The sequence below is a fragment of the Homalodisca vitripennis genome, chromosome X (genome assembly GCF_021130785.1).
Source record: "Homalodisca vitripennis isolate AUS2020 chromosome X, UT_GWSS_2.1, whole genome shotgun sequence".
In the NCBI taxonomy this organism is placed as follows: Eukaryota; Metazoa; Arthropoda; class Insecta; order Hemiptera; family Cicadellidae; genus Homalodisca; species Homalodisca vitripennis.
Genome location: NC_060215.1, coordinates 90,274,001 through 90,418,179, shown reverse-complemented (window position 1 = coordinate 90,418,179; position 144,179 = coordinate 90,274,001). Strand labels below are relative to the sequence as shown.

General features: G+C 34.5%; 2 protein-coding genes across 4 annotated transcripts; one reads left to right on the top strand and one right to left on the bottom strand.

Annotated features, from left to right (window-relative positions):
- Positions 1–28,668: 28,668 nt before the first annotated feature.
- LOC124369336 (chromobox protein homolog 1-like) lies at positions 28,669–54,472 on the bottom strand. Of its 2 annotated transcripts, XM_046827302.1 has the most exons (4): positions 54,321–54,472; positions 39,753–39,869; positions 32,970–33,474; positions 28,669–29,202 (listed from the first exon to the last, which is right to left on the bottom strand). In XM_046827302.1, exons 2-4 carry the CDS (start codon positions 39,867–39,869, stop codon positions 29,072–29,074), a joined length of 753 nt encoding a protein of 250 aa, XP_046683258.1. In that variant the 5' UTR covers positions 54,321–54,472; the 3' UTR covers positions 28,669–29,071. The 2 variants fall into 2 exon arrangements, with proteins under 2 accessions (XP_046683258.1, XP_046683259.1); XM_046827303.1 differs by lacking the exon at positions 39,753–39,869 and having other exon boundaries at positions 54,321–54,465.
- Positions 54,473–68,308: 13,836 nt separating this feature from the next.
- On the top strand, positions 68,309–141,506 carry LOC124369335 (DNA-binding protein RFX5-like). 2 transcript variants are annotated; one of them, XM_046827301.1, is made up of 8 exons: positions 68,309–68,423; positions 81,918–82,257; positions 84,553–84,684; positions 85,425–85,544; positions 90,089–90,278; positions 93,284–93,404; positions 120,037–120,116; positions 141,177–141,506. In XM_046827301.1, the coding sequence occupies exons 2-8, from the start codon at positions 82,001–82,003 to the stop codon at positions 141,243–141,245; spliced, it is 969 nt and encodes a 322-aa protein (XP_046683257.1). In that variant the 5' UTR covers positions 68,309–68,423; positions 81,918–82,000; the 3' UTR covers positions 141,246–141,506. The 2 variants fall into 2 exon arrangements, with proteins under 2 accessions (XP_046683257.1, XP_046683256.1); XM_046827300.1 differs by lacking the exon at positions 141,177–141,506 and adding an exon at positions 126,434–135,678.
- Positions 141,507–144,179: the final 2,673 nt, after the last annotated feature.

Sequence of the window (144,179 nt, the reverse complement as noted above, 5' to 3'; positions counted from 1 at the left end):
AAAAGTGAATATAGCTAATATTACCAGTAACTCAAAACCTGTATCCCGGGGCGTCCCTCAAGGCTCTGTGCTTAGTGCAACTATGATTTTAATATTCGTGAATGATTTACTATGCGTTCCCTTCAAGGGAAGAGCCACAGCTTTTGCTGACGACATTGCTCTTCAATATAATAATACACACTGGACTAACATTTTAGAGGAAATGAAATTCGACATTCGGTCATTAAAAGCGTGGTGTGAAAATAATAACATGATAGTAAACGCCGAAAAAACTAAATTTATAAATTTTGGTCTTAAACGTTTTTCTTTCGACAACAACTTGAAATTTCACGTAAATATTAACTGCGAGAATGACAATAAATGTAAATGTCCAGTTATAGAGCAAGTGAATCAAATCAAATACCTTGGCATAATAATCGACGAATCATTATCCTGGAAACCACATACAGACAATCTACAGTCACAATTAAGAAGAAACGTCAGAAAATTTTACTTTTTGAGGAACTTGCTACCTGAGGCTGTAATGCGCACCCTTTACTTTGCACTAATTCACTCCAGATTTATTTATGGGATAGAACTTTGGGGGGGAGCTAGTAATAAAGCTTTAAACCCACTGGAGATAATACAGAAGCACTTTATTAGAATAATAACATTTAAATGTAAACGTGAGCCGTCCCTTCCTCTGTTCAGACAGTTGAAAATACTACCATTAAAATATCTATTTGTATTTAAAGTATTAAAAACGTTTTATATGCGAAGTGCTTATGACAATAATAAACAGTTTAAATATTATACGCGAGCTGCTTCAGAAGGTCTTTTCAAAAGACCAAAAGTGTATAAGTCATTCTTTAGAAAGTCATTTGTATTTTTAGGTCCAAAATTGTTTAACCTGCTACCAAACCAAATCAAAATTATTTGTAAAAAACATTTATTAAAAAAAAAAATTAGAATTTGGTTGCTGGAAAAGGATGAAATTACTGAATTAACAGGCATCATTCAGTGATATATTATAAACTCGATGTAAATTAAAATTGTATTATACAATGATGTAATACTTCATCTTGGGAGTAATTTTAATTTCCATTAAATGTTATGTTGTGGATGAAACATTGAAAATGGTAGCATTAAGTTTAGAATATATAATATTTTATTTCTGTTTCGTAAAATTTGAAAATATGTACTTACTGGGGTATTAATTTTAACAAGAAATAATCTATAATTCTTAGTTTTGACTTAATAGTTTTGTGTAAATACTTTGTGTGTATATAGTAGGCGCTGCAGTGGACCGCCAGTTTAAGTGTCAAATATAGACTGTTGTATGCCAATTTAGTTGTTTGATAAACTGTGCTAGCCATCGCCACCTGTCTAGATGGCTAGAATTCCGAGTTTTTAATTATGATTTATATCTGTATTTATTTTCAAATGGAATAAATATTTCTTATTCTTTTCTTATTCTTTCTTATTCCCGTATCCTGTACCGGAGCTTGTTGGTTCTTCTTTCAGTGGGAGAGAGGTTTTGTTTGGGGTTGCACCCTTTTTAGTGGGGGAGGTTACACCTCACACAATATATGAGTGCCATTTATTTATGGAAAATCTGAACCTTCTGCTTCATCAGGAAGTAATATCTCTGAAGCAATTGCTCTAAAATATTCAAAATCTTGTGTAAGAGAACTTAATTTTTCTTCTAGTTTTTGAAATGTATCAGCATATGAATCACTGTATTCAACAAATTTATGAGCAATATTTTCAAATGTTTTGATGGCATCTAAACTAAACTTATCAAAAGACTGTCTACATTTTTTAAGTTTTTCATTAATTTCATCACAATTTTCTATAGATCTTTCATTTCTGGCTTCTAACTTTTCATAGACTTCTGTTGTAAAATCTTTAAAATGTTGTTTATGATTCTCATAATTTTTGTTTAGTTCATCAAACATTTTAATATGATCATCTAATTGCTCTTTTACTATAACGTCTAACGAAAAATTCCTTTACTGAGCCGGGGCTCAGTTTGGACATTTTTGTCTATTATTTTCCCACCTCGGCCACTTTTGTCAGTCGGTGGGAGAGTGACCGTATTGATTATTTTCTGCCTGGATGGACTGATTGGTCGAGGTCAGGTGGTTGACCTTGACTGATTACCGACCAGCTGATTACCGGCAGCGGCTACTGATCGGAGCGGCCGGAAACGTTCGGCAGAGGCGACGTGAATCTCGTGCTGTCTACTGGTCGTTCTGATGCCCATGGCTGGGTCCCCGTGAGTGCCGTCAACAGGACTGGTGCGGCGAGTCTGCCCAATGAAACAGCATTGTTAAACCAAAATTGAACGCCCGCGCCCTGCCAGCGCTACTGAACCGTCATCCAACTGGACTGTCTGTACTTCATTTCGTCTTGAACAAGGTTGGATCTAAAATGTTTTTCTCCTTCTTCTTGTACTGAACTTAAGAGGATTGGGTTTTATGGAGCGCTGCCAGATATTATATCTGGAGGAGGGCCAGTGTTAAGTTAACTAGTATTTATTTAGTTTAGTGACATGATCCGTAAGGGAGGATTTCATCTTTAATTCGGATTCGTGGAGGCAACTAAGCCCCCGCCTCCTTCGAAAATCGGCTTTAAATATTTTTTTTATTTTTTGGCTACAAACCTGAAACAAAATTACTTTTTAAAAATAGTGGGCCTAGAAATTCTACAACCTTTTCCCTCCCCTCAGTTCATAATAATTAACAGCTCAAAATTTATATTTACTACATGCCGTACCTGAAACTATGTTATTTATGTCAAATTTCTATATTCTATTATGTTATTTATATGTCAAATTTCTATTTATTATGTTATTGTCAATATTGGAATTCTATTTATTTTTGTTATTTAGTTTGTAAGTTACGCGGTGCACCGTGGTGCTGCAGTTAATTGTATTTTGTATGAAAATGTTTGCCATCTAATTAATTATATCATGTACTGGAAATTTTGTCTCTCTTCCCACTAGTGGCATGTGGTTGTTTTTTTTATGCTTTGCTCCGAGTTTGGGAGGGGCGCGCTTCCGAGACCTCCTGTTGCGGTTGAGGAGACTTCCGGTGAAGTCTAGTTTCGTTAACTCGGGACATTACTAACACCGATAATTCTTCTTCCCTTAAAATCAAAGGCATTTTTAACATTTCGACTATTTCATTCAACAATATCGATATTTTCTGATAATTTTAGAGGTTTTAAAATTTGTTCTTTAACAACAACATCATGTTTGTCAATATCAGGTTTTACTCCAACAATTCTTTTTTTATTAGCCAAATTAACATAATTTTTTTTCAACTTAGATCGTATCAGTAATTTTATCGGCTTTTTCGATATGAGACATTAAATTATTAAAAAGTTTTTTTGCACCAGCATCAAAATCTTTTTCCATCTTTCCAATATTTCTTTTGAATTCACCTTTTAAATCCTCTATTTTTACAGTGAGCATGTCTGAATCTGTATCAATGTGTTGTAATAAATTTGCGAGTTTGTTATCATATTCTGCTATAAAATCTTCAATTTTTACATCAATAACACCCGAATCTGGAAGGTTTTGTAATAAATTTACAATCTTGTTATCAAACTCATTTCTCAAACTATTAACTTTATTTTGAATAATTTCATCTATATTTTGAATATTTTGTGTTGAGATAATTTGTGTTCCAAACACATCAAAAATATTTTGCGAATCCATATTTATTAAGTAATAATTTGTTGACAACTTCTTTAAAATCTTTACCATTATTCAGTTCATTCAAAACAAAAACACATAAATGACCACAAATTGGGTGATCTTTACAGTCTTGAATCTGAGAGTCATTGTAGTAGACTTTTGATTTTTTCAAATATATGATCAATTCTTTGGGTGGTTTGCCCTCAATTCTTCCATATGAATCAAAATAATATGCATTCTTCTCATTTTTATAGTAACAAATCCAATGTGTTCCACGTCACATAATTGAGTCTAAATTCACAATTCCACATTCCAATTTCTTAACTTTTTCAGGTAATGTATCACGCATAAAAATTCCTCTAAAATGTTTAATGTTTTTGCATATTTCTTCCAATTCTCCGAATGTTAATGGTTTGATCTCAAATTTTTTTCAATGTTTGATTTCACATTATTCAAAGTTTTTTCATCTAATCCCGACCCTGTAACATCTTCTAACTCTTTATCTAACCAATTTAAAATGTTTCTAACAATAGGAATCACACTTTTTTTACAATTGGAGCAGCTTTTCTAACATATGGAACAACATTTTTAATAACTGGAATATTTTCAACTGATTATACGAAAATTCTATTCTGACCCCTTTATCGTTTTTCTTGTGTTTTTTTTGAATTTATTGTATTGTCTATTTGTTAAATATATTTTACCTTCACCATTTTTTAGTTGATCTATTTTAAATTGAATACTAACAGGTATTTTCTTTTTAAAGGCAGATTTTATTTTTTCTTTCTGATTTGTACTAAAATTTACGTTCACAGATTGTTTCTCCATTTATATAGCTAAAATTTCAAGTCCTCTTCGATTCCCATTCCAAACATTTCGATAAAATATTTATAGGTTTGGACCTGGACACAGAAAACCACGTAAAGAGAACTACGTAAAGGCTATTACAAGTTAATGTTCAAAGATAAGACCGGTAGGCGTTCATGGTCATTACTCGCTCGCTCTCTCTATCTCTCACCCGAAGTGAGGTCTGTAATATATTTGTCTATACTGAAAAATTACGAAACGTGAGTCTTGTGTTTTACTGTATGTCAGCTGTTATAGTTAAAATACCAAAACAAAACTGAACTATGATAAATTGTTTGGCTACGAGTATACTTTCAGCTTAACGCAATTAAAAATATACCTTGAATATTTAAAACCCCCCTCCCCCCCTCCAATGGTATGCCTATGTATATACAAATCTAATATGTATGTTATGGTGCCCCATCCTCATTCAGACTACTTTATAATGGCATGACCCATGGTTAATATAAATAACATGACACATTATTATTTGTATGATTTGAAAATATTTTACCATTAAATATGAAAAAAATGTTAATGTTTGCCGCCCACCAAAAACGTTATCATCCATGCATGAGCACAGAATAGAATGTGTATAAATATGGGCCTTAATGTAGATGTAAGCTTTTATCTGTTGTAATTCATGGTAAATGTTTCATTGTTTAACTATTTATGCCATCATTAACAGTGCATTACAACAGTTAAAAGCCTCTATCTACATTGCCTGCTCAATATATTTTAGAATTAGCTGAATTTGTAAAAAAACATAAATCCGGTTTTATAAAACTCAACCATCAATATGATTACAGTGCAAGAAACAAAAACAAATTTCAGTACTCTTCTCATTGTCTCACTCTTTTAGAAACTGGACAATTTTATAAAATAAATTAAACTATTTAACAATTTGCCTCTCAATTTGACTTTTAGAAGAGATTTCAAGAATTTGTAGAAAGCGACTTGAAAAATTGCTTATTAAAGCCTATCCTTATAAAATTTTAGATTTTGTTCCTGATTTGGTAGTATAAAATTGTATTTTTTATTTATCGAACACTGTTATTGTAATATGTCAAAACCTTGTAATAGTATTAATTTTGTATTAGATACTGAAAATGACATGTTATATGTTTAGTCGCATTCCAAAATTCTATTTTAAACCTGTGTAACACATAAATAAATCAATAAATTGTTTACTGGACAATTTTTATGATCTAGGTGTTAAAATGTTTCTTAAACTTATCACCTTTTATTGTATTTTAATAACTGTTATTCTTTTTATTATTTGGCTTAAAAAGTTCAACCTTCCATTATCTTGAAACATTATATGGTAATAAGTATAATATTAATTTGTGTACAAAATAATTGTGCCAAATTTGAGATTTTATTTTTGCTGGTTTTGAAATAACAAATGAAATCAAAAAAGTATATACAGACAATTACACTGTAAACTAAGAATTTATTATCAATGTTTATGTAATACATTTTTTATTGTCTTGACACAAAGAACAAATTCTCAAAATATTACTGGAGAGTTCATAAACAGACTGTAAATTATTCTGCACTGTTGTATTTAGTATTGTTGATTTTGTGTTTGAGTTTATGATATTAGTAATTTATTTATTATATTGTCCAACTAATATAAATCTCTCTTTAAGACGCTTGGAAAGAATACTTAGACTGTCACAAAACTAAAAAAAATATATTTTAATATATAATGCTAACCCACAAGCCCCATTTTAACCACTTGGGTGCAATATAAAAGATTTAAAATTAAAATATTTTTGAATTTTACTCTGTTCACACACAACACACTACATGTGTTGGTATGGCAACAGACCTGTCTTAAAATCGATGAAATCTTTACCCAACACAGATAAGCTAGTAATTATAATTGTGTCATTGTAAAAGTCCATGTGATATAACATTTTGATATCCGTCCACAAACAAGAATTGGAAATTGCTATGTAGAGACTGCTCCTGTAATGCAGAGTGTTGGAAATACTGGCAAATTAATGTCTTATGTTTTCTATACCTGTATTCTAAATTTGAATATTATAGCTCAAAGAGATTTCTATATATTATCCAGACAGATATACTCATTCTACCATAAAAACAATATGAACATGCTCACTGCTACAATACACTTTAACTCACTGGTCTCACTAGGTGCATCTTGGTTAGACTCATTTTACCACCAAAACACATTATGAACATGCTCACTTCTACAATAAATAGATAAATCTTTATTGCCACAAACATTTCATAATAACATAGCACAGCTATAAACAGATGCCACTGTCAAATAACTCTTTACAATAAAACAGGGTATTAATTGACATTATAGGAAAGCAATTATGTCAACCTGTAGACCTACTTAAAAACATAAAAATCAACATTAACAAACAGTAATACAGTGCTTAAAATTTAAAAAACTTCATTTAAATCTCACATTATAATATGTTTTTTTAAGTACGGTAACAACTCCTTAATGTTCTCTTAGAATGCGCCTAAGTACATTAATTCCTTAAACTTTACAGGTAATTTATTGAAAAGCTTTTTTCCCATGTAAGATGGTGTCTTTTCCATCACTTTCAGATTATGTCTGGGATATTGAAAATTAGTTTTATACGTTGTATTATGATTGTGTTTACGGTTTTCATTAAAAAGGTTGCCGTAAATAGACTGCACTGTTAATAGGGTTTTGAAAATTATTAGGCTTGGTACAGTTAAAATTATATGTTCATTAAAGATAGGCTTACAAGAAGCCTTCCAAGGTAAAAATGTCATTATTCTTAAAATTTTCTTCTGAATTTTAAAAATGTTACCTATATCTGTTGAAAACCCCCAAACTCAATCCTGTACTGAAGAATTGAATAAAAATAACATAATATATGATGTTTTTAAATCTATGTTATGTCTGAAAATAAGCATTTAAAAGCATGCCAAGTTTAATTTTCTTAAAATAGTTTCAATGCACTTAGTCCAATTCAAATGCAAATCCAGTTCTAGCCCGAAAAATTTGGTGTTTTTACTAATAGAAAATCTCTGATATTCAAATTCTAAATAAATAATGATTTCTTGATTGAGGAGTACAAAATTTTACCAATTTAGTTTTTTCTCGGTTTAGTTTCAGTCCATTTGCTTCAAACCATTCCTTTAATTCGGTTATGATTTTACTGATTTTTAACTTTCAATTTGTCACCATTCTTAGATTTAACAAGTGCAGTCATATCATCTGCACAAAGTGTTAGACTGTTTGATATGTTTGCAGGGAGATCATTTGTGTACAAAAGAAACAAAATAGGTCCCATAATTGAACCTTGTTGAACCCCAACTTTTAATTGCTCCCACTGTGATTTAGATTTAACATATTTTCTACAGATGACTGCCCTTTGATAACGATTTAATAGAAAGAATTTGATTCAAGATATTGAATTCTTAGAAAATGTATAAGCATTCATTTTTCAATGAGTATATCATGATTAACACAGTCAAACGCCGTGGACAGATCACAACAGAACACATCCACTGTGCTATGGGATCCATCCAAGGCCCATGACACTTCGTCAATAATTTTAGATAATGCGGTCATTGTACTCATCCCTCTTCTGAAGCCAAATTGTTCAGAAGATAAAATATTATTTTTTTCTAAACTGCTGATATTTGATTCAAAGCTAATTTTTTTATACTGTTAGAACTGAAATTGGTCTAAGATTGTCAGGATTTACTCTCTCTCCCTTTTTATGAAGAGTTTTGACTTCTGTGAACTTGAAATAATTAGGAAAAAAAGGATTTTGAAAAGATAAAGGTTTTGCTATAAAACATGAAATTTTTTTCCATCACATTAACTGGAACTCCATCCCAACCTGTAGATTTTTTTATTTTGTAAGGATTTAATTACTTTGAGTACGTCATTGTCAGTAATGTTTTGAAAACTAAACTCTGAATACTTGTGGTTTACATGTAAAACTTTCACAAGTTTCAGAGCCTTATGAGCACAAGGATACAGTCCGATTTCATAGAAATATCTATGAATTTTTATTGAACAAATTGTCAATGTCTAGAGTGTTATTTAAACATCTATCAGCTACCACTATGTGATTTCTGCTTCAAACTTTTTATAACCCAGTTCAGATTTAACAATACTCCATGCTGCCTTACTTTTATCATCTGAATTAGCTATGAATTCATTATTCGTAAGTTACTTTTACTACATTGCAGATTTTTTTAAAAGTTCTTTTGTATTCTTTTACATAGTTTATAAAATTTTCATCATTGGGCTGCTTCACCAGCCTAGTTAACTCTCGTTTTTATACTAGATACTTTAATGCCCTTTGTTATCCATGATTTGTTTATTCAAAAATGTTTGTTACTACAACATTTTAAGGGAAATGCTTCTTCAAATGCATTTACGAAAGAATCAAAGAAATTTAAATTGTTTCCTTCAAAATTATTTTTAACAGACACATCCCATTTGATTTCTTAAAAACCAAAAATACCCTTATTTTGGGTTTTAAATTACCACTGGATAAATACCCAATTTATAGTTACCATTCCGCTGTTTTATTTATTTTTTTTTTTACCCTGCCACACCACCAAATGGCTTTAAATGTAAAAATACCCTTATTTCATCCACATATGTGGTATCTGCAATAGTTTTTTTGAAATTTTAAAATTTGTATTTATAAGTACTTTTGGTTCTCAAAATATTTACAAGATTGGAAGGAACAAGGTTTTGTAGCAACATTATTAGACAAAAACATCTGTTAATGAAATGAGGATAAATCTTTTCTGTTAATGTCTTTAGGTCTAGAACAGCCCTGCAAATATTTTCCAAAATATTTACAGTGCCATTCTCCAACTCCTCTGTCTAAAATTAAGTGTAAGAATTTATCAGCTATCACTGTTAAGATGCACTCTCATGGTGCAAAAATAAAACTAAAACATTATGACACCGATAGGATGACTTAATACAGGCTTTAACTTCATCAGTGCAAATTCTTTGGGATACTACAGGCAGTGTTTGTCAAAATTCACCATTCTGCAACAGTCATCCCCCAATAATTGACTTTCAGCTACGTGTGTCTTGCAGTGCCATAGCCAGACTAAATTTTCAAAGAGTGGTTGAGATATCCAAATGGCTTAAGAAAAGGGTATACTCAGAATTGCATTATTAGACCAATATTAATGTATTAAAATTTTCCTGCTTGAATTAATTATACAGGCCAAGATTTTAAAGAAAAATAAGTAACTTTTAAGATTGGTATTCTTGACTTACTAGTTAAAAATGTTTCTTAGGAACACTAAAATAGTTTAACACAAAGCCATTTTTTAAGAAGAATCTTTTGTAATTTTAAATGTAAAACTGGTCTTAATGTAACTTTATATGCAGTTTAACGCCTTTACCGACAGTCTTGATCAAGTAACTAAAACTTTAAATTTGGTACTAAAAATTTATTCAATAGTTTGTCATATAATACAAAACTGCAATTGATGCAAAATTGATCAATTTGAGCTGATTTCAGAACACTGGCCTCTCAACAAGAATCTATAACTTTTGGCAAAGCAGCAGAGGCCACATTTTAAAAATTCGATTACGTACTACATGTAAGCAATTACCACGCCAAAAACGTAATTGAATAATGTCCCTGTCCAAAGCTTCAAATCCTCCCTTATGGGTTATAGTACACTTGTTCCAGACAATTAGCTAACATTCCGATGGAATACAGTCAGCCCTAGTGATATTGTGAGTGTAGTGGCGAGGCTCAAGTCAACCAAAAGTTGCGACATCTACAATATGTCCGCTGTACTTATAAAAAGTGTCATACATGAAATTGCCGTTCCCTTATCCATGTGTATAAATAATTGTCTCATGGAAAGCAATATTCCAGCCAAACTTAAAGTATCAAAGGTTGTTCCAATATTTAAGAAGGGTAACAACATTGAATGTGACAGTTATAGACTAATCTCCCTGGTCCCTGTCTTCTCCAAAATTTTTGAAGTAGTTATAAAAAGTCAGGTGAGTACTTTCTTTGAACAAAACAATATTTTTAGCAATAGTCAGTTTGGTTTCAGGCCAGGGAGGTCCACGATCGATGCAATCGATGAGCTTATATCCTTCATCCATTCTAACCTTGAAGTGGGATTATCCACTGGTGCCGTCTTGTGTGACCTATCAAAGGCCTTTGACTGTGTCGATCGGGACATACTCCTGAAAAAACTAGAATTGTATGGTGTGATTGACCGTCAACAAGCTCTTTTCAAGTCATACCTCAATGAAAGGTACCAAACAGTTTGTTCAAATGGAAAGTTTTCTGAATATTCTGAGGTTAAGTACGGGGTACCACAGGGGTCGGTGCTTTTTTTTTTTTTTTTTTTTTTTTTTTTTTTTTTTTTTTGAGGGAGAGGCAGGAAAAATGCAATTACGCACACAGGTGGCCAGCCTGTAGTGTGGGACTCCCCTAAAAACGGGTTTACCCACTAAAAAACCTCCTCTACTCTTTAGGATTCTAACCTGGGATTGTTTATCACATTACTTCAGGCTAGGCCTAAATTTGGCTTAAGCCCGTGGGGCTCGCTCCTTATCCAGCCGCTCGGTCAAGGGATCTGGGCCACTTCGCGGTCCAGATCGGGTTTCTTTTCCAGGAGGATGCCCCGGACGAACTGTGACAAACAACCCCAGTTCCCCTCATCCTCCATTATCTTTTCGCAGACCGTATCCACCGAAAAAACCCCGAGTTTTCTTGTGGCCTCCAGGCGGGGCCTTTCCCAACGCGGACAGCGGAAGAAGGTGTGTTCCGCGTCGTCGGGAACGCCCGGGCAGTAGATGCAATCCGGTGAATCGGTCTTGCCCATCCGGTTCAGGTACGACTTGAAATAGCCGTGACCTGTCAGGAACTGCGTGAGGTAGTAATCCACCTCGCCATGCCGCCTTTCGACCCATGGTTGAACCTGCTCGATGAGTCGCGCAGTCCATCGTCCTCGGGTTTCGTGCTCCCAGCTGTGTTGCCACTGCTGGAAGGTTCGGGCACGCTCTTCGGATCTTGCTGCGTCCTTGCCGATCTCGCATTGTCTCTGATAAATCGCCTTCCTCTCCCCTGCCAAGAGCTTGACAGGGATGACTCCGGCAACCACCAGGACGGCAGGCTCGGATACTGTCCGATAGGCGGAACACACCCGGAGCGCAGCTTGACGCTGAACCCGGGCGAGTCGCAACCTATAACATTCCTTGGTAAGAGCGTCTGCCCACACCTCTGCCCCATAAAGGAGTACGGACTGGACTGCGGACATCAATAACCGTCTTTTGCTGGACCGAGGACCCCCAACATTGGCCATCAGCTTACTAAGATAAGAGACCACCTTAGCAGCCTTGTCCGCCGAACGGAAGATCTGGTCTCTCCAGCTAAACTTATTGTCCACCATGACTCCGAGGTACTTGGCGGCACGCGCCGACAGGGGTCGGTGCTGGGCCCATTTCTATTCATAGTTATGGTAAACGACTTGGTTTCTTGTGTAAGCTCGAAATCTGTAATGTTTGCTGATGATGCAACTTTTGCCATATCACGCTTATCAATCGTTTCCTTGCAGACAGAGACGGATACTTTACTTATACAGGCGAATAACTGGTACAGAGCCAACATGTTTCTGATGAATGTAGAGAAAACAAAAAAAATTTATTTTTCTTTTAGTAACCATGGAAGTAATGACAGTAGCCAAACGGTGAAGCTTTTGGGAATTATACTTGATCCAAAGCTATCCTGGAATCCTCATGTTGACTATGTGTGTAAAAGGTTGCATAGAGTGATTTACCTTCTAAGACACCTTAAACAATGCATACCAAATAATAGCTTAAGAATGGTTTATTTTGCATCTTTTCATAGCACAATAGCTTATGGTTTGCTCTTTTGGGGCAACTCCAGTGGCATAAACAGTGTTTTGATCACGCAGAAGAAGGCCATGAGAATTTTGGATGGGAGTGATCCCAGAGCTCACTGCAGACCTATATTTGTAAAATTAAAAATATTAACAGTGGTAAATCTTTACATACTTTTTGCTTTGTTGCATGTTAAGAAAAATTTTAGCAGCTTCACGCTTAACAAGGATGTACATAATTATATTACTAGAAATAGAGATTTAATTAATAGACCATACACAAGATTGAGTAAGATCTTGTTTTCCTATGAGTTTGTTGGTATATCGCTTTTTAACAAATTACATTTAAGTGCTCAGAATGTCAGTATAAAACGATTTAAGAAAGTCATGCATGACTGGCTTATTGAAAGACCTTTTTACAAACTCGATGAATTTTACAGTTCTGATATTAGCATGTTAATGTTTGAGGAGATATAAGTTACATGTGTATTTAAATTTTTACCTAAACTGTAGCTTATTTTGATTATTTTTTGCCTATGTTACCATTTTAAAAGTATTATATTTCCATGTTACGTTCGCATGTTAAGTTAAATTAATTTCTTGCACTGGGTTGCATGTTTTGTTTGTTTTTTTTACATTGCTATTAGTCTACTTAACTTTTTAACTTAATATTATTAAAAACCACTTTTTAACTTATTAACTATTGCTTTTAGCTATTGCTTTGATTCAACGGTATTATGCCCGTGATTTAACTATGAATTTACTGCACGATTGATTACCATTGTTTATATGTAATGTATATATATTTGAATGTAATTCTTGATCTGTTTTAACTTGCAAATTGTAATTGCATCATATTGTGACGAGATCCATTGCATGTAAATGTTTAAAGATCAATAAAGATATCTATCTATCTATCATTTAGGAAGAAATTGGGTTGAATTAAATTTTATTGAAATGTACACATTGGAGTGTCAGAAATGTTTAATTTAAGGTGTAGCTTAAATAATGAATGTGCAGATTTTCCCGGATCCAACAACGCGGCTGCTATTCCAGATGATGTGACCATGATTGCTACGATCTTTTCTTACCTTAGGCTTGGGTGCAATAAATTAACTAAATATTATACTAATTTTTTCAAAAAGTAATTGCAAGAATTAATCAGTTTTCAGGTTTAAGCATACTCTTATATTTACGCCCAAAAATAAGGTTCTACCACTAGGCAACAGGAATAACACAACATAACATTCTGATGGTTACTCCTTGAGCGTTTTTTGTTTTTTTTTTTTATCGAGGTTAATTAATTTCCATACATTTTGCGTAATATAAAAGTCATATTGTTTTACAAATGACTATAAATATGATCCTTAAGACTGTTTATGGAAAATTTCAGCTTCCTAGGTAATGTGTGGCTTAAGAGATATTGTGGAGAATGGCTGGTCAGTACATTCACCAAATTGAAATAGGCAACATGCACAATATCACCTTAACTTTTAATACTTAATATACAAGCTGAATTCACCAAAATCATTTCTTTATACACATGATGAGCAACTGACATGGATCCCTCATATTGACAACCTATGCCGTAAATTAAGTCATTTGACCATCTTTGAAGAAAAGCCTTTTTACCTGGGGCCCAAGTTCCTCAACCTGCTGCCCGAGGCAGCCAAGGAGAAGGTGAAATGAAATGAAACATTTCTTTATTTGAGGCGAAATTAGGGCCTCATGGCCCTTTCTTACATTTAACCTCATAAACAAACTAGAACAAAATATTTTTATTTTTAAATAGTAATAAAACTAAATATTATATTGTAAACATTTTCAATATGAACAAAAAGTACAACTTTATTTAAGAATATAAAATAAAAAATGTATAACGATAAAAAGGTATATAAACATATTTATAATCATATACTCACACGCAAAATAATAACATGTACTTGTATATAATGAATATAAGAAACACAACTCACACATCTCACACTCTCTACTCATGCCAGTGCAACCGCAGCGAAGAGACCTCTGCCGACCCCGCCCCAGATAGTGCTCTCTCAGCGACGCCACGAACCGAGGACGACTCTCCAAGGATGTTATACTATGAGGAAGGGAATTCCACAGACGACATGCCGTTACTACAAAAGACTTGTCATATACAGCAGTTCTGTGCAACGGTATGCAGAGCACAGACGAACCAGAGCGAGTTCTATCCACACCACTTTGAGAGACAAATTGGAAATAGTTTAATAAATAATTTGGAAAGCCATAATTTAAAATTGAATGGACCAATGTTAAGATTTTTATTGATCTGAGGTCATTCAACTTCAAAATCTTTGAATTAATATAATAGGGTGTTATATGCTCATCTCTCCTGAGATCAAATGCATATCTCATACAATAATTTTGGGTTCATCGATTTGGTGTATGTTAACATGGAGATATATCTGGAGGTCATCATCATACATGTGGGACTTGCAGTGTACCAGTACCGTGCTCAAGTCATTAACGTACAACACAAACAAGAGAGGACCAAGTATGGAACCCTGAGGAACACCACACTCAACACTCAGCCAGTCGGATGTTATGTCACCTACTTGTACACACTGCCTTCTGCCAGACAGGTAAGACCTCAGCCATTGCAGGACATTTTCTGAAAAACCAATTATTCTCAATTTAGCTAATAGTAGTCTGTAGTTTACACAATCAAAAGCCTTTGAGAAATCAAAGAGTGTCAGTATTGTGCTTAGTTTTTGGTCCATTGCGAATCGTATATCGTCAGTGACTTTCAGTAAAGCAGTTTCAGTACTATGTCCTGTTCGAAATCAGGATTGTAAATGATTTAGAACGTTATTTCGTGTTAAATAATCAGTAATCTGGCAGTGCACAATTTTTTCAAGCCAGGGATAGAGCAGGCAGAATACTAATTGGTCTGAAGTCTTGGCAAGATGTTGGAACTGAGGTCTTGTTCAATGGGCGGACAATAGCAGACTTCCAAAGTGAAGGGAAAATACCCTGTCTCAGTGACATGTTGAAAATGTATGTGATTATTGGGAGGGTTGCAAAAAGAATGTTTTTTATTAATTGAATTTTTATGCCGTCAGACCCTTCAGCATTACTGCCAATACGGCGAATGGCTTTCAAAACGTCTGATTGTATTACAGGTTTGAAAGTAAATTTTTCATATTCGTGCCGATTGATAGGCATATAAAGAAGTTCTTTAGCATAATCCGTAACTTGGTTTGTATTGACAGTCTGACAACATGAAACAAAATAGTCATTAAGATCATTTAAGGGTAATTGGATCGGAGGAGAAGCGCGGTCTTTGCCCAAACCAAGTTTCCTAACATTGCGCCACAAATCGCTAAATGACTGTTTCTTTTCAAACAGTTTATGCATGTATCTCAATCTGGAATTTCGTAGAAGTTGTTTAACTCTATTTCTAATTTGTCGATATTGAACTATTCGGGTCACTAGCTCGACAAGCTCTCCTATACAGGGAATCACGTTGAGCCATCAAGCTAAGAATTTCACACGTGATCCAAGGCACTGGGTGCCGCTTTGTTATGAGTTTGGTAACAACTGGTGCATGTTTATCGTATAGCCCCAGAATGGTGGTGTTAAAAGCTTCAACCATGTCATCGACAGATTGCAATGTCTGTAGATTCTGCCATGGGGTCGAATAAACATCATACATAAAAGAGGCTTCGTCCATACTTTTAAAATCTCTGTATTTAATAAATTTTACTTTTGGCTTTAGAACTTTGACCTTGATAACACAGTACACAAGATGACGTGAAACTGCTGGAATTGGAAGCTGCCCTAGATGCGTCACGTCAGAGGGGTCAGTAACAACTAGAAGGTCCAGAAGGGTGTCTGACTCGGCAAACAGCATGAGAAGATGACTCACCACATGGTTACTGGATAGACCATTCTACACCATACAAGAGTTCCTGAACTGGAGAACATCCCCTATTGACCTCTAACAAGAAATTATATTGACTCTACCATTTTATTGTTACTATGTTTAATTTTGATAACCACTTGACGCCAATTCTGTGCTCTAAGTTCATGAATAAAGTCTTCCAATTTCTGAACCTATTGATTGATTTAGAACCTATAAAGAATATTTGAGAAAAGTGTTATGGTCCAAAGCCTTAGTGAGAATGTGATCAGTCAGTCAATAGTATTTGGCTTGTGTATATACTGTTACTGAAATAAAACACTGAAACACTTAGCCAGGGGGGTGGATTCAGGATTTTCATCTCAAGAAAGCATCCTCTGATATTAACATGAGAGAATTACTAAAGCTTAGGGCCTGCCAGACACGAAACACCCTAAAATCTTAGCAACTGTAAATCTCTCCTAAAGATTATAAATTGTAATTCTATTTAAACAATTGTTGGTATATTTTGTTGATCTTATCCAATGAAAACACTGTACTAATTATAGTATGATCTTAGATTAAATTGCATATGTCCTTTGACAGAAATGTAAATACTTTTATGGTTTTATTATTTTGTTAAAAATAGTTTATTATTATTTTTAATATCATTAGGTAAAAGTTATGATTTTACATATAACTACTACTATACCAACATAAAATGTTCAGTTAATGGGTAGTTAACTAAACATTGTTTCATAAACTTAATTAGGTGATTTTCTAGATCCAATTCAAAAATCAATATGCTTAAGTATTAACATAGTTTCAAAATTGCCAAAGATTAAAAAAAATGTAAGGGTTAGTCACATTAGTCAATTAAAAATAAAGTAATTAACTTGTGTGCACATCTGAATATTATTTAATATATGTAATGAGTTATTGATTTAAAGCCTCACTAATTTTATGACTAACTTATAGTAATTTTATAAAGGGGAGCTCCGGGCCCGTGCACCCCCACAAGTCACCAAATCAAAAGAAATATTAAAAATATATACCTAAGATCTTTCATAAGTGTTGAGGCACAACATTTACAGCATGTTTCTGTAAGCTATATAGTAGTACTAACACAAGATTAATACCATCTGATACCAGTATGCTTTCTTATGGTCAACTATAGCCTAAATCAGACTTTGATAGAAGTTAACTGTAATTAGATAAACATAAATTATGCGATATAGCTATAATTATTAGTTCAGAGTTGTCCAAATGTTGTTTTTCTCTTATTGTGTGTTTGTCTCATGATCTTTAAAATTGACCACGACTTGACAGACTATATTGACTCCTAGAAAGACATTTTACTTGACTACTTGTGGTTTTTCTTAGCATCCTAGAAGGCTGTAAAACAGTGAAAGCCTTTATGTATGGGACATACTACAAACATATTGAATTTTAATTTTTAAATTCAACGATTTGAGAGAAATCTTGCCGACATGTCACTGTCATTAGACGTAAAGTTTTCTTCGACCATCTTAGGAGTTACTCTTAAGAGTTACTTCGCTTCAGCCAACTAACTCTTACCTAATTCAAAGATCTTCAAACCTTTTCGTTTGAAGGCTGATCAGAAAACTCTTAGGAGGCAGTTGGACCAATTGCTTTCACATGTATTTGATTGAATGACGGTATGGTTTTATATATATATATAAATACCAAGAATTGTAAGTCTATAGTAACAAGGTGGTAGGATTGTTAAAACACTATAAATAGTTCCATAAAAAACCAATTTAGTATTACTAAAGATTACTGAAGTTGTTGAGAAAGTATGTCACATTTATGTTTTAAGCCGCTCTTTGTCTTTTTTTTGTATGTGTGAGATTCAAGCAGTTGTTTTGGCCTACAATGTCAGTTTACTTTGGTTCAAAGTTTGACTCCTCTATCATGAAAATAGATTTTGGGCATTCAACCAAAAGGTTTTCTTCTATACTAAGATTTTACAAGTCATTTTTGAGAACGTTTGTTAATATTGATATATGTATATTGATTCCAAAACCGGAAGTCTGTACAAAAATAAATTAATATTGTCTAGGGCTGTTAAAGAATGGAATTAGTTTTAATTTTAAATAATTAGCTGGATTATATATTCACAGTTGAGGAGACGAGTGATGATAAAGACCTCACAACCTTGACTTAATGGTATTTACGGCATTCTGAAAGATGGTTTTTACTTCAAAATTATATCATGAAAATTATTTAGACCGACTGGAGCTATTTTTTTCATATATCCACAGTTAGATAGGCTTCCTAGACAATATAACTCTTGTTTCATTTAAAAAATAGGTTGTGTTCATTAAAGTATATTGTGGTGTTAATTTGCCACACTTATAAATAAAATGTTTTGAAGGCTAAAAAACAAAATTTTATTAAGTGCCATAATTTAAAATTACAATCACTTTCAATTCAATGTAAAACTCTCCTAAAGCAGCTAAAATCCTAGCCCAAAGAACAACTCCTGATCAGATCTACGTTTACCATTTTCATTTAGATATAAAAAAGTAGGGGTTGAGTTTCAAACCAAATTTCAACTCTCTCTAAGTTTACACACTAATGTGCATATTAACGGAAATTGCATTTATCATGCTGTTATCCAGTTTTGGACTAGATTCCAAATTTCAACACTTTTTATTTTTAGAGTTCGTTTAAATTTGATAAAATATTTGTACGGTACTTCAAAGACAAAAAAGTGACTAATAGAAATTTTTTAATTACCATATATGAAATCCATCCCATTTTTAATCAATAATCTCAGTTAACCAAAATCCAAATTTTTCCTTGGAAGCTTTGTATGAAACCGACTAATCCAACACACTGTTGATAGATTACTTAAAAATGTCATATGATTAACCTCCAGAGAATACTCATTGTGGTATTCTGTGTTTTTACCCATTGCCTAGAAGTTTAACAACAAATTTAAACCTCTATTCAACAGTTATCGTGCATACAGAGATACAAAAATAAAATTTTGTCCCAAACTGATGGGAGAGACTTTCTAAACACTAAGCAAATAATTTTCATTATAACTGAACTGGAACAGCTTGGACTTCAATAATACAAAACAAAAAATCAGGACATATTGGCTATCCCTGGATCTCAAACAAAACTTTCATGAACATTTATTTTACAAGAGCATAACATAGTCGATTTCGTATGTGGCACTAATCAGACGGAAATGGACCGAATCTGAGTACCAAAATCTTTTTATACATAACTACTGTTAATTAGCATGAACATTATAATTGATAAATTTTACCCAATGATGGATTTTCTGTGCCCTCTGAGTCAAGGGAACATAGGATCATTGAAAAATAATTTTTAAAACGTCCTAAACAATCTTGTGATTGAATGAACTTTAAACAAAATCGAGATCAAAAGCATTTCTATTCTCAATTACTGTTCTATGTCCTTTGAAACAAGAAAGCTAGATTAAACCCTGTTGTAAAAAAAAATACTTAAAGACGCTTTGTTGTTGTATCTAATGTTAGCATAACCATTTTAAGGAATAATTTAAGAGGGTGGAACTCAAAGGACAAGACAGTTTTCCTTTCAACTATCCTACATAACTTACACATATTTTGTTATAAACTAAACGTATACTATAAATGTTCTATGAAACTATTGTTAAGTAATAATAGACTGTAAGCCCCTTTGGAGGCAAGTGAGCAAAGGCCCGGGGACAGGATAATGCTCATGGACACTCGAGATTCATGTAATTAACAAAGGGACATTTTTGGAACAAATAATAACCCATGTTAATAATACAACATATCTTTAGATAAGTAGACATAACTTACATTAAATATTTTCCACAGGACTTCTTATAACGTGACCTTTAACAAAGGTTGATATGAAAAACGATTTAACGAAATAGTTATTCAATTATGTTTTTGAGGTTAACAAGAACCTCTGAGGTAAGGGAACAAACCCCACCAACTCCAACAGTCATCTTCCACAGTACACTAAACCTATCGAATTGCCCATAAACCCCAGAACCTCAACATTTGCGGTTAATGATGTGCCGCTACTGGACATCCATAAGGTTGCCCAGATTGAAGTGGCACATCGGTTTTTGCTGTGCCCAGTGGTGGGTTCAACTGGTAGGTATAAACCAGCCAGAAGTGATCCCTGCTGGGTAAATCCAGGAGCTTCCAGAGCCCAGAATTCGGAAGCACTGAAAGACCCTACTCTCAGTCAATTGTTTTTTCTGATACATTCACATGTTATGTGCAACAACATGCTTTGTGCTTATTCTTATAAAATCTGTACATATATCTATTCTGTTGTGGTTTGACTTCGCCGAGTTCTTCGCCATACTTTGATGTTTTTAAGTTTGTACATTCTTTTTATCCTGAAGAAAAGGATAGATTTTAATACTTGAAACGTAGTGTACTAATTTTATTGTATAATATATTAAAAATGACATTTTGATTCATCACGATTATTTGTATCAGAGCATTTTCAATCTCAACACATAACCTTCTGTCACTAGAGGATGATTTCAGTCATTCAAATGACAGGCCACTACACACATTTCCAGATTGTACAACAAAATATCAAGATGATCACAATCAAAAGCCTTCAAGAGATTGAGTAATTAACCCAAAATGTGCTCTTGGCCATCCAAGGCCTCGATTATTAAATCCACAAGGTTTCAAATTGTATCACTCATTGACATATTTTTGAGATAAAATTGTTGTAAAGACGTTAAAGAATCAATGAGTCTTTCAGATACATTATTCTAAATGAACATTAGATTGGGTTATAATTGACTGCTAGCAAGCACAAGCTAGGGAGCATATTTCCTCCCCGACCTCCACCTTGCAAACCAGCTGGAAAAAAGTCCTGTTTCCGTCTACAGTATAAGTACCTAAAATATATTTGGTTGACACTACTGTGAGAATGTTTGGTCGGCCTGATAACAATTTTCGTCAATGTAAGGTATTGAAATAGTACAATTGTATTATACAAGTTTTATCTAAAAGACTAAGTCATTCGCTCTTCCTGATTCTCCATAGTGAAATTTAACTCTGATCCATTCCTTGTGATGTCTGGTGTCCCTCAGGGTTCCCTACTTGATCCTTATCTCTTCAATGTTTTCATTAATGGTATTACTGAGAAAATTGAATCTAAATTCTTATTATATGCAGATGATATTAAACTGTTCTACCCAATCAAATCACCATCAGATTGTGGGTTTCTTCAACTCTCTTTTGATTACGTTGCACAGTGGTGTGAAGTCAACCAGATGTCTCTGAATATGGTTTAGTAGAAGTAATGACACAACCAATTGAGTCTTTCTGGAAAGGTGTGGCGACCTAAGGGATCTTGGTATCCATCTCACTTTATCTTTACATTTCAACGTGGATGATATCTGTGGTAGAGCTTGTTCAGTTCTTGGTCTCATTTCCAGAGTAGCGAAGAGTGGGTTGTCTACACGATCTCTCGTCCTGCAGTATACATCATTCGTACTCCGAAGTCTAGGAATATATTGTTGGGAGACCTTACCAAGATAACCATAATTAAACGTCATTTCATTCTACTATTGGGGTCCCTAGAAAGTACCTGTTGATCAAGTGGAACTGGACTTAATCCTCAACCACTAGAACATCGGAAAACTGTAGCAGATGCCCTATTTATCTTAATATTGGTTTGTGGAATTCTCAACTGTCCTGAATTCTGCAGGTCATCGATTTTCATATACCTGGGTCAACAAGATCTACTGAAACATTTGTAAGAAAAGGTTATCCCACTAATTATATGAAAAACAGCCTCCTTCCTCGTCTAATGAGTCTTGGGAATGCCATTTCAGGATTGGTTGACCTTTTTGACCTGGGTTGAGGAATTCCATTTCATCCCAGTCATCTGTATACTAGTTAGATGCACACCATTGGTTATTATATTTATTTGCTGTTATTGTCTTACCTAATTATATACTTACTGTTATATGTAATTATTGTTATACAGGGTGAGTCTGACCACCCGTGCAGTATTTACAGCTGTCTTAATAACTGACTTCCAAACTTTTTCTATCTCTTTTCTCCATAATTTGGCCTCTCCGAAATCCGTTAAAATATTTTTAATTTTGAAAAAATGCCCCTAAAGGGCCCAATTTGGGGGTTAGGGGTACTTTTTGGGGAATTTTCAAATGTACATCAATTTTAAAGGTCTTATTACACCGAACATTTTGGCGCAAACAAAAGTTAATTATCTTTAAACACCGTATGTACAGGGTGTACCAAAACGTTTTGAAATAGGACTTTAAAATAAAGTACCGTGTTACCCTACCTACAATACGGAACAGCTCCAGATTTTTTTTCCTAACTTGCTATTGACCTATTTTTCCATGAAATATGTGGTACGGGCATTTTTCACTGGATTTTCTAAATTTCAAAAATATTCAAAATTTAAGAATACAAAAAATCCTAAACACTCAAAATTTCTTAAATAGCAACATATAATAAATTTTATATCAAATAAAAGGGCTTTTTAAACAAACTTTTTTTGTATTTAACTTTTTCCCCTATCTCTTACTGTTTCAAAATGGCAGCCGAAAAACTGAATTACGTATATCTGTTTTACAAAATGTAACAAATTATTTTTATTTGAACAAACAGGTTTTTGTGATTAAATAAAACAGAATTGGTTATGAAATCAGGCCAAAATTAAGCATGTTTTAATTTTCTAATGTGGCCCAATATTTTTTGTAGTAGTTTCAATGTTATCTTTTTAAGATAACATTGATTCATGTATGCACAATCTCAATGCAGTCTTGGACTAGAAAGGTACTTTGTACCACCCTCAACAGGCTTATCACTTGCCGTAAGCTGGCTAGACATCTTTATCTGACATATGTGATAAGGCTACCCTTAGTCAGTTCATTGGTGTCTGCTGTTAAGGACAGCTTGTGGTTTTTCGAAATGCCCGTACACAAATGCAGAGGCATTCGATATGCTAATGGTGTTAGGCGAATGTTTTCAAAACTATGGGGCTTCTGCGAGGGTATATTGCCGAACGGTTTCCAAATAGAGAACCTCAGTCACGAATGGCCTTTCAAAGACTTGCTATTCGAGTTCGTGGGAAACAGGACAGGTACAGCCTGGACAGCAATAAGGGAAAAACGCTTGCAAGGCCTGTAAGAAGTGATAGGGCACCAGAAGTATTGGCGGGCAGTGCAACTAAACCCAAATGATTATTCCAGAAGAATTAGCTATTGATTCTGGTATGAGTCAAAGTTCAGTGGTGAGGATCCTGAAAGACAATAAAATGCATCCCTACAAGATGTCCCCTGCACCAAGAACTTCATGGTGATGATGGCATTCGAAGAATCAATTTTTGTTTGTGGGCAAGAGAAAAGTTGCTACAAAATGAACATTTTTTTTCGCAATCTACTATGGTGTGACGAAGCTACATTTCGGAGCAACGGCGAAGTTAAACCGTCACAACATGAGGTACTGGGCTCATGAGAACCCCCACTGGATACGAGAGGTTGACAACCAGAGGTACTGGACTGTGAATACTTGGTGTGGTATTGTTGGTAGGAGAATTGTAGGTCCTTTTTTCTTTGAAGGGACACCTAGATGGAGAGACTTATAACAATTTTTTAATTAATCACTTGCCTAACTTATTAATAGATGTACCTGACGAAGTTGTTGGCAATATGTGGTTTATGCACGACGGTGCTCCGGCTCACTACTCGCACAACGTGCGACAAACGCTTGATGAACAATATCCTGGAAGATGGGTTGGAAGAGGTGGTCCAGTTAACTACCCACCAAGATCCCCTGATTTGACCTGGTATGGACTTTTACTTTTGGGGTAGGCTGAAAGACTTAGTTTATGTTTTACGACCGACAACACCCGAAGATATGATGCAGCGAATCCGGAATGCTATAAAATTCAATCAGCCACGAAGAAGTGTTGCGAGCTGTAGATAGCTTAAGTTCCCAGATTAGAACTGTGTTTATCAAATGACGGACTACAATTCGAGCACCTTTACTAGCAAAATCAATGAAAGGTAAGATTATGGCTAGTTCAGAGGTCATTCAGAGCTATTAAGCAAATTAAAAATTAAAGGACATATTTTTATTTCATATAATTTAAAATTAATATGTTACATTTTGTAAACAGACATACGTAATTCAGTTTTTCGGCTGCCATTTTGAAACAGTAAGAGATAGGGAAAAAAGTTAAATACAAAAAAAGTTTTGTTTTAAAAAGACCTTTTTATTTGGATATAAAATTTATTATATGTTGCTATTTAAGAAATTTGAGTGTTAGGATTTTTTGTGTTCTTAAATTTTGAATATTTTTGAAATTTAGAAAATCCAGTGAAAAAATGCCCGTACCACATATTTCATTGAAAAATAGGTCAATAGCAAGTTAGGAAAAAAATCTGGGAGCTGTTCCGTATTGTAGGTAGGGTAACACGGTACTTTATTTTAAAGTCCTATTTTCAAAACGTTTTGGTACACCCTGTACATACGGTTAAAGATAATTAAACTTTTGTTTGCGCCAAAATGTTCGGTGTAATAAGACCTTTAAAATTGATGTATCACTCGACCCATGTTTACATTTGAAAATTCCCCAAAAAGTACCCCTACCCCCCAAATTGGGCCCTTTAGGGGCATTTTTTCAAAATTAAAAATAATTTTAACAGATTCGGAGAGGCCAAATTATGGAGAAAAGAGATAGAAAAAGTTTGGAAGTCAGTTATTAAGACAGCTGTAAATACTGCACGGGTGGTCAGACTCACCCTGTACATACTGATGAGACACGTGGCAGAGCAAACCACCGAACTGGTAGACACAGAACGGTGGTTATGAATGCCTGCACTCACAAGCGGATGTTCAATTCCTCAACAGACTGCCCAATTCAATCAAAGATGCTCCAACGCCAAAGGCGTTTAAGATTTGCGTAAAACACTTCTTGGTGTCTCAAGCATTTTATAATGCAGATGAGTTTTTGGCTTTTAACTGTGAGGCCGCCCAATTAGAAGACTGACCACACTGTTCAAAGTGGGTTGCATTGGCGATGAATGAAGGAGGTGTGATTATAAAGATTGTATGTATGTGTATTATAGTATGAATGACAGAAATTTTAGGATATCCTTATTAATTGACGTTTGCCATACAATGTAATTATTGTCTCAGCAATAAAACAGATTTGATTTATCTATTTCTGTTATTGCTTTATTTAAATCTTTATTATTGTTGTATTCAATATTTAAATTTAGACCAAAGTCCTCCTTTCTCATTATTTACTATATTGTTGTTATGCGTATATATTTATTTAGGTTAATGATTAGAATTATTATTACATCATTTGTATTCATACGTTTAAAAAGATATTGCCGTTGATAAAATAAAATAGGGTTGAATATTAAAATCTAATATTTGCACTTGGGAATTAATGTTTCAATGTTATATACGAATATTACTTAAAATTTCAGATGTTGGTCTTCTTGTAACTTTTATTTCCAAGCCTTAAATTTGACTATCAGCTTTAAGTGTGAAGCTGTGTTGTGATATATTTCATACATAACATTGCAGTTTTGTATGGCTTTGCAGCCAGAGAGAAATGAAATTAACTTTTTAACCATTCACCTGTTACACAACTAGTGACTAGTCCAGAGGTTCCCAAACTGTGTGTCGCAGAACTCAAGAAAAATAAATTTAATTTAAGCAGTCCAACAAAATAATGCCTAGCCGATGACTAAGAAATTGGGCTGACTTGAGGTGGATTTTTTTTATGGAACTGACTGAACAAGTCAGCCGTGCGCACAGCTGAGTCTAGGCTACTTGCTACAGCCGAACTATAACATACAAATTTTGGTGAGGGTGAATGACTAACGAGTACATGTTGCGACAAGTTCCTGGCGAGTTAGTTCCCACTCCGTTATCTGTCATCATTTTTATTTGCAACTAGTTATCTGTTATTATAGCATATAATTCAATTTTATTTACTTCTATAATTTTTTTTAATGGATAAATTTTTGATTAAAAAAACGTAAAGTATGTGATGAAAGTGAAGTGGATTCAGTTTCAGTTCATTCTGAGAAACGCAGTGAAACTGTTAGTGTTGCCAAACAACCCTTGCAAAATGTGATAGGCCACCGGCATCCTCAAAAAGCGATTCAAAGTTGACTGCAAGGAAGTATCATGAAAATTATTTGTCTTTTGGATTTACTTCAACATTAAATGTTTGAGTGCCTGTAACTCAGTGTGTAATTTGGGGAAAATGGCTATCTAATGAAGCAATGATTCCAAGTAAACTAAAATGTCATCTTACTACTAAACAAAAATTTTCAGCTGACAAGCCCCTGGAATTTTTCAAAAGAATTTTATCTGGGGAGACAAGCCAGGCTAAAGTTTTTACTAAACAAAAGACAATAGCCAAAAAAGCACAAGAAGCTAGCTACACAATTGCTGAGCTTGTAGCTAAAATATGAAATCTCATACTTCTGCAGAGACGTTAGCTATGCCTGCTTGTTGTGAAATTTCCAAAATTATATTTGGCGACGGGCTTGAACACAAGTTACGAAAATACCAATGTCTAATAACACCATTTCTCAAAGAAATGAGTGAAGATGTGGAAGTCCCAAGTAGTTGATAAACTTAAATTAGTTGATATGTTTGCATTACAGTTAGATGAGTCAACTGACATATCCAGAAAACCACAAGTGGTCACTTGTACGGTTTATTGATGAAAAATCTATAATTAACAATTCCTGTTTTGTAAAGATCTCCCTGAGACAACAAAAATACAAGACATTTTTAATTTAGTTGACAAGTACTTTGAAAATACGAGGGGGTACCCAAAAGTAAACGGAATTGTATTGCTGGCAGCCGGCAGCGTGTAGTACACATTCCTGCCGCTAGGCGTGTGTCGCGCAACCCATTGCGAGCTCAGTGACCCCAGTTCCGTTGTCCTAGTGCATTCTGTTCGTTCGTAGTGACTGTTTTCGCTAACCCTGTTTTGTTCTTGTTTAGTTTTTTGTCATGGCAAGTTTAAGTGAACAACGTGCAGCTGTGAAATTTTGTTTTTTACTTGGTAAAAATGCTGCAGAAACTATTTTAATGTTGAATACAGCTTACAAAGATGATGCTATGGGGAAAACTCAGGTCTACGAGTGGTTCGCTCGATTTAAAAATGGCGACATGTCGATTGAAGACAAACCTCGTTCTGGACGTCCATCAACCTCTCGAACGGACGAAAATGTTGAGAAAATTCGTGAACTTGTGCTCACCGACCGTCGACAGACAATTGAGGAACTATCAGAGAGTAGTGGGTTAACTTGGAGCTCGGTTCAGTGAATTTTAACAGGAGATTTAGGACTGAAAAGGGTTGCTGCCAAATTTGTTCCTCGACTTCTGACTGACCATCAAAAGGCACATCGAGTTGAAACTTGCCGCCTTCTGAAAGAACATCTCGAAAATGATCCCGATTTTCTGGAAAAGGTAATTACTGGTGATGAGTCATGGTGCTGTGGTTATGACCCAGAAACGAAGCAACAGTCAAGCCAATGGAAGTCGCCATCTTCACCTCGTCCAAAAAAATGTCGGCAAGTCAAATCAAACATCAAAACCATGTTGATTTGCTTTTTTGATGCTAACAACAAATTTTATAATTTCAAGAGGGCTATAGCTGCCATGGTGATGCACCGGCATTACAAATTGTGTATTCTAAACTTGTATCTATAAACTATATGGTCAACAATGGTTTCATTTGTGATTCATTTTTTAGACAAATTTGTGTTGACACTCACAGATCTGTAGGTTAAATTTGTGATAAAAAAAGTTGTGGCATTTTTCTTAACCTAGTAACATACCATATTATTTGCAAGTTTTTTTAAGTTCTTTTCTGAAATGTTATGCTCTACAACATAAAGAAGGTCTCAAAATACAATAAGCATACAGAAAATATCAAAAAGTGTTAAAATGTCAATATGTTGTATTTGTGCAAAACCATGACATTTCAATATTTACGAAAAAAATATACATTTTTTGGGAAAGTGGAATTTTTTGAAGTTTTGCATAAAAACTTATAAATAAATCTTTTGTATATTTTGAAAATCAATATAAAACAAATTCTATCTTATATAAGGCTTTACTTTTGGATACTGTAGTTTGACCTTTTTTCACTAATAACGAAAAACCTAAATTGAAGTTTAATGTTCCTTACTGAACAATAAAATATTTTACTTCAATAATAAACATTCTACATAGGTTTGAATAGAGGTGTGCACAACTAGCAAAATAGAGCCTGCCATTATAGGAATCTCAACTGCCAGATCCAGGGTTAAGGTTTATGTTTTATAGTTGTAGGTAACAAAAAAACTAAATAAAAAAAAACAGATTTTATTAATAAGAAAAGTTTATAAAATACACAAACAAATGTAGTCTACATAAAATTATACTTTTTATAAACGACTACTACAATTAAGTCAGTTCAACTCAAATAAACAAATGACAGTTTGACAAGATCAGACAGTTCCATTTGTGCAGAAAACTTTGTTGCTATTTGATGAATTCAAGATACCGAAAATAAACCCTACAGATAAAACAGTATTACATTAACAATGTTTTGCTTATATACTAGATAAAAATATATATCCATATTTTTAGTGGTTGTGTTGAAATAAAACTTAAGAACCTTTCTCATAAATAACAAATAATGAGATTCATAAAGATATTTTTAAAATTAAAATCAAACAATAACCAACAGTAAACAGGACAGTAAACAATTTAGGATCCATTAGTAGGGTCGTCTGTTGGTGAAGTGTGCCAAGTAAGCCTTTCCTCATAAAACTGAATGACGATTTGAGGACAGCGGACATTAGCTTGTTTCGCTGGTACTAGATCAGCCTCATCCGTCCCTAGAATACAATATAGTTATTTTAGTCACAATTAATTTAATTAGATCAAACAGTTATTTGTACTTCAGATGGTTTAAAACTAAGAACGAAATTACAACAGAAAAAAACTAAGAACGAAATTACAACGGAAAAAACTAAGAACGAAATTACAACGGAATTCAATCACACGTTGATTGTAGCAGACACCTTACAGCGGCAGCAGCCCAAAATTCAATTTTCTGATTAATGGAATACTAAATTTCAATTATTAAAACCAAAATAGATCAACGTTTTAAATATTTCTGTACTGTAAAACTATTACACACTTAATTTATTTTAAATAAGAAGAAATATCACACTTTAACACTTTTATAGTGTTTATTTGTACTATGTACATTTCATTCAAAGAATCCATCTTCATGTACTACTGCAGATTAAAGTAAACAAATAATTGAACCAAAGTAACATGTGTTTTAACTACCTTGGTACATAAATTTTGTATTTAATTTATATTGTTTAAAAGTCTATGAAATAATACATATTTCGTTAAAACATCTTTCTCATTTAATAATATATTAGGATTTTGGCACTTTTGTAAATTTCAAAGTGTTCTAACATTGACAATAGATACATTTTTTTGCAAATGTGTAAAATTTCAATTGTTTTCTATGTTTGTATATATATGGCTGGTGTTATTTAAATAATTTATTCTATGAAATAAAAAAAAATTAATACACAATAAAAGTTAAAATAAAAATGGAGATTTTCGAAAGAAATATATTAAATAAAATTGCAACAAAATAAGCCAGATTGTAATATATAGTACATTTTATATAAATCCCATGATTACTAAAATAAGACATCATGGTTTAATCTGAGATATAAATTCTCGTAGGAAAAATGCTACAAGCTCTTCAGACTTTAACGAACATGTTTGTCTTGTAGCACTTATTAATAGTACTGGTATGCCACGAAGATTACATGAATACTGCATCAAAAAACAGTCTGCATTTCTATAACACTTTAGCCTCTAGAACCAATATTTACATTAATAAGTATACTGCTGTTAAAATATTTAAAACCTAAATAATTAGACGATATTTTGTTGAGAGGTTTCATTAAAAGCATTATAGTTAGAAACCAAATTTTTAATTTATTGTAAAAATATACAAAAAAACAAAGTCTATTCTCTGTTTAAAATACAAAATAAATTAAGTAGTATGGTTATTTTTTGTAAAACAACTTAAATAACTTTTAACATCAGTTTATCTTTTAAAAACTAATTAGGCCCAACCAACAAAACAGCCAAATTGTGGCTTTCTTTGTTTTATAAACACCAATGTTTAATCCTCAGTGAAATGGACCTTTCTATTAGTGTTTTCAACAGACATCATTAGCAAATTGCTTAGATTGGTTATGCTTAACCTTTCTCGAGTGTCTGATATTTAAAAATAAAATCTGACTAAAGCTCCACTACTAGTTACAGACGCCAAAACAAGACATTTAGAAGTGTCAGCCATGGTGCTGTAGTATCTGTATCAGCAACAAGCAAGAGTGTTCGTTGGATACTACTCTAGCATTAAAAAGTACAGATGACCTTTTTGAACGTTGATCACAAACTAACTAGTTGAGCGAAAATCATGGGAGTTAAATAAAAATGTAGTTTGTTTGCTTCTGCATCTAGAAATAAACAGAATTGTTTACAAACATTAAATTTAGGTTTTATGTCAGTCAGAACAAAAAATGGTACTTGTTTTGGCACTTTTCAACCAGACTACAATTTTGAACATTCATAACCAGGAAAACTTGTAATCCTATTAGGCCCAAAGTTTTAAACAAGATATGTACAATAGTACTTGCATAGAGATTGTAATTTAGAATTTTTGAATTGTATGGATAAAAGTTTTTGTCGAACCAGTTGTTTGTAAACCATTTAAAGTTTTCTTCTCTGCTGGGTTCGGTTAAAAAAAATCAGTGTTGGTCAAGTTAACAAGCTTATAGTCATTATTTCTGTTTTAAAGGCAATTTATTTTTGTAAACCCAAATTAAAACTATATTTTTTAACACCACTTTTACTTAATTAAACTTATTTTGATCATTTATTGCGGCTGGCGCCTGCTCGGAATACACGGACCGTCATACTGTCGAGTGTGATGTTGCAAACGATTGTGTGCAGTCCACTCGCTCCCTCCCTTAAGTGCAAGAGGAAGCCGTAGCAAAATATATATTGTTTTAATATATTGAATAATGTACCATCAGCTTTTTCATACAAACTTTGGGCCTCCAATGGCAGGTTTAACAATGAATAATTTAACTTTCACAATTGCAATTTAGTAGTAAAGCGCCAAAACCAGTACCTTCTTTCATAGTTAGACACAAAACTTTGTTATTGTTTGGAAATAATTTGCTTTATACATCTGGACGCAGAGATAAAAAAAGCTTAAGTTAAATGTAACTCCCATAATTTTAGCTCTATTAGTTAGTTTGTTGTCAACGTTCAAACTCAGATATCTATTCTTTTTGATCCAAGAGTAGGCAGGCATTTTCCAACCAGACAATTTGTCGACTGGTGGCGACAGTGCTTATCTAATATTATGTGTGTGTGTGTGTGTGTGAAATTAAATGTGATGAGAAAATATATGACCTTAATATCATTGAAAAACAATATTTGTATCGCTGTAACTGATTTTCAAAATTCTATATACTCAATTGGTTAATTGTTCTTTCTCCCTTTCGTCGCAATTTTGCAAGTTTTTCCAACAGCGCCGCCGCTTTTTCTCAACTAGTTTTGCAAAATACAAAAAATTCGATCACAGCCTAAAACCCTGTAAGACATATGGATTGAAACAAGATTCTCAAGTTCAGCTTCCAATTAGTTAAAATAATTAAACAGACAAAAACTGAAACCCTAGAAATTGATAGTCTCTGAAGAACAAATAGTGTCATTATGGATAATTTACTTAAATAAAAGTAGTGGTTTTAAATGAATATTTAAAGTTTAATTGTTTAAAAAATATCACTTAACAAAATGGAAAAGTAAACAATTTAATAACAATATTCATATTTAAAGAAAAGAAAATACAACAGAAAATTTCTTTAACCCATTAACCACTCAATATTTTTGCGCCCAACCTCCTTGTATAAATCCAATTAAATATACAAAAACTGCACGGGTTTTGTAAAACTCTCACAAAACATTCAATTTAATTCCTATTTGGTTGACTGAGCCATTGTTTTTAGCTAATGAAACAGGCTATAATATACTATAATTTATAAGCACTAAAGTATATAAGATCTTTTTAAATTTTGAGAACAATTTTTAATAACGAATAAAGCGCAAGGATATAGTTTTTTACCTTGATTCGCATTCTTTTTCTGGGGTTAATACATATTTATATGTATAGCATATGATCTTTAGTTTAGTTTTAATACATAAACTTTATTATTTGAGCCCATACTACAGTTTAAACAAATATTTAATAACGTATGTCATCATCACGGTATCGTCTCATGACGGCCGACGCGGTACCAAAACGCTGATCACGCTGATATTTTTATGGAATTAATACATATTTAAATGTATAGTACATGTTTAGTTCAATTTTAATACATAAACTTTATTATTTGAGCCCATACTTAAACAAATATTTAATAACGTATGTTGTCATCACAGTACCGTCTCGTGATCGGTGTTTTGGTGGTTAATGGGTTAACCATGTTAGAAAAAGCATATTTTTTACAGAACGTTTTTAAAACAATACAAATTCTATAAATTAAAAAAAACTCACCCTTCCATTTCATCAGAAACATAAGTTCACCGCTTGAATCTGTTGCTCCTATTATCTTTTCCGGTTCCAATTTTCTGTCGAATCCTTTAGGTACTTCAACATCGTTTAACGATTCCTTCTCAGCCTTCTTTGGCTTATTCGTTTTGGAACTACATCCTGAATCATCATCTTTCTCTTTTTTTACTTCTTTGCTAGTGGAAGGGGTTGCTTGAAGATTAGTTCGCTTCTTTTTGTTAGGAGATGGGGATGGGGATAACTTTTCATCTTTCACTTTTCTTTTGAGCGATTCCTCAAACTCCTGTATGAGGTCTGGGCAGTCCAGGTTATCTAAAGGTTCCCATGTATTCTCATTATCAGGATACCCCTTCCATTTGAGGAAATACTCCACTCTTCCTCCCCTGACAGCTCTTTTATCCAGGACTTTCTCTACGGAGTACTCTTCCTCACTTGAAGAAGGTTCTTCTTTAATTTCTTCTTTAATTTCTTTGTCTTTCTTGTTCGGCATCTAAAAAGCAATAACATACGCATAACATTAATTTATTTAAAATTATTACAAGTTACAATAATTTAGAAGCTTTAAACGTTTTTGTATGTTGGTTGAAGGACTTCTGTATTCCAAATTTTGGTGCTCATTAATTCAATAGGAGAGTGACCAAGAAACCTTCAGTGATGATTTTTAAGTTTGTATTAATGATAGTATAGTTTAAATCCTGTTTTTGCATAGTATTTATCAGTAGTGAAATGAAATGAAAAATGCCTTTATTAAATAGGTGGAATTAGGGCTATTAAGCCCTTCTCTACCACTCAACCTCATATTGTGTAATGAAAATTTACAATAGTTTAATACAATTGTGGTAAATTATTAACTTATTCTTTAAATAGAAAAAACAAAAATGCTTAACCTATACAAAATTAAATTACCTTAAAGTAAAAATCTGTATATTTAAATGAATACTTAAAATATAAAAGTAAAACTTTATACATTTTATGATAATTCAAGATGAAGAGTAAGAAGCAAGAAACATTCAATTACTCTAACACACCGATTGACCACATGACCGCAACAAGTAGAGTTTTTTGTTATTTTTATGTTGGTTTAGTGACTACTGTATTTCAAATTTTGGTGCTTATTAATTCAATAGGAGAGTGACAAGAGACCTTAAGTGATGAGTTTTAAGTTGTTTAAGTTTGTATTAATGATATCATACATTAAATCCTGCCTTTGCATAGTATTTATCAGTAGTGAAATGAAATGAAAAATGCCTTTATTAACACTTTGAGTCCCGGGTTCTTAGTAATATTTGTATGTGCTGTCCCAGCCATTTTAAGGGTTTTTTAGTTAAATTGTAAAAAAATTGTAAGTTATAGTTTCTTAGCAACCAATATATCAAATTAAAAAGCACAAATATATAAATAAAACTATCAAAAATGTTACTTATCTTTTTTAAGTCAATACAAATCTTGAGTCCATAAAAAGTGTGTAAAAAACTGAAGAAAAAAAAAAAATGGAACATAACGCATAAATTTATTTGCACATTTATTTTCTGGACTGTTTTCTGCTAACCATAACATATTACACATCAAAATAAAGCCAAGAAGTTGTAGTTCAAATATATGTATATATATCCAAGGTAAATATATCAAATTTTTTGAAATCAATGAAAATGTTGAGTCCATAAAAAGTGTGTAAAATACTGAAGAATAAAAATTGGAACATAAAGCATAAGTTTGTTTATACATTTTTCTTTATGATTCTTTTCAGCTAACCATAACATATTACACATCAAAATAAAGCCAGGAAGTTGTAGTTCAAATATATTTATTTATAATCAAGGTAAATAACAGATAAAAAGTTGAATAGAGAGAATGTAGTCCTATTTACAAGTAGTTAGCTTTAGTGTGAAATAATTTGAAACATCCAGGAAGGCAGAGGGCAGTGTCACACTCTGGGCAAAACCACACAGTTTCTTTTCTTCCAGATTTGCCTGTGGTTTGTTTATTTTTCTCTGAACAAACACTGAGCAACACAAAATCCTAATTGTATAAATAACTATAACTAAAATAACTTATATTTCACTGTAAAACACAAAGCGAGTAGATGTACAAAGAGTACAGCCGCCACGGCACGGCACTAGCAGACAAATACGTAGTTCTTGACTAATGTAAGATAAATAACATAATAAAAACTATAACTGAGCACTCCAAATACTAATTTTATAAACAACTGTAGCTAAAATAACTTATAATTCACTGTAAAACACAAAGCGAGTAGACGTACAAAGAGTACAGTCGCCACGGCACGGCACTAGCAGACAAATACGTAGTTCTTGACTAATCTAAGATAAATAACTTAATAAAAACTATAACTGAGCACTCCAAATACTAATTTTATAAACAACTGTAGCTAAAATAACTTATAATTCACTGTAAAACACAGAGCTAGTGTAAACATTGCAGACGTCACGGCACCAGCTGACAACTGCGTAGTTGGTGACTCGGCGTCGTATCAGCTGTTTGTTACACAATTTCTGTTATAATATTTTGTTGCTTGTAACCGTTTATAAATAATCAAAGACTAATAAAATTAGTCTAATATGACTTGCTAAACATAAACACAACCTCCAAAAACGTCAGTAATGCGAATTACCAGTCTCCACGAACTAAAAATAGACTGCCCGGCCTGAGCTCGGGCTTGGGTCATTGACGATATCGACACAGCCCGGCCTGAGCTCGGGCTTGGGATTCAAAGTGTTAAATAGGTGGAATTAGGGCTATTAAGCCCTCTCTACCACTCAACCTCATATTGTATAAAGAAAATTTACAATAGTTTAATACAATTGTGGTAAATTATTAACTTATTCTTTAAATAGAAAAAACAAAAATGCTTAACGTATACAAAATTAAATTACCTTAAAGTAAAAATCAATATATTTAAATGAATACTTAAAATATAAAAGAAAACTTTATACATTTTATGATAATTCAAGATGAAGAGTAAGAAGCAAGAAACATTCAATTACTCTAACACACCGATTGACCACATGACCGCAACAAGTAGTTTTTTGTTATTTTTATGTTGGTTTAGTGACTACTGTATTCCAAATTTTGGTGCTTATTAATTCAATAGGAGAGTGACCAAGAGACCTTAAGTGATGAGTTTTAAGTTGTTTAAGTTTGTATTAATGATAGCATAGATTAAATCCTGCCTTTGCATAGTATTTATCAGTAGGATATCTTAACTGATTCTGAGTATTGTATAGGTACATCTTTCTACCAGTTTTTGCTGTAGTAGTCAATGTAGTATTGTATAGAGTAATTATTTAAGTTCAATGTTCAGTATGGTGTATATTAAATTAACGTTCATTGAATAATATTTACAACTCTTTTTTTTAATATAAAAAATAATTTCATTATTTAGATGCAATTGTGATACATTAGTAATTTTATATATAATACTCAATGAGCTGTCTGCACTGGTTATAAACAATGACGTATAATCAGGTGAATGCTCTTTTGATTGGTACAGTAGAACCCCTCATATCCGGCCTCGGTTTTACCGCACCTCGGTTTATCCGGCCACTTCCCGGAAGCCAATATCGAAATTTATTTACCACGGCTTGCAGACGCGCAGTTGCACGCACTAGTCTCCCACGACTTGTGCGTTATTTTGGTGTATCTATTTGTTTACATTTTCCTGTGTTGTCCTCAGTTGAGCTAGTAGGTTTAACCTGTAAACAGTTCGTTGATTATTTCCAGTGCGGTTAGTACAGTACAGTAACAATTGTTTTGTTCGTCAAGTGTTGTGTACTGTAGGTTGGTTTATCCGGCCAGGGGCTCGGTCCCGTGGTGGCCGGATATGAGGGGTTCTACTGTATTTGACTTACTCCACTAGATTGTAATGATATCACGTGATCATGAGGACGTTGTTGCACTGTCCCGGTGGGCATTACATAACATCGATATTATAGATCATGTCTCTTGGAGACTTTTTAGTTCACAAAAGGCCTTCAAAATGCCCAGTGCACATTCCGTGGTTATCGCAGTTTTTTTTTTTTTTTTTTTTTTTTTTTTTTTTTTTTTTTTTTTCTCTTAGGACAAGAAGCTTATAAATTGCACTTAGTCCTGTAAGGACCTTTGCGCTGCTTCCGGAGTGATAGGATATTCAGGATGGGTAAGGTTAGGGAGTAGGGGCCGCCTCCTATCGAGATCCATGAGGAAGAATTAGGGCACTACATCTCAAAGTCATCCCGGAAGAAGGGAGGCCAGCTGTGACCCAGCCTCTCCAGTCAAAGTAGGCAGGGGGTGGCACACCCTTGTTGAGGTTAACAAGAGCCTCTGAGGTAAGGGAACAAACCCCACCAACTCCAACAGCCATCCTCCACAGTAGGCTAGACCTATCGAATTGCCCATGAATCCCAGAATCTCAACATTTGCGGTTAGTGATGTGCCGCTACTGGACATCCATAAGGTTGCCCAGATTGAAGTGGCACATCGGTTTTTGCTGTGCCCAGTGGTGGGTTCAACTGGTAGGTATAAACCAGCCAGAAGTGATCCCTGCTGGGTGGTTATCGCAGTTGTCAAGGAAGTATTTATAAACGACCTTCACTCAGCGGCAGGGGGAGGGGTGCGCCTTTTGTCTATCCTGCCTTTTGTCTATCCTGCGTCTCCTACAGAGCCATAACCAAAAATATCCATGCCGTGTATTACTGCTTTCTCGGTTGTTACGAGTGCGTGCGTCTACTACATATGTTGTTATTATTCTTCAACATGTGGTAGTGTTGTGATTAGTTTGAAATATTTATCTTATTTAATAGTAAAATAGAATTAAACATTTCAGTATAAATATATTTTAAAACAAAATTACTTTAAAATAAAAAGTTTTGTAACTAGTTCTTTTATTTTTATAAATAATAAAGAGAATTTCAAATAAAATGACCTTTTTTATATATTTTTTTAGCTTTTTACCTTTTATCATTTTATTATAATAAAAATTACAGGTTGGCCACTAAAAACCTCTTTTCAAATTCCCGGTTTTTCCCTGGTTGAAAATTTCAGATTCTCTAGTCTATTTTCAAACCAAATAAACAACTGTAATACTGTATTTAACCTAACACTGATGGTTTATCTTCACCAGCTGTATTTGCAAGAAATGCCACAAAGCTGTGATGCTCTAGGTTGTGGTTAGGTGTAAGAGAGGACTTAATAGTCCTAACCTCGCCAATTGAATATGTTTTATGTTTTACGTTGTATTCAATAAAGTCATTTTTCATTTCATTTCATTTCATTTCTAGCATCGTGTCGCTAGTGATGTGCAAGGAATTCGGTGACGATTTATCGCTATCACCTATTTTAAACTCCTTAATTTTTATCTCTGTGTCTTTTGATGTGTCATCAAAACATCGTGTATACCGAATAACTTTCCTTTCTATGATGTTCGGAAAATACATATATCCAATACGGAATAAACAAAGATAATAAATAAATACCAACACAGCGCCACCATGGGGCAGACTACAGTCAAGCATTGTGGGTCAGATATCTCCAGTGGACGAACTTTCGGTACAAGACAATATTTCGCCGGTACACAAGGTCGGTCCATCTGATACTTCATCAAATACTTTCACCTCCACTCTACTTAATTAATTTATCCTTTTATGGGGGAGGGGGGGAGCAAGCCTAAGAATACTACGCGACTTCAAAGCAATTTGCAGAGATTCTCCTTTTAAATTATAGAAATAGCAGATTATAAAGTGAGCTTGCATAATATAATCTTACATTGATAGAGAATCAATTTAAGTACAACACAGTACGACATATACTTAAAATAAAAATTAGCAATCGCCTGTTTTCTGCTGAGCAGCTAACATCAGCACATAGAACCAGGAGACATGATGGCATTGACAAATATAGACATAGAAATACGAACATCAATTTAAATATTATAATAAATCCCAGTATTCTGTAACTATGTTTCTAAATAGTTTTTAAACAAAGAACTACAAAAACTCGCTTCACCTATCAGTAATTTGTGTACTTCCACGAATATACGAAGCAGACTCTCGACGATGCGCCAAAATAAATATCAAATAATATTTACGGCTAAAATATTATTTGTTAAACTACAGTAGTTTGTTACTTTGGTTATCTATCTACATTTTTTCAAACGGAAAATACAAAAATGTTTCAGCAATCACTAATTTGCCGATTAGTAGCCATCCGGGAATAGAATTTTTTTGGATTTGACATTCAGCGTACCCATATCAGTATATTGTGTATATTGTGAAATCAAGATTTTTTAAGCGTATTTCAGCATTTCTGTTTGTATCGGAATCGAGTAAAAAGAGCAGTAACAATCCATCCCCATTAAAAATTCCAGGGACACTATACAAATTCACGCATGTTTTCCCGGAGGCCGAAATTCATGCGCATTGCACGCTTTTCCAGATTATCATCGTTGGCAGAAATCCTGTTTAGAGTCCTGCGAAAGTACCATGGCTCTCAACATATATCCCATTGATGGCCAATACATGAAGAATGCATCAGAAAGTTATCTGCTACGGAAGTTACTGAAATGCGGTTAGTTCACGACCTATAGAATTCTGTTGGTATCAGAATCGAGTAAAAAGAACAGAAACGATCCATCCTTATTAAAAATTTCAGGGACACTATATAAATTCATGCATATCCACGCATGTTTCCCGGAGTCCAAAATTCATGCTATCTTAGAGGTTCCAATGTATTCTCGTTATCAGGATACCACTTCCATTTTAAACAATACTCAACTATTTCAGTTTTGACAGCTCTTTTATCAGGGACCTTCTCTATGGAGTACTCTTCCTTACTTGAAGAAGGTTCTTCTTTAATTTCCTCTTTTATTTCTTTATCTTTTTTGTTCGGCATCTAAAAAGAAATAACATAAGCATAACATTAGTTGATTTAAAATTATTTGCAAGTTACAATAATTTAGTAGCTTTAAACGTTTTTGTATTTTTATGTTGGTTTAGTGACTTCTGTATTCCAAATTTTGGTGCTCATTAATTCAATAGGAGAGTGACCAAGAGACCTTCAGTGATGAGTTTTAAGTTGTTTAAGTTTGTATTAATGATATCATACATTAAATCCTGTTTTTGTATAATATTTTTCAGTAGTGAAATGAAACGCCTTTATTAAATAGGTGGAATTAGGGCTATTAAGCCCTCTCTACCACTCAACCTCATATTGTATAAAGAAAATTTACAATAGTTTAATACAATTGTGGTAAATTATTAACTTATTCTTTAAATAGAAAAAACAAAAATGCTTAACCTATACAAAATTAAATTACCTTAAAGTAAAAATCTATATATTTAAATGAATACTTAAAATACAAAAGAAAAACTTTATACTCAAGATGAAGAGCAGGGAGCAAGAAACATTCAATCACTCTAACACACCAATTGACCACATGACCGCAACACAAGCAACACCACACGTCACTCTCACAGGCCACCCAGTAGCAAGCCCCTAACCCCCCCCCCCCCCCACGAGCATGGTCCTCAATAAATCTGATATCATCGGGGAGAGCGTTCTAAAGGCGACAAGCCTGAACAGTAAAGGACTTAAGAATGTGGAATTTACGTAGTTGATGAAGTTTCATGAGTGACAATTGCTGAAAATATTGCGTAACATGCTCATGACGTCTGAGATTAAAAATAAATCTAATACAGTAGTTCTGAGCACGCTGGAGTCTGTCCAATTGATCAATGGTCATTTCATTCATAACGACGTCACAGTAGTCAAAATATGGTAATAAAAGAGTCTTAATGAGCATCACCTTAACATTGAATGGCAGGTACGAGGCAAACCGTTTCAAACCGTGGATGCCAGCAAAGACTCTTCTGCACGTTATCGTAACTTGGTCAGTCCATTTGAGATTTCTGTCCATAGTTAGTCCGAGATTTGTCAGTTTGTTTTAGTAATTTTAAGTTTCGGTGCAGTATTAAGATTAATTTGGTTTACCATTCTAGAGTTACCAACTATCATTGCTTACGTTTTTTAATTTAGTTTCAGTCCTTGTTGAATTGGCCTTAAGTTAATGGCCTCAATATCCAAGTTGAGTAGCGACACAAAAGTAGCTAGTTTGTTTGGTAAACAGTGAACGTATATTTCCAAATCGTCTGCATAAAGATGAAAATTTGAATTGAAGTGACGTTGTTTATATAAAGTGAGAATAAGAGAGGCACAAGTACAGAGCCTTGTGGGACCCCACCCCCCCGCGTGTAACAGGTTTCCAGTCAGACAATTTATTCCCCTCCATTGCTGACGTCCAGTAAGGTAAGACTCGACCTAATTAACGCAACCATCGCAGAAACCATAATTCTTTAATTTGATAAGGAAGAGGGGGTGGTATACACAGTCGAAGGCCTTGGAGAAATCAAATATTAAAATTGTCACTAGCCTCCTGTCCATTGCCAATCTGATATTATCAGTAATCTTCAATAAGACTGTAGTGGTAGTATGATTAGATCTGAATCCAGATTGGAATTTGGTTAGAATATCGTAATTATTAAGATAAGAAGAAAACTGTTGGTGGACTACTCTTTCGAAACATTTTGAGAGAATGCTTATTGGGCGTAGTTCAGAAGGAGTTCAAGCGTTAGATGTTTTCTTCAAAGAGCGAACCAGGGCGTGCTTCCAAATATCAGGAAAAACAGAAGAATTCAATGAACAATTGAAAATAACAATTATAATAGACAGTGTGATTAGTAGGGTATCCTTCAGAAAGCGTAGAAGTATATTATCATCCCCGACCGCGTTGCTAGTCATCCTCAAAAATGCGGCAAGCACGTCGGCCTCACTCACAGGTGCAAACGAGAACCGACAGCCGGTCGCATCCCGAGGAGCAGGCCTCAGCTCAGCGACATAATCGCAAGCTGCAGATTCATCTATTGGTAAATTTACAAATGGTCAAATGAAACAGGGGTATTGACATTTGACTTTCCAATACCTAGGCTCTTGACCCTGTTCCATAGCGACCTCGTGGATTGCCGCTGAAGCAGAGTTCTATAGTAAAACCTAACTTTGGCATTTCTGATTTGCTGCTGCATACGATTCCCCAGGCGTTTGTATATAACCCAATCTTGAGAAGACTTTGACCTTTTGGCTTTACGGAAAGCTGAGTCTATGTTTCTGTAAATCTTTTATGAAATCATTCATCCAAGGAGCGGGAGCTTTAAAAATTCTTTTTGTAACAATCGGTACATGTTTATCAAATAAATTGATAAGGAAAGAGTTAAAATAAATAACCACATCATTCACGTTGTTGGCGGTAGTAACCTCATGCCAGGGCAAAGCAGCAGCATCAGTGAGAAGAGCAACATGATCTGTCTCTGTATTTACGGTACGGTACTTAATGATATTTGGCACAGATTTAGGGGTTTGGACTGTATGGTATATCTTAACTGATTCTGAGTATTGTATAGGTACATCTTTCTAGCAGTTTTTGCTGTAGTAGTCAATGTAGTATTGTATAAAGTAATTATTTAAGTTCAATGTTTAGTATGGTGTACAAGTTAGTGTTGCATCATTAAATTAACGTTCCTCGTATAATATTTACAACTCTTTTGTTTAATATAAAATATAATTTCATTGTTTAGATTCAATTATGATACATTAGTATTTTTATCTAATGATAAAAATCTAGCTCCCTCTTGTCGTTTGTCTGTCAGTAAGAAATATTGCAAAAGCCATAAGTCTAATAATCTTTTTTTATTCAATTAGCTCAGCAAGGTAAAGAATTCCTAGGAAGGATTAGATGTAAAAAAACTGATACTATTTCTTGCACTGCAGGATTATAAGATCAGAGATCACATATAAAAACAAAGTGGGCAACAAAATACAGAATTATTACAAAAATAGTAAGAACAAATATAAAAATATTTTAATTTTACACCATAATATTCAACACCTACCATCTCTCCTAGATCAATTAGAAATCAATTTAGAGGAAATTAAACCTGACATATTGGCATTATCAGAACATAAAATGACCGAAGCAGACTTAGTATATCTCAACATAGAAAATTACACAGTGAGGTAGTTTTTTTCCTGTAAAGGTGCTCTTGGTGGTGGGGTTATAAATTTGGCTCAGAAAAATATTAGTAGTGTTATTGTCTTGATCCCTGAGGTGCAGGAAATGGTAACAGAAAAAAGAGTTTGAATGTTGTGTAACAAAATTTAAAATTGGGAATGATTTTTTTGTTTTGGCTTATATAGGCTATACCGGACCCTTGACTGTTATGTAAAATCTTTTCTGAACAAATTGGAAACCCTCATTGATACTCGTTTCAATAAATACATTGATGTCATAATTACCGGAGACCCAAACATAAATGTGTTAAAAAAGATAATATTAAGTTTTGCAACATTCTTAAAATGTACAATATGGATTACAAAATAGATTTTCCAACTAGAGTAACTCACAATTTAAAGTCAGCCATAGATAATTTTATTACAAATATTAAAAGTAACAAGTTTTTAGTAGGTGGTTTAATAACCAAAATTGCGGATCACGATGCTCAATATCTTAAGATAATGGACATTCACAGTAGTCATATAAATAACACTTAAAAAAGTATGTAGAAAGTTTGATAAATGTAATTATGAATTATTTTTCAAATATCTCCAACCAGGAAGTTTATCAGGCCCCTGTACAAAACAAATATGACATAATTTCATAACACATCTTTACATTATTTTGATGTAAGTTTCCCAAAAGTAACAGTTACAGAAAAACCACTAAACACTCAAAATTGATTAACAAATGATCTGAAGAATAAAAAAACTGAATTAGTGGAACTAGAAAAAATGTTTATATCCTCAAAACAAATAAGTCTGAAACCAATCATTGATGAAAAAAGGATATCACTGAATCAAAACATTACCAACACACACAAAATATTAGGAGTAACAAAATTTTAAGATCCTCAAATAAAACCAAAACCACTTGGAGTATAATTAACTCAAATTTAAGAGAATCACAAAAGAAGATTAACAACATAACACTGCACAAAAAAGGGTTGCTAATCAGTAATCCAAGAGCAATTTGTGAATTCTTTTAATGATTTCTTTATAAATATAGTTGACAATTTGACAGTACCAAATATAAAGCAGCAAAAGATTAATAAAGCCCAACTAAACTTCAATAATTACAATATGAAAAAGACGTTTTCCTTCAAACTAGTAACTGAAAAAGAAGTAGAAAAGATCGTTCTATCTTTTGAAAGTAAGTACTCTGCTGGTGTACATTTTAAAACAAGTAGGCATACATCAATGAGATATTCATTAAGTTCATGGTAAATAGTATCAGAGTTTAATTTAATTGATATATATCATGTTTTGCATGTGAAAGAGCATTTTTGGAATAAATTATATATATCTCCAACGTCACAGCTGAGCCTGCATTATTACCCTGATCAAGAAAATACAATACACAGGTCTGGGAAACCTATTTCGGTCAAAAAGCGTCTAATTCTAGCCTTTATCATATATTTAAGGTCTAAGATAATTCCTGTACTATAGTAGAATTTGCCTTGTTGTCCTGACGAAAGCAAAAATATATACTTATGTAGGATCGAAAAGCCTACTTCGGTTAAAAAGTGCCTACTTCAGATTGTGTGTACTATGTCACAGTTTAGCTTTCCATATTGTCTTGATCAAAATACTATATACGTTTGATTATGTAGTTCTCGGAAATATACTTTGGTCAAAATCGTCAACTATCAGATACTGTAAACTACTTTCAGTCTAAAATATATCAATGGACATAGTTGAGTTTGCCTTGTTGTCCTGATGAAGACAATATCCACACATAAGTAGGACTGAGAAGCCTAGGAGGAAATTCCACCTACTGCCTATGTACTTTTGGTATAAGAGGGAAAATCCTTATAAAGGTTATGCAACATTCCAAAATAATCGTTATTATAGTTTTGCGTTACACTTGTTTTTCGGACTGTATCCAGAGAAAGAATGAATCTTTGAGGCATGTTAGTATTCATTGCTCTGTTTTTACATAAGCCACTGTTAAAATGCAATGTCAAGGAAGCCCACCAGTTTAAAGTAACTTATGTGAAAACATTCATAACTTTATTCATTAAGTTTGGTTATATAACAGTGTTTAAATAATATTTAAAATGCATTAGATTATTTAAATCCGTCAATGGCACAATCAGTCTGGAGTAAAATTGTGATAATAACTTTTTATTTACTATCTGCATTACACTACTGATCAAGCATGGTTTACTTAACATTTGATAAAATTTAAATGTAAACAGATGTTTCAGCCAACTTGTCGACATAAAATTGAAGGTGTGAACAACTGTTCAGTGCCAGTTTAATTTGGATTATGAAACGTAAAAACTAAATTTTTTCTGAATTTTAAAATATTCCATGTAACTTTCCTTATATTTTGCTTCATAAAAACCTTCCTCGGATTTCAATGGACATTTTACAAAAAGAATTAACCGAATTGGTCCAACCGTTGTTGAGTTATACGCTTACCAAGACATTTTGCGATTCATTTTTATTTATAAGATAAGCAAATTTCAAATAAAATGCCCTTTTTATATTTTTTCAACTTTTACCTTTTTTTACGAGGGTAATTCGGAAAGTAAGGTCCGTTTTTTTATTTAAAAAAAAAAACACCAGATTTTTTCAAAAAAACTTGTTTTATTTGATTCCTGACATCAATCACTATTTTTCTACATAATTTCCACTTTTGTATAAACACTTGTCATAACGATCTACAAGTTTTTGAATGCCGGTATCATAGAAGTCGGCCGCCTGCGACGATAACCAGTCTTGTTAACCACATTAACCGGTGACGTTGAGTGACGCCACTCCATTGACTGGCGTTTCGTTTCTGGGGTTATGTGGGAAACCCATGTCTCGTCACCCATCACAATGTGGTCTAAAAGGTTATCCCCTTTCTGATGATATTGGATCAAAAATTCAAGAACAATACCCATTCTTCTTTTTTTGTGTTCCTCAGTAAGCAGCCTGGGAACCCAACGTGAGCACAATTTGCGAAAATCCAAAATTTCAGAAACAATTTTAAACAACGTGCTCACGTTTGGAAATTCTATTGCTAATGAAGAAAGAGTGAATCGCCGATCTTCACGAATTTTTTCATCGACGGCTTTCACCAAATCTTCGGTGATCACTGACGGCCGACCAGATCGTGGTTCGTCATGGACATTTTCCCGTCCATCTTTAAAACCTCTCATCCACTTCCGCACTTTGCTGTCACTCATTGCATTTGGACAGTACACTTCACTTATCTGTCGATGAATATCCGCTGCTGAAACGTTATTTGCTGTCAAAAACCGTATCACAGACCGTATTTCACAGTCGGCGGGACGTTCAATAGTTTTAAACATTTTAAAAAGGCACAGACAACAGCAGACTACAACGATTTCACTGCAAATGGCGTCGTTCTGCGTGCAATGCATACCGGGAGTCAGGACGCATGCGCATTTCGCTGCTCGCTTACTGTTTGTCTGGTTAACGCGAATCGGACCTTACTTTCCGAATTACCCTCGTATTATAATAAAAATTATAGGCTGGCCACTCCAAACATCTTGTCAAATTCCCGGTATTTCCCCGGTCGAAAATGTCCAATTCTCTAGTCTATTTTGAAACCAAATAAACAACTGTAACATTGTATTTAACCTAACTCCGAGTTCAACGGTGATGGTTTATCGTCACCAGCTATATTTGCAAGAAATGCCACAAAGCTGTGATGCTCTAGCATCGTGTCGCTAGTGATGTGCAAGGAATTCGGTGACGATTTATCGCTATCACCTATTTTAAACTCCTTAATTTTTATCTCTGTGTCTTTTGATGTGTCATCAAAACATCGTGTATACCGAATAACTTTCCTTTCTATGATGTTCGGAAAATACATATATCCAATACGGAATAAACAAAGATAATAAATAAATACCAACACAGCGCCACCATGGGGCAGACTACAGTCAAGCATTGTGGGTCAGATATCTCCAGTGGACGAACTTTCGGTACAAGACAATATTTCGCCGGTACACAAGGTCGGTCCATCTGATACTTCATCAAATACTTTCACCTCCACTCTACTTAATTAATTTATCCTTTTATGGGGGAGGGGGGGAGCAAGCCTAAGAATACTACGCGACTTCAAAGCAATTTGCAGAGATTCTCCTTTTAAATTATAGAAATAGCAGATTATAAAGTGAGCTTGCAGAATATAATCTTACATTGATAGAGAATCAATTTAAGTACAACACAGTACGACATATACTTAAAATAAAAATTAGCAATCGCCTGTTTTCTGCTGAGCAGCTAACATCAGCACATAGATGCTCTAGCATCTTGTCGCTAGTGATGTGCAAGGAATTCGGTGACGATTTATCGCTATCACCTATTTTATACTCCTTAATTTTTATCTCTGTGTCTTTCGATGTGTCGACGAAACATTGTGTATACCGAATAACTTTCCTTCGTATGATGTTCGGAAAATACATATATCCAATACGGCAGTGGACGAACTTTCGGTACATTACAATATTTCGCCGGTACACAAGGTCAGTCCATCTGATACTTTATCAAATATTTTCACCTGAACTCTACTTAATTAATTTATCCTTTTATGGGGGGGGGGGGGGAGCAATCCCAAGAATACTATGCGACTTCAAAGTCATTTGCAGAGATTCTCCTTTTAAATTATAGAAATAGTAGATTATAAAATGAGCTTGCAGAATATATTCAATGTACGTAAAATGTATGGATATATTTACATTGACAGAGAATCTAATTGAGTACGACATATACTTAAAATAAAAATTAGCAATCGCCTGTTTTCTGCTGAGCAGTTAACATCAGCACATAGAACCAGGAGACATGATGGCATTGACAAATATAGACATAGAAATACGAACATCAATTTAAATATTATTAATAAATCCCAGTATTCTGTAACTATGTTTCTAAATAGTTTTTAAACAAAGAACTACAAAAACTCATTTCACCTATCGGTAATTTGTGTACTTCCACGAATATACGAAGCAGACTCTCGACGATGCGCCAAAATAAATATCAAATAATATTTACGGCTAAAATATTATTTGTTAAATACAGTATATTTTGTTACTTTGATTACCTATCTACATTTTTTCAAACGGAAAATACAAAAATGTTTTAGCAATCAGTAATTTGTCGATTAATAGTCATCCGGGAATAGAATTTTTGGATTCAAGATTCAGCGTCCCCATATCAGTACAATATTGCGAAATCGTGATTTTTCAAGCGTATTTAAGCATTTCTGTTGGTATCGGAACGAGTAAAAAGAGCAGAAAAAATCCAACCCCATTAAAAATTCCAGGGACACTATACAAATTCACGCATATTTTCCCGGAGCCCGAAATTCATACGTATTGCACGTTTTTCAAGATTATCATTGTTGGCAGTAGTCCTGGTTAGAGTCCTGCGAAAGTACCATGGCTCTCAACATACATCCCACTGATGGCCAATACGTGAAGAATGCATCAGAAAGTTATCTGCTACGGAAGTTACTGAAGTGCGGTTAGTTAACGACCTATAGAATAAATAGATAGACACCAGTACATAACAGTACCTTCTACAGTTGCACCCAGAATAGGAGCAAAATTGATGTTATCAATTACTGGCTTCTAAATATTTGGAGTACGCCTTAAATATGCAAGAATAGAATCACCCCATCACGACAAAACACAACTACAAAGTAAATAAACGCATCTAAGCCTGTAGTTCATCAGGTGTTCGTTAGATTATAGTCAGGGACTACGAAACATAACTTAAGGTTCCTTATAAATGTTGGACTATTTGGTTTGAACAGTTCGAATTGTCCGATCGATCGTCACGTGGGAAGGGAAGTTGTTCAGGTAAATAGTTGATCGGAGAACTGACGGCATTTCCATCAGTCATCCAACCAACCCCGCTCTGACGTGGGTGGTAGTTTTGGTTGGCTGGCTGTCTACCATCGGTAGACTGGCGACAACATAAGCTGCGTTTACACTGGCAAGTAAAGTTGCGAGATAATTTGCACAAATGTCGTATAATGTGAAAAAGATTAACAAATTTACTGTCCGACACTTGGTTGCGACAGCGCTCGCGATAGCTCCGGTACCCGTTGAGAAACGGTTTTAACAGTCTGACACAAAACCTGCAATTTTTTCCCAGTGTAAACGCATTTCAGTCGAGGGTTGGATGTGACCATGATATCAAAACATAACATAACTTTCATAGGACCAACTAAGGTCTCGGTCGCAACACGGGTTTACAGTTTAATGTTTGTGTTGTACTACATATGGGGAACACTCCCGACAGACATAGTGGCAGTACCTAACGATGCCGCTTATCTGCCGCCAACTCTACACAGCTCATTATGTTATTGCTGTGCAACATGTCGAACACAAACGCGCCTTTCTCGGCAATACTTGTTATAGCTTACCCCTATTTTCTTCTCCAAAAGATATCTTATCAGGCATGGTAAAAATCCAACTGAAATTCTGGTGTACTCAAAAAACCAGGTATGTCAAACATATATTATTCAATGAACCAAACAATAATTAAGCCTGTTTATAGCCCTGATTTGATGACTGAATAATACTTAAATACATAAAACCCATTTGTATCGCGGTCACTACTGCTCTGCCACTTAATACTCACTACTCGTTTAGTAGTCCAGAACGGTCGGCCGATTTTAACCCTTTGAGTGCCGCAGCGTTTTGATATATGGTATGCATAAAATGCCGAGCGAAAATGCCTGATTCTGCAAGGTTCTGGTTAAAAATTCACAACAAATTTATTTATTGGTATATGTCTTGGGTTTTTGATTTTTTATTAGATAAATATATTTTCTTTATATATATAATACAATGATCACTTATTTTACGTTTTTATACAAATAAAAAAAAAATCATTAACAAAAACTTTATGAGCAAATACATTTTGTTTTTTATTTTGACACAAATCAGTGTTATAAATATTTTTTTTCACTTTTAGTTGTTCTATCTTATACTGCATTTAATTCTTTACAAAAAGACATATAAAAATTTGTTTTATATATTATAAATAAAGTTTGGAAAATAAATATGAAAATATGAACCACTACAAAACTAGACACGAGTTTACAGTTTAATGTTTGTGTTGTACTACATATGGGGAACACTCCCGACAGACATAGTGGCATACAAACGTATTTAGTAAAGTACTAGATGCTTACGATTGCCGTAACTCACGGTCAAGTCAATGTTCTACTTACACACAGACTAGAATAACATAAACAAACGAAATAATTTGAAGATACTAACACTACAAACCCATTTACACTTAAAAACTTTCAATATCATTTGTGAAATAAACAGCAGCGCAAACAAAACATGTGACGGCTCGTCCGCGTAGTGGTCGATTCTAAACTCGACTGACACGCTCACTTTACAACCGCCGTAAAAATCAGAATCTAACTAGAATGCAACAAAACCTACACCAAAAGTTATGTTGAAGCCTTTGGAATGCGTATGTATAGTCATTGAGCCAATTTAGATAAATACTATATAAAATATAAGCGTTACTGCACAAGTCGCTAACAGCGATTCTGGCATTTCTTGCATATAATGCGGGATCGCTGACAGCGATGCTCCGGCACTCAAAGGGTTAAATTGCTCAATGCATTGTTACAGTTTTTCATGGTGGGGGGGGGGAGGAGGAAGCTGGCCACAGCACAGGAGTAGAACTAACAAAGATAAACTCCACTACACTAGTGGAAGCAACCCTCAGATGAAGCTCGCGAACATATATAGATCATCATTCACAAATTCACGATCCACATCGCGTATAATAAATGTTTCATAATTAATAAATTTTTGATTCAAGATGTCTTGATTTTATAAGTTGTCTTGGAGGTGGAAGCGTTGTTTTTGTAAATTTCCCGGTTCTCAGAAAAATTCCCGGTCGTGTGACCACCCTGAATTAGCTTTGAAATTAAAAGCCCTAAAGGGTAACTAAAAGATCAACTTACCTTAAAATTTAACCAATCATGTTCCCGACGGCATAGACGCGAGTCTAAGGTACTTATTCAGGTTCCCACTCAACTTAATCATCAAATTCATAGCTCTTTTACGGTACAAAAATAGTAATTTCACAGTTGAAAGTTTTCATAAACTACAAATAAAAATATAAAAAGGTTGTTTTTGACACGGAATGGCCGATTTCAGTATCTAGCACTAAAACGCACAACAAGTGCATGCAATAGCCTAGGTCTCAGCACTTTGACGTCTGTTTCCGGTTCTCGAGTCTCAACTTAGCCTGTATACAGGTGTGTTTCGTTTCTCATACATGGCGAAATGGTGAAACTATTTAAAACTTTTCCATATCTCACTACCAATGTAGACGATTTGTGTAGAAATTGACGAACGTATCTACAATATAGGCATCGATTTTTTAGTTATTGGGAACAACACAAGAAGGGGCGGTATGTAACCAATGGTATGCTTTGCTGCATAATGAACGTAAAAGGGGATAAAATTTCCCGCTTGTATCATAACAGAGCTCATATTGATCGGCCCGTAGAAGCGGTTCACATGAGTGAGAATTGCGCAAACCTAGTTGCGGCAACTCGCAATAATCGGTCCTGCCACAATCATGGAAATCAGCCACTCTGTAAGAAAGCATCAATGCTAACTCATTGTTTGCAACTCATAATTCCAACAGACGAGTGTATCGTCTCTGATAGAGAACAAAAAGCTGAGTTCTGAGTTTTGTGGCCTGTGTACTTGCCTAAGTAGCATATTGAATCGAGTGGTTCACACAAGCAAGCGCGACCTGGCCGATCGCTGCCGACTGCAACGTGCAGGTTGTGATGATCGCAAACAGCCACCCACCACTAAACAATCACATCTGATAGCGGTGACTTAGTACATATGTGGCAGCATTGGAAGCTGCCAATCGATTGCTGATAGTAGTGGACGCTCCACTCTTCTTGTAATATGAATGCCGGTGTGTATGATGTTCCTGCAGTCAAGTAGAATTATAATCCCATTAAAATTGTACTAAATATGTATAAAGGAAAATGTTTAAACAACAAATATTTATAAAAAACAAAAAGGTAGGGTTCATAGTCGATGACTGATTATTTTCATACTTACGTCCCAAGTAATTTCATATCAATAACATTTATTATTAAAACTTTTTAGTACATACTATTTAAATTGGATTGAATGTAGGAGAAATTAATTTACTCTTTTATCCAACCAAAAATGAGTTGTTGGATTTTTTAATTAATTTTTTTATATGTTAAGCTGAAATATAGCAAGATTATATTAACACAATAAAATTTTATTTATCATTAATGATAATTTGACATTATGGGAATAAATTGCACAAAATTTATGTGTAATTTGACATGTTCCCCTTAGTAAAATAACCAACTCATTATTAAATGCACTTTTCTTGCCATGAAAACTGCTATCACTGGTGAGAAAATCTACTTATTAAGTACTATAATTATTGTAAAATAATAACAATAATAAATTGTCAGGTAAACAATTACTCATAAGTATGGGTATATTTTTCTAATACTATCTATCTGATTATAAGTGACAAACACTAAGTGATTAAAAGTGAAATAAAAATAAATATAAGTTTTTATTCAGTGATTAGTCCACAGATATCACATGTAATATTGCAAATAAAAAAACGGTAAAATATTTACATTAGTATACAAAAATTAGGCTATTGTTTGAACGTAAGTGAGCATCTACGGAATCCTCTACAACCGAAACCTACGAGATCTATTCGAGAAAGATTTGCATGCTCAAGAGGTTTGCCAATCGACTGCAACAACTAGTAGCCATTGTGAACCATTCAATGGTCTCCTAAACACTACTACGTACCTGGGAACACTCTAGTAGTAGTGGCGGTTGTTTTTGATAGTTGCTCCTACACTCAGCGGTCGGCCAGCTCTTGCTCACTCGAGTAAACCACTCGAGTGGTACACTAGCGCCAAGACCGATCAGAGTCATCGCGATTAGGCTTGAGTAATTCTTGCTCAAATATGAACCAGGCCTTACGAAAGCCACAGCGTGATGCATGTTGATTCATTTAACCGCAAGTTGTAGAGATTTTCACATTAAATACACGACTTATTTAAGGTTTTTTCACAGTGAACAAAATTAACAGCTTATCCGCGGTTTCACGATTATATGGGAACCCTGTTATTTAAGCGCGGGATCACATTTAACAAACCACCAAGAGAGGCAAACAATAAAAACACACTAGTGAAATACATAGCAATGTGTAACCCATCGGGTGGAAGACACGCTTTATAAAAGCCTAGGGTCCAATCGGGTACGCCGGCAGATGTGAAAGATAACGTATGTACCCAATGGATACACTTTTTAGAGATTAAAAGTACGGATAATTAGAACTACAAAAACATTGTTATAAATAAAATATTATAAATTCACATTTTCTAAACAAAAGTAGAAGACAATAAAGAACTCGGAAATAATAACTAAAGCCTACCTGGACTGGTTGCCATGTATAGAATGTCACGGCTATATCGTCGTTCCAGCACCAGAATCAACCAGCCCTATTAAATAATCTCTAACCATGACCCTTCCATTCATTGGAACAGTCATTTAGTCACGACAGTTCCAATTGGAACGTTTGACCTCAAGTCATAATGATCAGATTCGAGGCCAGTTCCATGTCGTAGTGACGAGGCAGTTCCAATTGCAATGACCCACGTTAAGGGCCAATCGGTCTACCCGAAGATCAACCATTCAGATAGTGTGATAAGCGCTTTGGAGGGGCGTTTAGCTGTCAAGTAGTGAGGTAGGCCTGGCAATCAGGTAGTTTTAGATTAGTGAGTTTTCATTAGTTCACCTCTAAAAACAAGTTAGATTAAATCATAAGTAACATTCTCAAGTAGGCTGGTTGACCCTCAGGTAGGTCAAACAGCCTATCTTATCTTGTTAATTCTCCATCCAGAACAGATTCCCTCTCAGTTTCTAACTTTCTTCATATTAAGGGAATTCCCTACAATTTGAGTTAATAATGACACTTTACATCGCCATGAATACTTTAAAAGTGGTTTTAAATAATTTTAGTGACTGTCCCTAAACACAACATTTATCACCTAGCTACGTTAAGAAACGTCACTATGGCATTCAAGAGCTGATACCAATACAGTAATACATCCCTAGGCTATCAATTTTTACATACCGGCTTTAGTCTTTAGTTTCTAGTACAGGATATGACTAAATGAAAACTAAAAAGAATAAAGAAACAATTTCTCACCTCTGTTGACGACTATCTCAAAAGTAGACAAGATAATAATACGGACACCTACGCCGTATTATAGGATTCACAAGTCACAACTCACAGTACAAATGGCGGGTGAGATTAGGAATGGCAAAAAGGGAAAGGGAAAGTGAAGGCGGAAAACGGAGAAACGTACCGGATATGAAACAGGTGTGTGAAGTTGACTTACCCAAAATAGCTTACCCACAATTTTTCAAACCAAAATATAAGGATTTAATCTGGTTAAGCTACGTTTTATGTTGGGAAGTTGGCTTACCCACATTGAATTAGGGCTGTAAAGTTGTTAATATCGATGAACTAAAGAAACTTTTGAGATAACTAACGAAGAACTAACAAGAAATATTCTGGGTTCATGCTATTTTTATTTAATATGGGTAGGCTAGGTATATTTCATAAGTGAAGTTGACTTACCCATTAAATTAAGCCTGTAAAATGATTGATACTACTGATATAATTATTTTTTCATGAGAACTAACGGAAACTAACGAGGAACTACTGATGTATACTTAGAAAATCCAATTATAACGATTTAATCTGGGTAAGCTACTTTTTATAGTGTAAAGTTAGCGTACCCATTGAATTTTTTTTTTTTTTTTTTAAGGAGAGGCAGATCCCCTTTTAAGCCTTATTCTGTTCGTCCTCATGGGCCACTGGCCTGTGCGAGGATCAAACAGAATAAGGGGGAGAGTCGATACAGTACAAGGTCATTGGTACTGATAAAAAGTGCAATTAAGTCAGTAAAGTTGTTAATATTGAAGAACTAATGAGAATTTTGTAAAAGCTAACAAGAACTAACGAATAATATGGAAAAAATGTGAGTAAGCTATTTTGGGTATGTAACCTTCATACACCTATATAAAACTGAACATAAAAAATATTTTTTTTACATTATATTTATTTACAATCTGTTCATCTGAGGAGAACAATAAGTAAATACTATATGCAGAAACAACATTAGCATTTACTATTGAGTTAGATGTCAAACATTGTTAACACTAACATAATTCATTCAAGAACCTAAAAGGTAGATCCAGGATAACAGTTCAGTGAAGTCTGTACACATTTTTAGAATTATCAAGTAGATTTACCTCAAGGTCGTTTGGATGATCTTATAATTGTGAAAGATAATTGCGACTGAATTTGTTTATTTCTACTTTTCCTCTTGGGATGTCTAAATTGTAATATAACGTTTTATTGGATACAAACCATGGCGATTTTGCAATTTTCCTTAAGGGGAGAAGGTCGTAAAACAATAATATATAACACAATACATAAATATTACCGATTGATTTTTAATTCATTTGTTTTTTAACGTCTTACACTGAGTTTGGAAGTAGTAAAATAACCACCGCTACAAAGTGTTTAGTTATAGTCTTCTGTAACATACCAAATTCTTGGGTGAAGAAGACTCTTCTGCCTTTGACACTGTAAAAAAAGCAAAACCCTATGGTAATATTATAGAAGTTGAGATGTTGGAGTGCATTGGTCACATTCATAAAAGGGTGGGTTCCAGACTACGTCGCCTCAAAGCTAAATCTAAAGGCATCGTACTACAAGATGGAAAGGGCTTATCAGGAAAATGTAGGCTAACAGATGCCCACACTGATCTCTTGCAAACCTATTTTTGTTTAGCTATCAGGAGAAATGTAAACTATTTAGAAGCTATAAAAAATCTATATGGGCGCTTTATTTCCACAAGTTATCAAGTGATGAAAAGCTGCAACATGAACTTTGCCCAATGGGACTTGGTTCTTGGAGTAAATACCAAAAGGCAAAGGAAACTGGTGAAGATTATTCACAAAACTCAGTGCCAACAGCAATAATGCTCAACATAAAACAAATATTCAGAGACCTCTAAAAAGATGAACTGTTAAAAAATGCCTTCATGGAAGGACACAAAATCGGTTGAAGGTCATTTGGTCGAAAATTCTTAAAATAGTGTTTTTAGGATACAATACTCTGAAATGTGGAACATTCGATGCAGTAATAACATTTCATAGTGGTGCAATGGCTAAGTTAAAAATTGTTGACAACATTGGTGTAGAAGCAGGACAAAGTACATACAATGGTTGCGTAAAATTGATGCAATAAGAGTAAAAAACCTGAAAAAGCCTCAGAAGGAATAATTACGAAAGAAGCTAGAGTGAATAAAAGACAAATTAAAAGAAAGAAAGAAGACCAGGATCAGGAGAAAGAGTCACAATATGGAGCTGGAGACTTTTAAAAGTAAGTTTTGAAGTACTATTTTATTTAGAGACTTTATGTACCTGTATTTCAGACTTGAAATTTTGTGTGTGTGTGTGTGTGTGTGTGTGTGTGTGTGTGTGTGTGTGTGTGTGTGTGTGTGTGTGTGTGTGTGTGTTACATATGTTTATAGGTACCTATTTGCCCAAAATAGTATAGAAAAATATTTTTATACCATTAAAACCTATTATTTTTTCCAAAAATGAATTTATTTTTACAATTTTTATTTTTTGAAATTTTGTAATAAAAGTGGGTACATACTTACCTTAAAGTGTCCCCAACATGTAAAAAAATTATGTTAATAAGCCTAGTAGGCTTTGCTCAGCAGGTACATGAAATGTGTATTGTTTTCCCATTTAAACGCATGTAAAACCATGTAGAGACCTTCTTCCCTTAACAATTTTGATTGGAACCGTTGGAGTATCTCCAGATTTGAGTTGCTTGTTATGCCCCATAACTGCACACCTTATGCCCATACAGGTTTTATATAATAGTATCTTGTTCTTCAAACTAAGTTTTGATTTAGATCAGAGTAGCCAATTCATTTTATTTGTTTTTAAATTTAGCTCTTGTCTCTTTGTCCAAATATGGGATTTCCATGTAAGCCTTCTGTCTAAGCGCATGCCCAGATAATTTACTTCAGTTACTTGGGGTAGATGAACGGCATTCAATGTAACTGGAGTCCAAAAATGGACCAAGTACACTTGAGGAACTCCGAATTCTATTGGATGTAGCTGAGTAAGAACATCTTGGTATTTCATTTGAAATGATCGTTTTGAAAGATATGGTTTTTGCATTGAAAAAATAGGGTGAGGCTAAAACTTCTTAATTTTGTATAATAGACCAGCATGCCACCCATTATCAACGATTGGCCGACATCTAAAAAGATAGCCGACCAATAACTTTTATTTTCTAAGTAATCCCGTATGATTTCACCTACTCTATTGACTTGTTCTACTGTGCCATGTTTTCACTTAAAACCAAACTAACGAGCAGGTACTACAGAATCTTCATCGATTAATGATTGTAATCTTCTCAGAAGAAACTTTTCAAACAGTTTTGAAATAATAGATAAGAGGCTTATTGGTCTGTATGAGGTCAGCTGGTTGAGGGGCTACCTTGGCTTTGGAATGGCAATTAGCTAGGCTCTTTTAAATTGAACGGGTATGTGTTCTCGTCTCAGTATGACGTTACATAACAATGTTAAGAATATAATCGCTCTTCTTGGAAGTTCTTTCAGTATTTTTCTAGTAATAGAGTCATAGTCAGGGGACTTATGAGGGTTAAGATTGTGAGTTATAACTGAGCGAACTTCAGATGGAATGAATTTTCGTAACGGGAAATCGAGTTGAAATGGAGAATTTAAATACTCGTGTATTTACTCTGCGTTGTTGAAAATGCGTCATTTTATTTGAAAACATTGGTGAAATACTCTAATACTCTAATAAATAATCAAATGCCTCAGATTTTTGAACTTTACTTTTCGCCCAGTTTCCATCAGTTTTTAAAATAGGGGAATTGGATACATAGGCTGCTTAATTCTGTTAGTTACTTTCCATAATGAATAGTCTGTAGCTTCAGTTGCTGAGAGAGACTGGGTTTACTCTTCAAACCATTGGTTTGTAATATTAATCAATAATCTTTTCAGATGTTGAGCTATCCTGTTGAGGTTTGCCTTATCATTTGGATTTCTACTGTTTTACCATATTCTTCTTAATCTTCTTTTCTTAGCGAATATTTTCTTGATGTAGTTAGGGTAAGATATCTCTATCTGTCAACTGTTGAAGAAAGCTGTAAGGGTGTAGCATTTTTGGCAGAACATTGCAAACAATCAATAAAGTAGTCTGTTGCATTTTCTAAATCCTCAACACTTTTCAACGAAATGTTCAAATTCAAATTTTCATTTAATGAATCACAAAATCGAAGTAAATTTGTTATGTAACAATTGACTCGACATTTTTAAAATACTTCTGTGCTTAAATTATGCATAATTGGTGAATGATCAGAAGACCGATCAAGGATGGATTTGATATCTGATTAGTTTTGATTAATACCTTTTGTAACAAAATAATCTAACAAATCGGAAATTTTTCATATGTCAGTTGGTCAGTATGTAGGTTCACCCGTAGAAATATTTATATTCTGTATGAAAACCGTGGCTCCTGACGGATTAGGGCTCTTACTTACCCAAAAAGTCTCATATGCGCATTAACGTCACTAATGATCGGGCTGCTCTGTCAATGATGTGTTGTGTTTATAATGAGCAATGATCAGTTTATGATTCATATATAGTTCAGTTGTATTATGTTTGAAATCTTCCTGCCAAAAAATGACAGTAATATGATGTTCTTATAAAATTGTAATGTTGAGTTTGAATTGTACATATCTACATTGAATTTAATAATAAACTACATTACAATTCAAAATCATCCAAAAATGTATACTCTATTTCTTCATTTCAAATATAGATAACACATTTCATAATACATTCTACCAGCTTATTCTTATTATAATCAAATACTTAATTTATAAACAAACTCTCCTATAATTATGAAATTTTATTTTTGTTGGTGAACAATGAACAATGAAAAACAAATACAAGTATATATGGTCTCAAGTAGCGGTAACGGTCTATAATAATTCAGGAGTAATTCTGCATGCTCATGCAGTCCTTCCCCTATCGATAAATATGAACGCCTCAAAAACGATTGATCCAAGCGTGTACGTTAACAATTTCCAGCCGGCCATGTACGCTCGATCAGCTGACTATTCTTTCTCAGACCTCGGGCAAACGTGTTTGTTATGATAAACTAATCAATTCATAAATTGATAATGTGTTTAGTGGTCTGTAGTAAAGTTGCAAGTGACATCGTTTGGCCATGATTTGGTTGAACTCTATTTCTTACTTTAGTGTCTTTCAGCTTGTCAGTTTTAATTGTGATTAAACAATTGTAAGGAACTAAAAATGACAATATTTACCAAGTAATAGAAAAAGTAGTTCTTAAGGTAAAAATAGTCGTGTAGATTATAATTTATAAATATTATTTCAAATCTATAAACATGATAAAAACACACTGTGCATACAAAACTTATAGATCGTGCCAATAGTTCAAAACTACTTTCAATTAGTATCTGTCTGTTCTTATGTATAAATGTGATTTTATCATCAACCTCAGATGTTATCAGTTTTCCTTGGCCCGGTTTACTGGAAGATATAGAATAAAGTAGCAAAATCACTAAAATAAATACCTAGTTAGGATGACATCAAATAACTGTGACATATTTCTGAAATATATGTTTTCTTATAACAAAACTAATTCGCGAAGACAATAACTAGACTATTTAACATTAATTTATAGTTACGGGCTACGTTAATTCAAAGCACGTACAGTCTGCCTCCTTTCAGAGTACCGTATATGTGGTTTGGATTCACGCATGACGTCATACAAACTTCAACTTCCCTGAGACATGTGTAAGTGTGTACGTTTCTTGCCCTGCTATCATTGGCACTATGTACTCGATACATGCGAAAAGATGCATGCACGCATTGTAGCCTCTTGAAAAAATAACTATAGGGCATGGTAGTAAAATCTACAGTAAAATTCGAAGTTTTAAACATTGGTATATCCAGAAGCTTGTTTCAAAACTAGTCATATCATAAATTTGGTATCAAAGTCCGCCGGGACCAAATTTCCCAGTCATTCATGCGCGGAGAAGCGGTTACAGTAGTCAAACTAACTAAACCGCGGAAGTCCCCAGGCATCGAGTGTATCGGATCTAGGTGAAATAGATATAAAACAAAGAGTTTACCTGAAATTATGTTTAATTAAACACAATTGAGCTAGACCCTGGTATAAAACAAACATAATCATAGTTACAAAATTTAAAAAAATAATCAAATAAGCAAAACTGTTACTTTATAGGTTAAAGAATATGATAGCAAATTAACATATGATTTATTACATTGTACCCAGCTATTTTTAGTTTAAGTCGGCCTGTTTGATCTCTAAGAAGGTCTTCTCTCAGTAATATCTTCTTCAATATGCCCTGGAGTAGGCAAAGCTTGCGAGCCAATTGATAAATCATAGTCACCTAAAGGAGCTAAGTGTCTTATCAATACTATAGTTTCTTGACCGTCAGGAAGACAAACGTAAGCATCATCAGCATTTCCATCAATCAATGTTACGTCTCAATACGTAAGCAAATGTATCGTTAAAATTTCCAAGCTGAATTATTTCCTTGTACCAACAAATTCGTCTAGTTAAAGCCTACATGGAGGATCTATTTGCCAGACATGAGGGTCTACATATTCTTAATTTTAACATCATCAGTAACGCAGTAATGGAATGCGTCTGCTGGCCGACCATGTTCTCGGACATCTGGCGAAACACCCTGCGTATGCTGCGAGTGGGTGTTTTACCCCTTTCTTTATCCGATTTAACCAAATGTCTCCACCATACAACCGAAGTAGACCATGTTCAACATTTATTTCTCCGTTTCCTTTGCCCAAAATATCGCAACCAAGTACGGCTAGGTATCCCTTAGGGAGGTTCCCAACCACAAAATTTCCTACCACTTCAACGATCGGTTTCATTTTTAAAGTCAACTCTTGTCGCCCGTAAGTTTTCAATGTCCTACCAGAAATACCTTTCAAAATTACGTCTGGTTTAGTGAGCTCAGCGGATGAGGCTCCTCTTTTTACGAGGGAAACCTGCGCTCCAGTGTCAATTAGGACCTTTCCCTCTGCATCTTCTATCTTACCGATGGCTACAAGTTCATCTACCACATCTCGAATCTCGGGGACAGTCCTGACCTGCTTCTCAGTAGTGCAGTTCTTACGAGTCGTACACATCTTTAGGTTCACCTTAGTAGGTAGCTGTGAAACAGCTTCCTTTAATTCCGGGGCTTCGTGTCGGTGGACCCACTTACCCCGCTCCCGTTTCCCGATTGAGGTCTTTTAGAGTCTAGTCGAACTCTACAATCTTTCTGTATGTGGCCTGCCTTGTTGCAACGCCAGCACGTTATTCGACTAGAGCGCTCCTCTCTTTTATTCCTGCAGTCCCGAGAGATGTGGCCTTTCATATGGCAATTAAAACATGTAATATCTGAGGTATTGGCTGCCTGGAACACCTTGCGTTCAGGCGTGGGACGGGCATTGCCCCGAGTCGGCCCGCGAGGAGGAGGAGGATATGTTAAGTCTGGTTCGAGTACACCCACGTTAGACGCTACCGCACGCGTGGTGATGGACCTCAAGCGTCCCGCTTCTACCTTTCTACCCATCACTCTCAGTTGTTCAAGAGAGGTAACATCAAAAAGAGCAAGCCGGTCTTGCAGCTGGGGATGTAAGTTATGCAATATTTGCCTAAGCTTTACTTCTTCCACTACGGCTGTTGACAAGCGACTGTACAACCCCTCCATCGCAGCGATAAATAAGTCAATGGGTTCCGTTTCGGCTTGAACGCGATTGATTATCTCTTGCTGTAGGTATATGTCATGGTCAGGATGTTGGAAGACCAGTTCCATATCCCTACACAGCTGTTCCCAGTTCCCGAGACGGCCTATCGTGGATCGATACCACGTTAGGGCAGGTCCCGTGAACAAATCCACTGCCGAATCAAACAGTTCAGTTGTGGTGACCCCTCGAGCCCTGCGCAGTTCTTCTGCTCTCTGCAGAAACGCCCCTACGCTCTGTGATTGGCCGTCAAATTGTAATCCCCATTTAATACACAGGCACTCCTCTATGTGCGGATGACGTTAAATTAAAATTTTGTTGCGGTGTGATCGCGATGGTTGAATCTATTTGTCGAACAAGTGCACCGACGGTGATGTGGCTTGTTGCCTCTGGAGGCGAGTGCACATCCGCATTTTTGGGCCGCGGGGTCTGCTCGGCTGTTGAATTTTCAGCTTCGGCGTTTGCCGCGTCTTTCTTGGCTTCGGCCGCGTCACACAGTTCTTTGGTCTTATCCATTAACACCTCATGACGTTTTGCGATAATTTTGTCACCTAATGCGCCTATTGGTATACGTCCTGCCCTTAAATAGTTATGCTACATCCTGGCTTGAAGACGCTGACCTTCAGTGTCTGTATAGTCCCCCTCATATTCATTCGCGGAGGCAGCCAATGACTTATATTTATCTTCACAGGCCTCCAGTTCCTCATCTACATTTAAGGAAGCTAAGACAGCCTGATCAATAGGCGTACCTGCCTTAACACACTTCGTAAGCCGTTTTCTTAAATCTTCAGCCGTACCGGAAGTAGGTTGTCCGCGGATTTTCAATTCGTATTGATTCTCTTCCTTTTTCAAGAGATACGCGTTCATAGTGTATGCCAATACTAAATTCCAAAGGGGAAATGAAAATTCCATACACTAACTCAACTTTTCAAATAATTTTAAAAATTGTCACGTTCAATTAATCAATTAATTTTTTTTAATTACTCGTCATTAAATCATACCCTCACGCCATATCTCTTCAAATGTCTAACTAATCATCACAGTTATACGCCTAAGTCCACGTAGCGCTTAATATTTTAAATTTAAAATTCGATAAATTTAGTTTCCGATTTTTGAATAAACTTTTAAGTCAATAACAAGTTTTAATATTGAATTAGTCACTAAGCTATTCCTCACACCGCCATAGGCACCCTAGAGTAATCAGTAAAGTCCAAAAATTTTGACTAAGTCCTTAGATCAAAATATCGAATTAAATTCCGAAATTATCATAGAATAGCTAGTTATCACTCATTGAATCGGTAACCGTTCAATTCTAATTTTCCTTGTGATTCTACTACTTATGTTGTAAGTTCATACTATCGCAATCAATAATAAATAATAAACAATCAATAATTAATTAATTTCTATAGTATGTCAAATGCGTTAACGTCTTTTGACCTGACATGGAAAATTAGCCACAATGCGACTCTATATTTTTCAGAGTCGACATCTCAAGTTATTATTATTCTATTTATTTTAATTTGACATTAAATTCAATCAATCAATTATAATTAATTATCAGCCATTTTCAATGACGCCCAGACGGCGTCCAACGCACTTTAACACACTAGGTATGGTTATTCTAATATTAGTTTATACTAATACTAGGTTAGTTTAAAAGCTTCTATTGTATGTTAAACAAGTTAGGGTTATAGTTAAAATACTGTTAACTAAGAATAAGTAGCAGTTAACGTGGACTGTGAGGCTTCACTGCCTTTATGATAGTCTGAGCTGATGCCTAAATCAATGCATTACTATCAAATTTAAATACGTTTTCCAAATATGCTTTAATTTAAATTGATAATATATTACCAGATTATGTTCAAATTTCAACTAATTGATTAATATCTGTGCCCTTCCTCTAAAAATATACAAAATAAATTTTGAATAGAAATACTACGTATTAATTAATCTGCTAGCTGAGGTTAAGCGAAATAGATTATTTTTACTTACTGGAATATCTGATGATCCGTAGTCCCATCTCCACAGGGTTTCTCAGCTCCGTAGGACTCGCAGAAACGTGGAAACAATTTAATCACGGACTTTTGAACCGCACCTTCACACCTGACACCACTTGTAACGGACGAGACGGGACTTGGGAATTAGATAATCAGAAAACTAGTTGGCCGCAAAAATCTGATTTTAATTTAATCTTTCACATTAATAATTATTACAATACTATTCACATTCCCTAAACTGTAATTTTAAAATATATTAATCACTCATCAACGAAACAGTAGGTTAAAAATTTAAGATTTTAGAGGGAAGGGCAAACACGGAGCGACGCGTTACGTTCGAGTACCGGCGATCAACTCACTCCACGCACATACTTTTTCGCTACAAATTTTTGTTAAAATGGCGGACTAGACTCCGTACGGTGCTGCTCCCAAACGATTTACTTGGGCGTAACAGAGTCTAGAAACGACACAACTTGGCCAGACACAGGCTGGAATCAGCGGAATCAGCAAATTCCTCAGCCAGCTGCAGCTAAAGCTGCCACGGGTATCGGGCTACTTCCGCTTAACAACTCAGTTGAGATCAACTAGAATATTCCGAGCAACTATTACTTGGACTTATATCTTACTAAATAAATATATAATAATCACTGTTCCTTATTTCCTTTTAATAATTCAGGTGACGGTAGATATTTTGTACGTAATAGTACTTACATTTTACTGTTAGGAACAATGAAGAATCGTTGGTTGGTAATACTACAATATAAATACTGTAGTACTTCACTGGTCAATAATAATATTAACCTCACAGTGTCAAATGGTCAGGGGCTTTCTTAATGGGCCGTCACAGTGCAAATCAGGGATTCTTAATCGGTCCAGTGCTTTCCCTGCTTTAGGTCATTTATGGTTTGAATGTGAAAAATCTTAGAATGTAATACATTTACGTTTGCTACGCAATTGTAAAATAATGTATTCGCAATAAAAATGATTTGATTTGATATTCCCTGAAAGTGCTATATTGTGTTCACGTGAGACCTATTTCAGAATACTGTAGTGTAGTGAGGACCACTAATCAAGTTACTCTTGCAACACAGTTGGAACACATACAAATTCGATTCCTACGATTGATTGGTTATCGTTTGGGTTTTCCATATACAGGTTCCTCTTAATGATAGTTGGAATCTTCTGAGACTCCATTCGCTAACTTGCAAAAGGAATGATCAGGATGTCCAGTTCTTGTATAACGTCATCACAGGAATGATTGACAGCCCACCCACTATCAGCCGTATTGCATTCCACTGCTCTTCTGGAACAAGATCAAGGGAGCTTCTTTGTAGGAGGTCTACTATCAGTAACTATGACTTTGATGGTGCTCTGAGTAAGATCCAACGCCTAGGAAATGTAGCTGCCCCTCATTTAGACTTTTTTGCACCAAATCTTAACCTCTTTAAGGGAAATCTCTTAAGCTGTCTGTTTTGTTTAGTGGTAGCGTGTTGTACAGTTGTACGTATGCGCGCGCACACGCGCGCACATACTCAACCTCTCATACAATCCTGTTATATTTTAAATCCGGTTTTAGTGTCTGTTATCTAGGCTTCTAGTTTAACTTACTGTTTTCTTCTCAAACCTGTTTGATATGTATACGTATATTTTATATTTATTTATTATTGTTGTTATTAATTTAGAGTATTTGTTATATAAGGAAGTACATCTTACATTTTATACCTATATTTTACCTTACCACTTATTTGTTATTATAACTTAATGCTGTGTTATTATAGTTCTCATATATTTATTATTGTTATTTATTAATTTATTACTATATTTATGTTTCTTTACTAAAATTATCTTTGTCCTGCTTTAAGTAGTAAACCTATTTAATATTCTAATTTAACATAATATGGTTATGTTTATATTGATAGATTTTCTTTTAAAATTATTGTACATTGGATTTACCGTTGGAAGTGAAATAGTATACACTAATAATATGCCAACTACATGAATGATATTATCAGTGCATGCCGACAACGCCATATTTGCATCACAGCGTGTGGCCTGCTAACGATAAAACCGTAATGCAGGTTATCTTAAGGAACTTTTTCCTTAATTCTAAATGTAGCAGATTGCAATTGACACATTCAATTTTTGCTTTTATTTAAGAAAAATGAGAAATCTAGATATATATCGCGCCTTTGGGAATATTCCGGTCAATGATAAACAACCACGGGGTGAGGGTAGTTGTTAGTATGTAAATAACTTATATACCCTTGGCTCAGCCGACAAGACTTGTTTACTTTGCAGAGTATTTTTAAGCTGTTTCCACCCTTCAAAAGAAACTACTAGTGAATGGAAACTTACCCTTACCTTTATCAGTTATACGCTCTCATCATGTTGTCTCCGATATAAATAAGTGTAAGTTTATTATTTTATCTTCCTTAGGGCAATTATATTTTGTTCTCCGAGCCATTGCCACTTCACTCGCAGTTGGTCATATCATTACTCTACTAAGTAGATTTTTACAAACTTTGCTACTATGCAACAAACGAACAGCATAACGAACAAAACCTAGAATTTTATTTGTTATTGAATTGAAATAATTGTATTAAATATGCTATCTTTATGGACACATTTTATAAATGAGTTTACACGTAACATGTATGTGACGTGTTAAGTTGGTGGAATAAGGGTTTTAATCCAACCCCCTACATTTAAAATGAAGCTTTAATGTGTTATAAGTAACTGTATTTGGGATATTTTTTTTATTTTTGTAATAAGATCACATACTTAATAAAATTAACTGAATTAAATCAGAACTGGCAAATCTAATCGTTGTACACCGGGAACACAGTCAATTATTCAGAGGGCTGACCATTAGAACTGTGAGTGCATGTGAAAGGAGCTTTGGCTGGCTTTATAATCCTCCACAAACTACGAATGTCTGGACAGAATATAAATAGGTTGTAGAATTCTGTTTAAAAATCACCGATCTTTACCAATCTCATCATTTTAAATTAGACTCGTTCGGCGTTGAAATCCATTTTTAATCACCAACTTATACTGTATTGTAGTTCATCAAGAATTTCTAAACCTCTGTAAAGTTTTAAATTAATTTTCATTTTAAGTGTTTAGTTAGAATTACATTTGGTATTATTTTTGTTTTATTAAGCATTAAGTTTAATCAATGAGAGAACGAGAGGAAACAGCTATTGACCAGTTCTAAATTTATCAAGGTCAATCCACCACCACCCACGCCGCTGAGGCAGTGGGATTGTATCTCTTGAACCGGCAGCATGTCCGTTGTCACTCCCCGACAAGACATACCTCTCCTCTTCATTACTTCTATGTCTATGTATCTCCTGCACATATTTACTGCTCTGTACATTATCCTATCTCACCCTCTCTAACTCACCGTTCTCTTTTATTGTTTTACCTATGTTTTTACCCCTTGTTTACCCTTTATGTGCCCCGTTATGCGTGTTAAAGTGCATGTTCTCCCGCGAACGTGGACTATCTGCCACTGTGGACCTCTGGATTTCTCTCTGGTCTCATCTACCTCTGATCTCGTGCACCTGTTCCAGGGACTCCTGTTTTGGAGGTACTCGTGAAAGACAACTGCTCTTGGTGAGTGACTTCTTTGGCACATTCCGGGAAATTTCTTATCCTTAAATTGTCAAATTGTTCTGTTAATTGTCTTCGTTAAAATCGTCGGAAGCTGGATACCCAGACTGGTCCTCTAAACGCTTGTAAAGTAATTATTCTAAAATAACTGATTGATTCATTTTATTTATCTTTTCACACGGCATTGTTTGTGTCTTTCTTTCTCTCACGTAATATTGTTTGGTCCTCTGGATAGGATTCTTAGATTTTAATTTTATTGCAATCTCTCAACTAACGTCATTTGGTCCTCCTGGGCCGCATGTTTGTCTTCTCTCTTTCCCAAAATCGTTTGGTCCTCCGCTCTAGAATTTTAGTTTAATTTATTGCAATCTCTCTCGTAACATTAAGTAATACCTTATTTTGTGCACTTAAGGATTTGTGGTACCGTGTCTGGTTAACCAGATTCCTTATTTGTTTTCATTATAGTTGATCAAATATAGTATTTTTATAGTACTGATGTGAAATACCATTATGCACATAGAAGAAACTACTTTTAATCACATTGAGTACTTATCAGTTTACATAGTATAAAGAATACTATGTGATATTAGAATATACTCCATGTTAAAAGTACAAAACCCGGTCGTTTTTCTACTCTGCAAGCTCATTGAATTCAATTCATCAATCAATCGTTGGTATCATCATAAAACCAATCATCCACTAACATCTAATTTAATGGCCGCCTACCTGTGATCCGAAGCCTGTGGGACTTGTGGCCTTTGAATGAAATGGGTAGGTGTATTTTAATGATTTCATATTATCTTGATATTCACTTATACACATGTAGTTATTGTAAAACAATAAAGATATTTTAGAAACTTGATTGAAATTGGAAGTATTCTAACAGAATCACGTAATTTGTTCTTGATTAGTATCATTAATACTTTAGCCTATTTAAAAATAATTAAATTGTATTCCTTAACATAAAACATATAATTTACAATGTGTGTTGGTTTATTTATTAATTTAAATATGCCAGAAGAGATTCCTGATTATAATGATTATATTAGAGATTTGGTTTAGAGAGGTTAGGTTTTGTATCAATGAGTACTAATTTGTGAAGAGAAAACATACACTTAAGATATGCAATGCTATGTGGCATGATAGAAATGGGATTTCACTATGTCAAGCAGACTAGTGGAGTCGGAGTTACTTGTAAACCATTAATCATGCCAACGAAACAATACTAGTGATGGTATCTTGTCTGGAAGACAGGAGCCTATGCAACGTTCCGCTCTATAGCATGTCTTCTTTCAACAAAGTTTATGTTCTTTGGGTTATAAATAAGTCTTAAATAGGCTCTTTGAGGATCAGGCTGCTTAGCATGATGTGTATGAGCTTGTCAACCATTAAGAGAGCCTTTTGAAGGCCAGGTAAATATTGATGCCTATTTTAGATTCAGAAAAGATCAAACGGTATCAGTGAAGATAACGGCTGAAGTGACTAATCAAATTTTTAACATTATAAGCATATTTTGCTCATCCTAAACAATACTATATATGGTTTTAAAGGGTGTGAATCACAAATAACTATGTTTTTTAATAATTGTAATGGAAAAATCAACTTGTTATCTATTATTTTTATTATAATCTGTGTGTAAACAACAAACACAGACACAATGAGTATGAGTTTGTTACGTAATCATCTGTTATTTTAATATCAGAAAAAAACGTTTTAAGTGATTGGAAGCTACCAGGTGGTTTGTAGGTTGACTGTACGTACATACGAAATTAGGAAGTTATGGTACCGTAACATTAGTTTTGCTTATCTATTAAACTTATGGGTAATTCTAAGCAATATATGGGTCAACCTCGATTTTTCTCATATTACAATATAATGTTTCCAATAGTCAATTAGAAAAGGAAATGACTAGAATTTCTTGCCGGAAAGCAGTTATAGGGAGCAGGCAACTCATATTATAATATAATGTTCCAATAGTCAATTAGAAAAGGGAATGACTAGAATTTCTTGCTGGAAAGCAGTTATAGGGAGCAGGCAACCGCGAGAATTACCTATTAGTGATCAGGGGTACTGACGTGATCTGGGCTTCAAATTTGGAACTACTCGAGTTAATTTTTTTTTTCTAAAAGAGCAAGCAGCGCGAAGCGCTGCGCAGCGGGCAAGCATCGTGCGTGATCTTCGTATATACTGAATTGATTCAGGCCAAAGGAATGACACAGATTCCTTTACCAGATTTTTACGGAGATTTTGTATTGGGCGGATTATATTGGTTTACTTTACTTTCCAGCATGTAATTATGTGTTTAAAATTGTTTTACATACATTAACAACATTATATTGTAATATGTAATAACAATTTATCAGAAATTATTAATAAAAAAAAGAATCACGCACGATGCCTGCCCGCTGCGCAGCGCTTTGCGCTGCTTGCTCTTTTAGAAAAAAATTAACTCGAGTAGTTCCAAATTTGAAGCCCAGATCACGTCAGTGCGCCTGATCACTTATAGGTAACTCCAAGCAATATATGACCGTCTGGCGGTTGCCTGCTCCCTATAACTGCTTTCCGGCAAGAAATTCTAGTCATTTCCTTTTCTAATTGACTATTGGAACATTATATTGTAATATGAGAAAAATCGAGGTTGACCCATATATTGCTTAGAATTACCAACTTATGTTTTGTTTTTTACAGTATTTATTTGTTTGTAGAAACTTTGGTTAAATTTGTTTTCATTATTTACAAAATTATTTGTATCCACACTGGTAACTAGATTTTCGTTATCAACCCATTACAATTGTTCCCCTTGAACAAAAGAATGTAAGGTTTTAGGTGATTAATATGAAAAATAATGAATTTTATTACAGTAAAAATGGAACTTCTTTTCTTGAAAGATAGTAAGATATTATGGTTAGATAAATTTACAATATTTGTTTGCTTTGCCAAGTTGTGTTCCCTAGCTATCAGTAATGGGCGTAGACATTTGTGATTAGATCCTCTAGAATTTGATATTTTCGTGATGGATACTAACTCCAGGTATGTTTTTCGTATCTCGCCATCAACTTTATTTTCAGAGGGTCTAAATTAGCAAAAATGTCTTATTTGGGTAAATTTTCCTTGATTTTATTGTTATTTTATGTATTCAAAGATTGCACAAGGGCTGACGTCAGCAGCAACAATATAAGGTTGACTCACTGTCACAAGATCACGTGACCCTCAGCACAGATGTAAAACAAGGAAATATTACCCCATGCGAGAAAAGTAGTTGATAATGGTTAATAATGTGAAACTCATCTTTTTCCGGCCTTTATTTTCTCATTTGCCTGTCAAACATTGATATTATTAGTGGTATGACTAAAATCCGAGACAGCCATGCACCTAATTGGTGCCATGCTTTTTCTTTTATTTTGGAACGGACTGTTACTTATTTCTTTCTAAAGCAATGAACAACCATAGAATTTAATAACCATTATTTCTAGTGGGCCATATTTTGTTAAGCTGTCAACTGCCTCATTATTTTATGTATATTATACCTTCTGTAGTGACGTAGTATTTGTTTATGTTGCCATGAACAGATGTAACCACAGTTAAAATTTCTTTTAAAATTGTTGATGCTATTTTTTAACCAAACGGCAAGTAAATGTTGATAGACTACTAAAGAATGTTATAATTTACTTACAACTAAGATAATTACATTTGTTATTGAATGTTATAAATTAATTATATTTTTGACTAACATAATATAAACGGATACCAATTATCTAATGTAATATTAAATTTGATTGTTACAGTTATCACAAAGAATGTACATTTTCATTTCACCTAAGAGGTGAACTTCGATGGTTGTGCGAAACTTACAAAAATGCTTATACCACTTGCATTGTTATTTCATTTCATCATTTCCATATTCATTTTCTAACATCTCAAGGGTCTCAGATTGTTATTTATCCCCAAAATGCAGAATGGGATTATGGGACATTGCTCTAAATAAAAAATTTTATATTCTGAAGAATAAGAACAAGACTGTCAAAAACAACCTGTACCTTTCATCAGATGTAAAGGAAAAAATGCCAAATGGTTTGGAATTTTCATAAGTAGGTAGTGTTGCCAACTGCATGAACAGAAAATCCCTATTCAAGGAATCCATGCGTGTATATGGGAACAATTACAGAAACTTTAAAACTCAATATTGTATAATTCAACATTTTATTATAAATACATTATTATACTAAAATGATGACATCACTAAATTTTCGGTATTTTAGCTTAATAGTAAAATGGACTCACCAGAAAAAATACCATATATTTAGAGTGGAGACTCTTCTATATTTTATCCTTTAGTACAAAGTGTACAGAAATTACTAATGTGTAATCAACTAATTATCAGTCAAATTAAATTAATATTATTACCTGCCCAAACCATTCAGCTCAACTAGTTTAGCTCAGTGCAACAGAGTGACCACCCTAAGAAATTAATTAAGAGTGAATCTTTTCAATTTGTCTTTTAGATATATGAAAAGTCTTTGGTAAAAGAACTTTTGAGCAAAGTTTTATATAGGCTAAACATACAAGTTAATTTACTGTTATTGATTTGCTCACAACTACTCTTGGGTTGTAAGTATAATGAACTCTGCCTCATTTAAACACCCTCTCCAGTTATTGAAAAATGTTTAAAACTTTTATGTCTTAATGAAAGGAATGGCATAATATCTTGTGGGTCTAAGGATTTATAAACAACAAGATTTCATAAGTGGTATAAGCATTTTTGTAAGTTTCACACAACAATTGAAGTTTGTTCACCTTATAAGTTAAATAACAATGTACATTATTTGACATAAAGGGTCTAAATTATTCTGCAATAGCAGCATAATATGTAGTAACTTTGTTTTGTGGATTATATATTTATTATTTAATATCTATAATTTTAAACTGCTTGAGATTAGAGGTTACAACATTTCAATTTAATAGTTCATTTCATTTGGATCCTTCTGTTGAAACTAAGTCAACAACAAATCTTAAGCTTCTGTGTAATATTCCTACTAGTTTTCAGCCCACTATATGTTAGCTATCATTGAAATCTAAGAAACAAGAATAAGAATATAAAACTAAAGTATACCTTACATGGTATGTTTTTTATTACAAGTAAAAAGTATCAAAGGTGATTTCTTTTGCACTTGAAAATGTTGTAATATTCTTATAATAATCAGAAGTTTTTTTTTACTAAAGCAAAAAATATCAATACTGTGAAGGAAACAGTATTTTTCCGGACATTTGCCATTGTTCAGTGAAACAAAAAGTCAGTAACACTACGTTTCGAGATCTGCGATCTGATCTCTTCTTCAGGGAAAGAACTAACCTAATACATAATTACAAACTAGGTTAAAATAAACAAATCTTATCAAAGCGTTGTGGCACGCCTTAGTCAGGAATCACAACCTACATGTTGTTTGTCAACTTCACTAACTCTATAAACATGCACTTAGTAAAAAAACTATACCAAACACTAATCATTAAAAATTAACTACGGAATACAGGTCACAATACGTCTTCATTCGTCTACTAACCACCTACGACTGACCAGAGGGACTAGCCAATGGTAATCGTCACGGCTGGCTAAAACAAGATGGCGGAAATAAAAAGGAAGGGGGATAGGAATGGGCCCTTTCGTTACTATTGGTTCATACGAGATGAACTTCTTAAAACCATATTGTGACTCCGCATTGGTTTATTACAAATATCTGATCCGTTTGATACTTTTGGTTTTCTCTTTAGTTCATTTTTTAGAATTGGCAACCAAAGCGGCCTAATCTTGACTGATGGTTGACTGATTGGTTGGTCTGCCAATTTAATGTATGTTGCCTCAATTAATTTCCTTTTGAAGAAATGTGGTTCCCGATGTATTATGTTGGCTTCATCCCAATTCATATGATGGTCTTCGGACCAACAGTGGTGTGCAATTTTTGACTTTTCTGTGAGGGTTTCTCGTGTTTTCTTTGTGCTCTTTTATCCTTACGTTTAGTCTTTTTGTCTCGCCTATGTATTCCCTATTGCAACTACATTTTATACTGTAAACACAGTTTTTGGAATCCTGTGTGCCATTTTTTGGTTTTGTTTCTACGAGACTTAGGTCTAAGAGTGTTGTGTGTTTTAAACGCGGTTCTAATGTTATACTTTCTACCTACTCTTCTAATTTTCTCCGATAATCCAGGCACATAAGGGATTGACATAAACGCAAATTTATCACAATTCTGTTTTTCTGACTCAGGAATGATTCTTCTGGTTCGTTTGCACTTACTTTATTACTAATTGAGGGTATCCATTGCTTCTGAGATCCGATTCAATTTTCTTAGATTCTTCTTTTAGTCCATCTTTGTCTGAGCACAAGCTCTTTGCTCTATCAAACAACAAGTAGGCTACTCCTTCTTTGACAGATTTTTGATGGTTGGATTGATAATTTAAATATTTTCCTGTGTGTGTTATCTTTCGAAAAACAGTTGTCTTAAGGACATCCCTATCTCTTAATTCACACACATCCAAAAAGGGAAGCTTGTTTTGGACTTCCACTTCCATTGTGAGGCGGATGGAAGGAGAAATACTATTAATGTGATTCAAAAAATGATTTAATTCAATGTCTCCATGAGAAAAAATAACAAAGGTATCATCCACATACCTCCACCAAATCTTCGGTTTGAACTGAGCTGAAGCCAAAGCTTTTCGCTCAAATTCCTCCATAAAGATATTGGCGAAAATAGGAGACAGTGGAGAACCCATTGCCATCCCCTCATCTTGACGGTAAATTTTACCCTCTAACTCAAAATAATTGCATTGAGTGCATAGTTCTAACAGTTCCATAATTACTGGCACGGAAAGTTTAGTTCTATCCTTTAATGTTTGGTCTTCTTTGAGACGTGATTTAATAATTCCGAGAGTTTCTGGAACTGATACATTCGTAAATAGACTTTTGACATCAAAACTTACCAGTTTGTCAGTTTCATTCAACTTTAGGGATTTTGACTTCTCTACAAAATCCCTGGAATTTTTGATGAAAGAGTCAGTTTTTCCTACCAATGGTGTTAAGATGTCCAAGAGGACTTTAGACAATTCCCTGCAAGGTGAATCACGAGAACTAATGATGGGCCGGAGAGGGATGGTAGGTTTGTGGATTTTGGGAAGGAAATACATATGGGGGATTTTGGAGTGGTGAGAAGTTAATTTAGATCTAAATTTATCTGAAAAAAATTCTTTATGTTTTCTTAAGGTGTTTGCTACTTTGCATTCAAATGAATCAGTCGGGTCTTTATTTAAAACTGTATAATTTGCCAGTATTTAAAGTTTCCGCAATCTTTTCTTTATACGCTACTGAGTCAAGTACAAAAGTAGCGTTGCCTTTATCGGCTGGTAAGATTTTGACCGTACGTCTTTCCCAAGGATCGACATGGCCTTTTTCTCCTCTATTGTTAAATTGGGTTTTGTGGGGGGAATTTTTCTGAGTAAAAGACTGCCCTCACAACGAAACCGGTCACCCTGTTCCTCAGATAACTGTGAAACAGCCGACTCGATTCCAGCTACGAAATCCAGTGCCTTTACTGATTTTTGTACCACAGAAAAGTTTAAACCCTTGGTTAAGACTGCTATTTCCGCTTCATTGAGGATTTTTGAAGAGAGGTTGATTACATTTTTATTATTTGCATCCGTATTCACGTTGCCATCTTTAGGCCAATCACATTTTTTGGGCCTAATTTTTTCAAGTTTGGAGATTTTCTTTTTCTTATCTGTTTCAGAAACTTTTTTACATCTATTTTGGATGCTTTCGAGAATGTTGTTGAATTCTGTACCGATCAGTGTATTCAGTTTTTTTACACTCAATACTATTTTGGAGGAGGCATCTTTCACGATGATGATATGCAATTCTTTCTTTAAGTAATGATTTAGAAGCAGAAGACAAAATTTTACTGGTTTTCCTACTATGAAAAGGAGTTTTTAGAGTTAACCCTATAGGCATAAGGTTTTCAACCTTACATTTATGCAAAAATGTTAAATGATTAATGTGTTTAGTTAACTTAAGATGCAATCTCTCAAGGTCTTTGATTTGTTTACTGGTTACGGGTCCGTACCGAGAATCAATTCTTTGTTTGAAGGTTATTTTTGACGATGGAAGGATTGTGAAGGAAACAGGTTTTTTCCGGACATTTGCCATCGTTCAGTGAATCAAAAAATCAGTAACACTACGTTCCGAGATCTGCGATCTGATCTCTTCTTCATCTCTTGTCTGATCTCAGACAACTGTTTTTCGAAAGATAACACACACAGGAAAATATTTAAATTATCAATCCAACCATCAAAAATCTGTCAAAGAAGGAGTAGCAACTCGTTGTTTGATAGAGCAAAGAGCTTGTGCTCAGACAAAGATGGACAAAAAAGAAGAATATAAGAAAATTGAATCGGATCTCAGAAGCAATAGATACCCTCAATTAGTAATAAATAAGTGCAAACGAACCAGAAGAATCATTCCTGAGTCAGAAAAACAGAATTGTGATAAATTTGTGTTTATGTCAATCCCTTATGTGCCGGGATTATCTGAGAAAATTAGAAGAGTAGGTAGAGAGTTCAACATTACAACCGCGTTTAAAACACACAACACTCTTAGACAAAGTCTCGTAAAAACAAAACCAAAAAATGACACACAGGATTCCAAAAACTGTGTTTACAGTATAAATTGTAGTTGCAATAGGGATACATAGGCGAGAAAAAAGACCACTAAACGTAAGGATAAAAAGAGCACAAAGAAAACACGAGAAAGGGTCTCACAGAAAAGTGAAAAAATTGCACACCACTGTTGGTCCGAAGACCATCATATGAATTGGGATGAAGCCAACATAATACATCGGGAACCAAATTTCTTCAAAAGGAAATTAATTGAGGCAACATACATTAAAATGGCAGACCAACCAATCAGTCAACCATCAGTCGAGATTAGGCCGCTTTGGTTGCCAATTCTAAAAAATGAACTAAAGAGAAAACCAAAAGTATCAAACGCATCAGATATTTGTAATAAACCAATGCAGAGTCACAATATGGTTTTAAGAAGTTCATCTCGTATGAACCAATAGTAACGAAAGGGCCCATTCCTGTCTCCCTTCCTTTTTATTTCCGCCATCTTGTTTTAGCCAGCCGTGACGATTACCATTGGCTAGTCCCTCTGGTCAGTCGTAGGTGGTTAGTAGACGAATGAAGACGTATTGTGACCTGTATTCCGTAGTTAATTTTTAATGATTAATGTTTGGTATAGTTTTTTACTAAGTGCATGTTTATAGAGTTAGTGAAGTTGACAAACAACATGTAGGTTGTGATTCCTGACTTAGGCGTGCCACAACGCTTTGGTAAGATTTGTTTATTTTAACCTAGTTTGTAATTATGTATTAGGTTAGTTCTTTCCCTGAAGAAGAGATCAGATCGCAGATCTCGAAACGTAGTGTTACTGATTTTTTGTTTCACTGAACAATAATGGCAAATGTCCGGAAAAATCCTGTTTCCTTCACAATCCTTCCATCGTCAAAAATAACCTTCAAACAAAGAATATCAATACTGTTTGAACTATTTAAACTGAAACTTTATTTGATAAACAATTATGTGGCTAGAGCCTTTGTACAAATGAATTATAAACTATAAGGGCTATCTGGATAGTATACTTAGTTTTTTATAACACATAATAGGGGTAGTGGCATGGTCATTGTATAACGATAAAGCCGTACTTATTTGTGGCAGTTTGAAAGTTGACAAAGGAGATCCAACAAAATTGTTGGCTTCAATTTGTTTCCTACAAATATTGTTAGTTGTGTTGTATAAACTGGTAGCAGAGAGGCTTTGTTATTTTAAGTTTTGTATGTACTGACTGGGTTCCCAAATATCCCTGATGGAAAATTTAATTTTTAATACCATCTTAACTAGAGCCTTTAGCTACATATTTTTCCAGGGGACAAGCCCTAAATTTGCTGCCCTTTTCCACCTCTGGTGGCAAAGAATTTTTTGCTGCTTCTTAATCAGCATGTAAATAATCCAAAAGTACTTAACAATTATTACTATATTTGTTTACTACATTTGTTACCCGCGGCTTCGTACACAATTTTCAAGATCTAAGAGCGTCCTTCTTAGTGAAATTATTTATGATCTAATATGATGGAAGACAATTTTTTCACTTAAAATGTAGGCATATATCTGGTAATTATTATTTTAATGCCCGTGGGAGATTTAAAAGTCAAATAAAAATTGTATTGGCTTATTTCAGGTTTTGCACGTGTCGAAGTATATATTTTTTGTTTAATTACATTACATTTCTGACGCCATACTTGAGTCCCTTTCTTAATATCCCAATCAAGGAAATTCAAACAAGTCTTATTTGGTAAAAAAACATATACTCCGGCCCTTTCAGTTTACATCCGTTGAAAGATATATCCAGTATTGAGTTTGTCTTATTGTCCCATTAAGAAAATAATATACCTGAGAAGGAGTTTAAAGATGGTCTATGGCCTGTTTACCAACAAACGGTCTAAAAGCGCCTATTCCCACCGCTCATACTGTCTAATACGGTGCCACAGTTAAGTTTGCCCTGTCCTTATAAAGAAAATATATACATATGTTGGTTTTCAAGCCCAACTTGTAGTCAATATGTCTACTACTGACCCTTGTAATCTATTTCCGGTCTAAGATACTTCAAATGCGATAATTGGGTTTGCTTTTTCATTACGACGAAGAAAATAAATATACTTATGTAAGAATGAAAAGTTACTGTGGTTAAATGTATCTATTTCAGCCGTTTAAATTACTTCTTGTCTAACTTATTTACAGTTTCATAGTTGAGTTTGCGTTGTTGCACAGATCAAGAAAATATGTACATGTGTAGGTTTTGGAAGATAACTTAGATGGAAAGCGTCTATTTCTGGTCTTCAGTATTTTAGGTAGTATATTAGATTTTGATTTTTTACCCCGATCAAGAAAATATATGCATGCAAAAGCTTAAAAATATGACTTTGGTCGCTTATTTTCTTCTTCCGGTATAAGGGATATAATATACAGTTGTTTCAGCTATTTTCATTTAAAATTTCTAAATAATCGTTTATAATAAGCTTTGTGAGATATAATTTTTGTTCTTTTTCAGACTGTAGTCTAGAAAAGAATAAGTCGTTGAGGCATATTTGTATCCATTCCCCCATTTTTCCTGATATCACAGTAAAAATATTATATACTAAGTCAAAGGAACCAACCAGTTTCGGGTACTTTAAGTGCAAACATTCACAGCTTTGTTTATTAATGTGGCATTTATAATAACATTTAAATAGTATTTCCTATACTTGTACATTAGATAGTTTAATGGTCACAGTTGAAATCTGTAATAAAAATTAGATAGTAACTTTGCCTTTCTAATCTGCACAATACTACTACCACTGTGTAATTAGTATTTTCTAAAATTTAAGTGTAAACAAATGTTTGTTTGTTTGTTAAGCTTCATTTAAAGGTGTTTACTGTTAGTTAAATTGGATTGTTTTTCGTAAATATTATAATTATTATTCCAAATTCTCAAGTATTCCAGAAATCTTTTCTGATATTCTCTCCCTAAAACCATTTATCGGACTCCAATGAATATCGTAAAAAAGAATTAGCCAAAATGGCCTAGTCGTTTACGAGATTAGTGCTTAGAAGCACATTTAACGATTAATTTTTATTTATAAGATTAGAAAGATAAAAACAAACTAAAAGTAAAAAAAATTTGTTATTTAAATTTCTTTCGTCATCCCGATATCCTCCTGCTGGCTACGACACTGTTTGAGAACAACTCAAATTTAAAATTTATCATTTAGATCTTTCAATGCATTAAAACTGGTGTTAATATCGCTAAAGACCTATATAATTACAAGGTAATGAGTCATCACTCCATGTTTCACATATCATGCTTCACTATGTACCCATTCAACCCATTCTTGTCTTTGTAGAAATGAACCGTAATCCCAAATTTAAAGTCTAGAGATAAAATCTTTCTTGAGATATCTCGCCACATGATACATTCACATTTTTTACTAGTGGGCCTACGACAGATTGTAGAGCAGTGTTAAAATAATAAAAGTTTGGGTGAGCTAGTATTACAACGCAAGAGTGCATTGAAGTGAAACATTCACCGATTTTTTATATTACAGTCTATTATATTTTCGTTTTACTGTATGAATACAAATGTCACTTGCTAAAATCTCAAATTATTGTACACAGTTAGTTTCAAAATTTATTTATTCTGCTATTTTCTCGTTGCCATCATGGTTACCCATATGACCAATGTAAAAATAACTGCTAACCTCAGCCAAATCTCATGAAGTGATAGACACTGTAATCGAACTCAGTGTTGCTAATATTAAAATGAATTTTCATGTAAAATTTAAAAAGTATAGGTCAGTTAGTTTTCAAGACATTGTGCGAACAGATAGACAGACAAGTAAAGAGAAATACATATTTTCCAGCCCCTCGAGTGATATGCTTCACTAACGCTGAGCCATCAAATCACTTTTTAAAATAAAAAGTATACAATATATCAACGCACATGCCTCCAGGAGGGCTCACTTCTGGTTGGTTTATACATTTCGATTTAATCCACACTGAGTACACTAAAACATATCACTTAAATAAGAGCAATTCAGTGAATGTCCAGGAGCTAGCACATCACTAACAGCAAATGTTGACATTCTGGGGTGCAAGGGTAGATTGATAGGTCTAGTCTACTGCGGTAGATAACTGTTATATGCAGTCATAAGCTAGATTAGACATAAGGGCATGCTAGCTCTGCCTGCTTTGACTGCAAAGGCTGGTACAGAGCTGGCCTCCTTTTACACATCCCGAATATTCTGTCACTGAGTAAGCAAGTGTAAACATCCTGTTAGGACTAATTGTAATGAGAGGTTTCTCAGTTTTTTGTGAAGAAAACAAATTTGAATGTTAAGTCACATTTAAAATGTGTTTATATTTAAGGATAAAAGAATTCAAGGAACATAAAGAGTTAAATCCAAATTATTATTTTTTAAATTTTATTCTTTAACTATAAATACATATAGAATATTTCAAGTTTCTTCAAACATCATCATTTTGATGTTTTACAATTACAATTACTACCAACAATTGTATGAATTTGAAGACAGGAGTGTAACTTTTGAAACTCATCTTGACAGGATATATAATCAGTAAACTTTGAAAGGGATTTTTGTTGTCTTATTTTTATTGCCCAGGGTGGTGTTGCTGCGGTAGTCTGACGATTTGTACCTTCAGAATGAGCAGGCGCCAGCCGCGGTAAATTAAGAATACCTTGAACTCTGTGTTAAAAATTAAACGTTTGCAATAGCGATTTCCAAAATTACAAGCCAACAACTACAAGGATAATAACTTTAAGAGCTCCATTTAATGTAATCAAAGTAGACTCTTTTGAACCGCTCGGTCAAGAATAAAAGTTGAGATGGTAATTTAATAACAAACGTTCTAATATAAGTCTAAAATTATGTACTAAAACAGTACAACACGGGTATCTGTATTTTTGACCTGATAGTAAAGCGATTCACGCATAGACTAACTAAATTATGCGTAAACAGCAGTTGCAATGCAATGACTGGACCTTCTATAATTTTACCATCCCTACAATTTTGCCGTCCGGGGCAAACGACCCTCCCTGCCCCCTCCCTAGCTGCGGCTCTGATTATAACTAAAAAACATAAAAAACATAAGCATAAAATATTCAGCAAATCAGCAATGTCATTTCTAAATTAACCTTTTTGTGGATTGTGTTAAGCATGTGTTTGGATAGAATGTGATAGTGTGTTCCTGAATAGTTCCAAACAAAATGAAAAGCAATTATACAGACTAATTTTTAAGTATGCATAACTTACTAAAATTGGCTATTCACAGAATTAACAGTATTAGCTACATTGGTCTTCATAAAATGTTCTTTTTACTATTATGAAAAAATGAAATTACATGGACGGATGGGGCAAGTGTCCATTTAATTACATATATCTCTTGATATCCAAAAAAATTGAGACTGGTTTATTCTGGTCGCAGTAGGTGCCCTAAGGATATACACATAATGAATTATAAGATATTGCTATGTTTTTTGCGGATTCTAAGTAAACTTATTAATGTGGCAGAGACAAAAAGAACAAGGAAATGTCAATGTAATGTGATCACATTAAGAGTTTACTGGAGGACAAATTAATCTATGTTTTGATTTAGTATATATTGTTTCAGATCAGATATGTATAAACTTGAAATTCTACTGGCAAATGGTCTATTCATAAACCTTACTTCAATTCTAATGGAGACAACCCAAAATGGAAGGTGTCCTTTCCAAACGTATTCACAATCCTGATTCATACCATAATGGTATTAAGGACACACAAGTCAAGGCTGAAGAAAAGATTTGGAATGAAAGTGAAGCGGTTTCAAATAGTAACTCACCACCATGTGTGATGCAAGAAAAATGCGCAACTTTCAACAACTTTCAAAATACAACCTCTTCCTCAAGTAGTCATACACATTTATTTAATGGCTCTGAGGATTTAGAAGAACAACTTTTACACTCTATCAGGTAATGTTCAGAAATGTATTATTGTACCTTAATATGAATAAATAGGCCTTTAAGTTTCTCCTTAATACTACAAGTTCTCATATGTTGACATATACCTATACCTTCTAATATTAAATTTAATCTTTGATGTAGCCTAAGTCTAGCTTGTAACCACAGTATGTATTATCAATGAATGTCATGAATGATTTTATTGCCTATAATGTTTTATTTAGTAACATTGTTATGAGCAATTGCATTTTAATTTTTGAAATATATTTATCAATAACTGGAAATAAAACTTTGTATAGGTCTAAAATTTTGCAATGAAACATACTCTGTGTGAATAGTATAAATAAAGATTTTTTTATCAAAACATAGAACACATTCTCCATTTAGACACTGCATTAGAGTCTAGTTAATCCAATCATATGTAACATAAAATGCACACAAAGTTAAATTACAATTTAAAAATAATAGTACATTTTTTCAATAGATAGGCCTTCTATAAATGAACACCTGATATCTTTAACCCTGGGTCTGGCAGTCATTTTTCCCTCAGATTGTAGGCCATTTTTATGTGTATCGTACCCGTAGTTAAAAATTTTGGTAAAAAATACATTTTTAATATAAACCTATATTATTTTGTTTCAAGACAATGTGGAGATAATTATGGTATAAAAACATGTGTAAACCATAAAAAAGACTGCATTAAAAACTTTCATTTTTAGGTGGTGGGACTGCCACATGTAAAGTGTGATAAAATAATAATAAATATTAGAATATTGTGTATTATAATCTGAGATAACCAGTTTATTTTATATTTTATCTAGTTTCAGAAAATATTTAAAGGTATCCAGGTTCTCTTAATGAATTAAATATATTTTAAAAACCACAAATTGTACACGAAAGGCTAAATTTGTTACTGTGGGTATGATTATTTTCAAATATAAAAAAAATATAACTCTTATACTAAATGTTTACAAAATTTGGAGAACCATATATATTACAAAACAGTAAATTTATTAATAACCAATTTCTTCATTTTTTTTAAATTGGTGGGACGTATCAAAATTTGTTACTAAGAGTACGATCATTTTCAAAAGTAATAAAAAATACAATTTTTACTCTAAATGTTTTCCGAAATATACAAAAAGTTAGAGAATTATGTTCACTGCAAAATTATAAATGAGTCATTACCTGATATCCTGCTAATGTAGGCTTATAAGTGCATAGGCATAAAGTTGTGGGAGCGGCAGGTTTTCGAAAAATCATGTTTTTTCTTATGTAAATTTTAACATGGAAATATTTCACTGATTATATTTTGGGGTTTAGTTTGGGGTTCCAGAAAGCATAAAGGGAAACCTAGGTGTCACTGTCAAGGCCTAGGTTGTCTGTGTCTGACAGGTCGACACTGTCAAGGCCTAGGTTGTCTGTGTCTGACAGGTCAACAAGTTTTCGGTCAGACAACCTATCAGCAATGTTTTGGGACATTATTGAAATAAAAGTTAAAAAAAGCTACCAATATACCAACATAATACACCATACCATTACTAATTTTCATAATGGCTAGATGAAGGTTATCTTTCTGGTAAGTTTTATGACATGACTCTGACATCACTGTTTCCAAAATAAATTTCACTATTGTAAATCTTTCTGTTTGAAATGGTATATAAATAGTGGTGGTACTGTCAATTTATGTACTATATGAACTGTCAAAACATGTGCATGTCTGATCAACATTATAATGTCGCTTGCTAGTTCCTGGTTAAGTAAATCCAATATATCAACTGTTTTTTACCAAAATTATTGAGTTTTACAAAGTGTTTGTCACTAAATACACTATATAAAAATCACCTGGTTCTCTAAATTTATTTAATAGCTTGGAAATAAATATGAATGTCTTAATTTATTCCTTGACACTTAAAATTTTGCAATTCTCTGGATTAAACAAATATGAAACGAAAATTAAATACTTTTTATACCTGTTTAAATTAAAATCTGTACACATGCTTTGAACTCTTACTAATTCTAGAAATATTTTAATTCTTATGCATAGATTCCATACATATACATAGTTTATATATTGTAATAAATAATATGGATTATTAACTTTTCATACGCTGTAAGCGGAATATCTCGCTGATCAAATCTAACTCTAAGCAATAATATCTCGTTATCTTTGTTAGAATGTGTGTGAGTGCTTCTTTGGTGTTTTAATGTGATATGGTGGCAGTATGACTCATTATGACATCTTTTTTATTTAAGGTATTATGTTGATTTTTTGTTAGAAGTAAACACTTAATGCATATTTTCCAGGCCAGATAGCAAGATAGTTGTTAATGATTTGCTTGAAAAAATTAGGCAACTATCTCTACTCCAAAAAATGTTGTTATATCTAAAACTGCCTCCCTCTACTGATGATCCTGACTGCATAGATCCGCTACGCAAGTAAGTATTATATGATCCTATTTATTACTTTACAAGTAATATCATACTTTATCAATATGCTGCAACCTGTATCTATCTTGAGTATTTGTGTTTGACAATGCTTGCACAATGAGACGCCATTTTATAAAGTATAATGGTTGAAAGCAATGTAATGTCTATAATAACCTTTAAATGATGTTATACAAGATTTTTATAAAAATCCACATGTAAAATTTCTCTAGATCTTATTCTGCATGAAACTTTTTAAACTATACAAAATAACGAATAAATTCACATTTCAAAAGCAGATAACCTTGCACAACAGTCAATAATAACTAAGTATCACAAAAATCTAAACGTGTGCACATCTGATTGTCACGAATATTATCACTTAGAGTGATAGCTGGACTACTGTGAGTGCATTCGGACTGACAAAACAAACAAAAGCTTGAGTTGTGACTGTCACAGGATGTTATGATTTTGTAGGTGTCTTACACACTAATTGACTTTTGGGCACTCATTACTAGTGGCACAGACGCTAACCCTAGTGACTTGCTATAGCATTACCAAAAAAAGAATTACATAAATAATACATCATTCATTCACAGTAACTTACTCTAAAGAAAAAGTTATTTGCCATAGGTTTAAAAAACATTATTGTAATAATCACATCTTTTAGATATAAATATTTTCTCTGCTGATACCACGGTTGCACCAGTTTTATATTTTAATACTAACAAATTTATGAATTCTGTCTGCAGACCATTGAATCCATTGGGAAACCGGTTAGAAGTCAGCCAAGCTCTAGCTTACATCAAATCTCACTTCCTCCCTGATCCAGATGTATCTCTTCCTAAAAAGGATATTTACAATGAATATACGTATGTATTTATTAGTATTTGTGTAATTTGCTTCATGACACTTTTGATAGAAAATATGTTAAGTCTTTGATAAGACAAGTAGTTATATATATTTTACTTAAGCCGGTGTAAATTATAAAGCTGATAATTTAATAAACTGATTTATTATAGTTGATATTAAAAGTTGACTGACATCCCTACTGTGGAGTAATACATATTCTAATTTTATAAATTAAGTTATTCTGTAATCACTACCAACTTTGGATAATTTTATTTTTATGATTATAAACTTTACATTAAAAAACCAGCTGTAATAACTACTATAATGTTTAATGTTACAAGACGGCCATTTTACTTCTTTATAGACACCCAACTTTTTTGAATTTTAATGGTATTAGTGGGGGTTTAACAAGCAAAATTAAGATTTTGTTCTTTATAAATTCAGTTAAGAAAATATTATAAGTACTAAGTAACAACTTGAAATTCAGTTGATATGCAAATAAAATCTTATTTTTATAAAATTGAACTTCTCTTAACACTGCAACAAAAAATGAGAAAGTAAAATGGTTTTAAGTTGAAACAATCTTGTTGTACAAGACCCAAGGTTTTTTATGTATAGGTAACTGAAATTCACAGAAGGGTTTTTTATGTATTGTATTGACCATATTGTCATGGTGATAACACATGTTGCTGAAAGAATAAGTCTCATTTACCATGACCAACTTAAATATAAAAGCATTGTCTTTGAATTTACTGCCAATTTGTAATATCTATACAAATAGCTTATGTGGAACAAATGCATCTTTATGCATAATAATACACAATAATACCTATTATTAAATCTGGTAACAGGATTGTTACAGCTAGTAAGTATCAATAACAATAGTAATTATTGCGTGTTACAGAAAAATTGACTTTGAAACCTTCAATCTGATCTCTTAGACAGATGGATGTAACTCTTGTGAGCTATATCAATATGGTTATGTCTCTTCCACAGAGTCACATTCTGTGTAAAAACTTATTTCATACCTGTAGAGCCAAAACATATTTGAAAGTAGTAAAATGTATTACAAAATACATAATTATTATTTTAGTAAGGGTTAAAAACTGACGACTCACAGATGACTAATTAAAACCAGTAGCAAATGACATTGTGTGTAAAAGTAAAGTCATGGAGGGGAACTCCTCATCTTTGGTATGACATTACAGTGAATTTCCTTCTCCTTCTTAATCATATCCTCACTCCTGCTCCACCCAACTGTTTCGCTTCATCACCCCCTAGTCCTAATCAGTCCTTTCTGTTATGCTTCATATACACTATATGACTTAGTTAATTATTTCATCTAATTTGGTTGGATGGCAGACTGGATTGGGTTGGGGCTTGGTAGTGTGTGGTGAGGGGCAAACCACATGTATCGAGTTGGCTGGAGCTCTGGTTTACCATCTCGGCTGTAAACACATGCAAACTGCATATGTACCATAAAAAGTCTTGTGCGGTAGACCAGGTTCAATACTGTAGGAGAATCCCTGACCAAACCTAGGCTTCTGTTGTTACCTCTCCTCTCCTCCTTCTTGGGGTCCTTAATAATCTTTAGACCTTCTTTTTTTGGCATTCGCTCTTCATTCCTTAGGATTTTCTCCAACTTTTAGCTGAACCAGAAACCCTCTTTCTCAAGTTTTTTTTTCCGGTAGCACAGTCAATTGCAAAAGTTAGCAGAGCAGATTTACTCTTTTCTTTCCACTTGCCCACAAACTAGCCTCTGTTCTGTTCCTTTACATAAAATCTTTTCATTAGTAATTTATACTGTTTGGAAATTAGGCAGTCGTAATTTTGTTTATACAATCTTTTCCTCGGACACAATCTTCAAGCTCTCCCCTCCCAAGACTTGAGGCACTCCTGTTTTCCATTTAGCCAGTTTGCTTTGCCTTGATCTTCTCAGGTTATAACGAAGACACGTTGTCTCCTGTTGATTCCATGTAAGCTTGGAGAGGGTGGTCTGATGATTTTAATAGCTTTTTTATTAATGTTGTTAATGTGTTAAAAAATAGCTGTGATATTTTAGATGTAGCAAGTTCTGTTGATATGTTGAAATCGTCAGGTATTAAACCCCCTGGCCTGTGTAGTTTTAAGTGGACAGTTGTAAATAGTAGAGATGTATATAGTTCTGTGTATAGGTTAAGTAATTCCAGATCAGAAGATGTCTATGGACTTTCCAACTTTGTATTAAAGGAAATATTAGATGTTATAATCTATCCTTTAACACAGCTGATAAACTGGGTGCTTACTGATGGAATATATCCACAGTGCCTTAAAATAACAATAACGGTACCTTTGCATAAGAAGGGTGACAAAATGAATTTAAACAATTATCGGCCTATTGCCCTAGTACCCGTTATATCAAAGTTAATAGAGACTATTGTGAAAAACCAATTGGAATATTATTTTGAGTACAATAATTTGATTTCTTCATCTCAGTATGGGTTTAGGAAAAATCTGTCAACTGTTAAAGCTGTAGATAATATTGTCTCTTATGTATTGAATAACTTTGAAAATAAGGAAGAAACAGCTGCTGTGTTATTGGACTTAAGTAAGGCATTTGACGTTGTACCTCATGATGAACTCATTCAAAAATTTAAATATTATGGTCTGGAGAACAATGCTTTGTCTTTGATTATGTCTTATTTGAGCAATAGACTTCAGCTTGTCAAAGTAGGTGACCAGAGATCAGGACTTAAGAGGGTAGCAAGCGGGGTTCCCCAGGGCTCAGTCTTGGGCCCCTTCTTGTTTACTGTCTTCATTAATGATCTCCCTAAATTTGTCCCTGGTAAGGTTGTTTTGTATGCTGATGATACTACTCTGTTATCATCAGACAGAGACTCAAAATTAAATGATGTCATTATGGGCTATATGAGGGAAAGGTCCTATCTCTGGTTCTCTGCTAATAAATTAACTGTTAATAATAACAAGACCGAGGAAATTGTCTTTAGTTTACGTAATGCTGAAAATAAGTCTGTAAAACTACTTGGTATCAATTTAGACTCAAAGCTTAACTGGGGAATCCATACAAACCATTTATGTATTAGATTAGCAAGAGTGATATTTCTACTAAAAAAAACTAAAATTGTATACAAGTCTTAATCTAGTCATTAGTGCATATTACGCTTTTTTTAATGTACACCTTCTGTATGGGGTTTTACTGTGGGGCAACTCTAGTGGAGCCAAGACTGTGTTTAAGTGGCAAAAGAAAGCCATACGCTGTATAGTAGGAATTAGCGACAATGAGTCCTGTAGGCCATTTTTTGAAGAACTGGGTATACTTACGCTTCCATGTATATATATATTACACAGTTTAGTTTTTGTTAAGGAAAATCTTGACTCTTTCAATCTTAGAAGCTTTAACCATGAATACAACACTAGAATTAAAAATACAATTGATGTACAATATGCTAGGTTAAGTAAAACTCAACAGAACTATGCAATAACCGGAGCTAGGCTATTCAATAAGTTACCATTAAGTGCTAGATCAATTTCTGTTGGTAGGTTTAAGAATGTTGTTGCAGAGTGGCTCAAGAGAAAAACGTTTTATTCTGTAGATGAGATTTTTAATGATAATTTTAGTGACTTACAATTTTAAACTTTTAACGTAGATATAGATTGTATTTATTTTAGGCTCTGTAGGCCTACTTAGTGATATTTTTTAATATCACACTTGACTTTGTCAATACAATTTTGTAATTGTTGGACGACAATAAAATGATTCTGATTCTGATTCTGATTCTGATTCTGGTCTTCCTTGTCCCTTCATGGTCTATTCCATGATTGAATTCTGAACAGCTTCCATCTATTTAAAGCTGAGGATAGTTCCTGAAAACCCACGTCCAGTATACCCAGCCTTACTTCTTCATTAGCTACACCTGTTTTAAAGACATTTTGTAGGAAGGTGCAAAATGCTCGTTTTGTTCCCCTGCTTGTTGTCTTTCCTCCATTTTTTATTTTTTCTTCAGATGTATGTCACGGATTGATCCATCTTACTGAGGTCTCTTTGACCCTCCTTCTACCTGGATTGTACCTTTGATTGTTGAATTTAAATCTTTAGGTATTGGCTTTATTGAAAACTGTCTGGCCTCTTTTAAGCAATGCCCAATTTTTATCAGCCATCTGAATCTTTTCCTGGCTGCATTCCTCAACTTTTAGATCTCCAGGACAAACCTTTTGATCCTTTTGAGGTTCTTCTGTGGGGTAATCCTCCAGAATTGCATCGTCTCCTGAGGTATGAACTTAAACTAGTACATATAGATAGCAATGGGTATGTTATCAGGATTCTGTGCTAATTCAATGCAAGAAGTCCACATCTTTGAAAGTATTCATTAAATTGCAGATAAATTATGTGGCAGGGCATCCTTCTAATTCGGGTGAATTTTGAGCAATGTAAAATTTGTCTATTAATCTTTTTATTGTATGTAATTTTATTCTTTTATGTTTTATATTAACACATATATTAACTCCTACCTAATAATGTGGAATGGCATTATATTATTCTAAGCTACATTACTGATATTTACAGGATTTATTGCCTCAGGAGAAAGACAAAGCCTTTGTCAACTGCTGACTTCGGAAAAGCCATGAAACAAGTGTATCCCGTGGTACGGCCTCGCAGGTTGGGGGAACGTGGCAACTCACGCTACTGTTACTCAGGCCTCCGCAACAGAGATCATCTCAGCAAGCCAAACACACCACAGTTCCCCAACTGTCAGGTATAATTCTGTAATGTAGTTGAAAAAACATAATTCAATTCAATATTTAATAATTATTTTGTAATCACACAATAATTCATCTTTAAATTGCAAATCCTTGCCTCCAGAAAGTTTCACACCTAAGTCTTTTGACTCTATATTCTTCATACATCTCAGAATCAATTACTCCATATCATATACAGTATACTTACAAAGAAAGCAAGCTCATCTGCTTCAATCTGGGTATTCTGTCCCAAAATGCAATTATATTATCTATACCAAAGCTTACAGCAATAAAGAATATAATTTAATGATTGTTCTTTTTGCACCTGGGACAGATCGGGTCATTCCTAATTCCCACTACATTATGATGCTTTCAAAGTGAGTTTTGACTAGTAAGAAGACCTACCCCTGATTGCAACAATGATCTCCACCAGGATAGCACCTTTTTGCTTCTTCATGCACATAGATCTTTAATAAAACAGAAGAGAAGCAAGATGAACTTGTAAATTTATCTAGCAATAGGACAGTAAAAACTGTCATCTACAATTAAAATCTCATTAATTTTGGTTAATGGCTTATGATGATCACCAGGATAAGAGTAAAAATCTCATAGTACGAGGGCTGTTCAGAAAGTAACCTCCGGTCGATTGAAAAAAATACACCAAGTTAAGTAAAAATATTTTAATATATACATCTTACAACTACATCTTTGCACTATTTTTCGACATAGTCTCCATCACGATTGAGGCACTTATCGTATCTCTTCACAAGCTTTGAAATTCCTTCTGCATAAAAATCACCCGCCTGTGCCTTGAGCCAGCCTGTGACCGCATCTTTGAGCTCTTCGTCGTCATCAAACCGCTGGGACCCGAGCCATTTCTTCATATGCATGAAGAGGTGATAGTCGCTTGGCGCCAGATCTGGGCTGTAAGGTGGATGGTTGAAAACGTCCCACTTGAAGGACTTAAGAAGGGCTGTTGTTCTGCAAGCAGAGTGAGGACGGGCGTTATCGTGCAAAAAAAACGATACCGGAAGTCAGCATACCACGGCGTTTGTTCTGTATAGCCCGTCGTAATGTTTTTAGTGTTTCACAGTACACGTCTTGATTAATGGTCGTCCCACGTTCCATGAATTCAACCAACAACACCCCTTTGGCATCCCAAAAACACCGTTGCCATCAGTTTTCTGGCAGAAAAATCTTGCCGGGCTTTTTTTGGTTTGGTAGGCGAATCTGAATGTGCCCACATCTTTGATTGTTCTTTTGTCTCAGGGTTTACGTACTTAATCCAGGTTTCGTCACCGGTCACGATTCTGTTTAACAATGGTTCTCCTTCGTCCGCATAACGTGACAGAAAGTCTAATGCAGAGGCCATTCTTTGAGTTTTGTGGTGGTCGGTAAGAATTTTGGGCACCCATCGTGCACATAACTTACGGTAACCCAATCTTGCTGTCACTATCTCGTACAAAAGAGTCTTAGAAATCTGTGGAAAATCAGTAGACAACTCCGCCATTGTGAAACGTCGATTTTCACGAACTTTTGCATCAACTGTCTGAACGAGTTCGTCAGTCACCAAGGATGGTCTACCACTCCTCTCTTCATCATGAACGTTTTCTCGTCCACTTTTAAATAAACGTACCCATTCACGGACAACTCCTTCACTCATAACTTGTGGTCCGTACACGGCACAAAGCTCACGATGAATAGCTGCTGCAGAGTATCCTTTGGCTGTAAAAAACCGTATAACAGCACGCACTTCACATTTGGCGGTATTTTCTATTGCAGCACACATTTCAAACTGCCACAAAAACTAAACTAGCGCAGGTACGATGTTCACTCGACTACAGCTTGATGCCGACTGACCTGCTTAGTGCGTGAATGCACAGATGGCGCGCTACTCCCCTCCACTACCCGCACTGTGACCAACCGGAGGTTACTTTCTGAACAGCCCTCGTATATTCCTACTATTTGTGACCAAGTATAGATGTGAACAAGTTTTCTCTGCTTTGTGCTTTATGAAAAACAAGTATAAAAACTGGCTCAACTTCAAGTTAAATTTTCGTGTCAAGCCAAAAACTTACAGTACTTTTACCAAGAAAATCTTTCAACGCATAAGAGAGCATGACCACTTTAAAGATACACTTGCACAAGCCAGGAGCAACAAACAACTGATACCTCTCAACCGTGACATGTTTGGTTCTTCTGGCTTGTACAAGCGTATATTTAAAGCCATTGTGCTCGCTTATTCGTTGACGGATTTTGTTGGAATAAGTACCGTTGGGATTGTAATGAAATTGCTCAAATAGTGCATATCTAGTATGTTTTAATTATACTGGTTTTTTTCCTTATTTGACTTTAAACATTTTTAATAGACGCCATTTTGTTAATATTGAAGAAAATAAATTATTTTTCATTTTCCTCTCCTATATTCAAATGTACATACCAAATTTGGTTTCTTTAGCTTTTAACTAGTTTTAGAGATAGTAACTTTTATAAAAAATACAAAATGGCGGCTAGCGGCTAAACAAGACAATTCTCGACCTATATTTGTATGACATTATTTGTTTAAAATGATGAGTACTATTAGCCACAGACGTTTGTGACATCCTTTTGTGAACACCCTGTATATCTAAACTCTACAAACCTGTAGAGCCAGTACATGACAAAACAGAAAATATATTCAACAAAACAACATAGTTTAAGGTACAAAAAGAAAACCGTTTAGGGGTTGAATTACACCATATCAAATGTACGTGCTGACATGAGTTGCATCATTTATATGCACCAAGTTTGTGTCACATGCTGCACTCTTGTTGCTCCTGGTTTGTCCAACTTCAGTGGAGAAGGTTTCCACCATTAATAAATATTCAATTTTTTTAATATAAAATGATGAGTACTTGCACTCTAATTTTGAGTTGTTAAATCTGATCTTTTCATGCTCATGTTATTTACAATAGGTTTATTAAATATAAAATGTGCATTTCTCAACATACTTGTTGCTTAATTGGTACACTGTTTCAAATAGGTCCGAGATGATGTTTCCAGCAAGATTTGCACTTGGGCATCAACAATTTTAAAAACTCAAGTTAAAAATCTGACAGAATTAAGCAGCATAATATCATCTAATCCTGTTAGCATCCAATCAGGTATGACTTCTAAAATTTGTTTTGTATTCTGATTTTTTATGTTGTATTTAGGTTTAATTTATCTTATACTCCTATACTTTGGTTTTAAGATAAAATAATGCAATATACTTCAAACTTATTGTAGATAGTCATATTTTAGTACAACTTAAAGTTGTCCGTTTATTTTGTGTTGCCTAAACATTCACTGTAATTAAAATATACAAAGCATATATTTATTCTCTCTTTATTTATTTTTTAGCTTGAAATATCTTTTTTTATAACAGTCTTGTTATAATGAATGTGATTTATCCTTTAATAATATTTTGTAGTTACTTATTATTGGTTTAGTGTGATTCTTAAAAACAATTAGAATGGTCAGGCACATTGTAAATATGTATAATTGTAGTGCAAATTAATCAGGCCAGCTTATACACTTTAATTTATTAAATTTGTTAAGTTTAATTGTATGTAATTAGAATACAAAGATTTGGATAAAATCTCAATTACTGTGTTTCAAAATCCCGTTTTTAATTCAATAATATTGTAAATATTCAAAATGTAAATAGTTTCATGTATAAAACCGTATGTTCAATTTTAACACTTCCTTTTGCAATCCTTAATGTTTATGACAAAAAGTGAACAAGTGAACACAAATGGTAAATAAGGTTTTTTAAAGATAGATTGCAGTCAACTAGACAGTTTGTATTTTGATATTAATGAGGTTATGAGGTAGAGTGGGAATAGTTGAGTGGATATGTACAAAAGTGTGTTGGTGCTGTTCTTTGAGTGTTTTAAATGGATTGTTGAAAGTGGCGACAATAGTTTTATTATTATAATATCATTAAGGCACTACTAAGAAGGCTCAGTGGTTAAATAACAGTTTTTTGCTATTTAATTATAACATATTTTGATAAATCTACAAAGGACTAGTCTTAACCTAAATATAAATAAACATAGATTCTGAATTAATTATTTTTTAACTATGCATAATATTAAACTTTGCCTTCCTTTACAAACTCAATCACATAAAATGAAATAGTAAGTTCCCAAAATGCCACATAGTTAAAAATGAACTGTTTTAAAAACTAAATTAGAGGAAACATACGACTACTTACATAGTACAGAGTCAACTGTTGCTATTCAAAATAGTATACTCAATTTCACATAACTGTTTTGTAAATAAGAAATTGATCATACTGGATCCATTAGTTTTTTAAAGTTTACAACAGTAATTTAGTAAATTCCATGGAGGTAGTATAAACTGACTATATATATATATATATATATATATATATATATATATATATAATATATATATATATATATATATATATCTAATATATATACAACCGCATGTGTAACTGACTGACTGACTCACTCACGTATACTAATTCTAACCTACTTCCAGATGAGTTAGAGACTTGAAATTTGGTACACAGATAGCTTTCCACGTGTAACCACCAGGAAAATCCCGAAAAGTGAGAATTTTTCATTTTCAACCCCTCAAAAAAATTCCCAAAAAATCGCGCATTCTTCACCCCTGCAGGCATTTTTTGTAAGCCCGATAGCGGGCGAACCGTTGGAGCTAGCTCGGATCTGACGGAAAATTCATGGTCAGGAATGAAGTGAACTACAAAAAAGGTCTAATGACTTTTTGCTCTATCTTCCATGGTTAAGCGACAAAACGCTCGAACATTTGAAATTCCAGAGATTTTTTCGATAAAAATAATGTTTCAAGCCCGATAGCGGCCGAACCGTTGGTCGTAGCTCAAATCTGATTGACCCATCAAATTAGCAAATTGCGCGATCTACAGAAAAGGTCCAGTAATCTTTTGCCCTATCTCGATTGGTTTGGCCGAAAAACGTGATTATGTACAATTTTGTTGTAACTTTTACGCGAAACTTTTGTTTTTGGGGTCGATAGCGGCGAAACCATTGGTCGGAGGTCAAAATAAGACTAACGTTTTATTTAGGAAATAAGATGACCTACAAAAAAGGTCCAGTGACTTTTTACTATATTTCCCTTAGTTTGACCGCAAAACGCGATTAAGTGAAAATATTGGACATTTTCGCCTAAAAATTTACATTCCGGGCTTGATAGCGGCTAAACGGTTGGTCGTAACTCAAAACAAATTTTAAACGGGATTTAGGAAATCACGTGATCTACAGAAAAGGTTCAGTGACTTCGGGAGTTGGCTGAGCGTTAGCTAAGCGTCAATAGTAGATAGGGACAGAGGAATATTTATTATGTTCACAGACACAATACCCTCTAAAAAAGGCCCAAGTGTGTCATTAACCCCCGGTAATATTAACCCCCCCCCCGGGGATTTCCTGGTATGACCTGATAACCTCCTGTACATTCAACCCCCTGATGTGTTAACCCCCCTGGTAACATTAAACCCCCCCAGGGAATTTCCTGCCATGACCTCATGTCCGAATTTTTACCAGTCACCAAATCTCTTAACCCCCCCCCCCCCCTGGGAAGATCCTGGTATGACCAGATAACCCCCTGGAGACTTATCCCCCGGTAACGTTAACCCCCCCTGGGAATTTGTTCATATGACCAGACAATATCCTGACGAAATTAAACCCCCTCTTGTCTTAACCTCCTTAACATTAATCACCCACCCAGGGAATTTCTCGCCTTGACTAGATAGTCTCCTGGTGATATTAAACCCCTGTTCGACTTAAAATACTGCCTTGAGGTCGGTTTTTATTATGTTTATACTAAACAATTCAAGATAGCTGACCCGTGCAGACTTTTCTCCGAGCTCATTTCTGGCTAAACCATAGGTCGTAGATCAGATCTGAGGGCACAATCGAAAGGTCCAGTCACTTTTTGTCGTATCTCTAACGGTTTAACCGCAAAATGCCCTCAAAGTCAAAAGTTTTTACGAATCCGGAAAAAAATCTATGAAAAAGGTCAATTTTTAAATCCCTTGTCATTTACTTAATGTCCGGACTTAACCAGTCACCGAATTCCGCTTATCCCCGAATTTGCAAGCGTTTACTTTGGGGGCCTGGGGGCGTAGCCCCCAGCGAGCCGAAGGCGAGTATATATATATATATATATATATATATATATGAACAGACATTCTCATTAATTATCATCAGTGTGACAGCTTAACTGGTTGAGTGCATATTTACTAGCACTGGGATCCCCAGTTCAATCTTCAGAGAGAGCAATAACTTTTTGTATCAGGTGTAAATATAAAATTAAAAAAAAAAAATATATATATATATATATATATATAATGATAAATAAATTATATATAGAGCTAGTCATATTTTAATGTATATTTCAAACGTAGAGTGCAACGTAAAAATGCATTTTACAATGTTGAATTTTATGGCACTCATGAATCTGCAAAACTAACATCATCTGACTTGTGTTTTTATCTAATAAAGCTAAGTTTGGAAAACCCAAAACAAAAATTTTAAAATTTAATAAAGCACTGCAGGAAACTGAACAATCCTTGGCTGAATGTTCCTATGAAATTCCCTTTAACGGTGGAGATGAAGTTTTTCATTGTTGATAAGAATGATATGGTAAACAGTCAGCTTGAGGAAAGAGAGGCTAGGCATGCTTATGAGATGCAGAGTATGTTTGGGCAGTTGATAGACAGACGTGGATCTAATGACTTTTATAAATATTTTGCAAGTAACTACTATCATCCTTGAAGATTACAATGACACAGTAATAACAAATAATTGATTAAAAGCACTGACATCGAAAAGGCTTTACAAAAGGAAATAGCACTGCGGTTAGAGGAGCTTGAACTGTCTGTCTGTGTGGATGAGGATATTGAGTTGGATGTAAAAAAACAAAAGGACACTATCAGGCATTAACTCAGAATTTATCAAGTTATATTGAATTATGTTAAACATAAAAATAATACAATCAACAAACTCAATAATAGTATAACTACTTTAAACAATGAAGTAAGCCAATTAAGGAAGGAAAATAGTATTCTTAACAACAGGATGAATCAACTAAAACAAATTGCAGATAAAGAACAAATCAATTTTACGAGTCAAATAAATAACTTCAAGTCTGTGAGAACTGCCCTAAAACTACAAATAGAACAATTTGAACAACTGAATAATCTTAACAAACATTTTAATAACAAGAACTGTAATATAGGCTTACATGAAAATTATGTAAATTTTAATTTATGCAATACACTCTTGGCAAATGAGTGGATTCTTGATGACTCAATTTCATTGTACTTCAATTTCCTCCTTCAAAGCAATGTAATCAAAATGCCTTTTTCATGAACCCAAACCTAAGCTAAGGTGTTAAGTGTGTTAATGATATTGACTGTTTTTTTGGAACCTGAAATGATTAGTAAATCTTAGATTTTCATTCCAATTAATGATACTAAAGGAATAATAGAGGTCAGTGGTTCTCATTGGAGCCTACTGTTTTATAGCAGGGCAGATAAAACATTTTATTATATAGATTCGGTCAAGATTTATAATCTGAGTCATGCTAAAGTTGTATTCACAAAGCTGGAGCCCTATGTGTATTCATCTGGGCCATGTTATTTCAATGTAGTGAACTGTCCACAGCAGAGAAATGACATTGAATGCAGTATACACTTGCTTATTTTTGTGGTATGGTTGATGAGAAGGATATCAGCTTGGACAGATTATGAGACCTTTGGTTATGAGGGATATTTTGGTGTCTTGAAATCAGGGATTCAGATGTAATTCGGAAGCATGCTATGGCCTACTTAACATATAATAAACAATACAAGGAGTTGAAAGGAGACATTCTTAAAGAGCTAATATTTAAAATTATATCTGGTAAAGGAGATCTTAAAGCAAACCAAACCAAAGAGAAAATTCATGAGAAACAGTCATCACATGAGACATGTAAGATTACTGAAAAACAAGTATCAGCTGCAAAAAAAAAAAAATGAAAAGTATGCAGGGACTCTTTAACCATCGGTGTGCAAGATAAGACAGCGTCACAGGGTGTTGCTACAAATAAGTACAGCATTTTGGATGGACTCTCAGGAAACTGTGCAAAAGAAAATGGATTTTATGATAAAAATCATTCCATTAAGAACCATATTGAGAAAAATAATACTTGTACAGATAAATCTAACAGTGGGAAAACTAAAACTGGTATGAAGGGTGCAACATTTAAATTTCAGTTTAAAATTAAAGTGAACCTTTCCTCAGATAGTCAAGGTTCACTTTTTTCATCAAAATTGGAGGAGCTGAGTAATGGTAAAGTGAACTGCTTTTGGTATGTACGAGCTAACACTACTCTGACTCAAGTGGCTAACTCTGCTTCCTTATGGGATGGTACTAGTCCAGTCATCCTTATGGGAGGAAGTAATGATAGTCTAAATGGACTTTTTCAGAATATTTATTCTAACTTTGAAATCAAACTGCAACATCCTAGTAAGACCAGGCCTGTCTTTATTACTACAGTTCTAATTAGATATGACAAAGATTTAAGCAGTGTAGAAAACAATGATTTGAGACTTGTCAATCGCTACATTACTGAGTTAACAAACAGGTTATATGATTGACCTCGATTTGTCAGTTTCGACCAATATCCATTCTTCCGGTAATTTCTAAAATACTAGAGAGGGTTGTGTCAGAACAGATGGTCAGCTACTTGGAATCTGAGGAGTTACTGCCTGAAGCACAATCTGGTTTTAGACGGGGATTTAGCACCTGCTCCGCATTTCTTAATTTTACTGATGATCTGCTTCCTGCAAAGAATAAGGGATTTCAGAGCTTGGTTACTGCTTTGAACTTTTCACAAGCTTTCGACTGGGTTAACTTCAAGTTGTTGTTAGCAAAGCTTAGATTTTATCATTTTGATGACAATTCAGTAAGTTGGTTCTCGTCGTATTTGTGGGGAGAACTCAGCGAACAAAGGTTAGTGATCGGCTATCTCCCATACTACCCAGATCCGTTGGTGTCCCTCAGGGTAGTTGTCTGGGGCCAATACTCTTTCTTGTATACACTGCAGATTAAAAATATCAGTTGGAGTTCTGTTCTCTTCACTCTTATGCAGATGATTCACAACTGTTGGTGTCTTACAACCCATTAGGGAGAGTTGAGGCTGTGCGAAACATCAATTCGGACCTGGAGAGGGTGAAGTCATGGTCGGACGATAATGGGCTTCTGCTTAACTCGGACAAATGTTCTGTTTTGCAGGTCAATGGGTCATCTTTGAATTGTCAAGAATCAAGAATCAAGAACTTTATTTTCCATTAAGTAAACAAGTCACAATAGGCATCATCAAGAAGTTATAAACAAAATTAAGGTGTCAAGTCCAACATATCACAGTTCATATACTCTTCTGCAGTATAAAATGCTTTCTTCTTAAGCCACTTAGCAATAGTACAACTAAATTTATTACAAGGAAGTGACCTGATGGACATCGGCAGTTTATTGTATAACAAGATTTGTTGATACTTAAAACTATCTAAACACTTATTAAGCCTAACATTAGGTTTAACAAGATCTTTCTTTTGTCTAGTATTGTAATCATGTATTGAATTTGCTTGATTAAAATTACTAATGTTTTTCTTAACATAAATCAGGCTACAGCTAATGTAGATACATGCAAGAGTCATAATATTAAGTTGTTGAAAAGTGTTTCTACATGAAGCCGACAGTGGCGGTTTTTCCATTTGAGCACATGAGCACGTGAGCCCCCTAGGGTAAAAATATAATTAAAATACTTTCTTATTGAATCCACAACATAAATAACATTCAGTTAATACGGAGTAAACGAATTATTAACAACAATGACGCGTTAAACTCGAAGCGAATCGAGCAGAGATGCGCGGACAGTGCATGTGCAGTGAGCTGCCTGGCATCTAAGCGGGGATAGGCGAGGGGCATGCGGGGGGAAGCGGTGGGAGGAGGGTCTCATATAAGAGCGTGGGTGCACGAGCCAGTAGTGCGACGGCTAGTCGCAGCTGATGTATATATAACCTCATTTCGTTGCGTCTCTGCTGTGTGAATGTCGTAATGACCGCTGTTTGTGAATATTGTGTCTCTTTTGTGTTGTTTTTTGTTACAGAGATTTGTATGTGAGTGTTTTGTAATATTTTATTATTCATTTGATTAATATGGCAGTGACAGTAACTGAACTTAAAGAACTTAGGTTTTCTAACTTATCTCTCGAAAGAAAGGTTGAAATTAAAGTAAGTGGAAAACCGACCCCCCAACTTAACATTGTTCACATAACCAAAGGTAAGAATAGAGACTTTAAGAGGGAATTCAATCAAAACGTATATACCAGAACCCCGTGGATTTGTGGATGTGAACAAAGCAATAGATTTTATTGCTTCCCCTGTTTACTTTTTTCGAAGCAAACTGGTGAATCTAACTGGGTAAAATATGGGGTAGCTGATCTTTCCCATTTGCAATCAAAAAACAGAAAACATGAATGTTCTCAGTCACACTTAAACTCAGTTTTGGAATTTAATATTTTGGGCAAGTTAGACATTCGACAGCAGCTAGACTGTGCTTACAGGGAAAATATTAAAAAGCACAACAAACAGGTTACTAAAAATCGTTATGTGCTTTCCAAACTAATTGATTGTATTAATTTTTGTGGGGCGTTTGAGTTAGCACTCAGAGGCCATCGTGAGCAAGATGATTCTTCAAATCCTGGCGTTTTTAGGGGACTAGTAAATTTCTCAGCAGAATTTGATGCTTCATTGAAAGAACATCTGGACAATGCAACAATGTTTAAAGGTACATCTAAAAGTATCCAAAACGAATTGCTTGATTGCATGCTTGCCGTTTGCCAGGACAACATAAAACAAGAGATAAAAACTACTAGGTTTTATCGTTGATCGCTGATGAAACTACTGACATTTCATCAACATTTCAATTAGTCATAGTTTTCCGCTATGTCTTGCCTGATGGCCAACCTGTAGAACGATTTTGGCAGTTTGTTCAACCCACTGGTCACGATGCTGACTCAATAGCTAGATGTATTAAAAGTGCAATACAAAGTGTTGTAGACGATCCAAGCAAACTTATATCACAAAGCTATGATGGCGCTAGTGTAATGAGTGGACATCATGCAGGGGTACAGACTCTTGTTAAGCAAATGTATCCCCACGCATTTTATGTTCATTGCTATGCACACCAACTGAATTTGGTAGTTGGACAGGCTACAAGCCAAAACCAACAAGTGAGAATTTTTTTTTCAAATTTGAGTGATTTGACCAACTTCTTTAGCAATTCTCCACAAAGAGTTGCAGTTTTAGACACAATAGTTGGCAGAAGAATCCCTCGTGCTTCCGCAACTAGATGGAACTTCAAGAGCCGTACAGTCAACACTGTGTATGAATACAGAGAAGATTTAATTGCTTGCATGGAGGAAATAGAGGCCTCATCACATCAAGCAATCACTATCACCAAAGCAGGGGCAATCAGACATATGTTAGAGGATCCCAACTTTATATTTTGGCTCGCAGTGTTCCATAAAATCATGCCCCATGTTGACATTTTGTATAATCAACTACAGCTTACATACACCGATGCTGTACGAACAAAGAAAAATGTCGAAACATTTATTGAATGCGTCGAAAAAGAAAGGCAAAACATGGATAGTGTCAAAATTGATGTTGATCAACTACCTATGCCTGTGAAAAGAGCCCGACGTGATGAAAATATTCATGTGACGAGGACAATTGCCGCAAAAGAGGTGTGTGATGTTATTTCCAATCAAATAAAAGAGAGATACTCTTTTTTGACACACCATTCAGCGGTTTCTCTGTTTGATTCAAAAAAGTTCACGCACTATGAGAAAACGTTTCCCATTCAACTTTTGGAAGAAACAGTGCAGGTGTATTCATTTTTAGACAAAGAACGATTGAAAACAGAACTTTCAGTGATCTACAAACGAAAAGATTTTCAAGTCATGAACGGGACTGTGCCGTTGTTACAGTTCGTTATTGAGAATGGCTTACAGACTTCATTTTCAGAAACTCACAAACTTTTGACCATTGTTTCTACCATCCCTATGACTACTGCGGAAGCGGAACGGTGCTTTTCGACCTTAAAACGCATCAAGACATTTTTGAGAAGTACCATGGGGCAAGAAAGACTAACAGCATTGGCTATGTTGTCTGTGGAAAAGGGTATGATCAGGAGTATACCTAACTTTAATGAGCGTGTAATCAATGTTTTTGCTAGGCAAAAAGAAAGAAGGATGGACTTCAACTTTAAAAACTGTACATGAACTAATCATCTTACAAAGATTGTTTTTGGAGAAAAACTGTGTATAAAATGCTGAACTATGATTTCATGAAACATTTAGTTAATTTTCAATTAGCCTATTTAACCTATTTTTAAAGTTACTTATAACCTTACATTTTTCTTTGTATCAAGAAAAATAAGATTGTATTCACATTATCTTTCTTTTATTTCCATGTTCATAAACATTTTGTTAGCCAATAAATCAGTTATATTTGCTAATTACTTTCTGGGCTATAAGCAATTATTAAAATGCAAGTAGTCAAATATCGTTGCAAATTTTAAGGGGTTTCTTTTTACGAATTATTCATTCCACAGCACAAAATAACTCACAGTCTTGTACACCTTTTACAAACAAATCAATTTGGTGCTATAAAGAGCCTAAAAGGACTGAAATATTTTGTTTACTATTATATTGAGACGATAACTATGTTGGTGACGTAAGTTAATTATCTAATCCTACTGTTATTTTCTTGTGTGCACCCCCGTGACCACTTATCAGGAGCCGCCACTGGAAGCCGACATGGCTAGTCCGTTTATTATTCTAAGAGCCTTCTTCTGCCAAATAAAGGCTCTTTTTGCTGAACTAGAACCACCCCAAAGACGTATACCATAGCTCAGATGTGCATGAAAAAGGCCAAAGTATATCATGACAAGAACATCCAGATTCACGCAATCCTTCAACTTTCTTAAAAGATAAGTAACTCTGGACAGTTTTTTACAGAGATGATTAACATGTTCGTCCCAACAGAGTTTGCTGTCTAAATGAATACCAAGTAATTTTACAGGTTTGAACAAGTCATAGTCTACATCCGATAAATGGTTCTTTAAAGTAAATATTATTTGTTCAGTCTTAGTATCATTTATTAACAGATCATTAGCAAGAAACCATTGTTTTGCTTGTTTTAATGAATGTTTAAGTTGAATTTTCACATCTAAAATATCCAAACCAGAGTTAGTAATGGTTGTATCATCTGCATATAGAACAGAAAAAGATGAAACATTATAACTAAAATCATTAACAAAAATTAAAAAAAAAAGGGTCCCAGTACTGAACCTTGTGGTACCCCTGCTGAAACATTTAAAAATTGAGAATCTTTGTCCTGTATACAAACTATTTGTTTTCTATCTGTAAGGTAACTACTCAACAATTGCAGCTCTTTGTCCAAAATTCCATAATATTTTAGCTTTTTTGACAATAAGCCATGTGAAACCGTATCAAACGCCTTACTTAAATCAATCATACTTGCTCCTACTACCAGTTTATTTTCAAAACCATTGAGAACAAAGTTTACTATTGCTTCTACTGCATCACTAGTTGAATGGTTAGGTCTAAACCCAAATTGATAGGTGTATAGCAAATTATTATTTACAAAATATTCATAGAGTTGAGCTACAAGACATGACTCAATAATTTTACTTATAATGGGTACAATTGTAATGGGACGATAATTGTCTGGATTTTTTACATCTCCTTTCTTATGAATAGGTGTAATTTTAGATACTTTAAGACAATTTGGGTAAACTCCTTGAGATAAAATAAAATTAATTACATAGGTAAGTGGTACTACAATTACATCAATAATATTTTTTAAAACATAATTTGAAAGGCCATACACATCCTCACAACGGGAATTACTCATTTTATTTACAACAGATTTAACAAAAGTTTCATCAATCAGTTTCCATTGAAAACTGCTAGTTGGTTGTGGCTGAGGGGAGTTTGCTAAAAAATCAGAGCAGAGGTTATTATTTGTATTTACTGCCACATTTACTGTAAGAATGATTGAAATATTTGTAATGAAGAATTAAGTTTTAAAGGATCTTTTTTAGAAATAGAAAGTTTCAATCTACTAGCAGTTTCTATATATGGAATCTCTGAGAGTTGTGTCACTAAATTGTTTTTAAGTTAATTCAGGGCCCTTTTAAATTGTTTACAAAAGAAAACTCTAAAAAAACAAGTAATTATTGCAGCAGACTTCAATATAAAATAATGTATTGGTGGACGACTCTACTGTCAAGTACTTGGAGAACCTAATCATTAGTTCATGTTTTTCACTAAATATAAGGCAAGCTACAAGAATTACTAAGACCCCTAAACATATCATTACATACCATTACATTTCTTAACAAAATTGTAAATAAAGAATTTTAGACTTTGATATATTGACAATGTTAACTTTGCAACAGTGTTAACTTTGCACGCAAGGGCTATATAAATATTGATCTGGGTTTGTCTGATCATAATGATTTACTTTTTAAGCTGCCTAAAGGCAACAATATCAAAAATATAAATAACTCTTATATCTCAAAAGAAGATTATTTCCAATAAAAGAGTTCCCTTATTTGTAGGTAGACTATCCTGTTATAAGGAATACTTGATTCTTGACAAGTTTGTTGATGAGAATTATAAAAGATTTTTGTCCATAATCAAGCTGTCTCTGGTGAAATTTTTCCTGCAAGGGCTATTTTTCCCAGCAAAGGAGAAAACCAAAGAAATGGATTACTCGGGGAATCATAAAATCCTCTGAACTTGAAGGCTTCATATTTAATCACAGTAATGTAAAGATCCTTTATTTTTAAGTTATGTCAAAACATATAAACAAGTGTTTAATAAGTTGGTTGGGAAGCAAAGAAATCTTGTAATAGTTCTTATATAATAGATTCTAAAAACAAAACCAAGGCAATGTGGAATATAATTAAAGATGAACTAGGCCTTAACCCATTGCGGATCGTATTGTTTTGGCGCGCAGGCACCAGCAGGCACGAATTCATTTACGGTCAGCGGCCGCACGAACAGCAATGGTGCGCCACAGTATCTCTCGCTATCGTATACTAGAAAATTCAGCTGTGAATGTATTCGTTCAGATGGAACATGGGCCTGCTACGGTATCCGTGATGTACAAACGATAACACGCGAGCAAGGTTCCAGGGTGGCAGGGATGATGTCTGAATCATGGTCTAAATAAAGCAGCTCGGGCGAAGCGATTACAACATCCGGGTCATTGTCTAGACTAAACCCGCCAACATGTACGTCTGCGTCTTTTCGTAGTGTCACTAACCTCAAAAGTATTATAATAACAACTGAGGAAAACACCCAATCAGAAGCGCTAAAAAGCACTTCAAACTCATATGAATGATTTTTCAACTTCGACATACAACTGCGATCTGTAGGATATTTATAAAACTTTTGAAAACTCTAAACATAGACCGTTGTTAAATACTCTTAGTTGACAAGTGAAGACGATCGCCCGATCTATCAGACATTAAAAAAACTATTTGGAGGGAAATTTAAAAGCAGACCGCTTTTGCGACCTGAGCTCGTCATCCGTTAGGCCGGCCGCTGCGTGACGAGCCCAGCTCGTCAGTGATCCGCAATGGGTTAATAAAATCAGTAAAAATGACATTAAATTAAAGAATAATTACAGGGAGATAGATGTCCCAATATCTGTAGCTAAACTTTGTAATAATAAATATACAAATATAGTAGAGATATTAACCCTTATAACGTCACAGACGCCGTATGGCGCATAGACAAACTATCTCCAAACGGCAAAGACGCGGTACGGCGCATCAACACAAAACTGCGTCTATAGCAAATTTAAGTTCCTTTTAAATCCGATCAATGTCACTAACGGTATGCGTCAACCATGTGTGTGGGTTATTGACCTATGTCAAGCGTCAAAATATAGCTGTCACGTTACATTGTTTGAAACAATAGACGCAGTGTCTAGACACTCTCCCCGCCACACGGCACAGACGCCGTACAGCGCGCGCGCTTTTGTTTTCAGTTTGGCTTCAGGTAGTGCGTGTCTAACCATCGCTGAGTCGGTTTCCTTCGTCGTGTTTTCTGTTTATATAAAAGAACACTATTAGGTTAGTTGTATATTTACAATCATGCATTTCTTTTTTATATTTATCACAAGTGTAATTTATATAATTGTCTGGTAATGTTTATAGTTTAGCTAATAAAATTTTGTGTGCCTTTTATTTTGACTTTATTTATATCTACAATTTAATGTCCCATAAATATATGTACGTACAAGATAATTTTAAAATTTTTACTTTTTTATACTTACCATAATTATAGAAAGTAAAAAAAAATGAACTTTACACATTTAAAATTTTTTTTTTAATATTGTGCCGTTTGCTGGAAGTCGTGAAAAGATATACTGACGTTATAAGGGTTAAAAGTTCCTGCCACATTACCCCCTTCACATTATCTTACATGTAAACAAGATGACATTGCGCTGCAGGTTTTTCACCCACTAACAAAACTGAGGTCAAAAATATAATTTTAAATCTGAGCAACAGTAGTTCAAGTGGATGAGATGAGATCTCTAATTAGATACATAAATGGTCTGTTGATACAATCTCTGATGTACTAAGTGGACTTGTAAATAAGTCCTTATGTGAAGGAATTTTTCCTGACCTATTAAAGTTATCAGAAATTCACCCAATACAGAAAAAGGGCTCACCTAGTGAAGTAAATAATTATAGACCAATTTCTATTCTAAGATTGATTTCAAAAATCTATGAAAAAATTATCCATAGTAGACTTTTTTGACTTTTTAGAATCTAATAACAAATTATGTAAAGAACGGTATAGTTTTAGAAAACATTTTAGTACACAAGCAGCTCTATACTCTTTCATAAATAGTACTATTGAGGCCTTGAGTGAGTAAAGTTAGACTGCAGGTGTTTTCTGTGACTTATCTAAAACTTTTAACTGTGTAAACCATACAATGTTGCTGACAAAGTTAAGAAGAGTGGGTGTCAAAGGTACAGCTCTTACACTATCACATTCTTATTTATTTAACCGTTAACTGAGGACAGTTATTACTAATAAAACAGAAAAATATTGTTCTAATTGGGCAGATGTAAAACATGATACACCCCAAGGGTCAATTTTAGGCCAAATTACCTTCCTAAAGAAATTTGTAGCCTCTTTTTATATGCAGACGTTACAACTGCTCTAATTAGATGAAAAATGTTAAGTAACTTTGAACTTGACATCAAAGATGTCATTGACCTTGGCAGCCTTGGTGGGGTTGAAGTGAATTGAAAAATTCTTTATTTATACATGCAAAGTTAGGGCCGCATGGCCCTTTCTTACACTTAACCTGCGACAACGTAAAATTTAAAACATGAAATAAATATTACCTTAAGAATAAAACAACAAATAATAATAATAAAATAAAGAAATAATTACATTTAAACAAAATGGTAAAATTAATATAATATTTTAATATATTATAATTCAAATTTAACACATTAATAAATTAACTACTTCTGTTATTCTTAAAACATATAAAATAAAATTATACTTTTAATATACAAATAAATTAAAGTATTTATTGCTAATGAATCCTAACTTTTATCACACACAATCTCACATTCATCCCTCTGCCAGTGTCACGCACACATAATCTCAGACCGGACCTGCCTCGGTTAACCGCTCAAAATACATATCTTTTAGTTTCACCACAAACTGGGAACGGCTATCGATGGAGGTAATTGTTTGGGGAAAGGCATTCCACAATCTACAAGCCATTACATGGAATGACTTAACAAACACTGCAGTCCTGTGCTGAGGCATTCTCAAAATGTATGAGCCAGAGCAAGTGCTTCTTACACCTACATGAGACACAGATTTAAAATATTCAGAAAAATATCTAGGAAAACCACATTTCAATATTGAATGAACTAGTTTTAGAATTTTGATGGATCTTTGATCTTTTAATTTTAGAATATTTGACTGAATATAGTACGGTGTGATATGCTGCTCCCGTCTCACATCGTAAACGTAACGTATACAATAGTTTTGAGTTCTTTGCAGCTTCTCACTAAGTACTATGGTCATATCATTGATCACTGAGTTACAGTAATTGAAATGTGGAAGTACAAGTGATTTAGTCAAGAGCAGCTTGATATGTTCTGGTAAAAATCGTTGTACACGTTTGAGTGAGTGAATAGATGCGAAAACACGTTTACAAATCTCCACAACAGCGTCAGTCCAAGTCAAATTCGAGTTCATAGTCAAACCAAGATCTTACACCTTTTTGTAGTACGGCAGAGTGTTACCATTTACAGTTAACGTTTCAATAGTATTGAAGTTTATTGAGTTTCGTAAACGAGAGTGACAAATAATGATTGGTTTCGTTTTTGTATGGTTTAGTCTCAGGCCAAATTTTTGGACCACATAACAATATTTTTAATGTCCCTATTGATTTTGGTGATACATTCATTAATGGAGTCAATTTTAAAGTGTGAATAGATTTGCAGTCATCGGCATACATGTGATATGAGCTATGTTTAAGTACAGAATGAATGTCGTTCACGTACAGTACAAATAATAAAGGAACAAGAATCGATACCTGTGGCACCCCATAAGTAAGAATTTCCCAGTCCGAAGTCATGTCATCCACTTTTACACACTACCGTCTCCCTGACTCCGTCTCTCAGCCAAGTTAATACATGACTAGAAAACCCTATTAGCCTTAGTTTAGCTAACAATACTTTGGTTTACGCTGTCGAAAGCTTTTGAAAAATCGAAAATAGTGAAAATTGTGCCCTGTCTGTGATCCATAGCAAGCCTAATGTCATCCGTCACTTTTAAAAGTGCAGTTTCCATACTGTGGTTAGTCCAAAAACCAGATTGATAGTCACTAAATATGTTGTTGTAAGATAGATATTCAGTGAGTTGGAGGTACACAATTCTCTCTAGGCCTTTAGATAATGCAGGAAGAATATTTATCCGCCTATAATCTGAACATGATGCTGGTGCTGAAATATTGTTAAGAGGGCGGATAAAAGCAGACTTCCATTGTGATGGGAAAATACCACTCCTAAGAGACGTGTTGAAAATAAATGTGACTATTGGAAGGACGGCAAATAGAATATTCTTTATGAGGCGTATTGGGATGCCACAGTACCCAACAGCATTACTGCGAATACGGCGTATAGCTTTCAACACATCACCTTGTATCACAGGTTTAAAAGTAAACTCAGGATAACCACAACTATGATGAGGTAGATTTTGAAGACGTTTTAAGTAGTCCTCCACTTTGTCCTGACTGAAATTTTGACTACAAGATGTAAAAAATTGGTTCAACTCATTCAGAGGTATAACAACTGGCTGTGAAATACGTTGACAACTGTTTCCTATTCTCAAAAAGACCTCGAGTATATCTCAGCCTGGAATTACGCAGAAGTTGTTTAACCCTGTTCTGAATTAAACTGTATTGATCCATAAGTATCTGGTCATTAGAGCACCTCGCTCTTCGATATAAGCTATCATGATGGGCCATCAGGCTAAGAATGTCCTTTCTCATCCATGGCACTGGGTGCCTCTTATTTATTCATTTTGTCACATAAGGAGCATGTTTATCATAAACAGATAAAATTTGTTTTTTAAAACCATCCACCATGTCATCAACAGAGTCAAGATTCTTTAGGTCATTTCATGGGATCAATAAAATATCGGACATAAATTCAGCCTTATTCATGTCTTTAAAGTTTCTATACTTTTTTTTTTTTTTTTTTTTTTTTTTTTTTTTTTTTTTTTTTTTCCTTTGGGATATTGGGGTGGATTCCTAGATCCTCACACGTCAACCTGAGCTTATTGTGTGCCCCTTTGATGTTAGAGGGGTAAGCCTATCTTCGTGCCCTTAATTAGGCTAAGAAGCTTTTCCCCGATACTAGCATCTGGTTCGTCGCCTGGTTGTTTATCACCGAAAAGAGCCCTTCTCCTTGCTCCCAGTCTCTCACAGTCCAGTATTATGTGTTTTGCAGTCTCTTCAGACTTATTGCAGAGTCTACACTCCGAGTCCTCATTTCGTAAACCTAGAGTGTTTAGGTGTTTCCTGAAGTGGCCGTGTCCAGTGATCAAGGCAATCACTTGCTTAACCCGATCCCTCCCCAGCCCCATCAGCCATCTGGTGAATCCGGAGCTAGAATCGGCAAGCAGTCTTTTGCCGAGTGCTTGTCCTTGGTGACTCTGCCACCGCAAGCGGTGTGTCTTCCTGGACCATTTGTTTATACTTTGATAAGCGGCTGACTTGCTTATACCACAACTCGGTTCTGGACCGGTGTATGGCATGCTTGCTCCGCTTTTGGCAAGCCTGTCGGCGCATTCGTTGCCACCTATGCCTGTGTGGCCCGGTACCCAACCAAGACGCACACAGTTGCGTGATCCAAGCTTGCAGAGAGTGTTAAAGCACTCCCACACAAGCCTGGATGAAATGCTGTTGGAGTCAAGAGCTTTAAGAGCTGCCTGACTGTCTGACATTATACAGATGTTCATTTCCTGGTACCTTCTGGTGAGGCCTAGGTTGGCACAGGCTAGGATACCATAGATTTCGGCTTGAAATATGGAGCAGTTCCGACCCAAACTGCCGCTAAGGGCAGTTCTAGGGGATTGACTAAACACTCCATATCCAGTTCTACCCTTAATAAGCGAGCCATCCGTGTACCAGACAAAGCTCTTTCTTATTGTTGGGATGTTATCTTGCGATTTCCACTCATCTCTGGAGTAGAAGTCAACAGAGAATGGCTTATTGAATACGAACTCCGTTCTCATTGTGTCGGAGACCATTTCGAGAATAGCGCTTGGGTTTACAGCTTCAGTGATGGCGCCATGGCTCGCGTTAGACGCGCCATTCCTCCACAAGCCAGCAACCATCAGCCGATAAGCTGACTTACGCGCTTCAGCTTTTATATGAACATCAAGAGGTAAAAGTCCTAAAGCCACCTCGAGGGTCGCTGAGGGACTGCTCCTGAATGCTCCGGTTACAAAGATTGTGCCAAGCCTTTGTAAGCTTTCAAGCTTGGCTTTGGCAGTTCTATACTTGATAAACCTAGCTTTAATTTTAGGTGTATTTACTGAATAAACACAATAGATTAGGTCATGCTTTGATATGGCAGGGACTGGAAGCTGCCCATGAAGGACGATATCTTGTGATTCCGAAACCACCATGAGGTCAAGAAGTGTGTCAGACTTGGCAGTGTGATGAGTTGGCTCCAGTGGCAGTATTGTAAGATTACACGAGTCAAACATGGAAGTCAGCTGTCTGTAGTCTTGATTATTTTCATCAAATCAATGTTGAAATCGTCCATGATCAATATATGACTATATCTGTGCATGTGGTGCAAGAGAGCATTTTCAAAATCTGTCGTATGTCCAACTCTGGGTGGACGATAACACACTCCCAGTAATAGAACATCTGAACCAGACAAGCCAATTTCAATAAACATAAATTCTGGCCCAGCCAAGTACTCAGAAGGCGAAAAAAGAAGCGTTTTAAAATTCAAGCCCTAATATACACTGCAACACCTCCACCATTTTTTCCTGTTCTATCGTTCCGTCGCAAAACATAACCAGAAAGGAAAACTTCGCTTGACTGAATACTCGGCTTAAGCCAGGACTCTGAAATTCCAATTAAATCAAACTGTTGAAGGCCAAAAATTTTTCTAAGCTGATAAACATAACCCCTCAGCGATTGCACATTGATATGAGAGGCTTTCAAATGTCTACGATAAGGAGATAAGGAATGAGAGAGGACTTCACCTGTGGATGGAGACGACGAGGAGTCAGTGAAGGCGACTGGTGTGGCGAGGACTGTGTGGACCCACTATCCCAAGTCCACAATCAACGGTGCCGTGACATGCCTGCTCCGAACCGCGGCCGCGACACTGACTGACTCATACACACACACATACAATACTCTAATTCTACGTAATAGGCCTAATACATTTAACTAAACGCATGCCATGACAATTTAGGCTACTTAAAAAGTTAATAAATACAATGTTAATAGAATCAATTTAAAATGTTTTGCAATGATAAAATTAAAAGCAAATTTTCTGAGAAGGAAATAAATGGCTAATATGAACTATAATAGTATGAAATAAAAAATAAAATTTGATTGAAAATTCAGTTCTACAGTATACACTCGGATATTCTATAAATGGATTGCAATAAATTAATGAAAGTTGATTAGATTAATGATTCAGTTCTACAACATATAACCAGAAACAACAGAATAAACAATATTTAATATAAAACAAAAAACTGATTAAATAAGAAGTTACTACTTTGTTATAGAAATTAATAGTATGTACCCTTAATTATTAAATGAAAAAATAAATGTATATATACACGTAATAAATAAACTAAACATATTGATTTTTATATACAGGCTACATTAATATGTACTGTATATGTTACAACTTACAAGCTATTGGAGGTGCACTGATTTGTTGCCGGTAGATCTGACAGCCGAGTAGCCGAACCCCTTCCCCCCAGTTCCGTTGACCCACAACACTCTACTATCTCTAGTCCAAGTGTTTCTAACACTGTACTGCCCCACAACCCTCCGGTACAGCTCCAGATGACGAGATGTTAAGTCCTTGTGAATGGTGACTCCTGTGCTCTTCTAATCCTTTTTTTGCATCATACACCAACTGCCGGTATCAGTAGCTGATGAAACGGACAATGATGGGGCGATGTCGTATTCATCCATCCGCTGCTGGTTCTGGCTGGTTTTTTTTTTTTTTTTTTCCCTGAGGGAAGAGGACAGTTTGTCCCCGCACTTAGTCCTAAAAAGGACCTTTGCGCCTCCCTTACTTTAATTTGTGCCCTCAAAGACCGAGGCTTTTGCAAAAGCCAATCAGATTTAAGGGCTCTTGTTCTCTAATGTCCTTGGGGCTGAGGAGATATGCTCCCAAGTATCTTTTCCTAGTCTCTACGATGGCAGGACAATCCAACCAAATGTGCTCCGCTGACTCTTCCTCTTCTCCACAGAGTCTACATTCGCCGCTCTAAGGCCTACCTTCAAAAGGTGCTTCCTCAGAGGGCCATGTCCTGTCAACATTCCTAATATCAGTCTTATATTCTCCTTATTCTGGTCTAGGAGAGCTGTCCACCCTTTTGCGTAAGGAGAGATAAACATTTAGGATATTCTTAATCCTGAGGCTCTACTCCAATTCTTGTGTCTTGTCCTCTTTTCCCAATCTTTGACCAGAGCTTTAATGTTGGAGAAGGCTATCCCACAACCTGGCTCAGGCCTCACCAATGTGGATTCTGCTCCCTTTTTGGCGAGGATGTCCGCTTTTTCATTCCCATGAATACCTTCATGACCCGGTACCCAACCGAGTGTTACTCTGTTATTTGTTGCTAGCTCTGCTAAAGCATTCTTGCATTCCCAGACCGCTTTCGAATCAATCGAACAGGTATCCAGTGCCTTCAATGCAGCCTGACTATCAGAAAGTATTAGATATGATAATCCTTTTGTCCTCAACTGTGTGAGTCTTCTGGAACGTGAATCTATTGCCATGACCTCCGCCTGAAAAACCATGGCATGTCTTCCTAGGGGCACAGCCATGTCGACTCCAGGTCCATGTATTCCGTATCCTGCCCTAGAGTCTAGGAGTGAACCATCAGTGAAAACTTCAGGACTCCTTTTTTAGGGTAGGCCTCCCTTTTAATCCATTTCTCCCTACTTCCGATAGAGACCGTATATGGTTTTTCAAAGGAGTATTTGTTAACCATAGTATCAGATACTTTGGTTAGCATTTCAGCCTCAGGAAAATTTTCCAATATCTTCATGTGGCCTTCTAAGGAGGTAGCATTTATTACCTGTGTTCCTAGAAGCTTCATTGCGCTCATCGCAGCTGTTCTCATCACCTCCTGGCTAAGAGAAGTGTACCCCAGGACCGCTTCCATTGCTAGTGTTGGGCAGGAGCTCATTGCTCCCGTGATGCTTAAGCAAGCTAACCTTTGAAGACTCTGTAGCTTTTTTGCAGCTGTTGTTTGTTCTACCTTCGGCCACCACACTAAGGCAGCATATGTGACCATTGGTTATACTATGGTTTCGTAAATCCAATATATCATTTTGGGTTTAAGTCCCCATTTAAATCCAAAGAGTCTCTTACAGACCCCAAGGGCCATTATTGCTTTGGATGTCCTGTTTCTAATATGGGAGTTCCAAGTGAGCTTCTCATCCAGGATTAAATCCAGATACTACTTCACTTCCTTTGTTTGGTTAATGCTGATTCCCTCCAGGACAGGTTTTGCTAGCTGGAATTTTCTTTTCCTGGTAAAGGTAATCATATTTGTTTTTGATGGGTTGATCCGCAGACCTTCCCCATGACACCAGTTACTTATGAAGTTCAGTTCTGTTTGTATTAGGCGTTCCAGCCTGCCTATGTTTTTCCCTTTAATCATAAGCACTAGGTCGTCCGCATAACATAGTAGCCTTATTCCCCTCTTCTCTGCTTTGCTTAGGAGATCATCTACTACCATCGCCCACAGGAGAGGAGACAAGACTCCCCCTGGGGGCAGCCTCTTTGGGCCGTGATCGCAGCTGATTCGTCCCCGTACTTAGCTTTCACCTGTCTGCTTTTTAGGAGGGCTACTATCCATTTGACTACGTCTGGGGAAACTCCAAAACGTTCCATCGCAGTCTCCATGGATTGATATGCTACTCGGTCGAAAGCTCCTTCAATGTCCATAAAGACGCTGACTAGGGCTTCCTTTTTTCCGAAGGTATTCTCCACCTCTCTCACTAAACTGTGGAGAGCAGTGGTGGTTGATTTTCCTTCTATGTAGGCGTGTTGTGTGGGACTAAGCGGGTGTTCCAGTAATATTACGTCCCTTATGTGTCTATTTATTATTTTTTCCAAGTTTTTGAGTCCTGTAGATAGGGTTATGTCTAGGACTTCTTTCCTATTTCTAGTTATAAAGGTTGGGCTTGACCCTCTATTTTCTAACACTAGGTCATTGCTGAACATAAACTGTAGAAGTTCCTCACCTCTTTTGTTTATGTTTGTGCTTCCCCAATACGTATGGTGAGCATTGCAGTCGCAACTGAGAATGAGGGCCGAACCTCTGTCTCTGCAGCTCTGCAATAGTCTTTCTATTTCTTTCGGTGGGCAGCTTGTTGACGGGTTGGGGAAGTAGGCTGAGGCTATAGTAACCTCTCTGACCCATTGCAGTGAAGCCACCTTCACTGTAGCCGCCACCAGATCTCTTGTTATTAGATCTGTAATCGGAAAGGCTGTTATTAGTTTTGAAGTTAGAATACAAGTTCTTGGGTTTTCAATTGTTCGATCATATATGAGATTACATATCTGAGTCGTCAGTCCTCTGATGCAACCTCTGTTGATCCAAGGCTCCTGGATTAGGGCGATATCCAGGCCTGTTGAGATAAACCTTCTTCCCAAGATGTCAGTTGCGCCCTTTGCATGGTGTAGGTTTATCTGTATTAGGCGCATACTTACGCCTTTTTCCCACCTCCCCCAGGTGGTCCATCCCCGTCTCTTCTTTTGGATTGCTTGGAGACTTTGTCCCCTTTTCTTCCTCAAGCCGAGACGGATGGTCCTTTGAGAGAAGGTCCCCTCTTCAAAAAGAGAGAACAGGTTGGTTTGTCATCTTCGACCGCTGCACTGGCTTGTGGAGTAGACCTTTCAGGTAAGGTATGTACAGATTGCTCTGACACCTTCGTGGCCTCCTCCACTTCCATCTCTTCAGCGGTGCTTTTTTCCGTGGTGACCGTCTCAGATTTCTCTGAAGTCCCCTCTTCCCTTGTGGGTTGTTCTGTTTCCTTGGTGTTTCTTTTTCAGTCTAAGCTGAACTTTTCCAAACTTTTAGCCGATCCATGGACCTTCCTTCTCAAGTTTGTTCGCTATAGCGCAGTCGACTGCCAGGGTGAGTAGAACAGACTTCCCCTCGTCGTTCCTACGCAGAACGTTCCATTCTCCGACAGATAGCTCTTTGTTTTGTCCTTTTAGGAACTTCATTATCTTGTCGGTAGTTTCGTGTATACAAAAGTCGAAATGTATCGAAAAGTCGTGTAGACAGTCGCAATTCTCGCACGAGGGATTTCTTCCTCTGGTACAATCTTCAGACTGGCCTCTTCCCAAGGCTTGAGGAAGTCTTGCTTTCCTTTAAGCCATTCAGCTGTTTCGGTGTTTTCGCAGGTGAAGATTAGAACCCCTTGTCTCCTGTTGATACCGTAGAATCTTGGAGAGTAGGGACCCTCCTGTTCTTCCACGATAGCTTCCAGGATGAAGCTTTGGATCTTCTCCATCTGTTCCGTTGTGAGTAGGGTCTCGGGAAAATTGGAGTGTAAAACCCCCACCCTTATACAGGGTGGCACAAACAGGATGGTCGGATTTGAACTGCGTAGTACCAGTGGAAGGTGAGGAGGGGGGACCACTGCCGGCCGTCTGCAAGTCGGCCATTACACCCAGTTTGCCACGAGATGGCAGTGGACGGTCGAGCATCGTGTTTTTGCTATGGAACAGTTTTTCAGAAATAATGAATCTTTTATTAGTGTGCAACGATTGTTTCAGCAACGTTTGTTTCGACAACGTTTTGGTGTAGCGCATGATGAACCCATTCCAGATCGCAGATCCATATCACGTTGGGTGACTGCATTCCGGACAACAGGGTCTGTCATGAGTGGTAAATCTACTGGGCGTCCACGTACGGCAGTTACTCCACAGAACATTGAGAATGTTAGAGCGTCAGTGCTTCACAGTCCGCGTTGTTCCACCAGGTGTCGTGCTCAAACTTTAGGCCTCAGCCGTCGTTCGTTGCAGCGCATTTTACGCCGTGAGGTACAGTTTCACCCATACAAAATTATGATCACGCAAAAGCTCTATGATCGTGATTTTGAGCACCGAAGACGATTTTGTGAAACAGTGTTGGACATTTTGTACTTTAATAATGATGTTGTGCTTTTAATGTCAGATGAAGCCCATTTCCATTTAGACGGCTATGTCAACAAACAAAACTGTAGGTATTGGGCAGCAACTAATCCCAGAGAATTGCACCAAAAGCCTCTTCATAGTGCTAAAGTAACAGTCTGGTGTGGAATGTCAAAATTGGGGATTGTTGGTCCTTATTTTTTTGAGGAGAACAACACTACAGTCACTGTGAACTCGGAACGTTACGTAACATGCTACGTAGCTTTTTGGGGCCGAAACTGCGAGAGTTACGTGTAAATCGAGATCGAATTTGGTTTCAACAGGACGAGGCCATGGCTCACACAGCCAATGACTCCATGTGTGTCTTAAGGCGGATGTTCCCCCCACCACATCATCTCGCGTTTTGGAGATGTCCACTGGCCCGCTAGATCACCTGACCTCTCAGCCTGTGATTTTTTTCTTTGGGGATACCTAAAGTCAAAAGTCTACGTAAACAAGCCCCGAAACTTAATTGATCTGAAGGAGGCAATCAGTGCGGAAATTATGGCAATTCAAGAAGAAACTGTAGGATGGAAAATTTCAAGGAAAGACTTGTGGAATGCATCACCGAGGAAGGACACCATCTTCCGGAAGTTATTTTCCGTACATGAATTTTGGAGGTTATTTCTTGTAATTGGGTGCCTGGGAGCATTTAGTTACGTAATTGAATAAAATTAATTTGTAAAACTGATGGAGTTATAGTTATTTAAAATCCGACCATCCTTTTTGCGCCACCCAGTACCAGCTACCGCTTGTTTGTAAGAAGGTTTCTGGGGTTGTCCAGATTGCTCCTTGTGTTCCCCTTGTCTTCCTTCGTTCTTTGTTTTTTTCCTCCAATGGGCTTCCGGAGTGGATCCATCAAAGTGAGGTCTTTTTGGTTTCTTTCCCTCCTTTTGTTTGTTTAGTTGTTGTTTCTTTCTTCTGGAATTGGTTTTAAGGCCAATTCCCTGGCTTCTTCTTGGGAGTACCCTCTTTTTCGAAACCAGACCTTGCATCTTCTTCATCAGTTTCGACTCTGACCGAGTCAGAGGTATTTGGACTTCTACTAGGAAGTCCGCCTGTTTTTTGGGTTTGTTCAGGATTGCTAGGGTCAGAGCCCATCATCAATCCCTCTATGTTTTGTGAATTTTCATTCACTTTTTGAGTGCTACAAGAGCTCTCTGGTTTTGTTTGATTGTTTTTAATTTCTGTACTCATTTGTGTTCCCACGAGTAGCGGAGATCTAAAGGTCACCCCAAGCATTGTCCCGCTCTACTTGGGGAAGGTTAGGTTTAAACTGGAGGTCGCCAGGTATCCAGAGTTCGCATATTTACGACCAAGCTCTCCCTTGATCACGCAGCCCTCGGCATATGCTGTTCCACCTTGGCTTGGATACAGAAGGAAAACTAGATTTAGGATAGTTCAAGATAGATTGTTGGGAAGATTACCCGACAGGTGAGAGTAGTAAGAAAAGAAATTGAATGTTGTGGGATAGTTTACAGAAAGCCCGCCAGATCAGCTCAATCTAATAATGACAAGGATCAAGTATGTTCATTCTAAAAATAATATCTCATATGTATTCCTATGGGTTTTCAATGGAATGACATCAGATGAAAATCTTCCATTTTTATAGATCTAATTATGAAAATTTGAAGAACATTAGGTATACAATCCATCAACAAAATATTTTTATCTATATGTAAAGGATCAGGATAGGTTAGAAAATCATCTTGCTTTATGAAATTTACATGATCCTGAAACAATCTATGACACGTAAATGATTACAAAGTCTCTCTATCTATTCTTAAAATTGCCCCTTCAAGTCCAAACATTCAATCAAATGTTATGAAAAGTGTTGAGTCCAAGATTCAATTAATTCAGGGAAATTGTTCAATTGAAACAGTTTCTGCTATTTCATGTACACTTGAATGTCTAAACTACTTTTTTAGAGCTGAAGTTAAATTTTTTACTTTAGCAACTTTAAAATTAGATTTTAGATCTGGAAAAGATTATCCTGATGTTTGTTACAAAATTAAATGCAACACAGATTCATTGGATATTTTGTAATTTTATGTAAATTAAATATATGAATTTTTGTAAGTGGGTTCAGTTTTAATCTAAAATATCTCGAAAACAAGAAAGTCATTTGTTTTGTTTCACAATCCTGTTTTTATTTCCTCTTATTGAAAATGAATCAGAAAGTTTAAAAATGTATAAAATAGATGGTTTAAACGTTACCATTTAAATAGAGTTGGGAGTACCTTCCTTGGAAAGTATATTGGACATTTTTAACATGTCAAAAGACGGCACTATTCACCCAGAAACATTCCCAAATTTAAATTTTTTTATCTTAAACTGTTGAGAATTTAGCAAAGAGGGTAGATGTTTTGTTTACTGCTTATGTGTACCAACTGAGGTATTGCAACATGACTGTACAAAATCAGCTCTTCTCCCTGATATTTGCTGCTCAATTAAAAAAAATGGATGGCATTAATGATCCAATGCTGGTTAAAATAGTAAAAGTACCATTGCTGATATACCCATTTTTGAAGCCAACTTTCTAAATTATTTCCATCAAGGAAAAAAACTTCTATCTGAATCGCAGTAAAAAAGTGTATAACATAACCTGTAATGGTCTAATAAGCATAAAAATTGTTAAAATTGTTATTTCCAGAACATGTTCAAGATTCGGGCAATGAAGTTCTTCAAGAAAGATTTCTAAAGGGACTTGCAGACAGGAAGCGCAAATTTAAGGTGAGTCAGTTTTATTTATACAAAGTGAGGATGTAATAAATGAGTATAACTTTAGTAAATATGTATTTATACAAAGTGAGGATCTAATAAATGAGTATAACTTTACTAAATATGTAAGAGAGCTTCAAAAGCAATGGTTATATCTATTGAGTAATGAAGAGGATACTGATCAGGTTTGAGGCTGCAGAATTATTTTTGCTTAGGTACTCGATGTTCTATTTAGGTGTAAATGTAATAGTGAATTTTAATATTTAATTTTGTATAAAAGGAATAGTATGCCTTTGTTTAAAATATATTGTAAGTAAGTAGTTTGTATCCATATTATAAAACAATTCGACATCCTATTGAAATACAAGTTAAATGTTTAGATTAAACTAATTATTGTAATGTAGTTTATTTAAATAAAGTTATTGTACATGAACATCTTGAATAGAGAATACTGCCTTGATTTAGTAGCCTGTTTCTGAGCAGCAAAGTCCCTCATGTGCTTGACGGCAAGTAGTTGTACAGCATCACATTCCGGATCCTGCTTAAAGGCGTTTTTGGAGCACATGAAAGCTTCTCCATGTGTAACAATATTTTCATCTTCTGTTTCATCTTGGTTGGAGGTGTGGTGGTGACTCATTACTTTTTTTTATAAATAGCATATGGGAGCAGTGGATGCCTGGGCGCACCTCTATGCCCTGTCCATTTACACTCTCATTATTTATTTATTGCAGGGATGCTACAGGTCAGGGAAATCAGGGAAGTCAGGGAAAAGTCAGGGGAAAAAAAACAGGACTGGAAATCAGGGAAAAGTCAGGGAATCCGGTCTCAAGTCAGGGAATTTCGACGTTGGTCAGGGAAAAATATAAAATCCCTTTACACAAATAAACTTACTGCTGCCGGGCCGAGTCCAAGCCTGCAGACGACGCTGCGCATGAAGCAGGCAGCCGAGGCGGCTCAGCTGGCCCACCCATTAATTGCCAAAAACCCTGGGGATTGCGTCGAAAAAAGTCAGGGAAAAATGAAAAATTTGGTCTGGAAATCAGGGAAAAGTCAGGGAATTTCATTATTGGACTCCTGTAGCAACCCTGTATTGGTTTTTACAGACATTATTCAGCCAAGAATTGTTTAGGATAATTGGTTATTCAAATGATTGAGTTCTAATGTACTCCATTTTCTATTATTTATTAACCATAAAATTTATTGTAAATAAGAGTCACAACTAATGAAAAGAAATCCATGATGGCAATGAGTAACTATGTTTAGCTACTTCAGGTGGGTCATAAGTCTGTTAAGTACTATATTTCAATTATTTTTGAAAAGATTGAAACCAGTGATATAGGGCAGTAATTTTGTATTTCAGTTTTGATTCTTTTTTTTATGTTTTGGATACACTTTAGGTTGTTTTAATGCAGTGGAAAAGGGACGAATAATGAATGATCTGTCTATTATACTGACCAAAGGTGGTATTAGCTTATCAGCACAATGTTTTGCAACTTTAGATCAGTATTCATCCACCCCAATTGACTGTTTTAATTTATAGGAATTGATGACAGCTCTTACTTCTCTGTCACTTGTCGGAGTTAATTAAAAACAGTTTGTCAGTTTTCTATGAAAAAGGTCATTTTCATTATCCTCATGATTTCCTATTGTCTTTTTGTTACTGAGTTTCATTGTTGCTTCAGCAACTTGAGTAAAGAAAGTGTTGAAATGTTCTGCAAACTCAGTTGGACTAGCTACCACTTTGTCATTTATTTCATACAGGTATGAGATTGGAGTTCTTGTTGTCCTTTTCTTTCGGTGTCAATGACTATCCATAAGGCTTTGGTTTTGTTGTGAGCTGATTCACTGAAGTGTCATCATTAGCATTTTGTCGTAGGGCTGCAAGTTTTTTGTTGTAATATTGTTCTTCCTTTCCACCATAATGACTTTATCTTGGATATTTCCTGTCATTTCATATTTGTACAATTAAAACAAAAAATCTCTTTAACCCTGGAACTGGCAGTTATTCTCTCAGCTCCTTTCCATTCAGAAATGATTGGCTAAACAATTTCTAACAATTTTAAAGTATCTGTCTCCATTCATTGTTTGGTGAATCAGACATGGCTCAACAAACTTGTACTTGTTAAAACCACACCATGCTTTACCTTTTGTCATGAATGGTAAAATCTGGTTTGTGTTCAGCCCACAAATGATAGTTGTTTCTTCTGTTTACAAATCCACCAACATGAAATATGGCTTTGTCTGACCATAAAACATTGTCTCACAAACTCAAATCCTCTTCTGTCCACTGCATGTTTTTACTTAACTCCATTTTATTTAATTATCACAATCTTCGAGATAAAAATCTTGAACAAAGTCAGGTTTGTCACGTTTAAAATTCATATCTTTTTTTTAAACATTGCAAATGGAATAGTTCAATTGTGTTCTTGTACTGCTTTCTAGATAGATGTTTAAGGATTTCCTTAAAAAATGTCACTAACAGTTTCAATGTTTTTATTCAAAGAGAAGTTATGAGGCTTGCCTGAGTAAGTACTGTTTGAAACACAGCCTCAGTGTTTGATGATATTTTTTTATTACGTTTGTACTAAGTAAAATATGCATTATTACCACTTTCTGCTCTCGACAATTGTTAAACTTGCACAACGAACTTCCACATTTCGTATCTTGATGCAATTTCTGCACGCTCCTCAATACTTAAGTTTTCACCCATTAACCTCAATGGGTTATACAGTAGAGAAAATTTGACCAGGGACAAATCTTGAATTTAAATGCTTGTAATAGGGTCAAGACATTTAAAATGTGAAAACATTAATGAAGCTGCCAGACTGCTTATTTTAACAGAACATGGACTGAAAAATAGCTTCTGTTGAACACCCGCTTAACTTAATGCACTCTGATCGCTCACTAAAACAGAGAACATTATCAAAAGGGAGGTGTACCTATCTATGCTAGAGAGTCCTTTACACTTCACACAGAACTCATTAACATATATGGAGTTTCTAGATAATTGATAGTAGAGATTGCACTAGTAAAAAGTAAAACAGAGCATACATACCTATATGTTCTCGGGCTCTACAGAAACCAAGGAAACCTTTAACAGGATCTTGAGACAATATCAGAGATGCTAAATAAAATACCTTCAGCAAAGTACTAGTAGTAATACCAAAAGTATAAGTACACTTATAATAATAGGAGATATTAAATTTGACTGCTTAAAAAATAAACATGAATAAATAAAATTAACTGCAACCCTTCTAAGGTATAATGGTACGTGATTCTCCTTGTACTAATTTAGATCATGAATCCCTAGACGTGACTATCATCAACACATCCCAAGCATGCACAATTAAACACAGTAAAAATCACAAAGATCAATCTTTTACCTCAGAGCATAGGATATTTGTTTCTAAAAATCTCATGAATCTCAAAAGTCTGCTAAACCTGCAAAACTGGGAAATGGTCCAGAGATTAGTATCTGTAGATGACTCATATGAAACTTTCGGCAAGATTCTAACAAATGAATGGAAATGCATGAAACATAGCCTGCCCTGTCGTCAAATAAAAAAATAAAATAAAAGTACATAGAAATATTATAGACAGATGGACAGTTGAACTGAAGAACATATTCTGTAAGGAACTTGATAAATATAATCCGACTGGGAAGACAAAAAATATGCAGTGAAAAAGAAGAAAGCTTATGATTTAAGATTAAAAACAGTAAAATGCCAATAAAGAGCGGAAAACATTGCAAAATTCCTTGACAAAACAAAATCAAACTGGAAAGTCATACACAGTGAAAGGAAGATAGAACAAGACAAAATGTTTCCAATAGCTTTGTAGGTAGATGGTGTGTAATAAACGGACGAGTCAGAATAAAAACCATCTAAATGATCATTTTGTCAGCATTATAGAGAAAACTCTGTGTCCTCAAAATTGACAAGATATACAAAACCTTTTTCTACACCCAACAACAGAAAAGAAAATAAGTAGTTAGATAAGTTCACTGAAAAGAAAACCATCTGCTAGAACCATCAAAATTTCCAAAGGTATGTAAATAACAACTCCGGCTACCATTAACAGACAGCAAATAAATCCTTTGCACAAGACAAATTCTTAGTACTGTTAAAAATAGCATGAGTTTACCCCAGATTTAAGAAAGAAATTACAACAGATCCAAACAACTACAGACTTATATCCCTCATTTAACTTCCTGTTCAGACTAGTCAAACATCTAAAACAATATAACTTAATCACTACTTAACAACATGGCTTTACTTCCAGAAAATCAACTTCCTTCCACAGCATTAGTTGACAAACTATCATTGACCACTAGGAATCTGACAACATTCCCATAGCTATACTATTGAACTACAGAAAAGCATTCAAATTTCTGGACCACAACCAACTTCTGGAAAACTTTTTCTATTGAAGGGCAATCAGCTAACTAGTTTGAAAGCTACCTTGTCAATATGAAGCAAATAGTAAAAATTAGGCACATATATAAAGGATCAGTTCAGCTTATCTAATACAAACCCCATAATATAGCATAGAGTGTGCCACAAAGACTTATATTGGGGCCAGTAATGTTCACTCTATTTACAAATGATTTCCCAGCATATATGCAAAAACATAGCACAACACTTATGTTTGCTAATGATACTTTCCTATTACTAGGGAACAATGATCCAAATAATATTGCAGCTACAGACAACATAGCGCTAAACACAACTGCTTATTACTATCAAAAGAATAATGTAGTGGTGAATCAGTAAAGAAAAACTTAATTTTTGGAAATAAAAATTAAACCATTACAAGATTTCCAGACATAAATTATTAATAGCACTACCTAGCTTGGAATCACGATTGCCAAATGTATAACCTGGACACCCAACATAGACAATCCCTTGCAAGAAATTAAGCACAGGAATTTATGTACTCAGGCCAAAATAGCCTACCACTCTCTTTTTTGGATTGCACCTGCGGTAAGGTCTATTAGTTTGGGGAAACTCATTTAAGAGAAACATACAGCGAGTGCTCATTCAACAGGAGAGAGCTATAAGGATTCTTGGAGAGCTGACTCTTATAGAATTCTGTAGGGAGAAATTCAGAGCTCAATATCCTTACTGTGGTTGGACTTTTCATGTTGGAAGTTGTCACATGCGCTTGCAAAAATGACCCTACATCCATTTAAAACAGGATCACAGCTGCATACATAGAACACCTGATATGCAACACATTACTGTTTTCCTGTACAATGACTAACCAAATATGAAGAGTAACCAGGCTACATTGGAGCCAAACTCTTGGAACTACCTTTCTGAAACAGTAACACATTTTAATCTTATTTATTAAAAACATGTAAGGATACTTATTCTGTAAGTATGAAACAATGCAAGCCTACTTATTTGTTGATAATGGGTGACTAATAGGAAAAAATAAGGTACATGATAGACATTTGCCATTATACAAAACACAACATTTCAATAACTTACATCTGCTCTCTTGTTATGAAACATTAAAAAAATAAAAAAAAGAAAAGAGAAAAGATTGGAGAAATAAAAAAAATTGCACATCAAAGTCAAGTGTCATAAAATTATATTTGTTATAATTTTATAATCAGGTTATAACTTGAGCTGTGTTAGTAGTTCGCTTAATGTTTTTTACACTAATATTTGGGTTTGGCTGCATGTTATAGGCTTAACACTCTGTTTCTCTATTACAGTTCTTTATTTTTGGGTGATTTTTTAAAACAAAATTCTTAATCTGAAGTGTAATATGTCATCATTTGCCGGAATCACTTGAGCACTTTAAGTGAATTAATTTCTTGTTCTAACTAGAAAAAGGTGTTAAAAAATGCATATTTCAAGAATTTTTACTGAAAATGTGTATGATTATCAATTGGTTAACTCTTGTAGTTGAGAATACTATTATGTTAATGATTTTTGTTACTATTCTCTGAACTGGTTTATAAAATTAAAATTAATTGCGTACTGTTAAGCTTTGTAGTGTTTGAATGTTTTAACCTTTGCTTGTATTTTTTTAGTAACTACAAATTATTAAAATATAGTTCAGGGTTTTATAACTCTTGCTGTTGTAAATTATTTTTAAATTTTCATTCAACTATGCCATAACTAACCTGAATGTAACGTACAAAAATTAAATTGTTGATATTTCTGGTCGTATTTTAAATTTCACTATGGTATAGTTTTGTAAATATGGCTGTTTCATGGCAACTATATTTTGAAGAAATAAATATAATAAAAATTAACATTTTGGTCTCAGTATATTAGCCTAGTGCACTCTTTGTTAATTTTGGGATTCTTTTGCAGGTTGATGATAAAGAAGCATCTCTATCAAAGTCTGCAAAGAAAAAGAAAACTTCAAACTTTTTTAAATGTAAAAGTGAAAAAAGTTTTGGTAAGAAAGGTTTAAAATTGTTAAAAGATCCCACAAGTGCTCAAAGTCCACAAGATTCCACTGTGGCTGCCAATAGTGATACAAGCAATATCTGTGATATCAATAACCAAAAGCAGATTAATGTTGATACAATAGAAATCAAGAATTCCCATATTAACTGCTTTGATCTCAAATCTGAACAAAGTACAAATTTAGACAAAAAGATTAAACTTAATGGTAACAAATCAGCATCTGTAAAAATGACGCAGATATCAAAGAAAAATAGTGATACCAGCAGAGTAATCAGGCATAAACTTAGAAAGTCATCCGAAGTAAGCAATCTACCAGCTCCCACCGAAGATAATTTTGGTATAGCTTCAATAGAGGAGGAACCATTGCTAGAAGTTAAATCTAGCATGAAAGAGGTATCAAGAAAGGAGAAAGCAGGCAATAGTTTAAACTTTTCTGGAAAACCTTCACTATCTAATGATAGTAGACAGCTAAATGATAACTTTATTCGGAATATTAGTATAAACATTGACATCAGTGATACACAGGATTGTGATCAGAATGATATATATAATGATGATTTAGGCTACTTAACTACTGAAAGCTTGCATGACTTCTTGCAAGATGAAGGTAACTCTCAGGAACCAGAAGAAGAGCTACTTAAATATTTTAAAGATCCTGTAAAGTCAGAACAAAAAGAATACAATGACAAGAACATTTCTCAGCTGAGACTGCTCTTAGAACAGAATATATCAGAAGAGGCTATTGGAAAATTTCGCTGCCAGTCATCCAGCTTTAGTGAAGAAGAACTTTCAAAAACTACACAAGTAGATTTAAATAACTACCTTATGTCCTCAATTCAAAAAAACTTAATGCAACCTGCACAAAAATCGGTATTTACTGCTGCGCTCACCAACAATAATTGCAAGAGACGTGTAAGTTTTGAAAACAACATTCCTGATTCATTTCCTCAAAGCCCAAACATTTACAGGAAAAACTTTAGTTTCACTCCAATTTCACCAAGACCTCCTACAATATCAAAATCAAATATGAACTTGAGTCCCTTTGTTTTTCCTCGTGATACAGTTTTTCGAGGTAAGCTCTCCACAACAAATTTTAATGGTAATTCTCAAACCCAGCCAGCTCCTAGCCCAGTTCTCCAAACTGCTCTTGTGCAAATGTCCACGTTAAAAAGTTTGTCTCGATCAACATCGCTCTCCAGCACACCTTCTCCAGTCATCAACAACTGTTCTTCATCATCCAATAATACTGTCCTCAAGGGCAGATCCACACCTCAGGATACAAATCAAGAACAGCTAGAATCTCTCAAATATAGTCCTTTGATTTCACCAAGTTCCTCGTCTGGTGTTTTCCTTTCACCAGCTTCACCCATGTCTTCTTGTAATTCTCCAGTGTTTAGTTTCCGAAAAAGTATGTCCCCTGTCAAACTGCCAGATGACACTAAATCAGTGGCAAAGCCCACCTCATCTCTTTTACAATCCCTTTTGTTGACTGGAAAATGCTCTGAAATCAACATTCCAAATAAAAACAAAATTAGATATGATACAGTAGATGAAAGTAATCAAATAAAAACAGAGCCACTAGCTGTTGACGTTTCCCAATTTTCATCTCAATGTCCAACTTCATTTAGATCTCATTCTGTACCTACATTAACCAGCAGCGAAGCCATTTCTCCAAAATCAAATACATTACCCTTTCCTGTTTCTATCTCAAAAAATAAAAAACTGTCTTCCCTTGAAATAAAACCCAGCGAATTGTATGTGTGGGATTCTGTTTTAAATGGATATAAGAGAGCTTATGACAGTATATTAACAGAGAATAGTTTTGAAAATGAGACTATGCATGATGGTAGTGAAATAGGAGGAAATGAAGAGTCGATGGAGACTGTAATTTCAAATTTATGTGAATTTTTAACTGACAATGAAATTGCAAGAACCAATGCCACCGAGCCTTTGCGCATTTCCAGAAGTCAACCCAACACACCTGTTGTGTACAATGAGTGTTCCAACAGCAGCCGAGATCCAATTGTTTCTGCACTTCCTCTGATGTCAGCCTCAAAATCATATCCTTCAACTCCTACAGCTTGCACATCTCAAATGGTTGACATCACCAACTTGTCAGCCAAGAGGAATATTATACCATTATTGGATAACTTGTCAATTCCTGGTCCTTCATTTTCTGATGATATAGAACTTCACCTGAATAACTTGGCTGACCTCTCGGGCTGTGGTGATACTTTCAATGAACTGGCTCAAGAAGTAGCCAGTACTACAGAATTTAAGGAATTGCAGTAATATGACTTAGTCACAAAAATTTATAAACATTAATTCATTATGAGTTTGAACTCCTGTAGAGAAAATAAATAGGCTCAACAAATACAGGGACTTCAGTTATCAAGGTAATAATTATTCTTTTGTAGCTTCCAGGCTGTGGTTACTAAAACAGTGATCAAAGTAATCTGTATATTAAATCAACACTGAGGATTTGTTGCCTAGAACTCCTATTTGTTTCTCTTTATCAGTTTCCCATTCCAGTACAAAATTCAGGACTCATTTTTGTCCTACTGTTTGTGTTAAAAATATGGAAAAGTCCTACTTGTTATACTGCTTTGCTTGCTTTGGCTGTTTATACTGTTTAACTTTATTCACATTATTGATAAAGATGTTCATTCTTATTTATTAGATGATTTCAGGATGATCATTGCCTGCAGTTACAAAAGCAACTAAGATAAAACATAATCTCGCTTGTAGTTTTTTAAACATTTTTTTACATTCTGCATTTTTATATAATATCTTCTTATGTTTTACAAGTGGCAGTTATAAGTTTCTATGTATAAATGTTCAGCTAATACAAAACAAGCTTCCATCTATTATTTTTAGCTTATTAAAATAATCCAATTTTTAAATTTTTACAGCATTGTAAGTTTTTTTATATATGATGTCCTATAACAATTACATGATTTTTATACCCTAAAACTAACAGAACTGTTGATCAAATCAGCTGATAACTTAACTGGCCATTTGGTACACCTTTGTTTTAATTTTATTACAGTACAAACAAATTAAAGTGTAAAATAAATGTAGATCATCCACTTGTCTCACAGACATGTGAAACTAACTGTCCTTTTGCAATATTCCCACCTTTGTCTGTCTAAGGTGTGTGGAGATGATTCACTACGAAGCTAAAAGTGAAACCAGATTTATTCAGAGCAGCGTAAATTAACCAGACGCAAATGATTTGGTGCTATGTGATTTTGCACAAAGAAAAGCCGATTTTATCTTTTTAACATATCAGTTTCCCATAGCAGTTATGGTACAGAAGTATATTTAATGAATCACTTGATGTTATGCCACTTTACCCAATTTGGACTGTGTGTAAAAATGTTAAGCAGGCACCTTTTTACTATATAATGTAACTGGCATTCAATTGATAATGTAATGTAATCAGATTGATAAGTCTTTTGATGTCACATACACTTCAATCAGTAGCCTACATATTGCATAGTGGTTAGCATACAGTGATCACTTTGTATTACATTTTCACCAGTTTCCGATGTGTGATTACTGACTTAGTACTGGAAGTCTGTTATGCCTCCTTATTCGTATTGTGAGACATTAATTTGGTCATAATAAACTATATATATATAATCCTGATTGACGATTATATGTTCTCTACTTTAATAGTCAATAATTATATGTTAAGGGTTTGTCCCTTAATTACATAACGTTAAAATCTGACTTTACAGACCCTCCCTACCCCCCCCCCCTTGTAATGGTAACTCTAACCCCTGTCAATAATTACGTAATGTTGCCACCAACACCCTCTCTAATTTATATTATTCTAAAAAGTGTAATATAATAAAGACAATTTTAAACTCCAAAGTAAACCGTGATTTATTACTATAAAATTAGCATTCCATTACTGTAGACCATAGTTTTGAACTGTTTGTTTATTTTTAACTTAAAATCTACAATTGAACTGTTTTTCCTGCCTTCCTTTCTAGTCATTTTAACTAAAATCCAAATGCAACCATAATGTAGCAAGACACTCACTACACCATATCTATGCATAGCACTCACTGTACTGTTACACTTGACTGTAATGCACATGCATTGACGGATGATTCGGCATCTTCTTGCTTGTCGCACCAGTCACTCCTAATATTATAGACCTCTAAGTGATTCTTTTTTTACCAACTTGCATATTTGAATTTATAATGGGTTTATGACTAGTTTATCCGTAATATGTTGCAAAATTTTATCTTCTTCAAAGAATTTAAACTTTTTTCTGATTGCTTTTATTGAGGATGGGGGGGATATAATATTAATCTTTAATCTTTGGAAGGAAATAAGCAAATTTTGTGAACGTATTCACGGAATTAATTTTTGTTGGAGTTAATTGTTTAGTAGTTATGTAACACTGCATCAGACCCCTCTCTCCACCGTAATGCTGCCAAAACCCTCCCCTCCTGGGGTATTACGTAATTCAGGGATGACCTCTAAGACAATGACCAATTAAAAGTTCTAGCTCATCACTAGTCCTGCAGTTGCTCAGTAAGTATTTCTCTTTAACGCTATAACCAAGAATTAACTTCTTAACCTACTCGTTAGCTTTTTTTATGCCCAATATGATAATGTATACTTACTTTAATTTAAGCCAAACATCAATCCAACGGTGGTGGTGAAAGTTAGAAAATGAATACCTAGTCCACATGTTAGATTGGAAAAAAATTATTTACATGGCATAGCCGTAATCATTGTTGAACTGAAACTTAAAAATCATTGATCTCAGCTTTTCTAATGTTACTTTATAAGGATGTTGCACAAAATTGTGATAAATATATGGAACGGGAAAGGAAATTACTTTTAAAATGAAGTGAATGAAGTGTCAAATGTGCCTGTGTACTATCAAAAAATTATTGTATCCATTTATTTTGTTTTGTTCTTGGAACTCTAAATACCAAGCCAGTGCCATTTTACAGAGTCATACATTTTGTTAAGCAATGTACCGTCTTCTACATGGGACCTGTAACTGCCTTAGTCTTCTTTTTGGCCACCAGAACAGAAGACATAAGATTGCTCTCTCCTATCAGAATTATTATACATATTCTGATTTAACACTAGAAAATTCCAGACTATATCCTGTGTATAATTGAATCAATTTGGAACAAATCCTTATTTATCCTTTTTTTTAATTGTAAAATATGTTATTTATTTTCTAAACATAATGCACCTTACATGAATTTTTTTTATCTTGGTCAAGTAGGTGGTATTAAGTTTTAAATGTCAAGTTTTTTAATGTGTTTAGGAAAATGTTTTCCCTACGAATACAACCAATGTAATGCTTTTTTTAGAGACTATTTTTTTAAAATATTGTTTACCACTTTTTCTTCCATTTGATCATAGCATGGAAAAGCTATGTTCCACAAGAAACAGAATTTGGAAAAGCCGGATCAAATTAAAAGCCATAAAATTGAGAATCTGGAGACAGATATATAGGCTACTGAAGCGAAGAGACTGAGCAGAGAGCTAACCCCCATTACAGACAGTTGCAATTGCAATTTGACTTATCTCAATCTATCAGATTTAAAGAATTATCTGAGTACAGTTTAATGCCATCCTCAAGAAAGTCAACAGTTTGTGTTTGTGCTAAACACAGAACTTAGCACATTTAACAAAGTAATAAAAAAACTGTCTTTTTATTAGAAGATAGATTTAAAAATTATTAGCTACCCTCAAAATTTCCAATTTGAGCATGTGGGCACATTGAGCCATGCATAAAAAATGTACATGTTTATGCCTGATAAGTACATTATGAGTGGTTTTTCTACTCCACACGCTGGATGATTTTAAATTAACCCTGTAGCTCATAAGACTGAGGACAGGATGCCTAAGACAAAATGGAATAGAAGAGGCAGCTGTTGAAGCTGAGAATGAAACTGATTGTCTATTAGAGGTTGAAACCAAGCAGCTGAAGAGGGAATTAAGGTTGTATCATTAAGGTTAAGATCGAGTATTAAGAAGTGGCAAGTGGAGCAGCAGTGTGATTTAGTTTATTCAGAAATCTTAAGATGATAGCTGATATAGTAGGAAGAACAGACTTACCTTTACCAGATGGAAGTTGTTCCTCTTCTTAACACATAGACATTAAAATGAATATACAAATGATATTTTATATCCACTTAGTACTTTATTAACCACAGCTGTAAGTGACAAAGCAGTGTGTTGGTTAAATTTGGAGAGGTATCAACAGAATCCACATTAAATTTGAAGGGGTTTTCATTAGAAGTTACTTAATTTGAGCCTGAGGTTAATAAGATTGGTTTGCTGAAGTATGAAGAATTCTGTTTGAAGACTGAATATATATAAATATAGTTCTTACAATTTTATCGAAGAAGTTTGTCGTTTTATAACAAGAATTCGCATATTTTCTGTGTTGTATCTAATGTGATTTTTAAAATATTGTTTTTACATAGAGAATCCATTATAGAGAAAATAATCAGTGCAATTTAGGGGGTCGAGCAAAGAAGCTATAGATTTATGTAAACCCATCATAATTTTATTCTGTTTATTTAGGAAATGTATTGCAATATCATTAGTCCATCTTGAAAGAATTCTGATTTCTTAATGACGTGATGATGATTGTAATATTAAAATAACTATTTGTTATTGTTTTGAAACATACTTTTAACTTACATATCTAATAAACATATCTGGGAGGAAAGGTGGCACAAGTGTGGGTCATAAGTCTAGGTTGTTAATGAACAGGTTCTGGCGTGCTATGTAGTTACCACCTAGCACAAGACCTCTTTTTTCATCACAATCAGGTCACCCACATTGAACTATATTCTATATGGATGGGAAGGAGAAATATTAAAAGATCTGTTGTCCCTTAAATATAATCACGTAGTTAACATTTCTTGTTTGTCTAATGTTTAATATACAGATATAAATCTGTAGAAGTTTGTATAGCATATCTACAAGCTATTTGTTTGCACACTTCCTAGCAGCTTTTGTGTGAAATATGATCAGTTAACATTTAAAAAGTATGTAGAAACAATATTTTTTAATTAAAATAGTGTTTTATAATAATTGTTGGATTAGCTAATAGTACACAATTTTCAGCTCTCAAGAGAAGCTATAAAATGTTGGGCATTTGAAGCTCATGTTCTGCGTAAATGATTTTTCCTAATTTTAAATAAAAAATGTAATATCTATAACAGACTGTTTTCACAGCACACTTCAAATGATGTTATATACTGTTAGCACCGCTTTATTGGTGTCCGAATACAAAGTTTTTCCAGCAATCCCTTTATATACTTAATGCAGTTTATTTTTCTTTATAATCAAGAAAACAAGCTCAATGTCAAAAAGATCAAGATAACTAACTGTACATGTGCAGAAATTGTTGCAGTTTTGTAAGTAAAAAATTAACAAATGTTAACCACTGTTTATGATAAAAATTACCTGTAGCTAAAAACAGATTTTATAGTATTACTTAAATACAGAATTTAATAATTTTTAAGTCTAGTCTTATATCCTGTTTTACATTTTAAGCTGTCCATAATATTTGTTTCACATTTTGTATAATATATATTATAAAGTAATTTTACTGTTTTATTTGTATAGTTGTGTTATTTATTCTGGCACAGAGTTATTTACAAGTATCATAGTTAATGTTATAGATATATCTATTAGTTTTATATGGATAATTATCTGTAATTATTTCTTGTTGTATTAATTTTCTTCTATCAATTGCATTTTTAAAATAATTTTAATGTCTTAGTTTTAATTATCATGCATTTAACTCACTAAATATGTATATTTATGATACAGTTTGTTTTTTGTTAATAAAATTGTAAGAATCAAACATTTTGTATTAATTAGTTATAACAATGTTACCTTAGCTTGTTAACATGTTTTTCATGCATGTTTAACTCAGTGTAGTTAACATTATATCAGTAAATTACTTTGTATCCATTGAAGTTCAGTACATACAGTCTTCAATGTTAATAGTGTAAAAGAGCCTTTTGTGTGTTTTTTTAATACATTAAGAATTTGTTAAAAATTCATTTCAATATAGCACTTGCTTGAATAAATAAAATGTTTAGTTTACAAAGGTATGTAACAATTTTTGTATTAACAACAGCAAAATCTTGTTATAAATCTCTTAATAATCCTATTATAATTAGTAGAAAATCTCTTGGAGTTTGCATTTTGATTTCGTTTATAAAATGATTAATCATAAAAAATGTGAGGAGTTATAAAATGTTAGATAAAATTTCACAGCTCATTAAAATATGTGAATCAAACTCATGCATTTATTATTTATAGTTGTATATTCTTTTAACATTTATTAAAATTTTAGTAAATAATGCACTTCTAAATATTTGAATTGAGAATTATAAAAGTGATGTAATTGTATTAAAAGATTTCCTTTTTCAATGCATTTTAGTATATTTTAGAAGACAAGTAATCAAATAATAATTTAATACAAGTAATCTAACCATTGATTGTCCCACATTACTATGGTTATACAAAAAATTTAAAAACATTTAAAATTATTGAATGCAGCAAATGTTGATAATATTGCAAATAGATGATAATCTAACATAAAACACATTTGTCCACTACACATACATGGATAACGTTAAATCATTTGTTCAAAGACTTTTATTTACAGGAATAAAAATACATTTTAATGTTTGAGCAGTAAAATATTATTTATATGTTTATGTACAACGTTATATCCCTCCATCGTCAGCTAATGTAAACATTTAGCTAACCCCTTCCCCTCCTTGTCTTACCTGAACAGTCTGTGCAATGATATACACATGCAATTATTGTTCTTACTGTTGTTCTTTGATGTGATTAATGATAGTAATTTATATAATAATAATACTGTAGTTGTTTCTAACACTGTTTGAATCATTATATAATTTATTAATAAAATTAAGACTTAACATGTAGTTGTGATATTAAATAAATATTTTATTCATAATCAACAAAAATAAGATTGATGCCACAAGCTTGAGTATTGTAGATCCAATATAAGACTGTTATTTTTGTAGAAGGAAATACATTAACTTTTTGTTATGAAAGAAAAAGGGTTTTATGATGTTAAAGTAATAAATCCATTTTTTACCTTGTTTGATGTATTTTTATTCATTGTATTCTTCCTGTAGAATATTAACACATTAATACTTACTCCTTTCACATGAGATTGAAATGTGTGTCACATATAAGTAGCCAGAATTGTATTTTTTAAATTTAGACTGTATTAACAGTGTTTTATAAGTACTGAATACAATTTTTTTTTAATACATTGAATTTACATTATGACGCTAAGTCTTATGACGCTACCGTGGTATGAGTACTAGTTCATGACATAACTAAAACTGAATTTGCTAAAGATTAAAGTTTTGTGTTTAACTGTTCTAATAACTAAAGAAAGTTGTTGAAGATAAAACATAATATTATTTAACTAATACACCACAGTTACTTTATTAGCTCCACTGAGATATTTTTTATGATTTTCATACTATTAAAAAGTGTTTTATCAGATTGTTTGCAAAGTACTCTCTAAAACTATTTTTAAATTTTGATTGAATTCAAAATAATCGGATTTGTTGGAAGGCCAGCTACTGCTTTCGAGTACTTTGAGATATGAAGGAACACAATTCTTCTTCATAATTTCCATTACTTTTACATGATGGCTCATTACTGCTTTTTGTTAAGTTGTGCCTCTTGAGGTTGTTAATTACACTGGAAAGCAATTGTTAATTCGTCATATGACATAGGTATGGTGGGAAGGGTTTAATCAATGTGAGTTCAAGTTGCAGACAAAGAACAATTCTCTATGAAGATAAAGTCAAGATCCATTGCATTTTTTGCATAATCCATTTACATAGTACAGTGTCTGCACTAGAGGAAGGTAAACTAGAGCTAAACCCAGCATTCAAATTGTTAATAGCTGTTTGTTTTGAGTATATTAGTTAATGGATTATGAATTTACCTTCTGACGGTCCTTAAGTTTGCAAAGTTACATACAGGTCATTTTGTTCCATAGACCAAGGTTGTCTATATGTCAGTAACACACACTCAGACCGCTAGGTCACATTTTCCTGTTTTCTGCACTTACTGCGATAACACAGCCTACTGGACTGTTCGCTCTCAACTATGAGGACCGGGAAATGGTTATCTTAGACCTGCTCTTAATCCTCCTCAACCCTAGATCTCGCAATTAGAAATTTCCTTAGTGGCTGGACGCTTTTAATGTTTTGAAAGCATTCTTTTAGAAATTTGTAGCAAATATTTTTTTTTTTAATTTTTACTCAGTCCATCAAGTATTTGGTATGTCTCATAAAATTATGAAATTTATTTATATACCAATAAATACTACATATCTTGTTATATATTAATTTTATAATGATAAGCGTTACATCTGTACAATTTTTAAACAGAAACTGAAGTTTCGCCTATATTCCTATACAAAAATATTTATGCAAAATGTGAGATAGTAAAAACCAAGATATAACCATTTCTTTTTCAAAACTTATAAAGTCGTCATCTTTAAACTGAGAGATGTCAAAAAAGTGCAAGAAAAATAAAAATTGTGAATAATTGCCTAATACTAAAAAGCGTACTTTTGTGTCTGTACTGCCAATATTGATTTATGGAAAATGGTGCAGCTTTGGCTAATATACAGTTACAGTGTGATATAGTATAGTAGTAAACAGCCACAATAGCTAATTCAAACAAGAATTGGTACTAAGACAGTACTTACATGTTACTCGGATAAGTTCTCTACCAATAAAAGTTTAATCTCAACCAATAAAAGGTTTCAAAATGGCAACTATCCGCATTTGTGCAAAATCTCTACATAATACTAATTTTTAAAACATGCCTTCTATAAAATATTAAGTATAAATTAGTCTTTAGTCAAATCCTGTATTTATTTTTTCATTTACCATAATCAATTTGAAACTACCAATTTTGTTTATTTTATTTTTGTGTTTCAAGATACAAATACAAATAGATACAAATAGGGATGGATTATTTTACAGATTAATCCAAGAGATAGAGAATTTTTTTATGATACAATTTTATAAACTACATCGAGAGGTCAAATTCCCTTTCTAACTTAGATGGATAAGTAGACTCCTGATATGGCTGTTTCTTGAACAATTCAATTTTATTGTATACTTCTAAAACTTTTGAACACTCGCAATTTTAAGATCCATTAAAAATTAGTAAGAATAACAGAAGCTGACAGACAGACATAAATTAATTTTTCTAGTCCCTCAAGTGATGACTCAGTCAATAAATTCATAGGCTAAAATGGAGTATCGAAGGACCCAATGTAATGTAACAAAGCCCTTACCAACCAATGTACCAAATATTACATGTTAAAATATTATATGAATGAACCTGAGTCTGTTTACAAATTTGTTTATTCTTGGATTGACCTGCACCATCATTGAACTCTGTGTTCCTTTTATACAAATGTAAGTTTATACAAAATTTCAATCCTAGAAGTCAGTTCGTTTTCGAGATAACATGTGGACAGAGAGGCACACAAAAATGAATGACTGCAGACCCTTGAGAAAAGACTAAGCTGATGCTCAGCCAATAACTGAGAAGTGATCTAATCATATTTTTTTATCTTTTACAGGAATTATAGACAATAAAATTAGGAAATTTAGACAGTTGTAAAAACAGGATCAAATAAAAATGGCTGAATATGAAAAAGGTGAATGTTTTACAGTAAGTATGTTAGTTAAACATGTGATTGTTTTTAAGGAGTGACATGATTTTTGACTTGAGAAAACTATATTTTTTAAGAAACTTAGTTTTAGACGATGACATACTTATTAATAAAGTTATTCTTTAAGGAATTAATTATTTTAAAATAAGACGCATGCCAATTCCTTGTCTGGTACATCCAGTAAAATAACTTATTCTTATCTTCAACCATTTTACATAGGGCGTGATTGTAAGATGACTAATTTCTGTGTTAAATGTGTACCGATTGATCAATTTCTATTAATTTTTGTTTTTTTCCTGTTTTTACATTTGTACATAGATAATTTATTAATTAGATGGTTAGAATATTTATTTAAACCTCACACCGATTTGAACACTTAAATTGTTATTCCAATTAGGGTATTGTGTTTTTTATTACTCTTTTAGGGTATTTCATTTTTTATTACTCTTTTATATTATTGGATAATGATGATTTTTAGTATTTTTCCAGTATCAAAGAATAAAAAACGTTAAAGCATATAGCCCAGGTCACATAAAATGCTCTTGTCAAGCGCTGAAGTTCGTTCTTTCCATTGTAATTTTCACATCTAAACATGTTTTGAACAGTTTATTTCTCTTAAACTCATTAGTACAACATTATATACATACGAGGGTCAGTCAAATATAAACAGGACTTTTATTACTATGCGTTCTCAGTGCTGTTTTGTTTGTCATTGTAGCCATGTCTGAACAAGAGGTTGTACCTGCAGTTGCGCAACGAATTATTATTAAGTTCTTGACAAACGAAGGTGTTAAACCAAGTGAAATTTTTGTTAGACTGACAACTCAGTTTGGGGATAAGACTTTATCACGTTCTCAAGTGTACGATTGGGTTAAAAAGTTCAAAGGCGGACGTGAAACAGTTCAAAATGAAAGTCACAATAGGCGTCCAAGGACCAGTTTGACTAATGAGAACATTTGTGCTGTTCGTGAACTTATTGAAAATGATCGACACTTAACGATAGATGAAATTGCCAGTGAAGTGGAAATTAGTCATGGTAGTATGCATTCCATCGTCACAGAGCATCTGGGTTTTCGGAAAATTTGTGCAAGATGGGTCCCTCGGCTTCTGACTTTCGATCAAAAACAAACCCGGAGAGACATTTGCCAAAGGCTTTTGAATCAGCTTGAGAGAGAGGGGAATGGTTTTTTAAATCGCATAATAACCTGTGATGAAACGTGGGTCCATCACTACACTCCTGAATCCAAAATGGCGTCAATGGAGTGGCGAAGGAAAGACGAAACTCGCCCTGTGAAAGCCAAAACACGGTTGTCTGCTGGGAAAGTTCTTGCCACCATCTTTTTTGACTGCAAAGGCGTTTTGCTTATTGACTTTTTACACGAACGTCGTACTGTGAACGCTGCTTATTACTGTCAACTTCTTGAGCAAGCAAAAGCAGCCTTTCAGAACAAAAGGCGTAATCAGCCAATCAGAGATGTCATTTTGCTTCATGACAATGCTAGGCCTCACACAGCTGCCTTGACCCAAGAGAAATTACGCCAAATTCATTGGGAAACATTTTTTTTTTTTTTTTTTTTTCCTTCTGAGGGAAGAGGACACTTTGTCCCCGCACTTAGTCCTAAAAGGACCTTTGCGCCTCCCTTACTTTTATTTGTGCCCTCAAAAACCGAGGCTTTTGCAAAAACCAATCAGATTTAAGGGCTCCTGTTCTCTGATGTCCTTGGGGCTGAGGAGATATGCTCCCAAGTATCTTTTCCTAGTCTCTACGATGGCAGGACAATCCAACCAAATGTGCTCTGCTGACTCCTCCTCCTCTCCACAGAGTCTACATTCGCTGCTCCTACTAAGGCCTACCTTCACAAGGTGCTTCCTCAGAGGGCCATGTCCTGTCAACATTCCTAATATCAGTCTTATATCCTCCTTATTCTGGTCTAGGAGAGCTGTCCACCCTTTTGCATAAGGAGAGATAAACATTTTGGATATTCTTAAACCCGAGGCTCTGCTCCAATTCTTGTATCTTGTCCTCTTTTCCCAATCTTTAACCAGAGCTTTAATGCTGGAGAAGGATATTCCACAACCTGGCTCAGGCCCCACCAATATGGATTCTGTTCCCTTTTTGGCGAGGATGTCCGCTTTTTCGTTTCCATGAATTCCTTCATGACCCGGCACCCATCCGAGTGTTACTCTGTTATTTGTTGCTAGCTCTGCTAGGGCCTTCCTGCATTCCCAGACCGCTTTCGAATTAATCGAACAGGTATCCAGTGCCTTCAGTGCAGCCTGACTATCAGAGAGTATAAGGTATGATAATCCTTTTGTCCCCAACTGTGTGAGTCTTCTAGAACATGAATCTATTGCCATGACCTCCGCCTGAAAAACTGAGGCATGTCTTCCTAGGGGCACAGCCATGTCAACTCCAGGTCCATGTATTCCATATCCTGCCCTTGAGTCTAGGATTGGGAAACATTGGAACATCCTCCCTACAGCCCAGATTTGTCTCCATGTGACTTTCACCTCTTTTGTCCTCTCAAAGAAGCACTTGGTGGAAACCGTTTTGAAAGTGATGAGGAAGTACAGGAATTTGTGTGCAATTGGTTCAAGACACAACCTCAAATCTTTTATGAAGAAGGGATGAAGAGGATAAGCTATCCTCACGCTGGGAAAAGTGTGTGAGAGTTGAGGGAGACTATGTAGAAAAGCAGTAACATGTAATAATTGTATTGTTTAGCTTTAATAAACGTATAAGTTAAAAGTCTTGTTTATATTTGACTGACCCTCGTATATCAATTCAACATTTAATTAAAGAAGTGTGCTCAACTTACAAGAACAAAGAATCAATATGATTAGCCTTATTGTAAAACTATTTCTTTGATTATTCCACAGCCAAGAACGTACAACAGAGCAAAGGAACAAACTGATAGAGGGGTAAGGGGACTGTCAGTGGTGGGGTGAGTGAGCCTCCACAAGCAGCCGGCAGGAAGCAGACTGAAAATCCAAAGGCGCAAGGTGTCTTTTTAAAAATCAACACATTAATTCTCTATGAATAAGTGTTTAATGATTTAAAAAACGCCAAATGTTAGATACTATTCTCCCAGAGGGATTGAACTGTTTTTAATTCTATAATATATAAAATTAATATTTCTTTATCTCTTATATTTTATACATGGAGAAAAACCACTTGTATTTTTTTAATTAAAAAAATATGTTAATGTTTTCTCTAGTCATATTTCACATACCTTTTGTAAAAATTTCAAATTGTTATCTTCAGCCATTTTCCATTGGGCCTGATTTTAAAATAATCCAAAATGACTACTTCAAATATATAAACTCCATCATGAAGTGGCCCACACAACTTTTGTTTTTTTTTTTCTTCAGGAAGGGTATCTTAAGGATTGTGACATTTTAAAATTTTACTCAACCCAAAATCGATTGTACCACCTTAAAAGACATTCACGTTTATTAGCATCTGAAATGTTTAAATAATATGATAAAAATGCAACGCATCTAAACAATTCTTGTTTTTTTATGTTATAATTTTGATTTTAAATCATTATCATCAGTCAGGTTGTAAAAAGATATGGAAATTATATTAAAATTATCAAAAATTAAAGAAATTGTGAGTTTAACAGTTTTTTCAACTCAGTGAGACTGATTGTGAAAGTACATCCGTTGCAATTGCAATATATTCCTTTTAAAGAACACCAAGATGAGGAACTTGACATCAAGTATACAGCTCAATTTACCATTTTTACAATACAACCAAGCAATCGCTTCTTTTTTGCGTCCCCAAGTCCTAGTTCATACGGAGGGCTACTATAATAAATTGTCAACATCAGCTGTTGATGATGAAGAACTTACAATTGATGCAGGTGGAAGTACATTTGTTTCATCTGTAGGCACAGGAAAGGAGAATTTTAATTTGGCCCTGACCCTTAGATAGATTATTCCAAATCCCCATTTAAATGTTAAATTTATCTTTATTATTTAATTAAGTGAAGGACAACATCAATTGTTTTAATCAGATGAATCCATAACATAGTGAAACAAAATAACCCTTAATGTAAACAAGAACAACATATATACAACAAAACTTTATGACACTGACACATTCAACAGTAATTGAATTTTTCAAAAGAATCAGCAGTAAATCTGCTATTGAGTACTGACCAAAACACTCAGTTACTTCCATTTCAGACTATATTCTGAAATGGACATGTACTGTGCACATATAAAATGTTGACGACAGGTCATAACACAAAAGAAACGGTGGACGCCTGAAGGAATCAAGGAGTCGATAGTGCTAAATCAGGTAACGCAGGATTCCATCCAAAACATATACAAACTAACCTTACCTTTGTGTGCAATGCAAATCTCTTCGACCATTGAGCCACACCAGAATCATGCCTTTGGCGAAACATAGTAGTATCCTGATAAGGTGGCACTGCTTGTCTAATAATAAATAATAAAACACCTTTCTAAACCTAGTTTACATTGTTATAAACCAAAATTAATACATAAAGTACCTTAGTTGAATAGGTTTTAATCTGCTTTTACCCCGCCCCTCCCACCCCAATTATCACTCCACTACACCCCTGAATAGGTGTTGAGAAATTTAAGATTTATTGGTGTTACAAGTGATATTGGTTTAAAAAAAATATCAAACACTTTCAGTGATTAAAAATCAAAGACAGTACATTAAGAGATCTGCAATCTCTTCCTAAGGGCCCTATCGAACCCTAAATGGGCAGTAGAATAACTAGGTTATTCTTTAAATCATACATTTCTTTATGATTAAAGACCATAGAATAACCTGGTTATCCTTCGAGCAGGCCTTATCACATATAAACTTTTCACTATGAAATGTTACTAAAAATTCATATATAAGCATGCGGATCAAAAGACATTGAAATTTACTTGCTATTAATTTCATGTATAATATACATATTGTATTGTATTTTACTCATATATTGTTTTATTATAACAAAAACGTTTTACTATGTTGTAAATCTGAGATTTGACGAGCCTCAGCTGTCAACGTAATTTTTTTAATTCTATATCCGCTCAAATAGGCAGACGACAACCGCCAGAGTGGCACCACTAGAAAGCTTAAATTATGCACTAAAACTTAGACAAATTGTCAGTTTTTGGTTATAATTCACCGTTTTAGACATTTTTACCTGGTATTTCTATCAAAAACTGGTAACCTAGTTATTCTACGGCAAAGTAGTAATTAATTTTATAATTCACTTCTTGTACAAAGTCAACTAACATATGGGATGAAAAAAGAAGAGTTGTTCTATTGACTTAAATAAACTGAACACAAGTTAGCTGCATTGTTTGCTTATACTTTGCCATTTTGTTGAGTTCGTGATGGTGTCACCATATTCATTAAGACTCCTGCTTAGGCTCTCACATTGTGTATGTGCACTACCTAAAAAAGCTATACATCATATCTAGAGCAAAAACGTTTAAACTTGTATACATTTAGACTGTAGAGACAACAAATCTATATTTTCTGGTACCTTTGAAAATGAATAATTTACCAAAAACAGAGAGTGAAAATGCATTGCTGGTTTATTCTTGGTAATTGTTGAATTGAAACAATAAAACAAAATATGTCCATTTTCTGTATATGTCTCTAGAGAACACAATGATGTATACATGACATTTTCATAAAGGCCGTTTGTTTTATGTTTTCAAAACACAAATGTCATTTTTAAGACATTTTCCTTTTACCTTTTTTTTACACCATCACTTTTTTGTGCCTTTAATAATTCAAAGAAGTATGTAATTTTGCCTAGCAATATAAAATAAAATACTTTTACATTTACATTTATAGGGTACAAAATTTATTTATATTTTCCTATGCACTTTTGGTTTGAAATT

Coding starts and splice junctions, on each gene's coding strand:
- LOC124369336 (XM_046827302.1), bottom strand. CDS start 39,869: ATGCCGAACAAAAAAGATAAAGAAATAAAAGAGGAAATTAAAGAAGAA. Junction 33,475..39,752: donor GAGCTGTCAAAACTGAAATA/GTTGAGTATTGT, acceptor ATTGCTTTTTAG/ATGCCGAACAAGAAAGACAA. Junction 29,203..32,969: donor GTTTCTGATGAAATGGAAGG/GTGAGTTTTTTT, acceptor ATTGTATTCTAG/GGACGGATGAGGCTGATCTA.
- LOC124369335 (XM_046827300.1), top strand. CDS start 82,001: ATGGAAGGTGTCCTTTCCAAACGTATTCACAATCCTGATTCATACCAT. Junction 84,685..85,424: donor TGCATAGATCCGCTACGCAA/GTAAGTATTATA, acceptor TTCTGTCTGCAG/ACCATTGAATCCATTGGGAA. Junction 93,405..120,036: donor TCCTGTTAGCATCCAATCAG/GTATGACTTCTA, acceptor TGTTATTTCCAG/AACATGTTCAAGATTCGGGC.